The sequence below is a fragment of the Chaetodon trifascialis genome, chromosome 2 (assembly GCF_039877785.1).
Source record: "Chaetodon trifascialis isolate fChaTrf1 chromosome 2, fChaTrf1.hap1, whole genome shotgun sequence".
Lineage (NCBI taxonomy): Eukaryota > Metazoa > Chordata > Actinopteri > Chaetodontiformes > Chaetodontidae > Chaetodon > Chaetodon trifascialis.
Genome location: NC_092057.1, coordinates 10,130,135 through 10,274,313, shown reverse-complemented (window position 1 = coordinate 10,274,313; position 144,179 = coordinate 10,130,135). Strand labels below are relative to the sequence as shown.

The 144,179-nt window shown below is 41.6% G+C and overlaps 3 protein-coding genes across 4 annotated transcripts in view; 2 read left to right on the top strand and 1 right to left on the bottom strand.

Moving 5' to 3' along the window:
- LOC139343749 (slit homolog 1 protein-like) overlaps positions 1-16,762 on the top strand; it is a 56,518-nt gene extending 39,756 nt beyond the window's left edge. Inside the window, exons 22-38 of one of the 2 annotated variants that reach the window (XM_070981531.1) lie at positions 307-375; positions 1,088-1,159; positions 1,444-1,515; positions 1,798-1,869; positions 4,377-4,540; positions 6,100-6,224; positions 6,601-6,695; positions 7,712-7,851; positions 7,994-8,087; positions 8,356-8,493; positions 8,872-9,100; positions 9,200-9,330; positions 11,972-12,126; positions 12,252-12,463; positions 12,957-13,081; positions 13,228-13,436; positions 13,791-16,762. In XM_070981531.1, coding sequence (XP_070837632.1) covers positions 307-375; positions 1,088-1,159; positions 1,444-1,515; positions 1,798-1,869; positions 4,377-4,540; positions 6,100-6,224; positions 6,601-6,695; positions 7,712-7,851; positions 7,994-8,087; positions 8,356-8,493; positions 8,872-9,100; positions 9,200-9,330; positions 11,972-12,126; positions 12,252-12,463; positions 12,957-13,081; positions 13,228-13,436; positions 13,791-14,053 — 2,365 coding nt within the window. In that variant the 3' untranslated portion in view covers positions 14,054-16,762. Of the gene's footprint in view, positions 1-306; positions 376-1,087; positions 1,160-1,443; positions 1,516-1,797; positions 1,870-4,376; positions 4,541-6,099; positions 6,225-6,600; positions 6,696-7,711; positions 7,852-7,993; positions 8,088-8,355; positions 8,494-8,871; positions 9,101-9,199; positions 9,331-11,971; positions 12,127-12,251; positions 12,464-12,956; positions 13,091-13,227; positions 13,437-13,790 lie in introns of those variants that run through there. The other variant, XM_070981539.1, reaches the window with a different exon arrangement.
- Positions 16,763-44,171: 27,409 nt separating this feature from the next.
- lcor (ligand dependent nuclear receptor corepressor) lies at positions 44,172-121,724 on the bottom strand. Its single transcript, XM_070989462.1, has 7 exons — positions 121,460-121,724; positions 75,670-75,735; positions 69,409-69,488; positions 65,307-65,439; positions 59,160-59,633; positions 55,086-55,176; positions 44,172-47,380 (listed from the first exon to the last, which is right to left on the bottom strand). Exons 1-7 carry the CDS (start codon positions 121,554-121,556, stop codon positions 46,231-46,233), a joined length of 2,091 nt encoding a protein of 696 aa, XP_070845563.1. The 5' UTR covers positions 121,557-121,724; the 3' UTR covers positions 44,172-46,230.
- A 2,280-nt stretch (positions 121,725-124,004) lies between these two features.
- LOC139343853 (MORN repeat-containing protein 4-like) lies at positions 124,005-142,504 on the top strand. The gene is made up of 5 exons (XM_070981689.1): positions 124,005-124,143; positions 126,007-126,081; positions 133,649-133,763; positions 135,508-135,617; positions 137,012-142,504. Exons 2-5 carry the CDS (start codon positions 126,015-126,017, stop codon positions 137,176-137,178), a joined length of 459 nt encoding a protein of 152 aa, XP_070837790.1. The 5' UTR covers positions 124,005-124,143; positions 126,007-126,014; the 3' UTR covers positions 137,179-142,504.
- Positions 142,505-144,179: the final 1,675 nt, after the last annotated feature.

Here is a 144,179-nt window from a genome sequence, read left to right as displayed (position 1 = left end):
GGGTGGTGAGGCAGTTAGTACACAGTGTGAGGCCGACAGACAAATTGAAATTCTATTTGAAAAACTTTTTTTTTTTTTTTAATCAATGCTCTGATTGTTTGCCTGCAGTAACCATGCACTTTACTTTGCCATATGCTAATGTAATTATATTCATTCAAGGGGAAGAAGCCGTTTGACTTCATGCAGACGTGATTATGTGTGAATCAGCGATTTGTTATTCAGAAATGATCACAGAATTTCCTTAATGGAGGTTTGAAATTATCATTCAGCAGAGATGCACAACTCGTCTCTCTCTTGTCCTCTCAGGTATCTGGATGGTAACCAGTTCACCAGTGTTCCTAAGGAGCTAGCCTCTTTCAAATACCTGCAGCTTGTGTAAGAGGCCCTCAACTGCACATTGATGTACCTCGTCACACTCCCTCAACCCTCAGCTACACCTGCAGTCACTCTACTGATGCTTTTTTCATTGGTGTCTTTGATTAAGAAGCTTTGCAGTTACACAGACATTTTATTGTTTTGTCTCTACTCTTGTGCATTGAAGTGAAGGTTCAAGTGCTGACTTCTAGCTTTAACAGTGGACAGTGAAGGACTTGTAGCTCATATTATACATGATCCTAGTTATAGGACAGTGCAGCAGGACAGCAATTCCAAATATACAGACAAGCTAACGAAGGACTGTAGGGCAATGAGTGGTATGATCCCGACAGTTCTATCTGGCTGATCACATGTATCACTGCTAGGGAGCAGACTGAAGGCAAAAAGCCCCCAAAACAAGCACGAAGTGAAGCTGGCTTCAGGACAGGCCTGATAGAGAGTTGCCTTAGAAAGAATGTGCCTGTATTTCTGAGTAAGCCCAGCAGGGGGAGCTGTGGACCGTGTAGTTAAAGTCCAGCTCATTTCAAAAAAGCCTGTGTGTTAATGAAGTACCACAAACAAGCAAACGTCAAGTGATCAAGTCAATTCAGTGGTTAGCAGCATTTTAGCATCTTGTAATGTATCTGTGTGAGAGAATGTGTGTGTGTTAACATATTCTAATGTGTGTGTGTGTGTGTGTGTATTGACTGGAATTTACCTTTTTCCCCTGCAGAGATCTGAGCAACAATAAAATTAGCTCCCTTTCTGATGACTCCTTCTCTAACATGAGCCAGCTCACCACTCTGTGAGTCTGCACACACACACACACACACACACACACACACACATACATAATGTATGAAATGTTAAAGGAGAAACTCTAAATTAATGATCTGATCTCATGTCTCTGACAGAAAAAGTATATGTATCTCTTGAGATAAGGTATGAACAGTGTCCAGTAATGTTAACCATACGAATTCATCAGTTTGACACGCAAAGTTTAGTGTGTCTGACATGAACTGTGACACGTGGAGCAGTGCAGTGTTCATACTGACGGTGTCTTAGAGTGTGTTGCTTTTCCTCCTGCAGGATCCTCAGTTACAACTCTCTACGCTGTATCCCCCCTCTGGCACTGGGTGGCCTGCGCTCTCTGAGACTGCTGTGAGCTCACACACACACACACACACACACACACACACACACACACACACACACACACACACACACACACACACACACACACACACACACACACACACACATATACACACCATACATGTGTGCCATTGGCTAAACCAATTACAACAAACCATCATCTGTTTTTGGACTTGGAATAATTCTCTGCTGTTGAGCTGGATGAGAGCTGTCAGTCATTATGGCCTCTGAGTTTCCGGTTTAACAGCTCTTGACCATTTTTGACCCTCAGCTGTGTCTATCTTTTAGCTCTCTCCATGGCAACGACATCTCAGAGCTGCAGCAGGGCATCTTCAGTGACGTGGCCTCCCTGTCTCACCTGTAAGTACTCAAATATACATGTTGTACACACACATGCACATACATGACAATGACAGCACCAGCTGCGTGTAATGGTCAGAAGGGTGAGTCCTCACTGACAGAATGAGGTCACTGTGCGTGCGTGCGTGCGTGCGTGCGTGCGTGCGTGCGTGCGTGCGTGCGTGCGTGCGTGCGTGTGTGTGTGTGTGTGTTTGATCCATGCTCGTTCCCTCCTAGAGAGTCCAGTTCTCTGTGAGTGAGTGGTTTCAAGTGGTTGCCCAGTGGATTGAATTAGCTGGAAGGATCCATCGTTTCCCACGGGTCTATTGATCTGAGTCGTGTGTGTGTGTGTGTGTGTGTGTGTGTGTGTGTGTGTGTGTGTGTGTGTGTGTGTGTGTGTGTGTGTGTGTGTGTGTGTGTGTGTTTGTCTGCATATACAGTGTCATCATCTTCAGTCAAGCATGACCCATGTGAGTCAATCTGAGGATCTACAGCAAGTGTGGAAGGAGGAGAGGAGGGAGGGGGGGTTCAGGATGAAGAGGAATGGGGAAGGGATGGATGGATGGCAGGAGGAGGGAAAAGGATGTTAACTGCAGGTGAAGAGAGGAGGGAGGGTGTATTTTTATTTTTGTCTCCTGAGGCGTGACAACAATCCTGAAATAGGATGCTGCTGACGTTCGGGCAGGTTAATAAATCAAGTTGTGAAATGATCTCTTCTAACGAATTCCAGAGTTAAGACTGACCATTTTTTGGCTTTTGAGGTTCCTCCCTGGTGCATCGTCATATTTAGCAATAGAAATCCAACATTTCATGGCTTCGTGAGGCCACAATACCGCATTTTTTTGTATTTGGTACCAATCAAATTGATTAGATTTTATGGAAAAGAATGCCAAAAGTCAAATTGTAATGAGTGATACATTTGTTTTTCACTTTCAGGCTGTATGTCATCTTACTTACCTGGAAGGGATGCAGTTTTTTTTTAAGAAACTGAAGAAAAAATATAGATTTCTTTCAGTTTAAGTGTTGGTAGTTTATCATTTCGTTCCAAATTAATTGGTATGAAGTGGGGACATGGTGCTGTCAGTACAGCAAGAGAGCAGGAGCACAGGGACGCAGATATCACACATGTTTTTAAGCCAGATCATCTAAAGCAAAACTCTTATCTTGAGGTGTTACTCAAAGTGTGTGTGCCAGCTGCCATCTCTGACAACAGAAATCTGTGTGCACACATCTACAGTAAGTGCAGTGCAATAGGTCAAAACTGAACCAGGATGTCAGTCTACAAAACTAATGGATGTTTACTCAAATGAAACAACCTCTGTGATCATCTGGCTGCTGCTGTTCTTTGTCTCGCTGGACTGAGCTCATCCCCACATCTCAGCAGTCCTGATGTTGTTATCAGAACAACAGAAGTTATGAATAAAACAATAAGCAGTAATGTAAACCACAGTATGCCTCTGTTGACTTCTAGAAGGATCGGTCGGTCTGTCTGTCTGTCTGTCTGTCTGTCTGTCTGTCTGTCTGTCTGTCTGTCTGTCTGTCTGTCTGTCGGTGGCAGACTGGAGGTGGAGGTGTGGTGATGCTGTGATATTCTGTTTTCCTCCTCGTCACTTGTTCCTGATGGAGTCGAATTGACTGAAGAGAATAGAACATTATATCATGTGACTCTGACACCCTGACCTTGCTCTGTGTGTGTGTGTGTGTGTGTGTGTGTGTGTGTGTGTGTGTGTGTGTGTGTGTGTGTGTGTGCATGCGTGCTTGTGTGTACGTGTGCGTGAGTTACATTACATGAGTGATATTTGATCCCACGTTTGTCTCTCATAATCTTATGAAGTGAATCAATGGATCCAAATGAACTTAATTATCTCCATGATAAAGTGCGTGCATATGTGGGTGTGTGTTTGCGCATACATAGATGTGTGCGTGTGCATACGTAGATGTGTGTCTCACTGTCTGTATCGGAGCAGAGCTGTGAGGACTTAGAGCTCCACCATGTGGCCTTAAAAATTACTGCAGAAATGTTGATACAAGTCAATGAACTTTTCTTTCTTTCCTCTTCTTTGTTTCTTTCTTTCTCTTTTTCATCCATCTGTCGACCTTTCATTCTTTCATTCCTTTTATCCTTCTTTCTCTTCCTTCTATTCCTTTTCTCCTGCTTTTTATTTTCTTCCTCACACCTTTTCTTTTTCCTCTTCCCTCTATTTTGTTGCCTTTTCTTTCTCCTTACCATTGCTTCTCCTTCCTTTCATACCCTCTCTCTCACTTTCCAGCCCTCCCACCTTTCTCATCTTTTCTTTGTCTCATTCCCCTCTTCCCTCATCTTAGTTATCTCCTTTTTCCTCCCATCCACATCATACTGCTTATTTCCTTCATTTCACTCCCCCTCTATTTTCTTCTTCTCAAGACCTTAACTCATTCATTTCTTGCCTCCTCCCTATTCCTTTCTTTTAATCTGCCCTTTCTTTCTAAACCTGAGACCCTTCCCTCAGTCAGTGAGTTGACTCTTTGGCTCTGTTTCTTTTTATCAGAGCGATCGGAGCCAACCCTCTGTACTGTGACTGCCGTCTTCTCTGGCTGTCAGACTGGGTGAAGAGCGGTTATAAGGAGCCCGGCATCGCCCGCTGTGCCGGACCCCGCGGTATGGAGGGCAAGCTGCTGCTCACCACCCCAGCCGACAAGTTCCAGTGCGTGGGTAAGCCGGCAGGAAGCCACACTGACACGAAGACACACTTTTACAACAGTCGCTTCATGTCTGCACTGACGGGTTTGATTACCTTTGTTCTCACAGTAAGAATATTTTACCAGGTTCGTGCTTTCTAAATCAAAGTGACCCGACCTGCTGTTTCAAATCTATTCTCATAATATCATCAGTGGTCTTTCAATGATTTGGGATGAATACAAAGCTAATTTGCTGTTTTAATTCATTAAGTCGTTTAATTTGCGAAACGATCCAAGAGACCAAACACCCATATGCTGCTGCTTCGCAATAGATGATATTTAACAAAAGAAAGCGTTTTCATCTGCGTGACCTTCATCAGGAGTTGGCAGCTTTCACTCCCACACACCTGTCACAGCTGAGGATGCTACAGTGCACTGAAGTAAAAATCTGCAGAAAATTGCCTTAATAAATGACTTGTAAATTTTGCTGAAGACACATCAAAAGCCTAATTCCCTGTTTTCTGTTTCATACACCAGGCCTCTGTTAGGATATGAGCAATGCTTGGTTTTGTGTGTAAGTTCAGAGATCTGATGTTTTCAGTCATATGAAAGCAAGTGAGCTGTGGCTTTAATAATATTCGTACAATTAAAATAGCTTATTTGTCAGGTTGATTTAGTTTGTTTTAAACCGATGACTTTTTTTTTGACCTTTCACGTGTTTCACCTTAAATCTCTCGTCACACCTCGATTCCACAGCAGAGCCAGACTGATATTGAGTTTTTGAGGCTGATAATTATATTGATTGAAGAGAGTTAAAAGTATATTTGGATATATTTTTAAATTAATACATAACTAAACAACATAGTCCTTAAATTTTAATGTTAAAGATTTTTTCCAGCTGGGAAAAAAAAAAAAAACTTGGAAAAACAGAAATGCTGATTCTCAATGATCTCAAACACATCATTTCTCCACCGCAAATTACTGCTACTTATCGGACGACGGGCAGATAATGACACATCAGTAATAACAACAATCATCTCTGTTATGCAGATGATACACAGCTTTAAGTATGTTCCACTCAAATCCAGCTGAATCAGTTTAGTAATCTGCTTTCCTGCTTCACTGATATTAAATTGCAAATTGCTGCAATTATTTAGTCCTTTTATCCAGAGCTCTTTACAGTTTGCCTCTCATTCAACCATTCACACGCTGAGCTAACCGTGCATGATGCTGCCCTGGTTATTTGGGAAATTTCAGTTTCATTGTGGACATGTAAACAGGAGGAGCCAGGGATCAAACCAGCGCCCCTGTGATTGAGCCACAGCTGTCATCTTCCTAAATTTCAATGATAAACTAAAACCAGCCCCAACCGGATGTTATCTTTATGCTCAAACATGTCTTCCATACATGAAATCCATCACTTCTTCTGCTGACCCCAGAAGGAGCAGCTTCCCCACCCTGTTTGGCTCTTTTGACAGACAAAGTAAAAATACACTGATACCTCCTGACAGTGATCACACTAATGTCTTGATAACGACCTTTTTAACTTGCGTCTGTGTCTGTGTGTATGTGTGCGTTTGTGTGTGTTGTCAGGTCCGGTAGACGCGTCTGTTCAGGCCAAGTGCAGCCCATGTGTGGCCTCTCCCTGCCAGAACCAGGGTGTCTGCAAAGTGGACCACACACGCCTGTACACCTGCACCTGCAAGTCTGGCTTCACGGTATGCAACCATGTGTGTGTGTGTGTGTGTGTGTGTGTGTGTGTGTGTGTGTGTGTGTGTGTGTGTTGTGCACGTGCAGAGAGGCTCGTGTGATCTAGTTAGTGAATTTGTCGTTTTTTTGTCGGCACCTCGTGACATCTAATCAAAATGGTTCTTCCTCTAAACACACAACAATCAAGCCAAAGCTGAATGTTTAAAGCCACTGATGCAGTTTTTATGTGTGTTTGCGTGTTGTTAGTGATTATTTTAAGCCCACATCTGCCTCTGATAATCCCATCAAATTACTCAGATGACCAGATCTGATGTTGTACGCAATATTTAATTTATCTATATGTAATGTTTGTGCGTGTGTGTGTGTGTGTGTGTGATATTTCAGGGTAAACACTGCGAGACTCCAGTTGATGCTTGTGTCAGTAATCCCTGCACCAACGGAGGAATCTGCCTGAGTGACGAACAGACCAGAGGGTTCAGGTAACAAGTCTTAAAACGCCCCACAAATCAAACTGTAGACGTGCACCCAGTGTGAAAGCTTCTCCTACAACGTCCGATGAAACCAACAAAAGATGGCTGCTTACTGTTGCTTCTTCAGGACTTTTTAAGTCTTTGATATCCTTGCAGACTTGCTGTCTTTAGCCACATGAGCAGAAAAGTAGTAGGAATGGCAATGGAGGTCTAAGACCCAAATATCTCAATAACTATTGGATTGATTGCCATGAACTATGGTAGACGGTGGTCGTGGTCCTAATGGCATCAATGTCTTTGGCGATTCTCAGAGTTTTCATCTAGCGCCACCAACAGGTCAAAAAGTGCCACTTGTCCAATGGTTTATCTCATGACACAATACTCTGAAAAGCAATGAGAGAAATCACGCCACCTTCAGTTGCAGCATAAGCTAAAAGCTAATCTAACATGCTAACAGAGAGCACAGCACATTTATGGATGTTGATATGTTAAAATTAGCACACATAAATATAACATACATATATAAATGCAATATGAGCATGCTAACATATGGAATGATGTTTTTTTTATATATAAGAATTTAATGATGCGGTATATGAGTATTTCTGCTTCATTCTGAACCACTTGAACCGCTTTCTGCTGCCTGCAGAATAAAAATCAGCGAGATGAGTTAAAATTGTCGAGGTGGGAAATGAAAAATAAATGAGCTTTCACAGTTTCCTGGTTTCTAACAGGCTTTTATTGAGAGAATGTTTTGTGAAGTTCCTGAATTGAAAGCAGCATGACAGCATCAGCTGCTCTGGGATTAGACTGCCACCAGACACAACAACAGGTTTTGTCTTTGTTTGATCACATGAAGCGCTAATAGGCCAAGTTGGTTATCGGTAATTAATTTGCATATTGTAGTGAAATGAATTGCTTTTACATGTTTATCTCTTCAAGTTTGTTTGTGTTTGTTCTTTTTCCGTGTTTCATGCCGCTGTGAGTGTTACAGTTTATCTGTGTCTTTGTTTTTATTTGTTCAGCTGTGCATGTGCGTTTGGTTTCCATGGTACTTTCTGCGAGGTGAACGTGGACGATTGTCAGGACCACGGATGTGAGAACGGCGCCACCTGTGTGGACGGAGTGGGCAACTACACCTGTTTGTGTCCTCCAAACTACACAGGTATGGCTTTCCTCACTCCACTTCCTCCGTCTGCTCAGTCATTTTCATGAGGAAACGATAACGCCGAAGTGTTGGGAAAATGATCTTCTCTGAAAGTAACTCAAGTAACAAACTGTTACTCTTTGTCTCATCTCATTCTCAGGTCTGCTTTGTGAGGAAGAGGAGGGTGTGTGCTCTCCAGGTAGAAACCCCTGTCAGCATCAGTCCACCTGCATCAGCACTCCTACCGGCCCCAGGTGACCACGCACGCACGCACGCACGCACGCACGCACGCACGCACGCACGCACGCACGCACGCACGCACGCACGCACGCACGCACGCACGCATGCATTATATCACTGCCAGGCTCAGCAAAGTTTCAGATCCCAGATGAGATTAAGAACACAGACACGCACACACAAACACATGCAAAGGTACATTTTGCTGAGGCGTCTGTTGACTCCCTCAAATCCAACACCGTGTGTCATGTTGTACAAATGTGTGTGTGTCTGTTTGTGTTCCAGGTGTGTGTGTGTTCCTGGCTGGGTGGGGCCAGACTGCGGTATAGACTATAATGAATGCGTGGACCATCGCTGTCAGAACGGAGCTCAGTGTGTCGATCATCTGGACGGCTACAGCTGTGTCTGTCCACAGGGATACAGGTACTGGAAACAACTGAGGATACTGGGAGCACAGGTGGGCACAGGGGGCCCTGCACATACAGAACCTGGAAACTGAAGACTGTCAGGACTCAGGGTCAACAGGAGATTAGAAACATGGTTCCCTTTATTATGTTAAGGAAACAGAAAACTTGATTTTTACAATTTTTTTCTCAATTTCCATCCTGTGCAAATGATCTAAAGTTACACAAAACCATCAAATAACAGTTAAAAATCATTATAGTTTATTTTGACTGGAGTCAAGTACCTGATCCACATTAATGGATGTATCAGTGCATTGTTTATTATTAAGTCATTAAGCTGAATTAGTGCATCAAAGGTGTATTCTGATCCTCTCAAATGGCTTCTTTTACCCTTCAGTGGTGAATTTTGTGAGGTGGCCCTTCCTTCCCTGACACCTTGCCAGCTGACTCGCTGTCAGAATGGCGCCCCCTGTGTGGAGAAGAGTGGGACTGCAGTCTGTCAGTGTTTGCCAGGCTTTGAGGGTGAGAGCTGCGAGAAGCTGGTCAGCGTGAACTTTGTTAACAGAGATTCTTACGTTCAGCTCCAAGACGTCAAGAACTGGCCTCAAGCCAACATCACACTGCAGGTGAGGACACAAGCTCGCATCCAGACGCATCATACTGTCAGTCACAGACATGATGGAAGACACACACACACACACTTACTCTGATTGGTGTGTGTTTAGGTGTCAACAGCAGAGGAAAACGGCATCTTGCTCTATAACGGCGATAACGAGCCAATCGCCATGGAGCTCCATCAGGGTCATGTCAGGGTCACATATGATCCTGGAAACCAGCCTGCCACCACTATCTACAGGTAGGCACACACACACGCACATGTACTACATTTCTTGAAACACAGGCTAACAGGAAGTGCTAGCCTGCTATCAATGCAAGTTTCAAGAAATCTGTAACTTTATGAATAGTATTGATTAGTAGTACTATTTCCAAGCTGTAAAAATACTCCACGGTAAGTAAAAGTCCTGCATTGAAAATGTTAGGTAAAAGTATATAGTGCATCAGTATATAATAAGATCATTGTTACTCATGCATTAGTGTGAAAGCGCATTTATTGTTGTTGTTGAGGTGCTGCTAATTTTTAGCTCTTCTGTGTCGGCCTGCAACTAATGACCATTATCATTATGGATTAATCTGCCGATTATTTTCTCATCATAATCGACTGGTTGTTTTGAGAAATGTGGTCACAATTAAAGTCACACCTTCACAATGTTTGTTTTGTCTGACCAACAGTCCAAACCTCAACATAACTCACTTCACTGTCATTTAAGGCAGCACATCCTCACCTTTGAGGAACTGGAACCATGAAATGTTTTTGCATGGAAGAATACTTAATGATTAATCAGCCATTAAATACACAAATTTTGATTGCAGTAGATGACCCATAAGCAGTGGCTGTTGGGTCATCTCTAATGGAGCGTCTTTAATGAGTTCTCTCCATTTGCCATCATTTTGCATAATTTCCTAAAAGGAGCAGATTTGTTTAAAATTTTTTTCCACTTCAGTGACAGTTTACAGTAAAAAAAAAAATCTTCTTGCAGCGAGCACAGCTCAGAATATGTTTCCAGAACCAAAGTTTTTGGTTCTCATAGAAACTAAAAATACTGAGTCGTATGCAGACAGGTAGTTAACAGCACCAGGTGAGAAGGCGCAGGTCTTTGACCAAAGCCCCGTCAATTAAAATTAAGTAGGAAAAGAGTTAAACTGCATTTCTCTGTGTGAGGTTCATGGCCGCACAACACATCTAACATGAAATTTGAACTTGTGACTCCAGCCAGCAGCTACAGGTTAATTAGTGTGTTCTCCTCGTCAGATTTTGAAAGCCAAGTGTTCATTAAGACGAGCGACAGACTGGACTCCCATTGGTCACTCAGCAGCCTCTCAGCTCACTGTAGCCCAGCAACGCTGGTCAGAGTGTATTAGAGCATGTTCTGTGTTGCTCAGAGTGAGTCCTGCAGTGTTTGAGAATGTGGACAGATGACATTGGCTGACATTGGCAGTATGGACATTCTGGTTTGTTCATGGACGCGGCCAGAGGACACTTGAAGCTTGAGAGTCCACTTGATCAGGTGTCGAGTGTTTCAGTGTTTGCATGGATCACTGTAAAGGAGGAGGAGGCTCGGCCAGCCAACAGTGTGACACACACACACGCACACAGGCTCACACACACACACACACACACATCCTTAGGCTATTGTGTGATAAGCAGCTGCAGAGAAGACGAGACTGACAGAAACTTACCTGAAAAAAGAAAAAATATGAGAACAGAGAAAGAGTAAAACAGTAGACATGTCGAGATGTGAACAAAAGCACAAATAGTTGCAATCAACACTGAAAGACCTCATGACTGTCTCATTCACACACCAGATGGGATCATCTGTTTTAAACTTAAACTTGTATGTATTCTGGTCCCAAATGTCTGATCTCTGTTGATATCTTTGAATCAGCCTTCAGCGATTCATGTAGTTTTTATGTTGTGCCCATTAATTATTATTTGGTGAAATAATTGACCATCAGATATTTATAAGATGGATCAAAAATGTCAAGCTCATCTTCTTGTATAGCTTGCTGGCTGTTTTATTACCACCATGAAGAACAGTGACAGAAAAATATCCACAAAAGTGGCAACATGGTGGATGAGATTGGTGCAGCTCATAAACTGCCTGTAAAAGCTGCTACCACAGCGCTGGCTGGAGGCATACTGACTGACTGACTACTGGTTACTAAATAACTGTTTCTCTCTGGGTCACTCTTTGCTGCCGGACTGTCTCTGGGCCATCCAGAGTGGACAGGCTGGGTGTCCGCAGGGCTGCCTGCTCTACAAGCAGGCAGCTCTTCGCCTTGTTCTCCAGTACCAGCTGATGGCTGCACTGCAGTCACCATCTTCCTTAATCTGCTCTCAAAACAAACCATGCTGTGCTGCCACCAAAACCAAGTAATGGTAGTCCTAGCTTTAGTTTTGCCAAACTCTGTGTTCATGGAGGGGCAGCCTGGCCTGCTCAGCCTGGCTCAGAGACACAGCTACGATACCCAGGTCTGTTTGTTTACCGGGAAAACTACAGCTCACAATCTGCTGAATCAGCATCACTGCCGGCTATTTGTTTTACAAACCAACCACAAGAAAATCACCAGAGCATGCAGCCTCTATTCTTGACTCAAACTGATGAGACATGAACGTTTCCCATGACTCAGCACTCTGATAAACAGGACCGTTAAGTCAGTGCGCGTGGTTTCATCTAAACTGAACGGAAAAATGACAGACATGATGAATGTTTGGTTCAAGATTCCATCTAAAACCGGAATAGATAAGAAGACAGAAAGACGAAAAACTAAATGTGTCCATCATCTGACAAAGTATTGAGAATACCCATCTGCCATTCTTTGCCTGAGCTAAGTTCCTACACTGTAGATTTAACATGAAATGTGTGTCTTACACACAGTGCTGAGACGGTGAACGACGGGCAGTTTCACACAGTAGAGCTGATAACCTTCAACCGGATGGTGAACCTGTCTGTGGACGGCGGAGAGCCGGCGACTCTAGACAGTCAGGGCCGGAGCCAGCCAGTGACGGGGGAGGCGCCTCTGTACGTAGGAGGTAAGAACAGAGAGGCTGGGGAGGGTAAACACACAAGTCAAACACACGAGTCAAAGGCACCAAAAATGAATATGAATTTCAAACTGTCACCAGATTGATTTCTGTCTCACTGTCTGTCTCTCCAGGTATGCCTGAGGAGGTGATGCCCGCCTCTCTGGGTCTCTCCTCGCAGACCCTCAACATGTCCAGTTTCCACGGCTGCATCAGGAACCTCTACATCAACCACGAGCTGCAGGACTTCACCCGCAGCCACATGAAGCCAGGGGTGGTGCCGGGCTGTCAGGCCTGCCGCAAACTCTACTGTCTGCATGGCATCTGCCAGCCCAACGCTGCACAGGTACGAGACGACAGTCCACAGTGAGACGGCATACACACACAACAATATAAAAAAATAACTAAACACTAATGCATAAATAAGAACAAAACAACTTTTTAAAATCAATTTTAAAACAGTTTCCCTTTTTATCGTTATGTTCCACGCTGATTTGTTTAGATTGTCCCTGAATTCTCCTTCAACATCAGATCTGCTCTTTTATTAATGTCCTGTTTGCTTGAATGTTGCATGATGTGAAGAACACTTGAATGTTATTTTATTTCGCATGGCAAGTCACAGCAGACGTGCACGGCAGTTCGATTTTGTAAGGCTTCTTCTTTCTCTTCATATGTTGTTGCTATTTAGAATGAATACTTTGAGGGACACAAAATAAAGGAGGCTGAAGGTCAATGATGTTCACTGTATTTTTGCATTATTCATGTATAAACATTTATTGTGGTTTTTCTTTTCACAGATAACGGATGAGGTGAAATAGTAAACATGTTGTCTTTCACAGGGTCCTCAGTGTCACTGCCAGCCAGGTTGGACAGGGCAACACTGTGACCAGCCAATAACAGGAAGTCTTACTTCAGCGGATGTTGTCACCATGGCAACAGGTGTCAACCCGTGTGAAGGCAGCAAGTGAGTGTGGTTTGGTCTGGCTTTTTTTTTTTTTTTTAAATAAAGCTCTTTGCTTCTTTTTTAATGTCATGTTTCTGTTGGTTTGTTCCTCACGTTGAGCCTCTTCTCCTCATCTTCCTCACTGCGTTCATTCTGCTTTGATCCAGGTGCATGAGGGGCGCCTGCGTCGCGCTTGACGTGCAGACGTACCGCTGCGACTGCGAGGAGGGATATCGCGGTGCCTTGTGTAACCTGCAGGGGGAGCCGGCGGGTTTGTGCCACAGTCTGCAGTGTTTGCACGGCCAGTGCGAGGAGACAGAGGACGGGGAGCGCTGCGTCTGTGAGCAGGGATATACCGGAGAGAGCTGTGACATAGGTGAGGAGGGACGAGGGGTCAAGGTGGATACAGCTTTCCATCATGACTGTTTGTCAGAAATATCTTTCACGATGGTCACTACAGCCCCATTCACACAGGACGAGCACACACGCTAAGCGATGTCTCGATTTTACTCAAATTTACTGACCTTATCCTCCAGATATGAAATCAAGGCTCTGCCTAACATCAGTCTTTCATTAATGATATAGTTCAGAGTTGTTGTGCCAACTTTATATGACTTGATAGCTTGAGTTTTAAGTGGGAAAATGTGTTTTTTGTAATTTGGGTGAATTGACCCTTTAGCTACCGAGGCCTAGTTGTCTCTTAATCCTCCCTGTGGGTCCCCGTCTGCAGAGTCCCCTTGCCGAGGTGAGCCGGTGAGAGATTACCACCGGCTGCAGCGCGGCACCGTCCTCTGCCAGACGTCCAAGCCCTTCTCCTGGGTCGAATGTCGGGGTCGCTGCCAGGCGGGAACCGAGCCCGGCACCACTGCCGCTTCGTGCTGCGCCCCTCTGAGGGTCCGACGGCGGCGGCTCACCTTCGAATGCGACGACGGGACCTCGTTTACACAGGACGTGGAGAAGCCTGTGGAATGCGGCTGCAAGGAGTGTGTGTAGTACTCTGGATGTGATGGTGCGCACAAACACACATGCAGACACACACTTATGTTCAAACACGACACACACTCCAACCTAAAGAGGTACACACACTGTAGGGATTCTGTCACTGATAAATGGACATTTTGGTGTTTGTGTTTTGTGTGTTCTTTGCGCACAGACGCAGTTTTGTAACATAAGACAGTTCTTCCCTCTCAAAACATGAAATCAACGAGTCAACCTCATCGTCATCTTCCTCCTCTTCACCTGTAGCAGGAGTTACCTGCATACTAACTACCTAACTTCAGCTCATTTTTAATACTTGTGTGTTGAAAAGCCTTTGTATGCCTTCTCGTATGTGTTTCTGATGTGTGGCAGGTTAAGTGCTCCTCTTCATTCCCTCACAGCTACGACGATGAGCTGCGACTTGAAATAAGGAATAAAAGTACTAATTTGAGCTGGGGACCCATTAATTAAATAGAAGGTTTCTTAGTGAAACCTGATGTGTTAAAGATTGCTCCGTTTTTATCAGCAATGTAAAGACTGTCTGGCCTGTCAGACTTCAGGTGCAGGTATTTCTGAGCAGCAGCACTGAGGTCTGACAGTTTGACAGAAAAGGGAACTGCTGGTGAAATAAAACTACATTTTAAAGTGTTGTCTGCTGCAGACATGACTGCTGTTTCTCCTCTGCCGGTTCTTTAAGTCGTGATTGAAGTAGTTCACCAGTGACTGGTGTGAGGCGTAAATCTGATCAGGCTCAGTAGACTTTACGTGCTGATCCTACAATACCCAGGGAAGTGAAATCCTCAGTCTGTCACCACCCTGACAAAATTTTGTGAAATGAGCAGAAACTCAACGTGTTGTGGAAACAACATAATGTGCTGATTAGAGGTATTTCTGCCCAAAACGTCTCTTACAGCACATCCACACCACAGAAAACACTGCAGCTACAGATAATATCAGTGGCAACCCAAAGTACAGTAATATGAATACAGGTTATAACTTGAGTTTACTTATTTCGTATGAAGGAGTTGATGTCCTGCACAATGAAACAACAGCACATTTGGGGTTATGTCCAGTTTAAATGAATAAACGCTGATTGAAAATGAACCTTTTCTCACACTAGAAACCTTTAAATTGTAAAATAAACCCATGTTATTGAGTTTAAGGCTTAATCTGAAGGGAAATAAAAGGGTCACCGCCCCCCACCACACACAGTCGGAAGGTCAAAGGTGACAGGGTTCATGGGGGACAGCGGAGGGGTCATGACATGTTCCCATAGCTGCTCACCCGTTCTCCCAGTTTAGACTGGAGGGAGGCTGGGAGTGTGTGTGTGTGTGTGTGTGTGTGTGTGTGTGTGTGTGTGTGTGTGTGTAATATCTTGTACTTCTATCTTTGTGAGGACCAGTTTTTGTAGACCTTGAGAATGAGGATATTTTTAATGTTTCAAAGGTCTATTTTAGAGTTTTAACCTAGTTTCAGAGCTTGATATTAATTTGGAGTCATGGTTAGGGCTGCATATACTGTTAATGTACCGACCAAAATGTGTCTGGCACCAGGTTGTCAAGGTTTTGGCAGGGCAGCGCACTAAGGTATTCGCTACTAACTGTGTCTGGAAACAACACTGATGAGAGCGAAAGATCTGGGCCCGAAAACCAAAACAACGAGCTAAAAGATGCTAAACCGCTCTGTAGAGCTGAAGGGGATCATATCTGTGGGTTTATCACTGCAAGCAACAGCTTTAATTTTACACTCACTTGTCATTTTCTGTAAAAATGTTGATTAGAGCAGCTTTAAATTTAACACTTTGGTTTTGTAGAACAACATGGTTTTATTTCTCGATGTAAGGTAACAAAATGGTATCAGTACAGAAGGATTAAAACTCTAGGCCTTATGAAAGGGCTGGAATAGCCACGTGGCTGCGCTAACAATAAAAACAATGGGATAGCTGAAAGTTAAAACACAGGATCAGGATTAGCGAACACGTGATGTGAATCAAGGTCCTCACAAGTATAGAAGTGCAGTTTTGTGTGTGTGTGTGTGTGTGTGTGTGTGTGTGTGTGTGTGTGTGTGTGTGTGTCATTATAAGACGCTCCCAACAACATGACACTGTCCCTGATAATGAGCTTCATTATACGATGATGCAGTGTGTTTGTTCGGATCAAACGCTTCCTCTCCGATTTGTCAGATGAGCCGGTGAACGCATCACAGTCATGCCACACAGAAAATGTAGCTTTTATATATGATGACATGTTATTTATATGGATGTGAAACTAAAACAAAAGGTGCGTGATATTAATTTTTAACATGTTTTTGTTTTTTTAGCCTTTGTGTTCAATTTTCCATAAAAGCAGAACTCTGTCATAAATCAGATTCAAACTAATGTAGCTTTTATTATTATTATTATTATAACTGCAATACATCTACACACAGTAACAGCCTAACAGATTGTAATATATATTCTAAGCTTATAATGCATTTGATTTTGTCATAGTATTTTTATATGTTGAAGAGGATGTTGTCACCGTATCATCTGTAGACTGTAGATAAGTCTTTGTTTTGTTGCCAAAAAAATGTTTCCAAACCAACCTCGCGTCATTGATGGGAATTTTACAAAAAAGGAAAAAAAAAAAATGTCAGATAGTGTTTCGCCTCGTGTTGTCTCACCTGAACGCAGACAACAAGTAGTGCTTCTTTTTCCTATTTATTGAAATAAAGAGCTGTTTCTCCGTCATTGTTTGCTATTGTTTCTGCTCTATTCTTCCCTCTTCAACCTTGACACTGGCTCTGGTTTTCTTGTTGTTGTTGCTCTGACCTTTGAACTCATTGTGTCACAGCTGTCTAGCATCCAGGCTGAGCCGATAGGCACTGGCAGCTTGTGGAGACAGAGAAGAAAGGGAGAAAGGAGAGAATGGCTGAAAGAGAGAGAGAGAGAGAGAGAGAGAGAGAGTGGGGGTGGGAAGAGAAGACTCGGAGGACAGGTGGATGGAGTGATGGAGGAGGTCGGTTTTGAGACAGTAGTGGGAGCCGGAGCAGAGAAAGATGGAGGACAAAGTAAGGAAGGATAGAGGGAGAGGAAAGAGAGAAAAGAGGGATGTCCCACTGCGGGAGGGGGGGTGGGGGGGGGGTGTTGCTCTGAGACTGAAGCCGTTTAATGAAACTGTGATTTATGCGTCCCTTCGTAACCATAAAACATAATATATACCCCCATCGGCTTTGACAGAGTCCCTCCTCCTCAACACACACACACACACACACACACACACACACACACACACACACACACACACACACACACACACACACACAGAAACACACACCCCTCTAGTCTGTTCTCCAGTGCAAACTGCTGCATCCCTCCACCCCACCTCTACCTTTCCAACCCATCCAAGCAGCCTTCCACCCCCCCTTCAACCTTTCTATACCACCATCTTTACCCCTTCCCCCTCTCCTCTCCTCGGTCTCTCTCTGTCTTTAAGGGAGGATAAAATCATGGCTGCAGCACCTTCCCAACCCCCCAATTCCTATAAAGCCTCCACATCTTCTCACACCGACGATCTGCCACACACAAAGGACAAAACACACACTGCGATGAAAACATGGCAGGCTGATTGTCGGCTGCATGAACAGAGACAATTGATCATACACAGAATAAGAGACATTTTATCTCCAAACTGGGTAAATAGAAACAATACATCCAATCTGGCATCATCAGTTGGAGTTCGCACAAAATATAGGCTGTTTATTCAGTGGCACAGTTATTCACTGAGAGAAGAATTTATGTTGGGCAAACTTAAAAGAAGAACAGAAAAAGCATTTAATCTCTGAGTGGAAATTGATTCATTAAATGGGAAAAAGAAAAACAGACAGACGCTAATAAACTGGCTCTTCATTGTTTGCAGAGTGCGCTAATAAAAAGGAGAGCACATTGACATTTCGCATCTTTATGCATAAATGTGTTCGTTTTGTTGCATGGCTGTTGGTTTAGAGAGCAAAGCAAATGGACCACGGTGCGTTAAAGCGTCAAAATGTGTTGTTTTAATAAAAACTATGAAATATGAGATAATCAGAGCCTTGGAAAATATTCTGATTGTGTGGATATTAGGATATGAACAAATAGGTTTCTTATAATTATAATAATAATAAACTTTCATATGTCACATTTCAACCAAAGTTCCTCATGTGAACCAGGATTAAGACTTTTCTGGACTAATGAGGCAAATAGAATCTGATCATTTAAATAGCACAAAAATATAATCCCCAACAATGATATATAAAATAAATACATGAATAATATTACATGAGCACAGCACCATGTACATGCGGATGGGTCAGGAATACTGACAGTCCTGGTGTCAGTGTATCAAAAACGTATCGCTAGTGACCATATTGATTGGTATTGATGATCTATACCAGCCCTTTTCCAACTGAACTACACATAGTCGTGTTCTTCAGGTGCTGTCAAACATAGACAAAATGTTCACTTTTAATTAAATTTTCAATATTTTCCAGCTATAAATGCATCTGACAGTTTTTGGCATTTTTAGTTGAAGCAACACCAATGTTACACCTTAAATCAGCCAGTGTTTTACAGCCTTTTTCCTTAAAGCAATTCAGTTCAGTTTTTTTCACAGAAATTAATTAAATGCTGAGATTTCTTACATCCCAGCATTGAAAGAAAGCACCTCCCTCTCTTCTTTCATTTAAAGATGGAGCCAATTGTAATCAATTATGCAGATGATCGCCACGTCATGCAGCCAATGAAATTCTGAACACGAGGACAAGCTGCTTCAGAGGGTAAATTACAGCCAAATCAAGGAATTCAGTGCAAATAGGAAGACTGCACAAGTTTTGGAAAGATAAATATAATAAATGACCTCAATATAAAGATATATGGCCTAAATATACTGTAAGTATAGATATTCTCAACATAAATATAAATGGCCTACATATGGATTCCCTGACTATAAATATAGATATTTATCTAGATAAATATAGTAAATGGCCTTTTTTTTTTTTTTTGGAGAACGGCTACATACCATTACAAAAAAATATGTAAAATATTAATTTTCTGGTAATATTCTGTGGTGTTTTCCAGCTAATCAGGCCCAGATATAGTCATCTGCAGGCATTTATTTGAGAGAAAAAAGGTAAATAAATAAGATGGAGATGAAACCCTACTTACTCAATTTACTAATTACTAATTACTCAATGCCAGTAGCATTGCATTGGCTCCAGAACAGCTTTTATAGCCTGGGTATGCCTGGGATAGGTATTTTATGCTAATTGAAGATTATGTGATGGCCCAAACCCAGTTATGAGAGTCCGTCATGTAAGATTTGGCAGCTGACAGCTCACCAAACAAAGGCCTCGTGTGGTCTGAGAGAGGATATTTGTATTGAAACATGTTGTAACGTCTGAGAGCAGCAGAGGGCAGTAGGTTTTAAATACCTTCAGACCATGTGGACTTCCTGAGACGGTAAAATCAGTCTAACACACACAAACTTGACGGTTCGCTGTCAGTGTTGTCCACCAATGCGGAGGAATGTCCCGCAGCCTGTTTCCTTTCATTTCCTCTCTTCTTCCCTCATCTGCTTGTTTGCCTCTCTTCTCTCCTCCACTCTCATTGGTTCATCTCCTTCCTTCATCCATGTCCTCTTACACTCACTTTTCCTTTTTCTCTCCTCTCTCCAGCCACTTCCCTCTCTCTTTTTCTGTTTTCGTCCTCCTTCTTTTTTTTCCTTCTCTCTTCTGTCCTTACCGTTTTGTTCCCTCATTTACTCTCCTTGTCTTTCACATCACTCCATCCTCCTCCTCCACATTGACTGAGCTCTTTTGTTCTTCTCTCTCCAACTCATCTCTCTCCTTTACTCTTACTCATGTTCCCTCTCTCCTCTGTTTTTTAGTCTTTTCCTTTTTTCCCCTCTTGGTTTTTTTCTCCAGTTGATTTAGATTTCATTCCCCTTTAAAGCAGCAGTGAACCTTTCACTGGAAAAACCTCATATATTTCTCTGAACCACTGCAGTGCAGTTGGGGACTTTTCTTCGAACACACCGTCTCTCCAACAGAAAAATGTTTAAGTTCGAGCCCTCCGAGTAAAGTTCCAGCAAAAACATGTATTTTCATTTGGAAAAGGATGTGTGAAGGTTCCTTTCTTCTATTCTTAGAGTATCTTTTAATAAATGGACACAAGCACAGATAATGAAAATATGTGCACATCCTTCTTGTATTTTATGCAGAGAGAACGTCAGAGCTCATCTCGCTGAGAGAGTGCTTTTCTTGTCTTTTCACCCTGAACTTCTTTTCTTTTCTATTCAACAGCTTATGAAATTTCCTTTTATTTCTGGCCTCCTTCTTCATCACTTCTCACAGTCCTCTTTCTTTTTTCTTTCTCCTCTCTTCTCGTCTCATTTTTTATTCTTATGTTTTGTTTTTCTGTCCATCTCATCTTTCCTGACATTTATTCTTTCCTTTTTATTTGCATTCTTCATTTCTTTTCTGTTTTCTTTGTCCATAGTTGTTCTCATCTAATTACCCCTTTTGTTTTTTATTTTTCTGTTTATTCATTTATTTATTCTCTCTATTCTTCTCTACACTGCCCATTTTTCTCCTCTTCTTGTAGTTCTCTCCCTTCATCTTCCCTCCACTACCACTATCTTCTTCTTCTTCTTCTTCTTCGTTCACACCCCTCCTCTCCTCTTCTCCTCCTTTTCCTCCCTGACACACTCCCTCTTTTCCTTTCTCCTCCTCCTCTCCTGTCTTGTCCTCTCCATCACCTTTCTTTCACTTGTCTCTTGTTCTCCTTTGTCCATCTTTCTCCTCTATGATCCTCTCTCCTCTTTTTAAGACCTCTTCTTCTTCTTTGTTCACTTCCCTCCTCCCCCTTCTCCTCTTCTTTTTCCTCCCCCATCCACTCTCTCTCTCTCTTTCGTCCTCCTCTCCTCTTCTCTTGTGTAGGTCTTCATGCCGTAGAGCAGATGTCCTTTTATTGATATGATCATGGTTAGTGGTCTCCAGGTGCTCATTGAATCCACTGTATAACCTCTTTCTGCCAGGGGCCTGACACACACACACACACACACACACACACACACACACACACACACACACACACACACACACACACACACACACACACACACACACACACACACACACACACACACACACACCCTGCGGCTATTGCATCTCTTGAATACAGCGTGCTGCAAGACAGGAAAGAAGTGAACAAGAGGAAGAATTGGAGAGAGGAGGAGGAGAAGGTTGGGATGAAGGCAAACAAAAATAAGAAAAAAGATGAGAGGAAGATGAAGGAAGGAGGAGATAAGTTAGGAAAGGAGACTGGGGAATGAATGACAGAGAAAGAGAAAAAAAAGATGGGGGAAGGGGTTTGAGAGCGCCAGAGGCAAACTGAATATTTCAAGCAGTTGCCAAAAGAAGGAGTCGAAACTACCAAGGTGACCTGGGAGGAGTTCCTGTTAGAGAAAGAAAGAGAAATAATCAAAAAAAAGGTTGCCAGCAGTCCCCCATAGAACAGTGTTTCAATAATTTTCAATTAGATTTGACCTTGTTGAACATTTGCTCTCCTTTCAGTGTCAAATTAAGTTGCGATGGTGAGGTTTTCATTTAGTTCCCTGAGAGTGTTGCCTTTATTTTTTGTGTCATGGCCACATCGTGGAGGAGCTGAAGACGTCCAATCAGACATGTGGAGGCTGGAGGGTGGCGCTGAGGTCTCTGGATGTGATTCATCGTCTGCTAAAGGTTCATGAAGGCTGCAGATTGAAGCTACTTTGTCTTCAGTTCAGCCACATTCAGATGGTTGTACACCACACTGAAGCAAGGAGAGTTTCAAGTGAAAAGACTCATATGATCTACTGTATGCACCAAGGAGGCGCTTTTATTTCCTATGTTCTACTTTATGTCGTGCTTTGGTCTTTTATAGCGAAGCACGTCTGATATAGTAAGATGTTCTATGAATAAATAAACTTTCCTATTTACTTCTATTTTCAACGTGAAATGAGTCAAATTTGAAGAAAAGTCAATTCTGTGATGAATTTTGACAACAATGAGAAATCTGATATTTAAATCAGATTTCTGAGAAAATATAAACAAAATGCTGAGGTTAGAATTAATTTTGAGAAAAATCACAATTCCGAGATTTTGTTGAGATTCTGCGTATCAAAAATAATTCTTTACTCTTATCACACGACCCCGATCCAAACTGTTTGTGTAGGTGTGGAAAACATGATATGAAAATCAATCAAAAGTGCCACTTTTAAAAGCATTTCAAACTGAGACTATTACTGGAAATGTTTTAAGACTGCTTTGCAAAATCTAACCACATTTTTCATTGAATAAAATCAGTTAAAGATCTCAAATAAATGTGTATGTATACCTAAACAGAACACTGTGAAATTAACAAAGTTATAATTTACATGCCAATCAGGATCAATTGACCGAACGTGGTTAATATGATGAAGAAAAAAAAATCCAATTTCCAATTAAATATATAGCACTATAATAAACTACATTTATTTCCAAGGCAGGATGATGGTTTTTGGTAATTCATGCAGTTTGTCAGATTAATACGATTTAGTTTGATGTAATACCATGACATAATTGACATAACATGGGTGACAGCCATGGTATGCAGTAGTTTTGTTATCGCTGTGCTCCAGAATAAGTCTTACCTGGGCATAAATGTTAAGCAGCTGATGGTATTTAAGTTTAAATGTCTAATTAGAAGAGATTAATATTGGAGGAAGAAAAACACACCCTGAATGGGTGTCATAACCTGTGATTTTTCTGTCCGCCGCCACACGGTGTCGCTGCTGCACACACCCACGCATAATTGAACATCAGGCCTCTTCCGGTTGTACGATAGATCATCTGTTGGCGGGATGAACAAATTTTAGATGGCGTAAGACTTTGATAAAACTAACACACATTCTGTAAGATGGAAAGAAAAGCAACAGGAGAAAACCAACACAACAGGTAGCACGGCGGAGACGTTGACTGTGGCGCTAATGTCGATGCTATCCTGCGAATGCGGCTGCTGAAGAGGGATTCAACGAACCAGCTAACGTTAGCTTAACCGTTTAGCCCTGGTTCAAAATATGACCTGCGTCGCTAACGGACGCTTTACAAGCTGGAATAACAGCCTGAACTTTATTCGGCAGTGCAAGCCTATCTGTGCCAGGACGTTTCTGCTGAGAGTCGAAACAAATATATTCAAAGGTAAGACAGTTATTTGTGCTACTAACTGTTTACTCCTGCTTCAGTGAACTGTGACAGAGACATTTGTCTGTTGGGGTCAGTGATTGGCTACTGGTTAGCATGTCAGTCCATGTAGAGTTAACTATGCAACTAACTAACCTTATTATTAACTAACTTAAGTTTTGTAACATATTGCTCCTTTGCCTCTGACAATAGCTTCTCTTTGTATGGGCATTTGTTTTTTTGTGTGTATGTTATATATTTATTATGATGAATGATTGGCAGGTCTATCCTCTTAAAATTGCTTCTTTTTTTTAATGGCAAATGGCAGAATGTTCTTACCTGTTTTGCAGATGAGGTTGGTTTATGCTATGTATTGGCTCATTTGTGGTTCATAGCAATCTCAGTGGTCTTAGAGATGTACATATTGGGTGGGTTGTAGTAGGGCTTTGGCAGAGGTTCGGCCTTGCTGATCTCTGGTTTCCCAACTGGTTTACTCAGCTCAAGCTTCTTGGCAGCTTCCTTGTCTGCTTCAGCTTTCCTTTAATCTTGCTTTCTGTCATATTTGGATCTGAAATCTGAATACAGAAAAATGTAGTGGATGTTTGAGGAGATGGGATTGGTGTGTGTCTTGTACATATATGTATGTTCTTTTCTAATGTTAAAGTAGTTTTCCACTGGAAAGTAGTTCCACTGTGTGATAGCAGACTTTCGGAATTTGAATGAATCATGGGATGATTTTCTTTTCTGGTGGTCTGTTCTTGGCATACAGCAATTTTTGGATGGAAAGTGAAATCTCTAACCTCAAAAATACAAATGATATCAATTCATATCCAATTAAGACTTTGAACTCTGAGGTTGCAATAGTGCTGTGCAATATTATGATATATGTTGTAGTGCAACAGAAAAATGTCTACCGTACCTCTATTGTTTATATTGTAATTTTAATGTGTGGGCTGTGGTTAGCTTGGCTAATGTAACTGCAGCAACGCTACTGGTTTGCGGTAGCAGTTTACATCACCTGCAAGAACTCCGTTACCGCGCTGCTAACGTTTTCAACCATGCGTGCGAGAGCCAGCGGGAGCATGGACGTAAACAACGTAGCAGAGATGGAGAGCACAGTGGACGCTGAACCAACAGAACCCAAAAAGGAATTGGTGCCAAAAAGAGGGAACAGGAACTCCATTGTTTGGCACTGGTTTGGCTTTAAAAAGGCAGACACCGACCAAAGAACGGTAATTTGCAAAACATGCCGCCAGCAAGTCGTTACTAGCGACTCGAACACGTCTAATATTTTCTATCACTTCAAGACACGGCATGAAGAACAGTACAGAGACAGCGTTAAAATGTGACAAACTACTACAGTTAAACCACGAAGTGATGAAAAGAAAAACACACACCAAATGAGCCTGAAAGAGTCAATGTCCAAAGACATTAAAAATATTTCTTTTATTTTAATTGTTTTTTAATTGTCTAGTAACAAAACAAAAAGTAGAAACAAAAAGAGGGACTCACTAAAAAGACTTTTTATTGTTCTTTAATTGTCTTGTCCCTTTATATATAAAATATGTGTTTTTTAAATAAAAGAAGAAGATATCAGAGGAATTGGCATTCATTTCGTGTGTGTGTGTATATATATATATATAATTTTACGTAAAAATACTATATTGGGATATATATCGTTATTGGGATATAAAATTACCTATATCGGGATATAAATTTTTGTCCATAACGCACAGCGTTAGGTTGCAATCAGCATTTATTTTCAGTATCAGTTAATCTGTCATTTTTCCATTGATCACTTTTCCATTGATCACTTAATTATTTGGTCCATCACATGTTCGTAGAGCTCAAGGTGACGTCTTCAGATTGTTTGTTTTGTCTGACCAACAGTCTGAAACCCAAAGATATCAATTTGCAGTGATATGAAGCAAATCCTGGAACCAGGATTTTTTTTTTTTTTTTTTTGATGAATATCTTGAATTGATTATTTAAATGTTCTTGTTGCTCCACAGATTTATTAATCAACTAGTCATATTACCACAAAACCCCACTGAACACCGTGTATCAGCAGCTGGAGCAACGTATTAATAATTCATGTCCTGTATGTGGGTGAAAGGTAAAAAACAAATTTATTTGTATGAAACCTTTCAGACGCAAATGCGAGTCCAAACTCTTTAGATGAAAGATAACGCACCATTTAAATGGAAAGTTGGACACATATTTTGAAAAGTAGGTTAACAGTAAAGTGAGTTAAGATGGTTCAGCCTCCACCGCTCCATCAGTTTCTCTATTGGTGCTTGTTAGGAGTCACCGTCCTCAGTGTGTCACAGCTAAACGCAGCTCAGACAGGCCTGGGGAGACGACCGCATGGGGCTGGCGCTGAGTCTTAATTGAATGGAGCTGATGCGGTTCCATTAATCAGTAATGGGGAGCCTTGCTGGGCCCAGCCACCACACACCACAGCAGGAGGGGTTTCTGATGGGGCCTCTGACATTTTCACAGCAGTCAGTGTGTATTTGAAAAACAGAAGAGAGAGAGGATGTAGATGTGTTCATGTCTCAAGAGTAAAGGTTGGAATGAGCCGAATATTTTACATAAAATGCCTCCACTTGTGCATTTCTTCAGCACACATTTCTGTTAGGCACTGTGTTGGAGGACACCGTGGGAGCCATTAAAGCTTTTTATCACAAGGCTGCTATTTCCACACTTTCGCTCCGTCATCTCACACTGGAAAGAACAGCAGCAGCAGACAGTTAATGGCTAGTTTAAATACTAAAAATGAAATATCTACTTCTTCTCTGCGGCGTCCTGTCATGTCTATAAACTTTTAACACTTAGTTGATTGACTGGATAGTCAATCCATGTAATGTTAAGACAGCAATTTTGATACTCCAGTAATTGTATAATTTATCAAACAAAAATGGCTACTCCAGTGTCAGTATTTGCAGATTTTCTCTTTTTTATATTGAATATATGGCATTTTAGACTGATAGAGACAAATAGAGTATGATGGCTAATTGTCCATCATTCTAACTGTGAAAAATAACAGCGCTTAAGCTGAGCTGCTTTTGTCATCATTTTCAGGGTGTACGGTACAACTAAATTCCATAAATGTAAAATTAAAATCCTATCATTAGTCTTTCTATGTGCAGACCAAAGATGTGGAGTACAGTATCGCTATCTGCAGGTTAGATATTTCTCATTTATATTTTTGCCCGTTTTACATTTCTTCTCCACAAGTAGGGACATCCAATTACCTATGAACTACAACATGGACTAAAAATGAATGCAAATACCCACATATAGATGCCATGGTGAAAAGCTATTTAAATATGTGTTTAATAAAGAAAGAAAAATGAGGTCACACCCCCTGAAGAGAGCGGAACCTCCAAATATGAAACCGCTCTGTGCTCAAATTCAGTCAGACACAGACCATGAGCAGCCATATATGTGCAAATGAGCGAATGAAACCACACACACACACACACACACACACACACACACACACACACACACACACACACACACACACATACAGTATCTAAAGAGGGAGTCCTATTGGAGCCTTAGGCACAGTATGAGAAATAAATATTTGATAGGAGGATGACCTACTTCCTTTGCCCTGAAAAGTTATTTGTCTTTTTCTGCCTCCATCCAGCGCAGAAGCCTCTTTCCTCAGGCCCTGCAGCACAGTGAGGGAAAGAGAGACACTTGTATAAAGAGAGAGAGAGAGAGAGAGAGAGAGAGAGAGAGAGAGAGAGAGGGCAAGCAGAGTGAGAGGTGATCTGGAGAGAGAATAAATGTTCGATTGGAGTTTAGTTCCTCAGAGGCAGACAATGCTCTGGTAGAAATGATCTCATCAGTTGAATTACACCTTAAAGCACCAGGGCTACTGGCTAAATAACACTGATGTGAAACCCGATGACACAAATAAACAGTAAACTTGTGACCTTCATGAGTTATACAGAGATTTGTAGTGTGACAGTTAACAGAAAATATGTTGTTGTCACGAGACAATCCTAAGGATTGCTATCTGGGGCAGATCCAACCATGTCTTGATGGACCAGATTGGTTAAAATACAGTGGATCAATCAGATCTTTTCTTGACTGTACTCTACTGTTTTTGTTCACCTCACTCCCAGGCCGTTTTGGTATAAGCTGGTTGTTGCCGTACTGCTCTCATTTGTGACAGCTGGCCTCTACAGTGCAGCCTCTCATAACATATGAGAGTGAAAATTAAAATGTGTGGATGTGGAACGTGACTACTGACCGTCACTTTCATCCGTTAAAATGACAGTGTGGGGATGGGGAGAGTGGTTATTTGTGTATGAAAATATTTGAAAGAATATATTATCCTATTTCTAGCAGGTTATTTCTTACTTCACCATTTGAATTCACATGGACGCTATCCTGCAGAAGATCTGTTTGACAAAAAATAGTGCAGTGTTGTGTTACATCAAATGCTCTGATATTCATTAAATGTTGAATATTTTCTTGTTGAATTGTTGAAATTTTATGTGCCTCATGATTAGACACTCTTTCTGTCCTTATATTGCAGTTTATTGATCTTAATGTGGTCCTTGTGAGTGTGGTCTGTCATGAGATGTGCAGCTCAGTTGATTGCTCAGTTTTAGGTGATAGTTTTGTGGAAACCATAATACAGTGAGTGGGTAGGCCAAGTTTGAGGGCTGTAGGTCAAAAAGTCATCGCAAAAAAAAAAAATGACTTCATAAAATATAAAGGATGTTGTAGAATTAATAACCCAACAATGTGTGAAGTACACCCCCTAGACCACGTGCAATATTAAAATACTGCTTTTGTGTGAATGCATCAATAATTGAACACTGTGAGTGGGTCTATGCTTCAAGGGCTTTAACTTGTATTTGCTTGTGTTAACTGTTCTGGTGTTTTACTGCTCTGACATTGGTTCATGGCCATAATGTTTGAAACAGTTAAGTGACCAGGTTACAGTCAGCTTTCTCCAGTAAGCTGGTTTATTAATATTATTTATTATTATTATTTCTCCAATGACCTACATTTTCTAGTAACCTGATCAATTAAAGAGCAACCTAATATCAAATTTTAGGATAAAATCAAACATTTAAATGGACAAATATTACCAATGTTACCTGATATTATGATTTGTCCAGTCATTTTCTCCAAGACCTTTTGGCTTTGGACTGCCAGACTCACTTGAGGTATTCAAGTTCCATCCTTGCCTGTATCCCCACTAAAATCACCAATTTTGTCACAATCTGCCAAGTCCTCCTTTGTTTAACCTGTTAATGGGGCGGGAGGATGTTTGTTTAGATTTCTAAACTGTAAAACAGAAACAGCAATAATCTTGGGTTAAAAAAACTTCCAGTTAAATCGATGATTGATAGTAGTCCCAAAATGGCAAGAAGGGCATCAGCAATCAGGCCAGGTTTGGGGACAGAATGACCACCGAAAGACTGGCTAAAAATGCAATGTCTGAAGCAGCTTTTCAGAGCGTCATAGCAAAATATAAATCTCAGTATATGAAAGATATAGTAAATTTATTTACCCAGCAATATGTAGCATACTAACTATGTGCAGCATTGAAAAACAGTTGTTACAAGGAGTATTTTCCTGCTGTGATGTTGATATCTCAAGTGGAGTGTGCTAGTGAGAGGGATACTTTCTTTACTTCCTGGTTGTTCCCCCAGAGCGCTGGTACTTAACCTTTGAGGACCTTTTGCTTATCCAGGCTGCTAACCAAGGGAGGGAAAAGGTCAGAAGTCAACTGTGTGCCTTCAGTCAGGAATGGAAGAATAGGGACTCCTCATTTCTGTAGTTTCTGCCTCCTCATTTCCTTTCTCCTCCTGCCTGTGACCCGGATATCCTCCTCATCGTGGCATCTTGAAGGAAGTATTTACACTTCAGATCAGTTTTTCCTTCATTGTTTCTTCCAGGGATTGAAACATTCACCCTGATCAAGCCAAGGGCTGAAAATGATTGCCAGGGAAAAAGCACACAGCCAAAAAGGCATGAGAGTGACTTACTCAATTTATAAACACTTTCAACACATGTTCATTGCAACCGAGATATTTCCATATGTCAATATATCCATATTTCCATATGGAAATTGGAGCTCTACCTGTACCTTATATACAGTCAAGTCTTTGTTGATTTGTTAATTGCTAAGCTATAGGCTGGAAATTGACTGCAGGTGTTTGCAATTAGAGCAATGAGAAACAAATGCTCAGTCATGTCAGATATCTATAATCTATTAGGGATGTGTAATGCTTTTTGAATTTTCAAATAGTCATTAAATTATAAATAATCCAATAGTTTGTGCGACTGTGCATCTTAAATATTTCCCTTGTTTTTAACCTGTGTGAGTGTGACGTAGTTAATTGTGTGTTGTGGGACTTAGATCTCTTTTGTGTATGTGAGAGTGAGGAGTACCTGCATGCTATTGCAGCCATCATTACGTACATGCTACAGGCTGTGAGTTGTAATAGTCAGTGTAGAAGTGTCCAGATAAGGTCAGGTTGCAGCCTTCTTACAGCAGCCTTATAATGTTAGAAGGCTATGTGTTGCATGTGTGTTTCTCTGCTGCATATATATGAATATATATACATACATAAATATATATATATATAACTAGAAACATATGTAAATATTCAGCAGAGAGGGCTTTCATTTACCATCAAAACCAGCCGAGCTTGTATTGCAGTATGAAGTGGGGAAAAAACAGTATGTCTGGCTATGTGACACTACACAAAAAAGCAATGTAAAAAACATTTACCTACATCCAACCTACTGCTCTGGTTAATTAACTGGCTTAAATAAGTTGTTGTTGTTGTTGTTGTTGTGGGTCTCCACTTCCTCAGATGGTGAAGTAGATGAAGATTTTTATGTTGGTTCTTGCAGCCAACAACAGAGAAATTGGTGTGCGGTGCTTCTTATGTTATCTTCCACATCTTTGTGTCATCAGAGTTGGCATTATAGCAAAGAAAAGCCCTCCATCTGCATGTTAACACAGTAAACCATATCATTTTTAATATCCCAAAACTTTTATCACAGTAATAATGATATTGCAAAATCTATGTCGTGGCATAATGTGACAGTGCTGTCCCATCCCATTCAAACAGCAGATCGGGGGTTCAAATCCCTGTCAGGGCAAGCCTCCAGCAAGGGTCCCCAGGCTTAGACCCCTAATGCTACACACAAGCTTACCTCGGAATATGAGCAAGCGAAATAAAACTAAAGCCTCAGACATTGGCCTGGACTAATAAGGTCTGTGTCAGATGTTGGTGGACCAGGACATACTAATGAGAAATGGGCTACTGGAACAAGATACACATGAACAAGGACTGAGAATGCTGAACTGAGGGAATGCTACTATAACACCAGGCCCATGGAGAGAGGTTACATGCAACATATGTGGAAACTAGGGATGAGGAGAAGGCCAACATTTACATTGACCAAGAGGCAGTTGGTAGCTCAGTGCTCTCACACCAATAGATGGAAGCTGATGTCACAGCTGGAGATTGAGAGGCTCTGATAAAATAGAAAACACTACTGAGCAGCATGGAGAGACAGGGCTGACTCCGGTAGAGGAGAGCAGTGTTTAAGAACTACATGTTACCCCTCCACCAATCATGACAGCTGCATTCACTGAGCTGAGGATGAAAACTGTGGCCAGACTGAACACAGCCAATCCCCGGATACAACTCCCTGGCTCACTGAGAAAGTCACATCACAAGACATGCTTGCAGATATAGTTGAAGATGTCAATACAGCTTTACTCACTATCACCACCACCATCACAAGAACCACTGAACTCATACATACCACAGCAACAGTAGTCCTGAAGATACATAGGTATACAATGAAGAATACAACATGCAAGTGGAGAACAAAGTTGGAAGCCAAGATCAAGAAGCCCAGCTAACGGAGGTGCTGAGGGTTGTCATGAGAGATACATCCTGCATGGAAAAGAAGTATAACAAGATGTCTAAGTCCAAGTGAGGCTATAGAGACTGCCAAACAAGGACTCACAGCTCTGGCTGCTAGGCTTAAGATACACCAGAGAAGAGGCCAAAAGAATAAATTACCTGTTCTTAAGCATGAAATATTTTAAACAAAAAAAAGCTCTATGACATCTGTACATTTTTGTCACATTATGCCACGTTGTGAGCTGAATTAATAGTAAATGTAAGTTGTCATGAACATTGCTAAGTTCACAGAGATCATGAAATACAGCAGTAGGCTATGACAAAACAATGAACAGATGCTGCTGCTGTGCCACACATTGTAATTGTTGTCGCTTAAAACAGTCAATTTGTTAAATGCCTGTTGCCTCAACTCCTCTCTCTTCGGAGAGGAGGTGAGGAAAGGAATCGAGAATGTACTAACAGAGAAATGAGAAGATGGGAAAATGTACTACATGTATGTCTGTCTCATAGGTGAAAAAACTCACACACCTCTGAGATTCACATGCTAATAATATATAATAAAAACAGTAGTTAGTCATACATACGGCAACAAATCGACACAAATGAGACTGATATTTTATTTTCACAACAAAATTTATTAGAAGAATAGTGGTTTTGAAAAGAAGGTTCTAGCATCCAGTGAATACTACCTTACACAACATTACAGCTGAAATGAGTGGCAAAAATGGCAATTTTCTTTTTTTTTTTTTTTTTACCAAATTGAATATAACATAACCAGTAAAATATTTTACACATGCACAAAGACAGATCAAATCAGCATCGCCTGACGTTCAATGCAAAATGAAGTTTTAAAAAAGACTGTACGAAATCAAATAATCATCTTTCATCTTTTTGTCAAAAAAAAATCACAGACATTGTGAGACAATTTATTATTCATCAGCCCAATCAGAAAATCAGATTTTGCATTCAAAACAGGGAGAGAGAACGAAAATAAAATAGTGCAGTCAATCAAACTAAAACCAATTATTGTGATCCTTGTTAAGTGCTCATTTACACGGACATCGATAATATAAGCCTAGAAGAATTAAAGTCCAACTCACAAGGTACAAAATAAGAATGAAAAACAAACAAACAAAAAAATATTGTACATAAATAAAACTACAATATGAGAAAATATTTTTTAAATTATACAATTTTTTGTCAAACTGTAAACAGTAGATATTGAAAAAAATGAGGTCCATAGGGGTATTTGGAGAACCTGTGTTTAAGTGTGAAGGTGTATGCGAATGTGTGTTCGTGTTTGTGAGAGGTACAGTCCAGGTGGGACCAAATTGTGAAAGGGGGCTTGGGCGTCCTGAGCATCGGCACAGTGCCCCCTGGGGCCCGCTGGACTGAAGGAATGAGGTATATCGTCAAACCCAAAAACAAAATCTCAGCGGAAAAGAGGAAAAAGCCCAGCAGGCCCTGCAGCGGGGCATCCAGCCACCCGTTAAGAACCGAGGTGAGAGTATGAAACATTAGAAACCTCAGCAGGACAGAATTCGAGACTAAAGAAGAGAAGAGGTTTGTTGTTCTACCCAAACTAGAGTCCAACCCCTGGACAACACTTCCTGTGTCTACCCAAAAACCACAAGCTGTTTCCAACCCAATCAGAACGATCTCTATCACAACAAAATCAGGTTACTACCAAAACCAACATCAGGAATGTAGAAAGTAATCTTAAGAGTTCTTGCAACATTAAATACAACTTACTTTTTACAAGTCTTTACACAGTTCTCATCAAACATCACTGATTTGATTGTGAGGTACAAAATTTAGGCAAAATTCAAAATTCACTCCTGTTCCTCCAGACCAGGCCAATAAATAACTGCTTTTGTATGACTAGTTCTTAGTGAAAAACAGATCTACCAAATCTAAGGTTTATAGGAAACTTCCAATATCCATGGCATCAGCCGAGCTGTGTGCAGCAACACAAACACTTAGCGACATACAGCAGAGGTTTCAACCAATCACAGCAGAGTGCCTGTCTAAAAAGCCAAAGAACAAATGAGAACAGTTTTACTGAAAACAACAAAGATCTTTCTGCTCCAGTTTGACTCACCTTCCTTTGCTCCTTCACAACTCTACATTCCTGTAGGTTTGATAAAATACTGCCATTTTCCTGGTTTCAGTTGCAGTGAGAGGCTTACTTAGTTTTCCCTGAAGCATAAGAAGAACTGAAGGCAGATCTGTCACATTCGTCTGTTGTGTATAACTCCGTTGGCAGCGGAGAGAAAAACTTAGTCAAGTTAGCACTTACACCAGACGTATACCTGAACATGGCATAATGTAACTGCAGTGTTCTACAATTTTTAAACCAACTACTGTATGAAGGACTATGGAGGCTTAAAACACTGAAGCCAAACCACTGTTTTGTGCACTTGAAAATATTTGTTTTAAGAGGTTAGCTTTGTGTAAGTCATCGTTACGTTGGTGCTTTGCAGCCACACTATACCAGATGGCTGCGTCAATGCTCGGCACAGCGTAAAAGCCATGGCACCTGATGCAAGACAGAGAGAGAACAGAGTGCAAACAAAGACTCAGCAGTCCTGAACTCAGAAGATGGTAGACATTCATAAAATACTAAAAATATCCAGAGATCAAAAAATAGGGACCGCTAAAGCAAGCCAAGTATTCCCATGAGTAGAACACATGATAACAAAACTCTGAGGGCAAGAAATCCTGCTTCTGATCGTTTAAGATTTTGCTGGAAATTTTCCTCTTTGTAGGAACAGGCTGTTGAAATAAACCATAGTTAAAATTGATCACTGCTAGGCCTCAGTGTAGATTAAGTACCTGAACAAGAGTGAGAGCAGTGTTGTCGAGGGTCCCTGAGGGTGTTTGGGTAATGTAATTTGGGTCTGTAAGGTGCCCAGAGAGAGGCATCTTTTCCTACAGACAACCAGGATACGTTCAGAGATGTAATTGTTCAAACTTGTACTCTGTTCCGTTGAGTTGCCATAAGAGCACAGATAGATTAATGTTCCTTAAAAACCGCTGAGGCTAAAATATGGTTGAAGAAAATCAAGAAGAGCAAGCTTTTCACATCATTTCTTACACAGCCACGCATTCACACTCATACACACTTTTTGTTACTTTACACAAGGAAAAAAATGATTGCAAAAGAGCTTTAGCCAAAAACCACTACGAAAGCTGTTGCAGTGACAAACAAACACCTTAGGTGCTCCTTCTTCTCAGGAAAGGGATTTTTTTCTTAGGGCCAATATTTCATATTCAAAACATCAGAATCTGTCCTGCGGACAACATCCAGAAAAAGCGCTTTTGGATTAACCAGCCTCTTCAAACAAAAGGACTGATACAGGGGTATGTACACCAGCATGCAAAAATATCAAGAGGGTCAACTTTCAAGAAACAGTCTGTCTCTCCCAGCAAAGTTTGAGGGAGATGCGTTTTCTAATGACTTCACTGTCTGTTTGGTCCTGTAGAAAACCTGGACAGGATCATCACCCCCCTCCCCCCAACTTCCTTCATTAAACAGTCTTAACTTTTCAAGACATAAAAACACGCAAACCGTTCTTCCTCAGTGTCTTCAATATACAGTTCCACCTCACCTGTGAAAAGACAGGTGAGGATTGATGGGTAAAGCAGTTCTATATACAACTGTCCTGAATACACCCCACCCCCCACTACCCTTCAGCACCCCCAGTGTGACTCATGTCCAAATCATCTTAATAAATATACTGTCTTTACAGTGTCCGCTTCAGAAAAAAACCCTCCCACCCATCCCCCATTTTCACATAATCAGGCTTGAAAAGACTACAACTACACTAGATCCTAGTTCCACTACTTCATCTGTTAACAAAAATCTCAAGTCGCCCTGCCCCCTTGCCCTATGCTACATCGTGGGGAAATAACAAGCAAGAACAGAGTAAGAAAACAAACACCAAAAGCAACAGAGTGGGAGTGATTTTACCTAACATACTGCACTGGACTTCTGTATTGTTTCCCTGAATCATTAGTGGAAAAGGCTCATCCTCTTCCTTTTCAAGATAAAAGTATATGACATTAAAGATTTGTATTTACATATGCATTTGTGTTTGTGTCTGTGTGGGGCTTGTATAGGTATATCTATGTGCACATATAGAGTATTTCTTATTCTTAAATATGTATAGTTAAATTAGAGGTTAGTTGTGTTTGCGTTTTTTTACATTCAGTTTTCAACAACGATAAAGAGTAGATAAAGTAGTAGATAAAGAGGTATGCAAAAGGAACACCAAGGGTACTGTGTGGTTTCAAGTGTTCCACGTGTTGGCCTTCATTCTTGCAGCAAACCCACTTCTAAATTCAAAAGACGGAAGGATTTTTTTGTTTTGATGAAACCCCATCTTTTGCAGGGATTCTTAAGAGCATCTGCTGCGGATCTTTCGTAGCTGTTTGAAAATTGCAATGTGTCAAGTTGTCTTGAAAACATCCTCCTTTCCGTCTTTGACTAAGGAACGCAAAGTGGGCTGCGAAAGGTTTGAGACCAAGAATGTTCTCAAATCAAAAGACAGAACACATATGAGGATGTGAAACCAAAGTGGTATCAAAAGCTATGGGACCTCCACTGGGTGCTACGCACTGCATGGCAAAAGATAAAGGACAGCAGATGAAAGTGCCCAGGAGATGAGTGTTAATGGACAGGATCTGACAATATGTGGAGGTTGTCAAGGTTACATGGATTTATTTTCTGAGGTATTCTGTGTTGTAAGTTTTTTTTTCTTCTACTTTACATTTTTGCACACCAAGAAACACCAAGATGGAAAACATTATCAAAGACTGAAAGAACAAACACTCAGCGTTACTTTCCCGAATGCAGATTCAGTCAAAGCACTCGTTTTTTCTATTTTTTTGTTTCATTTTTTTGTTTGTTTTACGAGCAGCTTTCCTTAATTTTGATATTCGGGAAGGCAACAATCCAAGTATTGTAAGTTAGATTTCCAGAGGACCAACGAGGTGGGCCGTTAAGTGAGCTCCGCACGAGCCTCCCCTGCTAAAAGGTATTCATATTTACAATCCTTGCTGTTTATAAAGCACTGAAAAAGTATTTGGCTGAAAATAATGTACAGAATCAGTCAAAAATAATAAAAAAGGCTTTTCAAAGACCCTTTTAAGTGATGATGTTCTGGCTTTTAGCCAGATGTGTTTGAGGTGTTCCACAAAAAAAGTTTGTTATGGCAGTGGGAATCATCTGCATGACATTTAATCTTCTGTACTGCCAAACTTCCTTGCTGAGGACTGAACTCCAATATCCGCTCACCAAGTGCCGGTCTGTCTGACCTGACTATTGATCGTGCTCATGGGCCAGTGTTGCTCCTCAGCTCAACTATAAATACACTGGCTGTTGTGGTTATCTGCATGTAGTGTAGACTTAATAACTGGTAGGTAACAGAGAAGGTAAAATTCAAATGCAGAAGACGTCATAACTTCAAAGACGGCAAAAAGAAGCTACAAGAGGATCACAGCAATGCACTGGCAATCTAACAAAACACAACCCCACTCATTAGCTGATTTTTTTCTTGTTTTTTCCATATTTAAACACAAACTAAAAATCAAGCCTGAGCCTGTAATCCTGAAACATCAAAAACAAGAGATCAGAGACATCATACAACATTAACTGCCAACCCTTAAAATATTGAGTCTCTTTTGTGGAGAGAGATCATGAAATTTTCACCAAAGCTGAAATATTAATTGAATGCCAAATATACTATATGCATGTAGCATGTTAGTGTGTTTTTTCCAGAAACAGTTCTCAATATTGCAGAGGATGATTACCACCCTTGTTGCTCAAAGAACCTCAAGCCCTGTCTTAAAAAATCAAAATCTGTAAGTTCCTCATCAGAGGAGACCGTGGCAAAGCCTCTGTGAAAAGATAAAAGAGTAAGAAAAGACAGGTAGAGGGAAGACCTGTTCATAGGCCTCTGGGCTATGTATACAATCCCAAGAGGCAGCAGTGAGGTTTATGAAAAGGCCTGATGAGAGGTGGAGGACCTGAGGCTGCCCAGAAACATCCCATCTCTCTTGGGAAAAATGAGGGTCTATCAGCCCCATGGTGCTCACGCTCCAGTGGCCAAGGATGCTGAGAGGATGACAAATAGTTAGGGGGTGAAGGTGAGAGAAGGGGAAGGAAGGGTTTATGACTTTCCATCAGAGAAAATGACAATAAAATCAAACAGCATTTACAGGGGTGTGGAAGGGAATTTGTGGCCCTGCCTGACCACCTCTGGCAGTGCAGCAGGATCACGGTGCATCTCCAGAAACTACACACTTTTGAGTGACAGGACTATCAAGATCTGACACATTTGTGACAGGAAAAGCAAGAGCACGAGATCATAATGGTCAGCAAACAATCAGAGGAAACAGTGTCTTCCAGGACAGCACTGTGGGACATCTGACAAATCATCAAACTCTTTGCTGCATTTAACGGACATCAAAACCTTTCTGAAGCAGCCAACCTGACCTCAAAAGTTTATAAGGCCTAGAAATGCTATGAAATGCATGAAACGGTACTTCACTGGTAACAACGGCTTATCTTTAGTTCAACTTTGTGCAATTGACTGACTGCAGTTAGCACCTGCTGTCAGTCAGTTGCGCCTGAAAAGACCCCCCAGGCAAGTCCTCGAGATACCAAGAGACCGAGGAAGCAAAAACGAGAGAGCATCTCAGAGACAAGCAAAGACAAATACTGCTCGTAGATGCTCTCACATGGATACAAGTGAAAGCAACACAAAGAAAGAGTCTTGAGTTGAGTTCATATAATGAAGAGAAAGAGGACATGAGAACTGGATAACAGACTGTCTGTGGTAAATATTTGTTCGCCAGTGTTGAACAAAGATTTTGTACAATCGTGACTTCTGTCAACAGCATTTCATTTGAAAATGCACTGGACAAAGCCAGATGAATCAACACTAGAAGCAGCATCTACACGTTTGTCAGCTCTGCTAAATTCTCCAAAATCAACCCAAAACCTCCGTGCTCATGTGCCAATGCAGGAGATAAACCAGGTTTAGCAGAGCTGGATTTTAGTTCAAAGCAACAGAGACCAGCTGGTCCATGTAGGTGGCTCTAAAGGGCCAGACACACCTCCACATGGGAACAATGCTGCAAGATTGTCATGGCAACACACAAGGGCGCCTTAGGAAATGCACTCTATCACAGAGCATTTTGACCACATTCCCTTCACACAGCCCTGGCTTTTATTTCCCAATTTTCCTTTTCAACCTGCACATCAGGTCTGATATTTTGTCACTAATGATCCCCTTCGCTCTCTAAGTGGAGTTTAAGATACACCATGGCACCTGTTAATCATAGATGTAATGTGCTGAAGTAACGTTCGTTTGTGAAGAGAATTTCAGCGTCCTTCCATTAAAAGCCTGTTGTTTAACTGTGGCGTGGGGGTGGGGATGGCGACCTTCAGCGGCCTTTATTCTTCTGTACTTCACTTAGATTTCATTCTCGCACTCCTATCCACCTCCTCAGACCGCCATGTCTATCTGACAGTCGGTCTGTCTGCCATCTGTAAGGAGGCTTTCTGATGAGGCGGAGGGGTGAGACTCATGCCAGCACCGCAGGCTCGTCGGAGGCGAGAACAGCCAGTGTGAGAAAATGTCTGCTTGTGAGCCTTTCACAGTGCAATATAATCACAGAGGGAGCTTGGAATTTAAGCCAACAAATTTGACCTGAATTTCACATGACATTTTGCTTCAAGAGAAGAACGTCGTTTCTGAAGCAACTGCTCTGTGATTTCACTCGGGTGGTTAGATTGTATGTGATTAAGAAACCAACCCTTTGCAATTAGATTTGAGATTGTGATTAGAGTCTTCAAAAGGCACTCCTGATTGCACTGATTGAAGAACAACAAATATATAATCACTTATTCCTGGTGGCGCCATCAGATTGAATCTAAGGAAGAAGTTAATTGTGGTCAATGTAGTAGATTATTGAGCCAGGATGGGACTTTGAATAATGTCAAAGAAGGGAAACCAGGCTGCAGTTAGCGATTGAAGAGTACGGTAAATAATGTACTGAAGGGCAGGGTCCAGTTATCAAAATCCTAATCTTGTTTTCAGACAGTTTTGATTAATAGCTAACACTGTGCTCTCACGTTTTCATAGTTGTTACATAAAATAATGGCTCCAATCATCATCTTTAACATGAAGACTTTTATCTTTAGAGTCAAACTTTTACACTCTGGCTGCAAAATTTGCCTTTTGTCCAAATTTCACCCAAACCATGCCAAGTTTCTTGTTTTTATTAAGGGACGTGAGTGAAGATGTCTGTTGTGTTGATTGCTACACATCAGCATCATTCCAGAGGTGTGTCTGGCCTTTAAAATCTGTTCTCCGCTCTGCTTTCAAAGCCAGACTGCTACTGAGCGACTGCTTGTCACATCTTCAGAAATGCTTTGACATTTACAACACTTGGCATCGCACTCCATGACAGAGGCGATGCACATTTTAACAGATCTGTTAGCATCGCTTTGGCAAATGTCTGGGGAAAAAACAACAGCATGGTGAAACCTACAACACACTAGGACAATTGTAACTGTCAGTCCATGTGCTGATTATTATCTTTTCTAAATGCGCTCAAAGAAGGATAAATCTTTTTTGCAAAAGAGAGACCAACTTCTTGGATATGTAATGAAAGAAAAATACATCAAAAACACACCAGGTAGTTTCTTAGACAGGCATTTAAGTCTCATCCAGGACTATTAACTGAAAAACAGCTTTAGTCCAAGAGTCTGGATTGGGAATTTCACCCCAAATATATAACTACTTGTGATGTTCTTTCCATTCCTACATCAATGTTTTAGCTTGTATGTTTGTGTCTTTAGGTGGAGAATCCAATTTCTGAAGCCACAGCAACCTTGATGGAGCAGCATGCAATGCAGCCACAAGACACAACATGGGAGAAACGCTGTCTTTTTCTGAAGTGGAACATCTTTTTATCCTGTGTTTGAAATGTGAGTGTGAGATTGATAATTTTTTAAACTAGAAAATTAAGAAAATGTCCCTTTAAACAGACTTCCTAAATATGAATTTAACAGTGTACTGTCAGAATTACATGGCTACCTTCACAGTAAACTAAAACTGTGGGTTATAGATGAGGCAGGTTGAAGAAAACATGTAAAGAGAAACTTAAATTGCAACAAATTTACAAATTTAACTGCAGGAATGAAGAGAGCATCACATACAAGAGGACAATTGAACGGAGGATTTTTTTCTTCAACAAAAAGATTAGAAGGTTGATTTGCAAAAAAAAGGGAAGAAAAGCAGTCTTTGCTGAAAGCAAGAAACAAAACAAAATGATTTTCACAGAGGCAGTGCCTGTCCCAGTGTGCCAGATCAAAATCAGCCAGCAGGGCTGATGTTCTGCAGGCTGTGGACAAAACACACCCACCTGCTTCTAAAAGAGAAACGACTCCCAGCTTCATAATTATACATATAACCCGCCCACACAAAGCGTGGCTACCTGATGAGGAGCGAGAGTGTATGTTGCTGTAGGTGCGTCATGTCTCTGTATGTGTGTGTGTGCGTTCTGCTCTTCCATGGCTGCATGTGCTAGAGAGAATACAGCATTGTATTCACAGAAATCTGGCTTTTAAACAATTTGTCTTTCTTCTTCATACGAAAACAAAGAAAGGAAAATAAGATGTCATCAGAATATCAACAGCACGAACGACGACAACAAGGAACAACAATTATTCAAAAAACTGCTTCCGTCTGTTACATCTAAAAATCTGGAAACGAGCCGTACTAAAAATCCTGATTCTTCTTTGTGTGTGTGTGTATGTGCGTGTGTGTGTGTTTCTAATGTACAATCAGCTGCTTTGAAGTGGTCGGACCTGAGGTATAAATGACAACCAGATATGCAGCGTGACATAAAAAGAAACAGAAAAAACCTCTTCGCGGAGAGGAGCATGGCAATCATACACATTATGGGTCTTTCTTTCCTGGTAGCCCGCATCATCACACACCACCCTGAAACAAAATGGCACGTAATGTGGCGTCTACTAAGTGAGGTTACAGTAGTTGCTGATCGACATTTTTTTTCTTCTTTTATCATGTTTTTTGACAGTCTTTCACTCACAGAAAAAAATGAAATCAAATAAAAACCAACCTGAAAAGCAAAAGAGAAATCGATTGGCTTACCTGAAGATGCAAAAACAGTAAAATAAATACATATATATTCATAAGTATATAGCTTTTTTCATCATAAAAAGGTACATTTTCCTGTGTGTGGGGTGTTTTTTTGGAATGCAGTGTAAAAGAATTTGGATAGGATATTTTTCTTTTACAAGACAGCAGATAAAGGAAGGTTAACTTGTCCACCTGTCCCCGAATCTCCCCTCTGGGTCTCTGATTTCTCTGGGTGTGAAAAATAAAAAAACGCAAAAAAACAAAAATCCCTGTCAAGTTTCAACCTGGAGTTAGTTATGTTACACCTAAAAACACACAATAAACCAAAAAAAAAAAAAAAAAAAAAAAAAACTCAGTGAACAAAAACACCTTGTTCTCTCTCAGACCAGGGTGGGACCTGACTTATCGCCTCCAGGGTGAAACCAGACCACTGAATCCCAAAATGTTTTGACTTTCAGGGGTAGAAACGAGAAGTTTGCAGCCCTCCCATTCCAACCCCATTCAGTGCTAAGAACAGGAATAGCTCTATAATCCCTGTGGGTCTTTCTTTTTCTCAATCTTTTGCTCATTATGTACTTCTATAAGGTTTTGTTGTTGCGAAAAAATACCTGAAAAGAGGTAGGGTGGCAAATATTGGTCAGTCAGACACTTGAAGCGTCTCCCTCCTCCTTTTGCAAGAGGCAGGCGAAACAAAGAAAAGAAAAATGAACAGATAATAAAAGAAAAGAAACAGCAGAGGATACTATATTTCCCAGAGTATCGGCTATCCCTTCGCCAGGCTCCCAGGTAAGGTATACATAAAAGTACGAGGCACGGAAAGGAGTCATTATTCTGAGATTGAGGTATGGCACTTGGTCTCTGCTGACCAAGTCGACATATATATTATATACTGTATATTTAAGTCTATAAATTACATCTAGTACAGGTAGTTAAGTCTGCGCCATTTTCCGACTGACAAATATTGCTGCCCATCCCATTGGCTCGATCCTGAGACATTTACAGTACTGAAGGCTACTGTCGCACGCCCGCGTCAGAAAACGACTGCGTTTCCAATGCAAGCAGCGTAAAGTGAAACTAAAAGCGGAAGAGTAAAAACAACAGTCTGTTAAAATTAACTGACAGTGCCATCTTTTTTTTTGCAGATCACTGTTCTGGTTTTGTAAGTTTGAGATATTCAGTTCACTACATTCATTTTGTGAGTATTTGTTAATATATGTATATAAATAGATATACACTGTTCTCTTAAGTATTTAATATAGTATGAGGTTTCTTTAAAAACAGCAGTGAGACTCAGTTGCAAGAAGGAGGACTTTTTCGGACAGGGGGAGCCGTTAACCACATGACTACAAACAATCATTAAAAAAAAAAAAAACATGAAGAATCAAATGAAATGAAATAAATATACCTTAAATGGCATGCACCTCAGTAGATAAGATCAGGCTGAAAATGGGACTCTTTCAAAATTTAAAAAAGTTACTCATGGTTTTTAGAAAGATATCACAAATTTACTGCAAAAACTAAATGTTCAATAAGGGTCAAGAAGAATTGAGAGAGAGAAAATGTTTGGAAAGGATTTAGACATTTGTGTAAATTATACACAGAAATAGTTTGGGCCTTGAGAAATCGCCCCTCTCAGGGGAATTCAGTCTAAGTGCTGTTGTAGTTTATCCATGCAAACCTGTGCATTATGTGCCAATTACACTATTTCTACACATAAATACATTTTTATTAGCACAAATCCATGCTTTACATGCATTACATGAAACAGGCAGCGTTCCATGACTTTGTTTTGTTCTGTTGTTTAGAGGGGGGGCTCACACTGTAAGTCGTGTTTTGTCAAACTGTATTCACAGTTGGTTAAATAAGCAGCTGTCAAACCTTTTATCCGTGCATGTTCTTAAGAAGTGCTTTACTATCAACACTGGGGCTTCGATCCTGTTTTAACTATCAGATCAGTGCATTGTCCTTCGCTGCGATGCGCACAACAACCTTTTAGACACTTCAAATGCTCGGCATTGTCAAAGTGTTGGACGCATTTCATGCATGAAGACCTCCAGAAATACTGTTGTTTCAGGGGTCTTTTAAAGAACTTTTCCCATTGGCCATGCAAACCTGCCAATCAAGCCATGTTAGCTCCAAAACTTAAGGTGGATATGCAATAACCATAGAGAGGAAAATTGAGATTGTATGCAACAGGGAGTAAATGCTTCTAATTATAATTAGAAATTTGATTAATTCATAACTTAGTATGAGTTTGAGCATCTGTGGCTCAGGATTAATTGTGTTGAAATCTTCTCATCATTGTATATTCAGTTGGCCAGACCCCAAAATCAGCTAAAAAAAAAAAAAAAATGTGGTGCATGCCATTTTGAAGAGAATAATCAAAGAAAAAATAAATCAAATAAATAAAATGTACAATACGCTTCAAAGGGAGTGAATCATCATCATCATTTCATCCGAACAGAGAGGTACAATTCTCATGTTTAAAATCTCACAGACTGGGTGAGCACCAGGCAGTGTTAGGAGCGAAGAGCAACATTTACCACGGAGCAAAAAAAAAAAAAAGAAAAAGAAAAACATGACAAACAGAAAGCTTTTGTCATCTCCTTCAAATCTTTTCCCAATGGAAAATAGCAAAATGTCTGCTTTCTTTCCACCTTTGTCCTCTGAGGGATATTCTTTCCCCACCTGGTAAAACGTGATGATAGTTTTTCTATCCCTGGTGCTTCAGCGGCGGGGGAGGGAAAATGACAAGACAACACTACACAAATCTCTACTTGTTCAAGCTGTTGACCATTTTTTTTTCTCTTTTTTTTTATATTGGAGGTAATCGAGAGGGAAAAAAAAGAGTAGTTTGGGTCCAAGCTGTAGCTTTCTTAAAGTCTTCACACACTAAAGCTTTTTTCTTCCTTCTCTCTGCCCTCCTCGTTGCTCCTTGCTCTGTATCCCCCAGAGAAGAGCTACACTACATGCATAACCTCAAACAGCTTTCTTTCTCTTGTTTTTTTTCTCTTATTCTTGAAAAGTGCTATTTTTGAAGTTTAGCGCCATGAGTTCCATCCTCAAACTCAACTTCATCGTTTTCTGTTCTTTATCATGATTCATTAGCAGGTCTACCTGCCATGGCGCTGCCATATTTACTCACATGGCCCCTTCGTCAGACAAAGCATTAGTGAGAGGCGTGTCTTGTCCTCCTGTCTGTCTGCTATAGGTCCAGCAGGAAATTACCATATTTGAAACCCACATCATCTGTCTCAGTTGCCCTGAGTTAAAAATGAGGAGAAAAGAAATTATTCAGAATGAAGGATTGGCTTTTACATCATCAGTCATAATAATTTATAATATATTAAATCTGCCTTTCCCTCACCTCTATCAACTACCCCTCCCCACTGCATACTGCCCACCCACCATCCCAAAATGAAGACCCCTCTATAAATGCACATTGTTGTGGTAAACTGCCTTTAAAACTGTGTTTAAAGTTTGAGGGAGAAGAATTTCTTTTAAAACTCATCAGCTAAGTCGCTTGGGCTTAGTTTGATTAGAAAAGGGGGGGAAAAAAACAGTAATGTGTTATCATTAGCTAAAACCAGCTAAAATTCATTTGTTAAGGCTATCTTAAGCCTTGTATAGGAGCTAGATAAGCAACTGGATAGCAGCAGAATTTCACATTCTGATCCTAAAAGGCCTTCATCCAGCAAAGATCTCCATGAGGGGATGAGCTCACTTCAGTCACCAATTGGGGGACAACCTGAATGTGGCTCTGGCATTCCAGGATCAGCAGTGAGACGCTGATGAAGGTCCATGAGGTAGCAATCCGCCTTAAAAACAGCTGATCCATAATCAGATTACCCCTCACAACTTGTCCCTTGGCAAAAAAAGAGGGGTTTTGAGCTTCTTGGGATCTGATTATGGATCAGCATACACAGGCGATGTGCACCTCTGACCCATTGCGAGGTTGCGACTGGGCTTCAGAGACAGACCATAATAAGTGCATGATGCAAGGGCAACAATGCCGAGGTAACCTGGTCTGTAAGCGCCAGACCCAAAGTGTAGTGCAAAAGAAAGCAAAACGAATCAAATGAAAAGATAAAGATAGAGGAAAAGATGTTGATTATATAAGTCAGTAGTGTCCACGAAACTCACAAACATGCATCCCTGAATGACTTTTGTGTGTCTTTTCTCATTCAAAAGGACGGGTTAATGTTGCTTTTGTCCGCACAGAGATTAGCAGAATATCTTAAGGAGGAAAAAAAAGTTTGTAGTTAAAGCGTCATGGCTACCTGGCAATAAGAGAATGGGTCTTGATTCAGAACCCTGGTGAGGAATATCAATGGTATGATTACACCTTACAGTTGGCTTCAAATGTAGTAGACAGTTCACTTACCAATTTTCAGCTAGTACTCCATGAGAGAGGGGAGCAGTAAAGGGACTAATTTGTCAGTTTGTTTTTAAGGAGTTAATTTTCAACCTTCCTCTCATTTTTCCCAAAATTGGAATGGTCCAAAGTCCAAACTGCATTCATAAGCAGCAATGGTTCAGTATATCAAGTTCAGAAGAGAGGGGGATTGGGTTTTTGGGCTGAGGATTATCAGCATGCTTATGGAAATTTCATTAATTGTCATTTAACTAATGTCTTTAGCTGCATTTGTTAAGCCCCTGGATATAAAAGCTAAACAAATGCTTATACACCACTCAAGTGATGTTAGTTAAAACCATCCGATTAGTTGTTTATCTCCAGTTTGTTTTAAGAATCCTCCTCATATTATCCCTGCGTTTGTGCTCACCCAGATACTGCAAAGTAAATTGGCACAAATAAAGCCCCATCCGTTTTCAAATTACTTAAGTCATTTGACTGAGGTTTACATGTGTACTTCGTTTAGTCGATTGGTTTGAAATTGTCATCAATCTCTTCTTTTACATTGTCCTTGAGCTCAGCAGCTGCAAGTGGCTGGCCATCATTTCGTGGGGTTGCGGTGGGTGTGTTGTCCGACTCGGCAGGAAAATCCTGGCCCCCTGTTTCCATCTTCATCATTAGCTTGAGCTTCTTCTTAGGGGGGTTCTTCAGGGTTCCCATGCGCTCCTTGACCTTGTACTCCAAGGTGCTGTGTGGGATTCCATACATGTTCTGAGCCTTGGACACGCTCATCTTCCCGCTCATCACTACTGCTATGGCCTCCTCCAGGATCTCACTGTTGTACTGGCGATAACGGCCCCTCTTCTTCCTCGGCTGCTTGGAGTTTGGATCCCCTTCGACGTCGGAGGTGGAGTATGCTGGCCCGGAACTGGAGTGGTCCAAGTCAGAGCTCCAGTAGTCAGTTGCCCCATCCAGCAGGCTTCCAAGGCTTCCTCCACGGCGGTTTTGCTTGGGCAGGATGGCTCTCAGCTTCCGGCTCAGAGTGTTGTCCCCGTGGCCACCACCCCCAACCCCCATGGTGCCATAGCCATACAGCTCAGAGGCATGGGAGTCCCAGGAGAGATCCATGCCCCGAACTTGGGGGATCTTTAGGTCGACAGGAGGTGAGTGGCCCTGGTCTCTCTTGCCCTCATTGTGGTGGTGTTGGGCCTTGGAGGCCTGATTGTGGTGGTGATGGTGGAGGGAACTCTTGAAGGAGAAGGCTCCGTGGTGGTTGTGGTGGTGATTCTCCAGGAATGTTGGCAGGTCTTTGAGGTCACTGAGGGCCCCACTCAGAGCTCCACTGGCCTGCTTTAGCTTCAGCAGGCTATCGAGGTGGGCCTTGCTTCCCCAGAAAGAGGAAGAGCCCTTATGGCCAAGCAAGGAGTGGGGCTGCCCCTGATTGAGCAAGCCAGCTGACTCTAGATTAGCCAATGAAAGAGCAGCAGGCTGGCTCAGAAGGCGGTGCTTCTGGCTGAGGAGCTCTTCCTTGATACGCAGCGAGCGGGCCAATGGGGGCTTGAAGGAGTTGGAGTTGGCGTAGTTCTCCCTCAGTCCATCCTGTAAGCTTCTCTGCAGGAGGCCATCCTCCTCATCCACCTCTGGCAGGTTCTGTTCCACTTTGAGGGAACGTCTGAATGGAGGAAAAAAAGATGCCAGTTTAGGAACAGTGTCAGGGACCAGGGCTTGATGCATCCTGCATTTTCTAATTTAAGATTACAGTCTGTAAAGTGTTGCTCCAAATTAAATTATTCACCTTTGCACTTGTTACTTTTTACCATCCTACACATAAGGCAAAAAAGTAGCCAAATAATTATTTAGAGTGTCAGTTCACCTAAATCAAAAACAACATAGCAAAACCACAAATAGATTACATTTGACAAACAGCAGCATCTTTTGGCAGAAACAACATTTTGAGATAAAGCACAGACAGTCAACAGCATTCACTGTCTATTTATTACCACTTTTTGCTCTTCAATGAAAACAATTAGCATGAGTACCACTCAGGGTAAATAGGGAAGAACAGTATTTTGTGACTTGCGTGAATTGACATTTTACCATATAATGAAGCTCTAAATGCCGATACAGTCCTGCTTAGTAAAACCTAGCAAATCTCAGAAATGTCTTGCACATCAGTGTTTCTTTTTAGCAGAGCATTAATGAGCTTACAATTTGGCATGACAGTTTTAAACAGGTTGTTTTTCTAGGCCCTTCATTATTAAATATCAATTAGTTGTTTGCAGTAACTCTGTAATTGCATTCAAGCTGAGGTAGCACAAGGATGGGAGAGTCATTATATTTTAATCTTTGATCTCATAATTAAATCTCAACAAATACTGTGTATGTAACTTAAACACATTGTACACATAATTGTACAATTTAAATGGCATAGAAATGCATTAAATATAGGTATTAGTCCAGCACTTGCATTTGACATTTTTGCTCTGTATTGTATCATGTCCACTCTGGTTAATACCAACTTCAGTTTACAAGCTAATATTTTTTCAGTTCCATGTGACACGTGTTAGAATAACATTGTGAAGATTTAGAGATGTTGGAGAAAAATAGGTGAGCAGACAGCTACAGCATAAAGCAAATAAATGTATATGCAACAGCAGTGTCTGTTCAGTAAATTAATAATATAACAACAGGTAGAGTCTAGGGAAAAGCAAGGACACAACAGAGAAGCAATCTTTGTGGTATTATCACACTTATACCTTCCAAATTATGCCAAAAATATCTAATATTAGATAATTTGACCCTTTCAGGCCCTTTAAATTCGAAATTAAACAATCCAAGATGGCAACATCACTTCTTGATTGAACTGATCACATCTGAACACAAACTTATGGAACCATTGACAAGGGGGAGACCTTCCTGCTTTTAAAGGGTCACATGCCAAAACGGCATTTTATGTTTCCTTTGTCTTGATTTTAATGATTGTTTACATTTTCATCTTCGATGAATAAAGTTGCATTAAACTGAAATGATAACTCAATATTTAAAATTTCTGTAAACCGTCTGCTGCTGAAACATATGCTCACAGGCAAAGTGCCTCCACTTGAGATGCTGCAGCCAATGTTCCTACTGTTAAGTAACTATAGCAACAGTGGAAAGGCTCTTTAAAAAATACTCCCTTTGGTTCATAATAACAGGAAATAGCTTGTCAAGTCAGCAGATTGCACGGGGGAGAAGAAACTTGAGGGAAATACTGTGTCTCTCCATTGGAGACGTATTCTGACATTCGACAGTGCAACTGACTGTGCGATGTGGGGAGTCCACAGCAGGAGCTTTAAGACAGATTACCACAGTGGGCGGTCTTGGGCGGGTTGAAAACAATACAGGGTTAACGAGAGGCTTTGGAGTCTGCACTCTAATAGAGCGTTCTGTTACAGTAAGCATACAGTCATCAGGGAGGCTGTGGCAGACAGTAATGGTGGATCTGAGGATTCAATGTGAGCAATCATTTGTGAAAATAAAAGCAGCAAAGAAACACAACATAGTGCTTGGTTTGGCATCTGGGTGTATGATCTGTGTTCCCTTAACAATGCTGTATGTGTTCGGAGGCTCAAATGGTTTTAAAAAGGATGTTAGTTTAATCCTGCAGCCATTATTTAATTTGGTTAAATGTGTATATTTTAAACATTTCATTTTCAAGCACTCAGTAGATTGATTGAATAACTGTATTCATCTTATCTGGGGAAAATCAATAAGCAGTTAGACCATCATGGGACATCTTAAACCAAGATGTAGCCCTTTTTTTTAATTAAAAACCCAATAAATAATAAAATAGTTTGACATTTTTTAAACAAATGTGGTCAGAAAAGAATTTTAAAGGACAGGCCAGTAACCTGTAATGCACACAGAAACCTGGTGAGTGCTTTTGGGATTGTCTGACTGTCAAAGATGAATTGGTGTTAGTGGGGGTGGTACTACAGGCTCCACCTCCTGCTGTAGTTAATATTACATGACCTGATCATTAGAGAGTCCTGGTGAGACTTGGGGCCTTAGGGCCTTTGGGGCCTTAGGAGCCTCAGGCAGGAGCCAGAGAGCTGTCCTGAGGGGATCAAGGTGCTGTTTCTAATTTTGCTTTTAGTCGTATTATGGAAATACTTCTCCATGCCAAGGTTTACCTGCTGGGCCCTCACTGGTGGAGTATGTCAGCAGGTAATATTTTGTTGTGTTAAGAGTGAAAAAAGATAACTTGTGCATCCATAGAAAAGGTTTTGCAAAGTATATTCTAGGCTATTTTTTTCATGTCTGAGTCTGATAAATCACCTGTTCAATGTCTGTCTACACATTGACCCAACAAATGGAGACTTCCTGGAAAACTGACTATTCTTGGGAACATTGAATCAGTAATGGTGACCGCACGCTTTGACTTGGTGAAAACAAATATACCAACTAGTAAGATGTTGCAAATTTTAAACTCATACATACACTCATACATTCACTCATACAAAACCTCCTGACCTGATGCAGTATACCTTTAATGTTACTGTATTTCCCTGTTTCCACAGCAAATGGTTGTTCAGGTTTATCACAATTTGTGTCTCTGTTTCATACTTTTGACCATCATTTCTATCAGTTAACACTGTGCTCACTCAAGTGCTTCACTAAATGAAACTGACCACATCCAAAATGTTGAACCAAATCTGAATTGTTTTAGCAAAAACAATTGGCAATCCAATAAAAATAATACTTGAGTCTAATACCCCAGAAATATCCTTTAAAGCCCCTGTTAAGTGCCAGGTCGATAACTGAAAATCCGTGCCTGCTGTTTCTCCAATAATAATTTTCTTTGTGTTTGTTTCAAGCCAAACCTAGTGTGGTGAACAGTGGCTGTGTTTGAAAGCTTTGAATCTAGGCAGCACTAACTTTCAAACTGCAAAGACACAGCTCTAAAAAACTAGAAATTTTACTTAAAATATGCAAATTATCTGCCAACAGAACAGGAAATTTACCCTTACCATGATTCTTTTAAATAAGTAAAAATATCTTAAAGGTAGCGTAGTTAGACTTCACACTAGAGTAGGGCGGTATCCAAATTCTGATACCGTCAATAGTTTCCCGGGGTATACGGTATTACCTTGACTAATTCAATTCATTTTTTTTTAGCATGTACTTTTGCACAGTCACCTTTTTCTCGAGTAAAAATTCAATCAGATACATTGAATGGAGTGGACTTCATTTTTGTTATGACGATGCTACAATTATGTTAGGCCCCTATATGCGCAGCATTTTTTTAAATGACGGTAATGAAACTGATACCGTTGCTATTTTTAGATACCGGGATACCTTATTACCGGATTACCGCCCAACCCTACTTCACATAACTACATTTATGTGGATACAAAGAAATTCACACTTCAGTAAAGCAGTTTTGTTCTTGTCAGTATTGATCAAACAGCTTTATAATTCTGGAAGTTTTGATTCAACATTAAGTTACTCAGAACCAGTAATAAAATCGCTATAAGAAGTTATCATGTCTTATGTAATTAGAATTTAGACAATTAAGGACAAAAAAGTTTGAAATATGAAATTCTTCAACAGGAAGAACTGTGGTAAGAAGATATATCTTGTAAAAGAACAAGCATATATTGCCTCAATTTAGGATATTTAATCTTACTTGGATTTCACTTTTTTTCCACTAGGAAGAACTACCCATGTGGTGGCCGCTTGGCACTATAATCAATATCATTACAACACTTTCACATCTCAGTTCAGAAAGTAATTGGAGGTGTATTCACCGCTGGATCAAAGAGACAGTGTCCACATGGTGGGCGCAGGTTCTCTATGCCCACATCCTCCACTACTGCAGCCTCACCACATTCTGTAGTTTGGGGCTGCTCTGTGTATCGAACCTCTGCTAATCCATCTTTGACCTACAGATCAAAAGTATTCCTGGAAATGGCAATTACGATTAGCCTTGATTGTTTTTTCCCTCTTGATACAAAAATAGACTATGATGTCGACTGATTCAAACATGACTTCAAGGCAGATGACATGTTCATCAATAAATGATTGGGCTGCAGTGCTGAGGATTGTCAATAAAGGCACTGACATCTGGATGAAAAGAGAAAAGTGGTCAAAGCCTCCATCATGTGTTTGATACATAGTGCCACTGAACTCTCTGGAGTAGGGGTAGAAGGGTGGACGTGGGTGAGTCTAAATTATAAATACCTGTACACAAGTACATAAAGCCTTGCCATGAAATTAATGGTAGCTTAGGTATCGATCAGCTGAGCAAAACCAATAAGAAATAGATGAAAGGTGGGAGGCGTTGGCAGAACTTGCTTGAGGACGACCACAAGATGATCAAAGTATGCGCCCCCAAAATGTGGAGAGAGTGAGAGGGCATTGACCTTTTAAGACCTGCAAAGCGAAGCTGTGCTCTCCTTACAAAGTCGATTCCCATAAAGTCAGCACAACTTTGATTTCTGAAAGTTTATCTATGTAAAGAACAAGTTGCTAGAGTGACAGATGTATGACAGAAGGTGAACATACTACACAAAAGAGAGACGAAAGAAGAAAATGTTTTGTGCCAAGTTACACAGAGCTTCTAGTGTTCCTTTATAGGTTTGGTATCTTAACTATTTGAAAGCAATGTTAGAAACTGCAGTATCTACTGCTTGATCAATAGACACAAATATCTGGAACAGTGTTTGTGTCTTTTCACGATACAACTTCACTACTAACATCCCTGATTGGAGAAACATATTGCATTTTTTAGTAGGGCGTGAGCAGAGCTGAACAGAATGCTTACAAATGTAGTGCATCGTTCGTCTGTTGGGTCAACTTGTGGTACTGCTGCACAGCAGTGGATTCACTGTTTTGCTCATGTTTACTTCATGCATCTTTTATGAAAATGTTCAAGGATCTTTCTGGTGCTTTTGCATGCTTTCCCCCATTTGCCACATTTGTCTTGAAGTCTTTCACTCTGCTTTGTGGTTGGTGCTGTGATGCATTCAAATGCTAGGAGAATATCAGACTTCAGAGACTTTAATAGCTTGTGTAACAGAAGAAGGGAAAAAAAGAATTTATTTTTACATTTTTGTTCATTTTCTTTTACTATGTTTTGGGGCAAAACTGTTTTAAAACACCAGTTCTAGATGTCAGAGCTGTCCACCAGCACCTGAAAGCACCACAATCACTGCAGAGAGACAGAGTAGCTTGCCTCCATGATTATGTGTACTGGTTCTCAGTCAACTCTTTACATTTACAAGTGGTGAAGTAGTGTTGACCGATACATACACTTTGTTGTAGCTACATAAAGAGTGTATAAGTCAATTTAACCAACACTAGTTTACAGACTGACAGGGCTACTTCACAGGCCAAAATTTGTGCCATTCTAAATCAGAGCTCTTAATTTGATAAGCTAAAGCAATCTATACATTTTACACTTGCATATATGTTGACACATTTCAGTAATTGTTCACTGTCCACCAGTTACTAGTGACTAGGGCTGGGCGATATGGCTGAAAACTCTATTGCGATATAAGTGTTTTATATTGGTCAATATCAATAATTATTGATATTTTTTATGACCTATTTAAAATAAGGACCAGGAGAAAAATACATTCAATTTAACCATTTTTATTTTAAGTTTAATCTTCCTCTGATTCTACCCTAACCCTAACCCTAACCCTAACCCTAATCCCCTCAGCTATCAAGGCAGAAAGGAAATGTCAACACAACCATGGAAAACACTCAAATAATAAATGTAAAAAAAGTGTAAAAATGTAAACAGAGTGAAACCTGAGAACTTTTTTTTCTGCAGGTTTAGTGCAGAAAGTTCACAAGCTGATTCACCTTCTGCTGAATAAATGATGTTTTCAAATATGTGCAGTGTTTTGTAAACATAGCAGAAACTGAGGTAGACTTGACATCTGTAACATACAAACAAACAAACAAACAAACATGATAGACAGTACAGTAACACTGACTGAACTATAAAACCAGCCTAGACATATGAACAACTTCAGTCACTGTTCTTACTCTAACATACATGAACTATTCAATTATATTTTTATTGCAAGTGTGTTTAAGAAAAAAAAAAAAAAGCACGTGAAAGAGATGTTTATAACCTGGCTTCTCCACAGTGCTCAGTGAAGCATGTCTTTAGCTATATGATATGCCGCTGCCTCCGTTATGTCTTCGTGCCTTTTAGATGATTTGTCATCAGGCACTGAAGCAGATACCTCTGCATGGTGGTCAGCTGCTTGTGTGGTGGTGCTGTGGTTGGCGGACGTTGGCGAATACGGCTGCGCTCCAAAAAGTGAGCGCGGCTAAGGTGGTTAAATAAGTTTGTGGTATTACCGGTCTTGGTGGGGACGAAAGTCTTGCATAAGTTACAGACCACATTGGTCTGACTACGGTCCGACTTATAAAATCCAAAAAACTCCATACTGGTGAGCTGACTTTCCCTGTTCTATCGACGATTTCTTCGCTCGCTGCAGCACTCACTTTCTATTTCTCATCTCACTCCTCGCGGAGCAACAAACACGTGACAACGAGATGGCGCAACCGAACTTGATAATGTTACATGATTGGCGTGTTAGCGTGTCTCTCTCACCGATTAGCGATTACTCCCTACGTTGCTCAGTTACCTGAGAGCGAGTGCCTTTGTTCATGCAACCAACCTTGTTTCGCAACTTCTTCCAGTGAAGAAAAAAAAAATTATCGAATGCTTTATCGAACGCATTTTATATTGATATTGATGACGTGTCTATCGCGAGACATATCGCTATCGTTTTATCGGCCCAGCCCTACTAGTGACATTTGGTAAGTAAGTTACATTTGGCAAACCAGGCTGTCTAACCATAGCTACTCCTGAATATTTGTAGTCTACTGCCTCAGCCTAATTAACACCTTGACTCTTTTCATTGTCATTTTAAATAACATGAAGATGCAGTGTATGCGCAGCTTATATCTACTTCAAACCCATTTTTACTGGTGCATGTAAAATGCAGGCAGTTTAATCAGAGTCTCTTCTCAGTGTATTTGAATAGTTTTTTGTTGTGTCAAATGGAAAACTGTCCAGTGTTTCAAATAGAAAGCCTAGAAATTTTCAAATGTGCCACTGATGGTTGTCAAACCTTGTGAAATTAATCTCGGTCAAAAACAAGAAGCTTGAGTGTGTTTTGCATGTAGATATAATTCTGAATCAGAGTATCAGCACATCATCACCGCCAGCCAAATCTCCACACGGCATTTCAGTAATTGACTGGAAAACACAATGGCAGTGACTGCTTTCACCTCTCCACTATTGTTTTAGGCACATGACTGTGCTGCTCTGCTAACAGAGGCTAAGAGTTTGACTAATCCTGTTGTCTTACCCTTTGACCCCGGGTGCAGGGGAGAAGCAGGGAAAGGTTTTGTGGCTGCTTGCGCTGTGGTTCTTCTTGGTGGAGAGGTCCAGGACGCCATCTGAGGAGAAAAAAAAATTCATGCAGGAAGGAAGATTAAATACAGACACATCAAATCCTGTTCAGAGAATTAATGCTCACATTCATAAATACTTCTGTGAATTTGTGTTAAAAACTGAAGGTTGTGATGGAGGGATGGGGTGGGGGTGGGGATTAAATCTATAGATTTCTGTAAAATTTAGTGGAAATTATTGAGCTTCCCTGTTACCTTATTGTAGGAATTAGCCCTGCTGCTGACCAATGCAAAACAACCCGGGGACACTTGGAAAAGCACTTAAAAACGGTTAAACAACAAAAACTGTAAAACCATTCTACAGCCAGTAAGTTTATTTCCATCTAGCTGTTTACTGCACATTTTGCACATACAAATGCGACAAAGTGCACGTGAATTTAACATCCATCCATTATGGGAGAGACTAAAAATTGCAAATGGACGATGTACTATTAAATGTTTGTACAGTTTACCTCCACAACTAGAGATCACCGCTATTGATCTGTTTACTGTTTCTTAATGAAATCCATTGGCATCTAATTCATGTTAAGGCTTCTGCAACTCCTTGTGTATGTGTGAGTGTGCGTATGAAAATGGCTCCTGTGTTTCCTTATTTCTGTGGTTAGATGACGAGACTTGAGATATTCTGCGAGCTTCAGAACAGGTGGACTCTCCGTGACCCTCTCTTTAGTAATGGGAAATATGGCAACATGCTGTGTGTGAAATTGCAGTTTATTTGTGAATAAGTTTGTCAGGCAAATCAGGTCGCACCACACACCATCATGTGTGGGGACTTAAAGTTGTTGGAATGGGACTTTAAACTGATCTCTTCTATTTATAAAGATTGTGACAGAAATAGGTGAGTCTTGTTAAAATTAAACTCAGCTCAGTGTTTCCAAGGACATCTCATTTTTGTTATTTCTGTTTTTCTTTCATAGATAAGATTTTATTTCTGTCTGATGGTTTTGCCAAACGCTTTTTTAGGCTAAGTTTTTAGATTTTACAGGTAAGTTGTTGTTTGTTTTTTTGAAAGCCTGCAATTGAAAAACATACAGTAAACAAACATGAATGCAAACATGCACCAATAAACAAAACAGACTCTGTGTGTGTTGCTGGTATAATCCCTGTAGAGTGCAGTTGACCTTCTGACCCCTCTAACCCACACAAACCTACACTGTATAGCCACAGTACTCGCTAATCTTCAGGGATTTTTGATGTTTAATCGGACAAAAAGAAAACATGAGGTGATATTAAAATGAAAAACAGAGTGACTGTACAGCACAGAGACAGAAAAATAATGAATCTGATCATGTTAATGGCAGCATGTGTGTATAAATAGCGCACACATAGAACATGTTTGTACATAGACGTTTGGCTCCAAAATACACTTAAGTCACAGAATGTCCACAGATAATGAACGGTAAATTATATCCAACTGTGTGTGTGTGTGTGTGTGTGTGTGTGTGTGTGTGTGTGTGTGTGTGTGTGTATGCTGTATATATATACACACACACGAGTGCATCTCAAAAAATTTGATTATGGAAAAGTTCAATATTTTTGACAGTTATTTCACAAAGTGAAAACTGTATATATTCTAGACTCATTAAATGTAAACTAAAATGTTTCAAGCATTTGTTGATTTTAATTTTGACAATTATGGCCTGTAGCTCAAAAAAATATATAAAAGACTTATATTAGAAGACCATTGATGAAAGGACTGCTGTATCAAAGCATATTCATGGAGGGGCGAAGTGTTGTCAGAGAAGGTGCACGAGCAACAGGGATGACCGCAGCCTTGAGGAGATTGTCAAGCAAAGCTGCTTCAAGAACGTCGGGGAGCGTCACAAGGAGTGGACTGAGGCTGGGGTCAGTGTATCAAGAGCCACCACACACAGACCTGTGCTTGAAGTGGGCCACAAGTGTGGCATTCTTACTATCAAACCACTCCTGAACCATTGCTCAGTGGTCCAAAGTCTTCTTTTCAGATGAAAATCAATTTTGCATTTCATTTGGACATCAAGTTCCCAGAGTCTGGAGGAAGTCTGAAGTCCAAGGACTTGGCACCTGCCAAAACTACTCAAAACTGGTTTGCTGACCATGACGTTACTCTGCTTGATTGGCCGGCCAACACGCCTGACCTGAAGCCTATAGAGAATCTATGGGGTATTATCAAGAGGAAGATGACAGACACCAGACTCCACAATGCAGATGAGCTGAAGGCCACGATCAAGGTTACCTGGGCTTCCATGACACCTCAGCAGTGCAGGCTGATTGTCTCAATGCCACCCCGCAGTGATGCAATAATTCGTGCAAAAGGACACCCGGCCAACTATTGAGTACATAAATTAACATACTTCTCAGAAGTTTGACTTTTCTGGAATATAAATCCTTTTTTTGATCGATCTTATTAAATATTCTAATATTTTGAGATACTGGATTTTTTATTTTCATGAGCTGTAAGCCATAAATATCAAAATTGAAACTAAAAAAATATTTCAGTTTATGTCTAATAAAGGTTTCCCTGTTTGAATTCAATTATATATACCTAAAATGGTTTAAGTAATACACATATCCCAAAACTGTCACTGTCACAATCTGTCTACATTTTCTTGACAAATATTAAATGTTCTCTCATTTATAAATTGTTTGAGACTGTAAACTGGGCAACCTGGTTCAGCCGAAATGTGCTGTGTTTGCATCCACCTGTCCTGGATTCACCAGGTAGTCTCTATCTTTGTCTGTCTGTCAGTGGGTTCATCAGAGCTTGTTTGCTGAAATAACTGCCTGTTGCTGTTAGATACAGGGTTAATTCGAGTGCTCAGACTGAACCATACAGTAAAAGTGAACTGAAACAGTAAACAACTATGGGAATTTTATAATTACAAATCACCAATCTGCATTATAAAAAAAGTCATCAGTGCATATTAACAGTAACATATACGCCAATATCAGAATGTCTGTGGCCGACCGAATCCAGCTGTAGTGCGTGTGAGTGTATGATCGAGCTTCGAAGGTAATCTGAGTCAGAATTCATTGAAAAGTTGTTTGGTGTTCGTGTGTGATAGAGAGACAGTGTGTGAGCAGGAGGTGGATGTAAATGTTCAATCTTTTTTGCAAAAATTAAGGCTTACTGTAAGCAGATTCCAAAAAGCTGTTATTAAAGTGGGTGACCAGTCACACTGTGGTTGATGGTTGAACCAGTGAGCTGTCGCTTCAACCCTGCAGCCTGTTCGGCGATCGAAACGCCAACCCCCTGCTGGTTTAGTTTGATTAAATGTAGATTGAGCCCTGAGCTACATTTCAGAGCTCATTATAGTGCTGCAAATTCTCAATCCAAAAGATGATGGCTTTTCAGGGAGCTGTTCATGAGCCCAATCTGTTCGTGCTGAAAGTGAGTCTATGTGTAGAGAATGAATTTGTGTGCGGTCATCTCTCTTTTAATGTCAAGGTGATGAAAGATTTTGTAAAAACTATTTTATCATCCAACATGTGACTGTTAACTACTACTGTTCGCTGTCAATAGGAGACATAATAGAAAAATACTAGTTAGCACTTTGATGATTTTTATTTCCATTTTTGCTTTTTTATTTGTTTCACATGGTTGTTTTTCTGTTCCTGCCTGTTCACTAGATTAAATTGTTATATTTGTGTATTTTTATTGTTTTATTTAAAAAAAAAAAAAAACCCAGCGACAAACAGTGGCACACCTGAATTCAGATGGACAGTGTACACAGATGATGTTGAAACGCTCCTGATTTATATGTGAGTGTGTGTCACATTCACATTGCGGTGTTGTGAGGTTATTGATTTATTCCAGATTTAAGATGCTGTTTTAGTGTCAAGGTTGAAAGCTTAGGTTAAGTTTGAAATAAAGATTGGGTTGCACTTGTGGTCATATTTTAGATTAGAGTAAGCCTCCAAGGAGTTAATGAAAGTCAAACCAATATCCTCACAGGTGATAGAAACAAGTCTGTGTGTGTTGTTGCTCTCACCCTGCTGGCTGGGCTCTGGGTCCTCCTGGTTCTTTTTGACGGAGAGGTCCAGCGGGCCGTCCTGGTCGGCCATGAGAAGCTTGCTGAGGACGGGATTCTGTGCAGAGGCAGCAGCTGTACCTCCTCCTCCACCATTACTGGCTCCTGTTCCGTTGCTGCAGGCAGGTGCTGAGGCAGCAGCGGCAGAGGCTGAGGTGGGGCTGTGGCCCGGCCCTGGGGTCGGGGATGGAGAGGAGGAGGCTGACGATGGAGGGGAGCTCGGCACAGGCGGGGGCCCAGGCGGGGAGCATGGGGCCGGGGCCGGGGCCAGAGACGCCACTCTCGGCAGGCTTTGGTCCTTCATGATGCCGTTGGGCAGGGGCGAGTCGTCCTGAGTAGTTTTTGAGGTATATTCGGCAGCGAACTGGCGGATCATTCGCTGCATGATCTCACGAGCCACTAGAGGAATGTGAGGTTCTGAGAAACGTGGGAGGTCTAGAAAGAAACAAATCAGAGCAAACATGTCAGCATTCCGTCCTCCAGGAACTTGTTCAGTCATGCCATGTTCAGTTTATTTATCCCATTTCATCCTGAAAATGTAATCCTGATCCTCTGCTGAAATAATCCAAAAATCACTCAGAAGCAGCACTTAATCCTGCCTATTGACCATGATAAATGCACCATGATAGTGTGTACAGCAGATTATTGCCACACTGTCTCCAGCTTCTCACGTTTGACTATTTGTTTCTTCTCTCTGTGACGTTGGCGTTAAGTGACTATCTTTCTGTTTTGCACTGTTTGTTGAACAAAAGCAATTTGAAGACCATGCCTGGGGATTCTGGGAAAATGTAATGTGCATTTTCATAATTTCTGAAAAACTGATACCATTAATACCTAATTAAAGTAAGATTATGATTATTTCAACTCCAAAAACAGCCAAATGTTTTGTTTGCTACTGAATCAGAAAGTATACTGTTATATCATACCATTCAGTGGTATACTGTACTGTCAGATATTATAAGATATCCTTTCGTAATACACCATACAGCATATAACAACCCTGGTTCAAAAAAGTTGGGACACTGTGTGAATCTTGCCTCATCCTTTGCTTGTGAGGGACTTGTGAGCCTTTCCAGGATGCCCCTTTCATACCCAATCATGATACTATCACCTGTTACCAATCAACCTGTTCACCTGTAGTATGTTCCAGACAGGTGTTCTTAGAGCATTCCACATCTTTCCCAGTCTTTAGTTGCTCCTGTCCCAACGTGTTTGAAACATGTTACTCCATCAATTTCAGAATAAACAGATATTTCAAAAAAATCAGTCAAGTTGATGAGATTAAGCATTAAATATATTGTCTTTGTACTGTTTTCAATAAGTTTATGTAAAAAAGGATAAGCACATGATCACAATCCTTTTTTAAAATTTGTTTTATGCAGCGTCTCAACTGTTTTGAAATGTGTGTTGTATCATATTGAATCAAATCAAATCTTAATTTCTGAATGAGTTCCATTTATATATTCATATTTTACTCTAGGGAAATATATTAGTAGAAATAAAAGAACCATTTAAAAGTGCAACAAGTGCCAGGAGACCACTAACGGTCTGGGAGTTAATACAGAAGTCAAAACCAGACTTTCCATTATTCCCTGCTGAGACAAAACAAACCCACACCAAACACTGGTCACTGATCTCATTGATTAATACACATCAAGCAAAACAGCGACAATGACGACACATTTGTTATTAATGGATTAATCTGGCATTGTCCCAGATATGTGCACTCATCCCTTTATAACCAGGAGCTATATTATTTGGATACATTATGTGTGCCACTGAGTCAAACCCTAAATCCTCCAAACAATACATGAGCCCAAATATCTAATCCCAAAGCTATGCTGAAATAATCCAAAAATGACACATATTCTGCACTGTATACACAAGCAGCCCTTAATCCTGCCTATTGTGCAAAGTTAACGCACCATCATATCAGTGTACAGCAGGTACATGCTGGCATTTTCCAGCCATACCTCACACATCTGCTTTCCTAGCATGCCTCCTGTTTTTAACTCTGTTTCTTCCTCAAGTTATGTTATTTCCAATTATCGCCCAGTTTTCTCAACTCATTTGCACCAGTTCTGGGTGTTTCATAGTTTGAATACTATTTCATCACACTGTGTGCTGCAAGTAAAGGAGCAAAAGCTACAAAGTAAATGTGTAATAAATACTGTAAAGCCACTGATCATTGTACTTCTTTTGAACTTTTGAATCCTTGCGAGCCAACAGCCTGTAGCTCTTCCACATGTGAGCTCAAGACTTGAGGTGACTCTACTTTGCGTTTCTGATCATTTTATGAGGCGCGGTAATAATTAACAGTGTTATCAAAACAAAATTACAAAGTGTTTCACAGATGATTAAAACCGCCATGACAGTAAACACTAGAAAAGCCAGACATGAATAAAAAACTGGAGCAGGAAAACAAAGAGGTAAAGACAAATTATGTCAAAGCCTGTTTGTTCGATGAAATGTTTTAAAAACGACACAAAGCTCCTCTGAAAACAGAAGAGAAGAAAATATCCTCCTGCATAAAAACATGAACTCCTTTAAGCGATATTCAATAAAAACATGACACTCACAAGAAAATGTTAGAAGTGTATTTAGGCATATGTCACAATTCTACTGGATAACAACCGTTTGTGCTTTTTAGAGGATAAAATCAGCTTTCCATCAAACTTGCTATTCAGCCGGCTGATGTGACGAAGTGATAAAAGGTTGGAAAAACTGTGCTGACCAACAAAATCAATTTGAAAAACCTTAAAATTCATGATAATACAGAAACTACCTAAGCAGTTTTTATTAGTCCTGTATTTGGCTCATAGACGCTTTTCATTTCTGTTATATTTTGGCTCTGATGTTCTTCTCTTTCATGAAACTGTGACTTCATGTTGCAAAGCTATGCCAAGACCTGCGTGTAGGTGTTGTTGCCATTTGTTATTTATGATAGATTGCTATCCCTTGCTCCTATTATTTGACTTCTGTGCTCCATCTAAACGTCGCACTGCGTTATTCCTGCCATTGAAACAATTTTATTGACATGGTTATGAAAGAGCTTAACTGCATACTGAAGTGTCTGTTATGTGTCAAAGACCCAACACATTCAAGCAATTAATAGATTCACCGAGTTATTCTACTATGTAGATACACTGTGTGGCCTTTAGCACACTCTGACACAATCAAACAGGCCTCAAATGCTAAGAAAACCCAAGAAGCAGGTTACTTTGCTGGAAATGTGCCCTAATTATACCGCTCCATTTTGACAGATGCAGGTTTCATGCTGCCCCCTTTGGAAATCTCCTGGGGAAACCCCAGCATGCAGTGACTGCGTGTGCTGTGCTTGCTAGGAAATGGCCGTTGTGTAACTGTACAATCTTGTGCCAAGGTACACAAGAGGTCTCGCCTCGCTACAACAAAGCCAAGTGATTTGGCAGCTGCATTTTTTTGTGAAACATTTCCTTGAGTAGTTCAGGAATTCTGCCGTCCACCCTGAGAGAGGAAGCTTCACAAGGTAGCAAGCTGACAGACGCAAATGGCTGCAGCTCACATAGACATCTGTCTTAGTGAATGCATGTTGATTTGCTGTGCGCGTGTATCACATAATCTGCAGTACTTCAAGTTATTATGCAAAAGGAATCCAAATTTAATGGATGGATGTTACTTGAAATAACTAAAATTTGTTGCATTACTTTTAATGCTGAATTTACAACACGACAAAAACAATTAAAATGGATTGTCGATAGTGTTTCAAAGGGTATGAAATGTTTGCCCAAAGCAAGACAAAACAGTTAAGTCAGATTATGTAAGGGAGTTTTGCACCTTTTTGTCACCACAAAGGAGCATATCAGGTGGAGCTTTCTAGAATTGCAAATTATGTTTAGTGGACTTCTCTCCCTTTTAATAATTAACATTCCTTGTTCATGGGTTTAGCACAAACACAGTGCACACACTACAGTATGCACAAATCTCCGACGTTCATGACAACAATTTTACATGACAACTTATTCCTTCATGTTGGTGATTGTGCACTTGTTTGTGCGCCCCACTATGTGCTGATCCGTTACTGTATTACGTGCTGTGTAAGTGTGTGTGGATGTGTGTTTGTCTCATCATGCCTGTGCCTGTGTGACTGTTTCTCTGTCTATATATGGCAGCTCCACAGGCAGCTTTGCTTGTGTGAGGGAAGCCAGATTGATTGGGGCCAGGCATTGATTGGACAGACATCTGCTTCCTCCCTCTCTCCCTCACGATAAAACACAACACAAGCTACAGTCTACCAGGCTCAGCTCTCCTCAGTCACAAAATAACTGCCTGCCTCAAGCCAGAACATGATACACTATCAGTTTGGAGGAGATTATGGCAACTCAGCAGATATTCTGACTTGGAATGGGTGATGATTGAGACGTGCGCCAAAGCTGATGGTGCATGTAAATACAAGCACCAGAATGACAGTTAAAGCAGCATTCATGGTCATCCATCACTTTTGAATGTGAAACCAGGACCTAGTTAATAGGTTCACTTAGATTGGTCAACACCTACCTAAATTGAACACAACTGCTGAATACAACGCCTATGCAATAAATCTTCCCTTAATGGAGGTTATAATAGTCAGTTTTTGCTGACCCTGTTTAAGAGACGTGTTGTTATAACTATGGTCATTTTAGAGAAAGCAGTTTCTGGTGCTGTTGAATTGCCTTGTGGTATATGGACAGGTGTTTCTATTATTCTGTCCAAACCTGTCTGTGTGCAATACAATTCAGCAGCATCATAAAGTATATCCTCTGAAATGATTATACACTGCTCAAGGTTACTGTAAGTTTGCATCAAGCAAGGTGTGGTTTTATATTTGGCTCTAATGGGACTCGTTACAGTTAGTCCTACAGTGAAGTGGACTCCCCTGGTCTCATTTTTGGTTGCTAGATAGCCGGTACACTCTGTCTAACATTTTTAGATTCTGATTAGGGCCCAAAAAAAGCTCCACTTGGCTCTGATTAACGCTTTATAATCATATCTGTGTTCATGTATTTTTGCTATGGCTGCAATCACTCTCCTTGGGAGAACATTCACAGGTGATACCACTTCCCCTAGTTTGAAAGTCTGCACACTCCCATATTTAGCACAAGTTTCTCACCATCAGCTCTGTTTAACAGTACCATGTAAAATAACCTTCTACAGAGTTTCCCACATGGCCTCTCATAGTAATGATGGCACTGTTAGTACAGGTCGGAAAAGTGGGTCGGCCTCTCTGGCCCAGATCTTATTTGATTTAGGGTCTACCTGGAGGGTAGAAATGTCTTTGTTCCAATTGTAAAACTTTGAAAAAGCTACATGTGGCGCCCCTCAGGAATCGATCCCTGGTCCCCTTTTTATCCAAACTGCACAAACTGTCAGAATTATGCAGATGACACAACTTCATACATCATTCTCCATCAGAGACTTGTGTCCTCCTTGATCTGATTACATATTTTTTTATTGAGGTCCTCAACTTAGCTATCTTATACTTAGTTATCCATAGTTAGCTTATTGCCTGAAAAGTTCACTACTTTGTAATCATTTATCTGCTTCAATGTCTCTGGTCTCCCCAACAAAAAGCTAAAGAATTACTACAGATGCTCCAAAGTGCAGTTGACTGTCTTCCAGGCCAGATGTGCCCAAATGTGGACATAGATTAAAGACAATATCAACAAGAGCTAGTAGAAAGGTTTCCTCGATGCAGATGAGAACATTCTCTCTACTTTCATTTTTTTAAGCAAAAGGATGACAAGAACAAACTAAACTACATTATTTTTGATAATTGTAGACAATGTAAAGTTGTGTTTCCAAAAGAATGATGGTTCCAACTCCTGTTTGGATGGAAAATAATTGAAAGCAATGATTGTCTGAAATATAGAATTCAGTCTGGTATTATATTCCCTTGTAGGGACCATTCTTTAAATCCTCTTTCATCATTCAAATGTGTTGTGTTTACTGATTTCCCATGGGAATTAACCACATTATCTGACTTAACTTGTTTGAAATACACTTGTGGACATCCAAAGATATTGCAGATATTTATGACCAGAGGGAATGTGGAAATACAGAATGAAATGACTGATGAGACGTATGTGTTACCTTTTCTGTGGAACACAGCATTGAGGAAGTCTTGGGCCTGTCTCTCCAGCCGGCTGATCCGAGACTGCTCCTGTTTGAAGTCTTCACACTCCGACAGCACCTGGCTGCCTCCACCGTTCTCTACACTGTGCTCCTGAACACACAAACACAGAGACAAATGAGTGGCTAAAGGCCTGTTCTGTCAAAAATGAACCCCTCGCACACCATCACATCAGTGCCTCCACCACTGTTCATGTGTCATCACATCCAGCGGTAGATAACCATGGTTCTGCTCAGCTATATGAGCCAATAAGATGTGTTGTAGTTGCAGGTACATGCAAACCTCTCCATCTTTTGGCATCAAGTCAATAGGTGCACATTTTTTCTTCCAGCCAGTTGAGAAAATGTTGAGGTCTTCGCTCATAATGAACTGTCCTGTGGCTGCACTGCACTCTGATCTATTGGCCTTGGTGAGACTTGGTTTCTCTGGCTAGAATTCAGTTACAAATGTTGAATCTTTTTTTTTTTTTTTTTTAAATATCCCCATTCATAATTGTATGGCTGCTGCTCCAGATCATATCATTATTATTATTATTATTATTATTATTATTATTATTATTATTGATTAATCTTTCAATTATATAGTTGACTAAATTTGCAATGATCTAAAACAGATATCCTGACGTATGAAAAGGTGGAACCAGTGAATGAAAATGACAACCAATAAATAATGGTAATTAAAATGTCTTTTAATTAATTTTCTTTTGATTGACAAGGAAGTTGATTGATAAATTGCTTCAGCGCAACTAATTGTTTGACATCCTTTAGGTGTATATGTATAGATTTTAACAGCTGAAGAGACAATTGCCAAGTACTGATACCGCCAATTTTAAGATGGTGCTTTAAATTGCATTTGTTTATTATTTTGGTGGAGGAAAATATATTAATGACAGAGTGAATTTCTGTGCTAATCCACTAGTATTTTAAATGTATGGTCTCCACTCTTACAAAGTGCTGTGAAGTCACATTTCATTAAGAGGGGGGATAACTAGGCTGCCTTGCAGAGAAAATGTATGTGTGACCAATAGAATGAAACGACTGGGAGAAATGACAGCAAGTGACAGCTCACTTCTCCACTGAGGTACCGTTGTTGGAGGCGGGCCTTTTCAAGCTGACAGCCAATCAGCTGGCTTCCTTGGGATATCCAAGGTATTGAGCCTGACGAGACACAGGGGTGCCAATGAGAGGTTATTATGAAAGAAACAACTGCTACGAGGGAATGTGATTCAAGTCGGCCTCTGAATCAGAGAAGGGATTCATACCACTACCATTAGTATTAGTTGTGAGGGGTATGCTGCCATTGTCTTGTCAACACTAACCATGGAATTTGAGTGTGTGGCTGTTTGCGTCAGTGGAAAGAGATGAAGCAACAATCGGATATAAGAGTGTGTTTTTAAGGCTTTTATTATTCTGTCCGCTCTCTCTATCTGCGGGCAGTTTGCATGGCTTCAGATCAATGAATCAATGGTTCCCACCCACTGAAGCTCCTCTGGCATTTCACAAACAAGCAGAGGGTAATAAGAGTGAGACAGAGAGAGCTTTCAAGCCCGAATGGATGAATAAAAGATGAAAATACTGTTGAGTGAGGAGAGAAATACAATTAAGGCTGCTTCAAAATTTGTCTTATTATTTGCCATACTATGATTTGCACACTATGAGTGGCTAACATAATTATTGACCAGTCAGACAACACTGCTGAAAAGATCTCCTATAATCCCTGCTAGGCTTTGTTTAATTGATTTTGCTCCGTTGATTGATTTAGATTTTTTTTGTTCCGTTCCAGTCTTATCTGTAATTACTGTATTACATGCAGGCGCTTCGATGGTGTGCTTCTTGTACACATATTCAGTGATGTCATTGAGTGCTGTAGCAACGTGTTGTTGCGAGTGTTAGCATGGCTTTATTAGCATGAGCAGGGAGAGACTAGTAAAGGGACGTGGTGACAGAGAGAGACAGATGGGGGTTGGTGGAGGGGGTTTGTGCTGACACAAGGATGTTTTTAGGAGACAGATGGCCGACCCCGGAGGTCAGACCGAGGTCAAGTTGAAAAACAAGCAACGGACGAGGGAAGGACGCCCCCTCCTAACTTCCTTCCCTTCCTTATTCACTTGTCCAATCACATCCCAAAAATAAAGGGGATGGAAAACATAGGGAAGAAGTCCTTAAAAAGTACTCTGAGTAATGCAAAGTGGGAACACAAGTCCTCATGTGCATGAAAACCATGTGTACAGCCAAAAGTTCCAGAACAAGAGGCGAGTAAGTGGACCTTGAGATGGTTATGCAGCACATATTTTGTTTCTGTTTAACTGCAGCAATCATCACATTTGTGTTTTCTTTTTTTTTAATTGATTTGTTGGGGATGACGTGCAACAAGGGCACAAGTCTGGAATCAAACAGGGGCTGTTGCAGTTACCCCCCCTCACACCCCCATGTTCTTTTTGTGTGTGGAGTGGAGGTCTTTAAATGAATGGCAGCGTCACATGTTCCTTTGTCTGCGGCAGAAGACGCAGATGCAGGTACCGCAATGTCCATGAACATACTATCTATATGTGCCTTAAGCAGCAGTCGGTCCAATAAACTCATTACTATTCTTCTCTAATCACTTAATAGCCGATGAGAAACTCTTAGAGGAGACACCAGTCTCACTAATTTACACCCGTGCCATCATCCTCCTCCCAGTTCAACTCACACACACACACACACACACACACACACACACACACACACACACACACACACACACACACACACACCTCCAAATCATTATGTCACCTTCCTTTCATAAGCTAAATTGGGGTCAAGACCGTGATGGTGAAACAACACAAATAACACATATGCAGGAGGAGGAAGAGAGACAAAGATGTGGAGAAAGCTCAAAAATGACAGCAGACTAAAACACAGAAAATGTGAGGACAAAGGAAAGAAATTGCTTCACAAAAGTAACACAATTGCTGCATTTGGCTGGAAGCAGAATTTGTCTCTGCTCTGCAGAATATACACATTAAAAATGTGATGAAAATGCACTTTGATTCACATTTTATTTTGCTATTAGCCTGGAAATCTGCCGACTAGCACCTTTAAATTTGACAAATCAACATATTATTTCCCATTAGTTTAATCTTCCGGGTTTAATGCTAAGCTAAGCTAATCGCCTGCTTCATATATAGCATACTGATATAAATGATATCAATCTTCTCATTTTGAAAAGCTGAGAGAGAGCTGAGGGAGCGTATAGTGTATAAACTGTACCAAAATGGCAAACTGTTCCTCCAAGTTAAACTTTATAAATATATTTGAGGAAATGTGACTTTTTCGCACATGACTGTCCAAGAAGAAGACAGTTCCTTTGATCAGCGGGGTAATATCACATGGGGAATACATGTTAATACAGTTGTTTGATTCACCGTCAATTATTACCACAAGCTCAAAGCAATGATCTTAATAAGCTGTAGTGGTGCTTAGGGGACTTTTTTGCCCTGGGTCTTGCCTATGAGGCTACATACAGGCTACCTAGACTTTTAGCTGAAGGTTGTTGAGGCAGAATTCTGCCTGACATGAATACCCGCAGAAACCACTTAGGGTTGAAAGATGTTTCTCAAATAGGTTTTTCAGGTAAGAAAAATCTATTTTAATTTTCAATTAATATTGTCCTCAAGAGACACTAGAACAGAGCATCAGTCAAAAATAACACAGTGAAGCACAGCTCTCTTTGTAGTAATGCAAATACAACATCTATCCCAGTAGTGTTTGGTATCTATAAATTTTATTATTTGCTCAATTTCAATGTTTTTTTTAATTTTTTTTTTAAACTTTGTTGTGTACTCCCACTGCTGAAGCCAAACCTACGGCCTTAGGTCAAGCATAATGGCGAGAGAACTGCTAATAACATATCATATGGAATCCTTGTGAACAAGAGGAGAAAAGTTCACAGGTCGGTTTGAACTTGAACCTTACTGCCTTGAGGCGAACGCTGCGAGTTTCTGACGGCTCTGGCATTAAAACACATGTAATGAGACTCATGGTCATGTCTGACAGGGGGACAAAATGTTGTGACGTCTCCTACCTTGACTTTCTCGCGTCTTAAGCAGCAGAAGAGACAATTTTCATCGAAGGACCAGTCAGACACTTCCTCAGGCTCACAGTCTGGATAAGAGAGGGGACAGAGAGCAGTTTATTAAATCATGACTCTAACTCCCATAATCCCTCAGTATTTCTAGCAATGCGTGGACTTTTCAGGCCTAAACAGACATCAGCAAATTTGCGAGGTTGTTAAAAGAAATGGCAGAGATTTTTTTTTTTGTCCTTTCAATTTGGGTCCATACTTTGCGGTTGTTTTGTGTGTTTGACTCTTGCATTAGTTCAGTTTCAGTATCCACACGTAGGTTGAGTCTTAAAGCCAGCTGTAAATGAGGCGGGTGTAGATGAATCAATGGAGAAATTGTCTGTTTTCATTCAAAAACCAGTCAAGCCTGCAGAGTGACAGCTGAGGGCCCACAAACCACAACAACAAGTGCGTTACAATGATTCACTTTTAATTACAGCCAATGATTAAATTACAGCGATGACTAACTTCATATGTCAAGTATGCTGTGCAAAAACTAACCACTCCGCTATTGAATACATCGTTGTGTAAAGACCACAAACACTGCATGAATGTGTGTGCGTGTGTGTGTGCACGGATGTAAATATGACTGTATCTGTTTGTGAAGTATTCATGCCCTAAAGCCCTGTTTGCGAAGAACTAATTACCCCTTTCCAGGACTGCATTCTGGCAAACATGTTCAGTGGGATGAAGGAATTCATTGCTGTCTCCTGATAGTTCAGCAGCTGCACATCATGAAACTGAAACATCCTGCTTTTAATTCTGTGTCACAGCTGTCCTGTCTTTCTCCGCCTGGAGAAGTGGGCAGAGCCTCTAGCTCTAAAGGTGTGTTTAGCCTGACTATGAATGTAATGGCAATGAGAAACAAACAGAAATCATACTTAAATCAAGCAGAAGTTAAATCGAGCAGAGGTTCATCTATCGTCCCTTGAAAACAATAAACCTACAAACAGCTATCCCGTAGCCCTTTGTGCACAAATAAATTGCAACAATTAGTCAATTAATCAATCATTCAAACAACAGAAAATGAATCTGGAATTAATTTTAAGGAAAAATCTGTCAAAGACATTACTTGTAGCTTCTCCAATTTTTGTTTTTTGTCTGTTTTTTTAATTAGAGTTTCATTAGAGCTGAATTTCTTTGGGTTCTTGACACAAAACAAAACATTACATGACAATGACAAGGTCTCTGCTCTATAATGTCAAAATCATGATACATACAGAACCCAACACATTTTTCCAAACGATTCACCATGTAAAAAGTGTTCAGATTAACTGATGATGAAAATAATCGTTAGGTTTGTTCTGAAAACAAATCAATCAATTCCACATCCAGCTGGCTCAGTACAAATAATCTTAAAACTTAATAATAAACTTAATAAACTTAATGGTTTTAACAAAGAAGTGACTACTTGTGACTAAACTTCATTTAAAGCCAACTTACAAAAACAAATATCTTCATTTTACATCGCAAGAGTGCAACATCAGATATCACATGTCTAGAGGACAAAGATTTTACATAAACCTTAATTTAAATTTTTACAGACAGCTGGTTCATGCAGACTTAAAACAGGCAGCAATCAAAAATTACTCATCAATGGTCGTTCATATCATTATTCATCCTGTGCTTGTGGGCTTATGATTGATTCAGATGATGCCAGCTGTCAGTTCAGGTTCACGGAAAATCATTTCAGTTCTGCATTGTGTAGTCGCACAGGTTATATACATGTGCAAGTTTTCATCCTTCAAAATGTAAATGCATTTCACCAACAGAGCACCCTCTGAACTGAGACAGAGAGAGAGAGGAGACTGCTGTTGACTTGGTTACAGCTGAGCTGTTGCCATGGCGCTACACTTCCTTTAAAAACCCTCAGTTCAGTCCAAAACCACATCACCACAGCGCGACAGAGAAATAAACATACGAGAGAGAGATGCAGTGAAAGAGAGGAAGCAGTGAGGAGAGAAGGAGAGCAGGAGTGTGTTACAGACAGGTGGAGGAAAAAGAAGGTTGAGTCAGCTCCACAAAGAGAGAGCACAGAAACACAAGAGCACAATCAATACGGTCACAATATACTGTGAACATACAGCACATATATCACATCATAACCTCCCATCTCCAAAATGTCACCTTTTCAGCAGCTTAGAAAAACAGCTGAAGGAGCTGACTATCACTGAACACAACAACCCCGTTCACACAGGAGACCAGTCACCCGGACACCTGTCGTGATTTCGGGACTCCACATTCCACATTTTCTCTTTTGGTGGATTTCAGTTACTTGCTTCCTCTTCCTTCAGCAAACACTATCATGAAAAAGGTCACATTCGCATAATTACTGGATTTAGCTCTACAGCTGTATTGGTTTCATTTCTGCACAAAACCAAACTTGAGTGAAACAGTGAGCGTCATGTCTGTTGTATTCTGTATCGAAGTGCAATTCTGCGATAACAGATCTCATTATTATGAGAATTATTATTGTTATGAGAATTACAAGTTGCACAAGTCATAATTATAAGAAGAATCTAATTTCTTTTTATTGTCTTTGCAATGCGCTTCCGTAGTAATGCAACATAGACTCTTCATATCAGTCTCAAAATGCATTACCAGCAATAATGTAACAGTGCAAAGCATTAATGCAGACTTGATGAAGGATTCCACTCACACTCAAATGAGTTTCGAGACTCTGCTGACTGCTTTTCATTGTCGACAGATATGAATGAAAACCGATGGCTGTCCAGCATGCATTGAACATGGTGAAAGTATAAAATCTCTCTAACAACTGGTCAAAAACAAGCAAAAACAAGATTTTCAGGTGCTGTTTAGTTGATTTTTTAAGGAATTAAAATGTCCAAAAATCACCAATATGATCATTTTTAAAACACTGATGACTTCTGCAGTATTTACAAATCACCTGAGGAACCACGCAAGGTCTGCTAGGTCACTGTACGCTCGATCGTTTTATATCTGAAACCCTTTTGATTCCCTCTGTGGCTGTGTGTGGCTGTGTGTGTATGTGTGTGTACAAGCACCAGTTCATACATGCTGTGTTCCTTATAGTACAGCAGATCCCATCTCTGGCTTCTCCAATCACAGCCTACTTCCCTCTCACATTCCTGCGAGACGTGCGACAGATAAACGGACATCCTATTACTCTCCCTCTCTTCCTCGTCTTATCTCCGTCTGTCGCTGTAATGAAAAGGTCAAAGGTGAGCTGTGCTTGAACTCTGAGGTTGTGCCACTTGCAAAATCCCTGGAAAGGCGCCAATTAGCTCCAGTCCCACTGCTAATGTGACCCCCACCCTCACGGTAGTCAAGTTTCTGTGTGTGAATTTGAGATCTCGAGGAAGATGCTGATGTTGTTTACATGAAGCTTTAAGTGTGTGTGTTCCTGCTCAACAGTCAGTGTGTTTAAATGCACTTTAATTATAATTAATAAGGTTACAGTTCCTGCAGCAACCTGGTTTCAGAAGAAAAACACGAGAAAATCCTTGTATCCAAGACAATGAGAAACAAAGTCTGACTAAAACTGACACTTCCACGGCTGAACTGCATCCTTTACATTGTCTCTCACTGCAAAGTCCGCCATGGCAATGCACCATTTATTTCATATCACTATTACACTTCAAGCAATCCAGGCTTTGTTTGCCTTCTGCTTATTGTGAATAGCTGGTCAAAGGCAAATTATTTCAAGCAGCAGTTGTATGGAGTCTGATATCAGTATCTACTGTAAACATCACGTCTTAGTGATTCTTAAATTGCAATTTCCTGCATTCAGTGTTTTCAAGTGCAAAAGAAGTCAGTCTAACTCAATTTGTGGCGCCACAGACAGAAATAGACCAGAAAACAACACATGTTGTGTTTTAATCACAATTACAGGCAAATCTTTTGAACAAATCATCTGTTTAACCAACTAGATTTACATGATAGCACGTCCACCTTTGAGTTTCTGCATTTGCCACAAGGATGGTGGACTAGAAGGACTGGCACACTGAAGTGGAAAAGATGTCAAGATTTTAAGAAGAAGTTCTACCACATCAGAGTTAATCGGATGTGATGTTCGACAAATGGATGGCTGACAGACAGCGTACCAGGGTCGCTGTAAAGGAATACAGCATGGTCACGTGACCACTGACTGACTGCAGCAAAGGCAACAAGCATGTGCACCTTCTTTAAACAGAGGGCCACAGGGAATTCTGGGAAATGTGTGAAATCGCTAATCACTGATGCAGAGCAGGATAAGGCTCCTTTGAGAGTATATAATTTAATAATCAGGTGTTTTTGCTTAAAATGTGTTAATATTTCAATGCCACAAAATGTAACTTTAATGTTGTTGCTCGTCTATGAAATCTAACATCGTTGGTGTCGCACAAAGCAAGCGAGTGCCTGCTTCGCTTGGAGAGAGAGAGCATGTGTATGCGTGGACGTGTGATGCATGAGTGAAAATGACGTAGACAAGCCAGAAATATTCTAAAAATGCCTTAAGTCGGTGGGGGAGGGGTCACATGACTCCAGGACACCGTAGTGACCTGGTTTCTCGGTGGTAGGAGGAGAGAGAGCTCTGGGTGTTTGGGTGAGGTTGGTCTTCGCTCGCTTTATTCTCATGACATCCATATTTGACTTGTGTCACTCGGAGCAGGAAAGCCTCTCTGAGAGACAGTGACTCAGATTCTGTGACAGTTTTGGTGGCTTCTACAATATTTTATGGTATATGAGCGCACATATTTCCTTTCCATAGGGCTCTGGGGCTGTAGGCAGCATAAATAACATACATCCATAAATACATTGGTGTTATTGTATTACAGAATGACTTACAGATAAATGAATACATGAATGCAAACACACAGAATGGCTCTTATGGCACAGGGTTGAGGTGTTTTTGTACTTCACAGAGTCTTAATGATGAATACTAATAAACAGTAACAACTAGTTGTGTTTGCATCTCGGCCTTTCTCTAATGATTCTCTGAGCTGCCTCATTGTGTACAGTGGAAAACAGGTTAAATAAAAACTGAAAAATACAAAGAGCCATTTTATGTGTGAATAAAAATTAGTCAAACATAAATCTCCTTCTGGAACATCAGCTGCGACCTTCGTAGAAAAAGACAAAACCAGAGCGGACAGACTGGTTCTGCAGGAGGCCGGTTTCTGGTGCTCTGACCGGCTGTTTTAGCAGGTTTGTTTTAGTTGCTTCTAAGCTGCTGACAGGTCATCTGTCGAACTACTAATTTACAAGAATCAGAGCATCTCTGTCCAGTTGAGTCAAAGAGACCATCAGAAACAAGTTTCATTCCCTTCAGCTGGTCCACGCTGTGCGTGTTTTTTTTTCTGTTTAGTGGCATCTGTCAGGTTTTTCCAGCCTTGTAAATTAGTTGTAATGGTTTAGTTGTAAATTAAACACGGTTGTTGTGTGAAAGAATCACACTGTTACGCAGTCTAAACAGTTAATTCTGGCGGCATGGAAATAATGTCTCTAACATAGATCAGTAACCTGATAGGAAGAAGCTGATTTCCTCATCGTCTTCTGGGTTTATTCAGTCTCACACTGAATGCACAGTAAAATAGATGAAGAGTTGAGCCTTTGCTGGAAAAAAAATAAAACCCTCCAGGCAGAATAATGATTTTTAACAAGGTCCATGCAAAATGCTTTCCATGTTTCTGCACCCTCACGCTGTGAGCGACTGTGAGACTGTGAGTCACCGTAAACCAGACTATTTTATAAGATCATGAAAACACAATTAAAGACTGTTTGAACCGTGAATGCACGCTGACCACTGTTCATTCATTGAAATAATTTGCTGTTTAAGTCTGCTGTTTGTTTCTTTTATGTGTTTTTTTTTATCTTGTTTGTTTTGTTTTGTTTTGCTGTTTTAATTTAATAATCCTGGTAAAAAATAAAGGTTCAATAAAATAAAAATTTAAATAAAATGTGAAAGGCAATCCACAGAAAATCTAAATCAAAGTCATTTCAGGGCTTGGAAACAACATTAATGGCAGAAAAATATTGATGTGTTTTTCCGTCTGACAGATTTGTTTATTGATTTGTTTCGTTTTGTTCATGTTCGCCATTTTTTTGTCATTACCATTTCATTAACTGTGAATCATTTTGTAATTCTAAATAAGGATTTTAATATAAAAGTATATATTTCTGCCTGAAGTTGTTTTCTATTTGTATAAAGTTTTATTTGCAAATGGATATTTGTTAGTTTGTGTGTTTGAGCATGTTTACCTTGGAAAAAGGTGATATCTTTGACTAGTCCTGGCCCAAACAAGCCTTCCAAGATGCTTTCAAAGCCTGTGGAAAGGAGAGGAGATGTGATATTAATGCAAGCTGACATGTTTACCATTGAAACAACAAATGACAGCAGCTGAAACATGACAAAAAAATAAAAAAAACAAATACTGTCACACAGGCGAAAATAAGCCCAGCATCGTTTCTCAAAATGCAGCATTTACACAAAGAGACCAAATTAAAGGAAGCGTTATTTTATGTTTTGAAGCATGAGGAACATAAATGGGAAAAGTGCTTTTCCCGGTGGACGTATTTTGCTGATGCACTGCATCCACTGCTCTCCCCCAGCAGCAACAAAAAACAGAAATGACAACAGCAACAACAAACCGTTTGTAATCTGAAATCATGTGAATTTACATGATTTTTCAGATTTTATGTAAACTGGCTGCAATAATACAAACACTACACATTATTGTGTGTACACAAACTCACACATGCTCATGTTCAGACAATGGCATGGAAGCTCTTCAGGCGCCTGCGCGCGCACACACACACACACACACACACACACACACACACACACACACACAGACAATAATGTGTGAGCACAGATTTACACATACATACATACATAATAAGGCTGTGCAAAGGCTTTTTGGGCACACATAAAACACACACACAAACAGAAACACACCGAAATATCTACAAACACAAGGCTGACTGAGAGCTTATTATGCACACACACAATAGACACACACACTTGTGTACCCATACAGACAGGGTGTGGAAGTGTTTATTAGTCACTATGCACAAAAGACTCACACGCACGCGCGCACACACACACACACACACATACTTGCCTTTCTTTACAGCTCTTAAAGCAAATTAGCGCTTTACCTCTAATACACCAAGCTAATGTCACTCACTTTTTATTAACTGTAAATACCTTCGTTCTGCTGTTGCTTGGCAACCACATACAGAGAAACATAAATATATACTGCAATTTTCAACCCCCCCCCCCCCCCCACCACCACCACCACCACCACCACAAAATGGAAATGGAGGCAGACGGAGAGAAGCAGACAAAGACACGTGTAGGTGTGTGTGTGTAAATGTGTGTGTGCAGTTTTTAGCATGGAATGGAAAGGTTAAACAGAGCACATGTACTCACGCACACAGACACACACAGAGTTCAAGTGTAGCCACTTGTCAGGCCACATACTTTACATTGCAGCAATAGGCGAGCTTGATAAACAGCCTGCATGGAAATGTATTTCTCTACTATAAAATCATTATGGCCGACCTCGTGACAGCAGCAACACCACTTCAGCACCGCTCCAAGCAACCAATAGGCAGGAGGTCAGATTCGAGGACCGCGGCTTTCAGTGATGGAAAAAATCTGGTCAGTTATGAATCAAAAAGGAGATGAAAATGCTGAGCTTTAATTTGAGGGTGTTTACATCCCAACCAGATAAACAGTGGAGGAGCCACAGCCCTTTTGCACTCAGTCTACAGTTCTGGGGAACTGGAAGTAATTAGACAAATTACTCTAAAGTGAAATTTGAATCTATTTAATATTTACTGTCAAAGCCTTGGATAAAAATGTCCAGCACTCCTCAGCTAATATGGACGTAAGCAGCCGTGAATTGAAACTAAACCTCAACATTTTAAGGACATAGTTTTTGGTTTCTTTAATTTGATTGCGTTCATTTGGCAGATGCTTTTCTGTCCAAAGACTCTTTTCCTGCACTCAACAGGAGAAAGTTGCACGTGGCCGTGACAACACATTCGCCTGTGGCGCTGCTCTGCTGGCGACACAGACTCGTGCTGCTGCTGTTTTTTATGCCTTCTTAAGCTCAAGGCATTTATGGCACAGTTGCTGAGTCCAAGACAAATTTCACTAAGTGGGACAATAAAGTATATTGTATTGTATTGTGCATCCTATGGATATTAATTAAAACTATGAGGGAGAAAGTGAAACCAAGCACGGAGGATTATATAGACTACAGCAGAAAGATCGAGCTCATGTCGAGGTTAAACTCGAGCTGCAGTAATTCAGCAGCGTTGTGGTCACATCTCAGTCAGCTCAATGTTGACACAAACACTGCGGAGGAAGAGAGGAGGCAGCTCGAGCCTTTACCTGCCGACTAAATCTGAAAGCACACCTGTGCTGTCTGCTCCGAGAGAGCACCACACAAGACGTCAGACGCACCTTCGGAGGCTAAAGAGAAAGCAGGAAGGACCACAATCCAAATTGAACTTACAATAGAGCAGATTGACAGTAAATACAGTAAAATGCTGAATTCTGCACAGCTTCATTGTGTTTGTTTCGAAGCTTCAGGGTCACATCGCCCTGACAAAAAGAGTGTGTGTGTGTGTGTGTGTGTGTGTGTGTGTGTGTGTGTGTGTGTGTGTGTGCAAGAGAGAAATCCCTTTAGTCTTTTCAGCCTGTGTCAGCCCGATGCCAAAAACAAATTTAGTTGTGTTATTCTTTACATTCTAGTGAGACCCATCATGTTGTGATGATGTGATAGACACATCAACACACATTCATTCACACACAAAGAGCCTGAGCTTGGCAGGGGGCAGCTTGAGTGGGTGCACCACACTTATGAACTGCAGCTGAAAGTCAACTTTTTAGAAATAACAATGGAGAAAACATCTTATTTCACTGGTAAGATCTTAAACGTGGAAAAAATACTGCCCAACATACCGCGTCGAGACTGTTTTGGAACTACAGATGCTGCACAAATTGACCTTTTAGAAGTCAAGTTTTTGAAAGGAATTTAGTGTCTCAAATGCTACAGAGGAACTCTTATTTTTTATATAAAAAGAGTTCACAACCACACCGATGAATTCCTACTGACAGGCAACATTTTCCATTTTCTCCCCTCTTTCCCCGCTTTCTCAAATTAGTACAGTACTGCACATGGTTGAAACACACACACACACACACACACACACACACACACACACACACACACACACACACACACACACACACACACACACACTGGCACATCACAAAGTTCCCTTAAACCTGCACATGCAAAATTCATGCGACCTACAAAGGCAGCTTTGATAACAAAAAAACGGAAGCTTCAAAGAATTTTCAAAAGCTTCAATTTTTTCCTCCTCTCCTGCTGCCAATATGCACAGAAATACAGCTCTCCTTTCATGTTGGGGGTGAAATAATTAGGGTTGCAGCGCTGCAGCGTGAGAAATCAGCGCTGAAAGTCAAAGTTACACGGCCACTGAGCCGTTTGGGCCACAAGATGGAGTTTTTATATTTAAAGTGACAGTCACAAATGCATCTCCAGCAGCGGCCAGCGTAAAGTAGCCCCCCCACCCCCCCACCCCCCACGAGGCCGAGGCTGTGATTGGACAGATGAGATCGAGGATGTGATTGGACAAATGAGATTAGGGGATGTGATTGGCTAGATGAGATAACAGCGACAAAGTCTCCTGAGCCACAGGCAAAAAGCTCCAGAAATGTAGGTCAGTTAGTGAATACACTCTGGGCCCCAAAAGCATTCACACATGACATGGTAGAGAGAGACCACACACACACACACACACACACACACACACGCATTATAGCGTCCAGGATTCTGTCAGTGTGTTATGTAAAAATGCACGTGAATATAGACACACACACATAGAGCTGTCCCCAATCTCTGAAACCTCCATTGTGTCACTTCGTTTTACTTCACAGAGTCCAGCAGCACAGCCGAGAGCAGCGTGACACAAACTCACGCACTAACACACAAAAACACACACAAATACACTCGTGGAGGGAATCACGAGACATCGAGCTAATCCACATCTGCACCAGAGAGGACAAACAGCTACTAGTAACACAGACTTGTGGACAGATGTGCACATATGAATGAAACTGAGGAAGTGCTGCTGGGTTTGACGCATAAGTGTGATCTTAATGATAATGGTTTATGTAAACACACGCACACCTGACAAATAAAATGGCTTCGATTTGTTTACTTTCTGATGCGTCTATGGATTGAGGGCACTCAAAACCAGCCGATATCACTCCGTTTCAGAACTGCAGTTACAGTCCGACCTACACCACCTGTGCCGACATGTCAGTGTGCGCCACCTGCCGGCAAACAAAGGAACTCAATAGCTGCTTTCAATTTATTTATCACTCAAGTCACCTGCAAGCAACGAGGAAGCAACGAAGCAACCACTGCCAAATGAAAGGATGTTAAATCAAGTCTGTTTTATGTTCTCAACTCGGTCCAATTCTAAATACCAGTACAGCCAACATACACAAAGAACTATGGGACGGTACAGTTATTCTGCCTTCTAGACCCCTCTGTGGAACCTGTGAAAAGGCTACGACACTCCCTGCAGGGACCAAATGATTCGATTTATTATACATTGATTTATTTGTGATAGTCCACCACAGTATCAACACTGACCACCAAATATTGATTTTGATTTTTTATTTGTTTTTTTTACTATTAAAAATGGGTAAAATCTGATTTCACTGCCGAGCAGCGTGCAGCGCACTGATTGGCTCAGCCCCTCCTCGCCTCGCTGTCAAACACACTGACAACAGACTCGTCTGTGAGCAGCCCCTCCCTCTCTGCACACTCCGAATCAAAACATGATCATGAGCGGGAGGAAGGACGGTTGTTGGCTTGAACACACACACACACACACACACACACACACACACACACACACACACACACACACACACACACACACACACACACACACCTTTATAAACAGCAGAAACGTAGAAAGAGAAAAAGAGAAACACTGGAGACTGTGAAGGGGTGGGACTAGCTGGTGGGTAAAATCAATATGATAAATCTGTTAATAGCAAATATCAGCCGGGCCAAATTATCAGCAACACAGAGACGAAACAGAGCAGCAAGAAGGGCCATAAGCCACTTCCTTTTTTTATGAACGATTTCTCAAAAAATGAGCAGGAAATGCTTCATTTATCTGCCTCCGTGTGGATATGGCAACAGGGAAATCCAGCAAGCACTACATCAAAACATGTAAGAAAAAAACATTCCCAGTGCTGTTGATCCACTGTCAGTTGAGAGCAACTGAGCTGCTCAAAAATTCATTCAGGGTACGCTTGTCAAATCAAAGCACACACACACACACACACGCAAGCATGTGAAGAAACAGCATCTCTCCCGTTTCCAGCAGCTGTGGAAAAGAAGTCGACTCTGAAAGAAGCTGCACAATCAATCTGTGAATGAACAGGGAGAGGAGAGGGAGGCAGAGAAGGAGCGCAGAGGAACTGGGAACCAGTGTTTGGCTTTCTTGTGACCACTGAATCTAAGATATATATAGCTCTGCATGAACATTAATAATTTAGCATGACCGAAGCCCTTAGAACAGGGCCCCTCGCCTGGCCCTGATCAAATCAATACCTAATTAACCCTAACACGGGTCTGAGCTTAGGGGAAGAGGAAGTGGGACAACATGTAGGAGAGAGATAGGAGACAAACATCAGGCCAAGTTCACTGAGCACCTCAGACCTGACACTGTTTGTGGACATTTGTTTACTCCTGACTTTCTTTTCAAGGAAAAAACAACAAGAAAAGCTTAAAGACAGAGGGAGGAATAGGGAATTAGGAGCTGCAGCAGCAGTGTGATGGGCTTGGCAGGAGGGGATCAGTGCAGTAATATAATTCACAGGTTTAAAAGGCCGACCTGTACGGATCTGTGAATATGATTGGATGTTACCAGTCAGCCAGGCCAATGATGCATGAGCCACTAATGGTGAAGCATGAATTAAACAGTTGATGCCCAGTCAGCTGATGCAAGCGCAGCCTCAGCGCTCTGTCTGAACTCAGGCCTGTTCTTGTCTTGGTAACTCCGAAGATGTTAAAACAGGCCTTTGATTTTCAAAGATCCCCTCCAGATATGTCGTAAAATGGAGATAAAATACTCTACTTTGAAAAACAATCTGTGCCTGGTATGGTTTTTCTGCAAAAGAAGCTCAAATGTCTTGTTAAAATCTTTCAAAATTACATCTTCTCACTGGTTGAAAATTTCAGAATCTAGGAATCTGTAATTATTTTTTTATTTCCATATTTGACAGCGTCACAGACAAGTCAGTTTTCACTCTTTGTCCATTGGAGGCTTCAAGTTCAAACATCGCGATTATTATATTACTATTATATATTTTTACTGTGCAATAGTACAAAGATGGTAAAATGGTAAATGGACTGTATTTTTATGGCACTTTTCTGGTCCAAAGACCACTCAAGGCGCTTTTCCAACACAAGTCTGCATTCCCTCACTCACCCACATACATTCATACAGTGGTAGCTAGGCCACTTGCTCATTATGGGTGTTCACCACTCACACACTCACAAACAATGGCACAGCATCGGGAGCAATCTGGGGTTCAGTATCTTGTCCAAGGTTACTTCGACCAGGCCAGGCATCGAACCTGTGACCTGGTGAATATTTTTTTCTACTCTTTTGTATGTAATCTTCATAGCCTCTACAGTTGATTTTCTTTTGAGTTATTGTCTATTTGTCCTTTTTTTCTCCCTCTCCTTTTTATTCTTGCTGTCGTAGCGAGTGAAGTGAATTTCCCTGCCGTTGGATCAGTTATGTCTTATCACATTTGTGAAAGCTGAATACTGAACCAATCACCAGTCATGCTCATAGTCCCGCCCCCCTTGAAACTGGATTTTTAAATGAGCACAGAAAAACTTTTCACTTTCAGCAGATGACTGTGAAAACAGCCTTGTAGTGTCAAACTCTGCACATACATCAGTCTGCACAGTGAAGCACAAACATTAAACTGAGTGAACAGCAGGAAAAATGTGTGTTTGAGCGGAGGGGGGTTTAAGGGTTAATACGTTTATGAGGGTGAGGAGCCCTGGTCTTTATGTAGCCAGTTTATTAGGTGCGTTCCCATCTAGTACTTTTCTGTACTTTTCAACAACCATCATAAAACAGCAAGAAGCAGCCTGAAGTTCTGCTTCCCCATAGCACCACAAGATAAAGTGAAAAATTAATGTTTTTTTTGGGGGGGGGGGGGTAACACGAGTGATGGGAACATGAAAAAGAAATCCTTTGATCAAAGATGCAAGAAGCCCTAAAAATCAATGGTGCAACATAACTCTTTGATCTTCATCGTCTTTGGACTCCAAATTGGTGCAAATTAGCTGCAGTCATTTCCACAGAGGCCGATTTTCTTTTTAAGTAAAAATAACATTATTCCGTGTAATTCTTTGCACTTTGACCCTGATTATAACCTCCACACAGCGACACATATAATCCACTCTGGTGACAGTGAGGGACGCGACACATGGACCTCACATGACAAGTCAGCAACCAGAAATACTAAAACAGAAATTTACTGCTGGGCTAATCCATTATTCCACACATGTTCCATATTTACTGTGATTTGGATTCTCCTCACAGCAGCAGTGTGCCTAATGTGGCAGTCAGGACAGTGGACAGTAGAATAACATGTTGAGTTAATCTTGTAGTTGATCTTTCTTCAGTCTGAGCATGTTCCTTTGCGTGGTCATCATTATTAGACGTCATCTTCATCGTGCAGCAACACGCACATGATAACAAATGTGAAGATTTGGATGTTTCAGACTACTTTATGGACATTACTGAATCTTTACAGCGTTGTCTCTGCTAAATGTGTAGGCACTTGTTTGCTAGGAAGCTTACTTATTCCTTTATTTGGCCTCTGTAATTTAAGTGAATCTGTTTCTGCAAGCTCTTCTTCTTCCTTTCCTCTCTTTCTTATGCAAGATTCATAATAGTGTTCTCAGATGCAGCCTATAGGACTGACTGTCCAGTCTGACTGATCTGACTGACTGCAGCAAAGAAGTCAGGTCTGACCTTGGTGCCCCAATAAGACTCAGAGGGTCTGATTTCAAGGCTGCAGAGGACACACAACCAGCAAGAATGGAAGCAATATAACTGTGGTCAACACATGATCACATGTTTGTGTCTGCGCGTTTACCAGCCACTTTAGTGTGCTCAAAATGTTCTGGTTAAAAATGTCTTTAATGGGGACATAAATATGTTACACTTAGTTAGATTAAGGGTTGTGGTCAGCTGATCCCTTTGTGATGGGGTCTAATCACCAAACACCCCCATCAAAGAGCAGGCTGTATGTTTTCAGTTCTGTTTCTTACTTATTTAGCAGCGTATCTCAATATCCTGATAACCGATTTTAATCTAATTCTGTGAAAAAGTAGACCGTAGATTGAGGGACAAGTGATTTGTTTCTCTAGTGGATGCAGGGACTGTTTAAAGGATTAACATTGCAGATATGAGCGTTTTTGAAAATTTTTGGTTTTTTTCCTAACAAACAACTACAGTTACATCGTTGGAAATAAATCTGGCACGTCTCACGGGACACGCTGAACTTTATTTTCCTGAGTAACTTTGCACATTATACTTTAATTTGCACTGTGACTGTAGATGCAGATTCAGGGCAAAAAATTTCTAAACATTTTCCATCAATTTCAATTGTTAAAATCATGATAAAAGTCATCAAAAACTCTCTTCACTTCATTTAGTTAGTGTCTCCTGCCTGAAAGAAAGGAAGTACCAGTATAAGCTGTTTTTGATGCATTTTGTTAACCAACTCTAGATTCTTGGAGAGGGGGAAGTGATTTAAGCGTGAGATGTTTGAGTGCTGGAAGAGCAGAGAGAGAGAGCGAGCAGCGATTCACAAACATGACAGGAAACAGGAACAACAGGAAAGATCAACCAAATCCTTTTTTTCTCTGCAGGAAACAAACTTCAGTGGAACTGTTGAACCATTTTTGTCTCTGTGAGAACAAATACAAATATAAAAGCTTGTTTACTAAGAGTCACAACCACCTCTGGCATAGTGTGAGTAGTGTGTATTTATGTATGTGCATGCATGTATGTGTGTGTGCGTGTGGGTGTGTGTCCTGGGGAATGAGGAGGAAAATGAATAAAGCAAATATGTGCATGATTGGCCAAAGGCGTGGTAAAACACAGAGACTCAAACAAACTGCAGGAAACACACACACACACGCGCGCACACACACACACATACAGAAGAAACACACAGTCTAAACGTGGTGTGTCGATTCAATCTGACGGCTTCTCGGCAAACCAAATCCCTAATCTCATCTCATCTCTCTCTCTCTGAAGTATCCGGTGATGAGCTCAAAGGAGGCTGATGTGCACTGGCAGCTATTTCTGTGACTAACATACCACCATCGCACACACGTACACACACGCTTGTTAACGCAGCAGCAAACACTGTAAAAGCAATCAAAATTGGGCGGCGTCTCGTAAGGAGTTGAATCAACCCAAGAATACACACCATCGTAGCACACGTCAAACGGTGGATTTGGAGGTTTTACATGATATTGCCATGGTCTTGAGCCAGTCACACTTCCAAGATTTGATCATAGTCATTGCTCAGGGAAGGGAAGGAGGAAAAAAAAATAGGTCAAGCATTCTGATTGGTTGACGAATCACCCCCTAACATCAAACAGCAGCACAACGGATGACTGCATGTGTGCAACAAATCACTCTCCTCCCCTACAAAGACACACGGAGTGCATCCGCGAGGCCAATTTGGAAAAGGCAAACGATTGGTCAAGGCAGATTTGGGTCCCTGCCTCCCCATAACGCACTGGGGCAGGCTTGGATGCGGATGGGCGTGGTGCCGCTCTAAATCTACACTCTTTTCTTTACACACTTTTCTGTTCTCTGTTTCTGATGTCTGCAGCCGAGCAGATGTCACAGCAGGAGGAAAGGAAAAAAAAGAAACGGTCCAATTACTCATCTAATTATCTAATTATTTCATTATGAGCTGGAGCGCAGGAAGGAGGATGAAGATGGTCTCTGTGTTTCCTTTCGCCCTTTGTGCTCCGTTCCTGGTGACAACACCTGGAAATATTTCAAAGTAATACCTTTCTGCTCTTCCTGTGTAGATTTCACTGCTACTCGCTTCCCCCTCTTCATTTATTTGACCTGCAACACAAACACGCAACCCCCTCATGACTCCACCTTTCTGTTTTCGTATGTTTTCTCTCTCTCTCCCTCTGCAGCCCGTTAATGGAGAAAAAAAGGGAGAAGAGAAGGAGGTGCTGGCATATGAAAGTGCTAACGAGAAACAAATTGAAAACAATTAAAGGAGAGGCGGGGGAGTTTGTGTATTTGTGCAAATGAATGAGGACGTCGGGGGGGGGAAGGGTGTTGGTGAGGGGCAGGGAGATAGTGGTGATTAGAGAGGTATTTAAGAATGAGAGTGGTAATTGGTGTATTCTTTTATTTTCTGCCAATTAACTTGTCTGCTAAAGTGGTAAACAGCAGGAGTGTGTAACAGACTGGGGAACAGACTGGATCCAGGACTGGTTTACAGACATGAACCGGTATGAACGGTGTGTCTCATGCCTTCACTCTGCAGCTTACTTCAGCTCTTGAGTGATTCTGTGTCGAGGTGAACTGTGAATCTCTCATCTTCAAAGTAAATTAAGATGCAAAAAAAAAAAAAAAAAAAACAACCAGCAAACCCTCCATGTTCTCAGCATTCAGGCCGAGACCCCTTTCACTGGTTTATTCATTATTTGCTTCATTTTTTGAGTAAAAAATACACTTGAAATTTTCTATTATGCGAAATTATAATTCTATTGCTCCTGTGTTTTTTAAAATATAGCTCAAATTTATGGTGTTAATATGATGGGTCTCTAGTTGCTCTGTTTATAAGAATTTGGAATTGGTAAAGCCGTTTTATTGCTATGAAGACATGCGTGATAAAAATAAACTGAAGGAAACTGCAATCTGATTCTGCACAAATTTAGCTATTTATTAAGTGAAGTACAGCTAAATCCATCATGCTTGTTTGAAGATAAAGGGACTTGAATGCTGATTTGCGTCGACTGCATGTGCTGTCAAAAATCTCGAAAGTTGGCAGGGTGACAGGTGATGAAACATCTGTCCAGCAAAGCTGCTGCAACTCAGTCACGTGACCTCTGTTTACAAGCCTCGACTGTTTTGCACCTGGTCAGTTTGAGTTTAAAGAAACTTTTGGAGTGAGCTTCAAGGAAATGAAGATGAAAAAGAGAAGGACATCAAGTGAACTGACTTCCAGGTTTGTGTTAGTTTGGCTGTTTTCCAGCTAAATGATACTCCCGACTGCTTCTAAACCACGAGCCGACGCTTGTGGTCACCCCGGACGCAGCGGCACCATCTGGACCAGCGGTTCTCAACCATCTGCCTCTGAGCCCTGAGAACATACTGGCAGTGTCTGCAAATTAACTTCATGCTTTACCTGCCAAGATGCCACAAATGCCAAGAATAAGTTTTACAAGAGAAAAAAAATCCCATTTTGCCAATGAACAGATTTCAGTGTCTCAGTCATACGTCTATCACGCCCGTCTTTCATTTTCTTCTATTTTTATGTATGTGCTCCTCGCACCTGCTATGTGTTATCACATGGGAGCAACATTCATTTGCAACGTATGACGAACTCGTCAAGACAACTGTAAAACAGATGCCACTGGTTTGCTTAAAGCAGTTTACACGAGTTACCAATTCATTTTAGAAAAATCTGCATCTGTCACACAAGTTTCATATTCAAGCAAGATCACGTGACAATGGTGTGGTGTGGAAATCAGGAGAGCAGGGTGACTAGAGTCAGTGTTCGGACTGGAGAACAGAAGCCAAAAAAGCCAGTATAACTCCACATGGTGTCATCTTGGGCTTTTCCTGCACAACTGAATTTAACCAAGAGCGTTTTTTGTGCCCAGAGGGGAAACTGGTTGTGCAGAAGTAAAACAGTAAAAACATACGTCACACAAGATCCTAAAAAGGCAATCAGATACCACATATAATAAGAACTAAAAGCAATACTGACATTCAAGTAAAGCGATGTTTGCCAAGCGTGGTGGGTGCTGGGCTGATATTACCTTTCAGTCTTGGCGTGGTGGCGTGTCCTCCACCATGCCTTCAGTGCCTGCTGCTCGAGGAAAAAAGGGGGCCTTTCTGTGTGGAGTTTGCATGTTCTCCCCGTGTTCGCCCGGGTTTTCCTCCTTAAATAACCGCCACTAAAAACATGCAAGAAGATCACCACCTGACCAAAGGTGATGAAGGAGAACTGGTCCCCGGGCGCTGCTGTTGGCTGGCAGCTGGCAGCCCACCGCTCCTGGTCTACCGCGGAGGATCCACAGACCAAGCATGGGATAAATGCGGAGAAAACAATTTGACTTGCATGGCGTGTACAGTTCCCTCCCTGTAACTCTGTGTGCTGTGATTAATAAAGTTGACTTCTCTTCCTCTTCTTCTGGAGCTGAGCAGTGACGTGGCCGAGGGGGTGAGACACTGTTTGTATCTGTTGGTTTTAGGTATTTGCAGCAGAAACCTGAAGGCAAGGCGCTGCCAGACTGGATGCATTCTGCTTTCTTTAATGGTTATATAACTCAGAAAGACTTTTCTGATGAGTACCCATGATACTGCTACAGACCTTGATCACCTTTGTTAATGCATTTTTCAGTTTAAAACTGAGAGAAGCATAAAGCCAGATAAAAGAGAAAGTAAAAATAGACTCAATAATAATAATTTTTCTTTTTCTTTTTTTTTTACACAGTATATTGGTGTTACAATCAAAGATCAGCTTATTATCAATTACACGGCCCAAGTACTTGTGCATCAATGATTTCTACAACCTGACCGCTCATTTTACTGTCAACAGGGTTGGAGTGATGATGTCTCAAGTCAATGCATATTGCCTCCCATTGTCCAAAAAGCTTCTTGACACCATTTAGAAAAAAAATCTATGACAGGATCGTTTCATCCTCCTTCAACAAGCTCACTGTATCATCCCCATCCATCCATCCATCCATCCATCCATCCATCCATTTTCTATACCGCATATCCCTTTCGGGGTTGCGGGGGTGCTGGAGCCTATTCCAGCTGTTGGGCAAGAGGCGGGGTACACCCTGAACAGTCACCAATTAACCTAATGAGCTTGTTTTTGGTCTGTGGGAGGAAGCTGGAGTGACCGGAGAGAACCCACGCATGCACGGGAAGAACATGCAAACTTCACACAGAAAGGCCCAACCCGGGAATTGAACCAGCAACCTTGTTGCTGTGAGGCACGCGCACTCCCTGTTGCGCCACCGTGCAGCCCTGTATCATCCCATTCACAATATGATGGTCATCAGTCTCACTGTCACAGGTGTACAGGATGTGTAGGAGCGGAGAAAGGACACTCACTGTTGGTGAGGAAGTCCAAGGTCCCGCTAAGTTTTAGTCACATCCTGACTCTTCAGTATGCAAACTGCAGTAGGTCAAGATGAAGCTCGGTCCTGTCCAGAAGCTCCTTTTCAATTAACTTTTCAAGTGACTTCGTAACTAGTGAGGTCAAGGCGACAGGCCTGCAGTCATTCCGAGTCTTATGATGGCTGTTTCTTGAAACGAGACATATTAAACTCCTGAGCCGCAGCCAGATCTGATGAAAAGCCTTCTTACACCACCTTTGCTTTGTCATTTAACTTGACCATGGCCCTGACACACTCTCAGGCTGAGCCTAAACTGTTGTTACTCCTTTTGTAAAAATCCGTAGCTCAGATAACGTGCCGGGCTTGAATGCACATTTCTTCTTGTTTAATAACACTTAAAGGTTTTTGGCCACCCGGGGCTTACTGTTCTTACTGATCTTAATTACCTTTTCAGGGATGACAGCGTCCTCTCACACTGACACCCAAGAACTGACCACTTCTGTGAGCTCATTAAACTCCTCCCATGCTGTGCAGTCCAGACTTTCTGGTGAGCACTTTCGCAATCAGCTGTCGCCCACGGGAGAAGTAGGACAGTTAACACTGGTCCAGTGTCTTGCCATTTCTGGTGGGATCAGCCACATTTTTGGAAAAGCTCCTGAGAAGTCTGTCGGATCAGTTCTGAGGCGGTACTCTTGTTTGCCTTCCAGTGAATATAGGAAAAAAAAGGGAAAATGACAAGGCAGGTAGAATGGACGCATGGAAGCAGAAAGCAAAGAAAATTCAATATCTTTGGTGCACTGTCTCTCTCTTGCTAGTGTGCTTTCAATTATGGAAACATATACACCTCCTCCGTGTGACTTACCAGTGATCGCAGCCTCCCATCCTATGCTTAAAGGTGCAATAAACTCATCTATTACAAGCTCACAGTCACGTTTCTGTCAAGGCCAGAATATGGGCCTCTCTAAACTCATGCTGGTGGTGAACATGGGACTGGAGTTCATCTGCTTTGTTATGGAGGAATCACTTGTTTAATCTGACCAACAGTCCAAATGACTTACATCAAAGATTCACATTTTAGAAGCTGGAGCCAGAGACAGTTTGGCATTTTTGACTGATAAATACTAGTGCTGTCAAAAATATTGCGTTATTAACGCATTAACACAGATCAATTTTAAAGCTGTCATTTTTTTTATTGTGAGATTAACGCTCTTTGTGACCTAGTGAACTTGTAGTTTTTTATAAGCTGCAGCCACTGCCAGTAACATAAGAAAAACTACAGGATCTGGTTATAAACTGGAAACAAAACAATGGGCACGCCCCACGCACGTTTTGGTCTTGCCTGCTCGCTATCTGTAAAAACAGTAGGCTACCGGTTTGTGTGGATGTCTAGCGCGAAACGCCGAAAATGATGCAAACAAGATTCTGAATGGAAAGTTTAGTTTCAAAAAGTTGCCAGATGGGTCGACTGACAAGACCAAAGTTATCTGTGTGTATTGTCGGTGTGAGCACATCCAGTCTGAAATACCACCTGATGGCCAAACACACGGCGAACGCGAATTCTCCGCCGCCTCCTTGTCAAAACCAGGCGACAATGGATGGCTTTCTACAGAGGCATATGGATGCTATTATGTTCAAAGGAAACTTAAGAAAGGAAAGTTTAAGCCATGGTTTAACTGCACTATAGCCTGAGTCCTAGATTACAATGATGTGCACTTTGATCCCTTAGAAAGAGTTGTTGAAGGGGCTTTTTAGTAACCAAGTATTTATTTTTTTTGTCATCTGTTTATTGAAGTGTTAAATTGTGTGAGATTTGTTTCATTCAAATGTGAATGACTGCTCAAAGTGAGAATGTTAGTGTGAAATATAACACTACACGTTGTTGTTTTCAATGAAAAAACAATTGCACAAAGTAAGCTAATCCACTTTTCCATGTAGATAAGAGTATTAAAATGATAATTCAAGGGGCATTCAGAATAGATAAAAATGTGTGATTAATTTGCGATTAATCGCAAGTTAACTACAACATTCATGAGATTAATTGCGATTAAATATTTTAATCGATGGACAGCACTAATAAATACCTAAATGGAGTGGCAATATTCTTGTAGATGATTGTATAACTGACTAATCGCTGCTGCCATGTTTTGTTTGAAGGAAAAGCTTAACTTTTGAGCTAATGCCTCACAAAATCTCCTCTAAAACACCTCAAATTCATCTCTTTCCTTCCGATTTAGGAAGCGGGATGTGGAGCTCTTGTTCAACTGCTGAAAAGCATCAGAAAAGCTTACAATATTCTCCTTCACACTGCATACAAGGTCTAACCTTGTACCTTGCAGTCGGCTCTGTTAGCTCTGTCTTATTAATGTGTTTTATGTCCTTGCTGTGTGAAGCACTTTGTGAAAAAAACATATTGAAACCACTGAATAATTAAATGTGACTGATTTGACTAGACTGGCGGTGTAAAACGGGTCTCACTTTGTTTGCAGTGGCCTCCTGTAGGACTTCAGCACACTGACACATGAACTGTGTTGACACGCTGCCAAAAGATGAAATAATAATCAAAACCTACTCTACACTTGACCGGATATTTCATTCTATTTACTTTTATGGAAATAATTTTATTTCCATTCGTTTCTGAAGTACTTTTGGACCTTTGCTCCAACTCTGCGATCATTTAAAGTGTGATCCTTTCCTCCATCACCATGAAAAAGACGAAAATCTCTCCTTTCTATGGTCAATGCATGTTCCTTTCCCCATGACTGAATAGGTCTTTCGTTATGCTACAAGGTCGCAAACAATGGTGTGAAAAAAAGAAAAATAACATAGAAAATGAATGTCATAGACAGCTGACAATAAAACGAAATGAAATAAATTGCAGGCAGTTTTGTGATGCCTTTCACATTTTTCTTGCTCATCGACCTCTTTTTAAATTCTTTTCAGGCACAAGAAGAAATTATTCACCACAGGAATGAAAAGAATCTAAAATATTAGCTTGTAGCCAGGGGGAAAAGAACCCCAAAGAAAAGGTTTTAAACCGTTACTGAAACAGGGACCTTGCCTTTTCAAGACCATCTCGCATCACTGCATTGAGGGCCCCCAACAAGCACTCAAGACTTTAGCATTTTTAAAGGGCTGAGTTTTGCAATTCACCGGAAACAGAAACATTACAGACACATGGCCATCCCTCTGGCCTTAAAGGATTCTCTTTCATTTTTCGGGAGATTTTCAACTCCTTGTTCACAGAGCTGGAGTGATGATAGAGCGAGAGATAAGGTGACGCTCCAGCAAGGAAATTCGCTGTGTGTGTGCTCTGTGCTCCAACATCCTTCTGCTCTATCACATGCTCCAACAACAACATACCTCCAGTTGACCATGAACATATCATCCTTTCACAGCTGCAGGTCCTTTGCCAGTTTTGTTGCAATGCAGTCTCAATATTGAACACCAGAAGAAAGAAGAGTCTCAGAAAGAGGAAAAACAACCTTGCAGAGGAATTATCAGGTTCCATCACATGAAGAGGAGAAAGCAGGAAAGATCACTATTCACTACTGTACCTCCCCGGTCTCAGTGGTCTTCTTAAAACTGAACAACAGAAAATAATTACAGCTTGCGTAATTCGCATTAATTAATGATGATAAGTCTCAGGGAGATAATTGTTTATGTGGGACAGCACAGTCCAGTGAACAGGCAGGAGGAGATGAGCCGTTAGCTCAGATGATCTTCATTCTTTCAAGCACTCAGGAGCATTTCCTGAAGTCTGTGATGAAGGCTCAGTTCACTCACGTGAGCAAAAACAAGATGAATGGAATTTTGTTTTTAAAAAACTGCATTGAGAATATCCATTAAAAACTTCAAGAACAACATGTCTTCATATCTGAAAGCCATTGATCTGGAGGGACATCTCTAGAAAGTAGTCCTTGTGAAAACTATTCAGTGCACGATATGGAACAGTCGTTACAAATATTGATTGACACTAATGCAGTCTAGCTGCAGTTGAATCTTTGGAATGGAATTTTCAGAGCTGTGGACACAACAGATGCCATTTGCCTCGTCTGGTATTGGAGTAGTATGAGAAATGCCAGAGACGGACCTCGAAGCCTGGACGAATAAAACCAAAACTGTCTGCTTCTTCAGGGACACGTAGTGAGAAAACGTGTTCTGTGCAAAATTTGTGAATTGACACTTTGAAAACCCTTTGCACCTGCACCTTTAGAACACATGCATCAGTTTAACAGACATGTAAGAGACATGTGTCCTCATAGGCTGTCGGAGCGGATCGCAGAGGAGCTTCAGCCTCAGAGCAGACCAGACGATTGTTTCCGGGCCCGCAGCCTGCTGAATCCAGTTCATCACCAGAGTACCTCGAAGCTTTGTGTGAAGACTGTTTGTTCTGGCGTGTGGCAAAGTTTCAGCATTTTAAGCAACACTGTGGGAAAGTTCTGTGGCAACGGCACACGAGCGAACAATCACAAGCTGAATCTCCTCGTTAGCACCAAAGAGCTGTGAAACCGAAGCATTTGTCTGCTTCATTATCTCCTAACACGCAGCCTCTGAGCCCAATCTTACTCTGGTAATTATTATCAAGTTCTTTGCAAAGGGAGGTGGGGATCTGATGATCTAAATTACCATTTTTTCAAGAAAGTAAAGCATAATGGCTCCACTGTGTAACAAAAAAAGCATCCACGGCACAAATGAGGCGTTCTGCGATCAAATGAGAAACATCCGGGCTCGGATGGAAAGCAAATGAGGCTGACATCTAATCTTGTTAGTTGAGCTGAAGTCGGCAGCGTGTGCTGCTGTGTTCTGCGCCATTCACAACTTCAACATCGTTATGTGGCCAATCAGCAGCTCGTTATTTCCAGCACTAACCTGAGTCTAGTTCAGACCGTATCAACATAAAGACTAAATGGCAGCGGTCAGCAAGTAGAACAGCAGATGCCGTAGAGCTCGTCACTGTGGTTATGTGACAGGTCAGAAATCACCCTGATCTGAGAGGTCACAGGCATAATCTGCTAACAATAAGGCTACAATGTTGGTTAAGAGAGGATGCTTTTATTGTGAAGCAGCTACAGGAAGTGTTGAGCTTGCACTACCCAGCCTGCCTTTCAAGCACTTTAGTCCAGAAGAAGATCTCTGAACAACTAGCGGGCAGATTTTTATGAAACCTGCTGTGGATGTTCATGCTCCCCAGAGGATGATTCCTACATATCTGAATTATACCTTTAATTTTCCTTTGTTGCTACATGTCCCCTTGTACACTGGAGATGCATAAAATCTAAAAGGGAGATTGATGTGAACGTTACAGAGATGGTTATTGCTCTCAAGAGGATGAACCTTTTCCATTTCTGACACTTGACAAACTCTTCTCTTGTGCCTCGCACAGGACAAAGTGTTTATTTTGTCTTTCAGCCATTTCTGTATTGTTTTTCCTTTGTAATGAACTGCAGCTCCAGCAGGCCTTTACTCTTTAGAATCTTTTTTAAATCTTTTTTTTTCTCCCCAGTCCGCATTTGAGATATAGAAATCTAGATTTACTTCCTGAATTTCATTTACCCGCATCAGCATCATAAACACTGTGAAGGAAAACTTCCAGTTTTCTAGCGGTGGCTGCTGAGCGCCTCTGCTTGCTTTGCCTTGCTCAAAAACACCTGAACGAAAAGTTTCTGGTGGAGGGAAGACTTTTAATCTTTTGACTCCTCAGACACTCAGTTTTTTCCCAGAGATTCAAATCAGCGATGTTCTGGTCACAAGTCTTCTTTTCTAAAAAAAATGAGGCTTGAAATCATCATTTTGCGTGTTGATGTCTCTCACATGTATGAGCTGAACAAACACCATCAGGCTGAAGACTCGTTCAGCGTTTGCCAGAGTGAAATAATTGGGATGTTATCCCAAATTCAATCAATGATGTGGTGACAAGGAAATTAATTTTCTCTGCAGGACTGTAGTCCAGGATATAAAAAAGAAAAAAAGGCTTCATCAATTTGATTTCACACTTTTTTATGTTCTCATGCATCAAAAAGTTGTTTCCTGCTGGCAGTGGAAACCCTTCAGCGCCGTTTACAGTAAACACAAATCCTTCAGTGGTGAAAACAGCTCACAACATGCTTCCATTTTTAGAAAGAAACAGAAATATGGTGAGAATATGGAAAGAAGTACAGCTCAATGTGCAACAGATCAGAAAACACAATATATGGTTTCTAACAGACTTAATCTTTTTTTTTTTTTTTTTTAATCAGAATTACAGAATTTTTCTCATTGCCATCCTTTTTTATGACAAACTGAAGAACATTATAAATGAAAATCAGCTTAGAAAACGGTCCTAATTTAGGTACCGGGCCTTAAAAAAAATGCTGGAATGATCCTTTAAATCAGAATCTGTTCAGGATCAGATTAAACTACTGACCATGTGATGAAAGGATCCAACAGGAACACTTCAGGTTTGGAAAAGCTAAAAAGGTTCAGCCTGAAGGATCCAGTGGACTCACACACACACACACACACACACACACACACACACACACACACACACACACACACACACACACACACACAGGCTCAGTGACTCACTGTACCATCACACACATAACTGAGTAAAGATGCACCGCTTCAGCACACAAGGCTGACATACGAACACACTAATACACACACACACACACACACACACACACACACACACACACAGTGTAAAAAAACCCACACATTTGTTTAGTTTTTGAGCAGCGGAGGCATCAGGCAGCGTTACTGCACTAAACAATCTCATCTGGTCCCCACTTGGCCTAGATTTCACTTGAATTAAAACTCACTCTGAGTATGGGGGGGGGGGGGTGGAGACAGCTTTGCAGTGACATCATGCTTAGTGAACAGCTGAGCTACTGGACAGCAGAAAATCCAATTTGTGCGGGCAGGACCGTGGCCACCTAACGCACTGAGGGGCCAACACCCTCCACCCCCCCGTCAAACCAGCGCAGAGGAGGGGAGGGGTGTTTTTTCTTTTTTAAGCTTTTAATGCCAGTGATTAAAGCCAGAGACGAGGTTCGAGGTTCTCCGCTAAGCACCGAATAAATGTTTTTTTTTTTTTTCTTTTTCTGGCAGAGCGGACAGATGTGAGGCATCCGCCATCCGGAGCAGCTGCGACTACATTTAATCTCCACTGGATGCATCTTATTCAGGCTGTTCTAAAATTTTTGAGGAATTTTTGCGTGACATTTCTGCTTTATTGGGCTTTTCTCGGCGAGGGGAGACTCAGGTAGACTCGAGCTCAGGTTTCACGGCTCCTGAACGCACCAAATGACTTCAGGCTGCTTTTGCCACCCCCAGCCTAAAATGTTTCTATCCACACTGAAACATAAACACACAAAAAAAATAGCTAAATCTCTTTTGGAGGATGAGATGCTTCTTAGTGTCTGTTCTTACTGATGATCTCAGCAGGTTAAACCTCTGCTTCCAGTCCCTTACTCTGTTTCAGTGCCACCAAACACAGAATTTACTTTACTCATTTGCCAATTTGTCTGCATGGAATTACGTTCATTTATCAGACGTCCAAAGCAGCTCACAATGAGAACACTGAAACTCAAAAAGAACATGTTCTAGTGTCTGTTAATGTGGCTCAGGCTGTAAGTGCTAATTGTCAGCTGAAAGGGAACAAAGACCGTCGATCAATTTAAGATTTCATGTTCAAAAAGTCTCCTGAGAGCGAGAACATAAAAACAGACTGCTGACATTTTATTTCCATTCATACTTCTACTGCACTACATTTATCAGACAACTATAGGCACTTCAGATTAGTAATACAAAACAAAGTATGATGGAATATTATTGATTAAGATGAATCTTTAGTGATACCTGCTACCCAGCAGTATACGTAATTGAAATTTACTCCACAATTACCGGCTGAAATATTAAAGTGACACATGAATGCATCAATAATTAGAATTAAATAATATGTTATTCTGAAATGGGTCATCCTGCATAATGAGTACTTTCACTTCAGTATATTTTAATGATAAGGCTTTTATGTATTTAAAAGATCTGAGTGCTTCTTCCACCACTGCCTGCTGCACTCTACCCAAACATATCTGAGCAGGCTTATGCTGTATTTTCAGAAAACCATCTTTTTACTCGTTCTCAGATTCATCCACGCTGGAGACCACTTTCACAAATTACCACGTGGAGTGGAAACCGGTTTATGAGGTTATAGCACCAAAACATTTTCATTTCAGAGAAAAGTCACACAAACAGCTGCAGCATGTGGCCCAAAACAACCAAACAAAATCAGCCCTGTTTGTTCTGGGGACACAGCAGGGTGTCGCCATCGCTCGCCACCGAACGGAGCGCTGAATCTTAATGTGTGAACCAGCCGTCTGAGCCTCATTGTTCAGTACGAACGCCACCATGCCTGCCAGGCAACAAACTACAGCGCTTCATCTCCTATTGTCTCATGTTATTGTGCCGTGTGTAGCCGCCATTAGGCCACTGAGCCACGAGGACGCCCTCCTGTTTCTGCTCCCCCCCCCCCTATTGATTATTGTTTTATTATTGCCCCTAAAGCTGCTGCCATCCTATGATTATTATTATTTTTTTAAATTTCACCTTGTTTTGGCTGTTTTTTTGTCCCGCTGCTGCTGGGTTTAAAGGTTGATGGCAGACTAAACCTCTTTAGCCAGCCCCCTCTCTCCTCTTGACCTGCCGGGGCACGTGGGTAAATTCCTTATGAGATTTAAATGTCGGATGAGACAAAAGAAAGCAAGAGGGCTCCACACACACACACACACACACACACACACACACACACACACACACACACACACACACACACACACACACACAGATATACTCACAGAGGGCTTATGTGATCACTGCAGAGCTATATTTACTGAGTGAGGGTTAAAGAGAGCATGAAATACTGAGGGACGAAGGATGGAAGGCGACCTTCAGCTGGAGACACATAATACACATTCTCCTCATACCTTTCTTACCTTTTCTTCTCTCCCTCCTCCCTCTCAGTCATACCCCTCATATTCTCTCTTTATTTCCTTTTTATTCATTCATTTCCTTAAATTACTCGTCTCCCGCTCTGTGTCCAAGCTTGCATATCTCTCCGTCTCTCCTCCTCTTCAGTTTCTACTCTTGGCTGAACTCTCCTCCGTCCCTCCTCCTTTCTCTAATAACCTGCAGTTAAATCGATTAATGGCTTGCTCTATGAAATGTCATATGTCAAGATATTCAGTTAGCCATGATATCAAACACAGAGAAATACAAAATGCTCACATTTGAGAAGCTAGAACCGATGAATGTTTTCCATTTTCTCTTAAAGAAATGACTTCCTGTTGATTGACAAAATTGGACTAGTTGTTTTGGCTAATAAATAATAAAACTCACATTACTGTTAGGTTAGTTTAGCTGTTTTAGTTTCAGATTGATGTAAAATAGTCCTTCTTTCTCCATACCGTCCTCCTGGTCTAGGTTTTTTTTTTTTTTTTTTAAATCAGACAGAAACACATTTCAAAATAAAATGAAACAGGACATGTTTCCTATGAGATCAGGCTGACATACAACCATTTGCATTGACGGCTGTTCACTCATTTCAAAGCAGAAACTAATAAATAAATATTGGTTTCACTTTAATTTTGCCATGTATATTTTATTCTGGAATGAAAACGTTACAATGAATTTGGATTTCAGGCAGAGTTATCATGAGCTATACCTCGAAAAGTCCACTGACTGATTGATTGGCTCCAAAGAGAAACTTCGGTCAGGGTTTAAACCCTGAGACGGACATCTCTTGTATGATTATAGATGATGGAAACTCATATAAGTCGCCTTAAGATCACATTTGGAAGAGGAAGAGAGCCTCTGTTTTCTTTAATAAGACACAAAGGATCTGACGGAGCAGCGATCCTCCACAAGCCGAGAGAGAAGCTGCCCTGCTGCGTAGCTCCATCCTCCCCCTCTCTCCATAAACACATGGTGCAGGCTTTTACTGAGGCCTCATGCTGACTGACAGATTGACTAACTCTATATGTATGTATGCATGTGTGTGTGTGTTGTGCAGGATACGTGCACTAAATGAGAGCCAGTGAGCCACGTGCCTCGATTGTCCAACAGGGAGAAGAGTGAAACCAAGAGAAGCCATTAGAGTGTTAAATCCAAATTAGTATTACCACCTCGCGGTTGTATGCCTCCGCCAAACAGTCAAGCTGCATTTACATCCATGTTTGTTCATATGTAGTGAAGATGGAAATGATCACTATATTGTTAGAGACTATTTTTCCAGAGGAGCACAGAGGAGCTTCACATGGTGCAACAACAGGCACCTGAAGCTTAACATCAGCTGAACCAATGAGCTTGTGGTGGACTACAGTACTTCAAATATGGCTGCTGCTGCAAAGAAGCTACATACTGTAAAATGTGGAGTTAAAAAATGACCAGAAAACATTATGATGTCACAGTGACCTTTGACCTGTGACCGCCAAAATCTAATCAGTTCATCCTTGAATCCGAGTGAACGTTTGTGCCAGGTTTGAAGAAATTCCTTCATGGTGTTCCTTCGACATCGTGCTCACGAGAACAAACGTACGTACGAACAGCCTCAAACCATAATGGCTCCAGACTCGGCTGTCAGCGGCACAGAGGCGTAAAAAACCTTCTCAGCACACACAGCGATCAAGGCAAACAGTCATCCACCTCCAGCTGAGCCAACGTAACGTGAACGCTACACTTAAAACACTCAAATGACCACGTGCGGACATTTGTGGATAAACTGGCTTTGATTCCCATTGTAATTGAAAAAAACAGTAAGAATGAACAAGAAGAAGAAGAAGAAGCTTTGCTGTCGTATCCGACACAAAAGAACAGAGCGAATCTCAACCACCGTCACTTTCTGTGCATCCTGCTGCTGAAAAATAGAATCATGTCAGATTTTTTTTGCTTTTGTGTCGCCTCAAAGTGACTAACCAATCACAGCCCAGCAAGAGACAAACTTAAAATAATTTCACCAAGAACGTAACGGAGCGAAACGTGGAGCACAGGAAGGTCCTCAAGAGAAAAAAAAAATCATCCTAGTGAAGAAGAAACCTTTAAATATGTTAGTTTCAGTCTAACAAATGTTTTCATCGATCAGGAGGTTTGATAGTTCTTCTTCTTCAGCCACAGAGAATTATCGAATCTTCAATTTGAAGAAAAATCGAGCAACAAGGTTTTTCAGTGAGGACAGCCGCTCACTGATTTTGTCACAGCGTCTAATAAAAACTGAAAAGAATTGTGGTTCCTGTGCGTAATTTTCGGCCCAAACTTTATAACTTAATTTGAACTCGGCCAAACAAATCAGACGCATGATTACATGTGAAACAGTGCTTCGTTATCCTGAAGCCAGAGACCTGAGCCTGCCGTCACCACAAATAGAATTCTATCTCTTCTGTTTATGTGCATTCGTGGTGCAACTCAAATCTCATTTACTGCATTATACTATTATTCTTATGTTATGGATACATTACCTAATGTATAATTACTTGATTTGAACCCATATTAGCTGACATGATATAAATTCATGTAAAACATAACAGGAGTGAAGCCTAATGATAAAAAATAAAAACAATTTGGGGTATTTTTAATGTGTAAAATGTGTACTTGTGTACCCTGGTTGGTGAAGGTTCTGATTCAGCAACAAATGATTCTGGACCTTTATAAAAGCTTAACGCTTCTTTAAATGTACAGTATAAAGAAGAAATGTTGCAACAAGTTCCTTGTTTGAACAACTCTGGGATCAGAGGCTGAACACTTTACACCCGTCTGACGCTGCAGGAAAGCTGCATCCGCATCAGCCCCGAGAGGTGAAACCACAAGATGCTGCACTTTCACCAGGAGGAGAAGAAGACTAATTCTGGTTTGAGTTTCACTTTTATCTGAGCCTTTTATCAAAAGCATCTTATGGCAGAAGAGCATGGAAATGCAGCTTCTACATCACCCATCAGCAGACGAGCAGAGCAAATAAATTAAAGGGTCAGTTCACCAAAACTCTAGCAATTCAGCTGTAGTTCAGATGGTGTTCAGCCACTCAGAATGTTTTTGTTTTATTGGCTCAGGATTTGAGGTTTACATCTGAGAGAATGAGGCTGCCACCACCCCAACACATTGAAGGTGAAAGGAATTTAGTTTGTGCTCCTCAAAGCAATGAAAAAAATGGTTATATTGAGACTATTTTCTTCCAAAAAACTGTTGACAAGTTTTGTGAGTTTTGCAGAAATATTAAGCTACATTTGCAGAAAACATGTATAAAATGATTTGATGGAAGAGTTCAGCCTTAGAAGAGTTTTGAATAGATCACTTAGTGTAAACATCAAAGAGCTGAAACGAGCTCATATAGAATAGATATACTGTCTGACAACACAAAAGCTGCACATTAAGAGGTTAAATCTACCCGACACAGACGCATTCAGGTATCCAAAACATCAAGCATCACCTAAAAACTCTTACCTTGAGCAAGAAAAACAGAATCAGCTGAACTGATGAGCTTTGCAGCAGAGAGCAGCCATTTGCTCATGTAAATACACGTGCACGCACACACACGCGTACATATTAAGATGCAGGGATCGTTTAACATCGGCCAGATGCGAGGATTGGCTGAAATCTGGGTGAGTTAACGAGGTCAGGAGACCCAGAGCTGATGGTACAAAGACACATTTTTGGACTTCGATGTGTGTGTTGGTGTTAAATGTGTCTGCTCTGTGTTTGCAGCTTAAATGTGTGTGTGAGCTCCTCGCTATCATATGATTTCCACATGAAGTTGTGCTGCTTAAACTTTGAGGGACAAAGGAAGTGATTCACAGACAGAGGAGGATGTATGGATTTACTAACAGAAATTCCCCGAAAAACACACACTAAGACCATTGACTGCTGTTAATAAATAATAATATTTGGGAGCTGACTGATGTCTTCTTCTACAAACCACAGACCTCATTACCAGCTTGGTTTTCATGCTGATTTCTTAAGATAAAGACTTCGGCTTCATGCAGGGATTTTAATATGTTTGAGTTCAGATGAAGATCAGCGCTCTCAGAAGCACATCTAGAATTGAGTCATGTTGGTTTTTTTATTATGATCATTTCAATATTCAAACATCTTTGCACACATTTTACTGCAGCCGAGCGAAGAAGAAGCAGGGAAGGTTTAGCCTCAACGCGCTACAACACAAAATGTGACTGTTATTGTGGTCTTACAAGACTGAACTGGCATTTATTTGAGGTGGAATTTCAATGCAGAAACATGACTGGGAGCAAGGCCACAGCCCTGACACCGGAGGTCACGGGGCCTTTATGGCAGCCTCTTTAAATAGAAGAAGGTGGCTTTTTTGGTGGTTTGGTTAGCAAAAGCAGCAAAACGCGTCCTGTAGATGTTTATAAGATTACGCTCATAAAAAAAAAAAAAAACAGTCCTGCAAAAGCAGCCAAGCAGAAAGATCATTTCCTCGAATACGAGAGAGAAAGCACGAGAGAGAGGGACGAGAATTCTTCTTCATGCACCTGCAACACACACACACACACACACACACACACACACACACACACACACACACACACACACACACACACACACACACACACACACACACCGTGGCATTAAAGGAAAACCCCATGTTAAGAGCCTGAGATCTGAAGCCATTTTGGAGCCGGGGCTAAGTGCTGCACTGACTTTAATAGGGGGCAACCATGTGACACACACACATACATAATTGCAGACACACACAGATATGACCATATGGCTGCTTTTAAGGAGTCTTACACTGACACACACACATGCACACACACACACCGCTAACCTTCAGTGAGCACAAGAGGTCTTAAAATGGAAACATCTATATAACACTGCTGGCCCATAGTGAACACACTCACATACATACACACATACACACACACACACACACACACACATATGTGAGTATATTGATGCCAAATGATTTGACCACAAAACTAATTTGTGCATTTGAGAGCAGAGCAGATTCGTAAGAGCGAGATCAGATTTTTGAGAGTCAAATTAATTAGTCATAAGTTGCCAGCTACATGTCATATTCGCCGTGTTAGCTTTGCTTCGCGTTAACACGTATTTCTACTGCGATTTTCCGAACCAGACAGGCCAGTCACAGTTATTACATTATCACCTGATCGATCATTCGAGCTGACCACGATCGTCTTTATCATTTTTCCTTGATATTCGTGCTTCTTCCATTGGTAAGTATGCTTCATAGTTAAATACTCTGTTTTTGTCTGTTTTAATTACATTTATATCATCGCGAGTCTGTATAGGGTGTTTTATCTTGAAAATTTACCAGATTCTCTACACCGTTCCTGTGTCTGACTTCCCGTCTGGCTCGGTCTGCTCAGTGCAGGTTGAAAAATCGTCCATCAAAATGGACCATGGCGTGCCCAGTGGAGTCGTAGCCTGTAGCCTGTAGCCTGTAGCCTGTAGCCTGTAGCCTGTAGCCTGTAGCCTGTAGCCTGTAGCCTGTAGCCTGTAGCCTGTCACTGCTTCAGGCACCTGAGTGAAGAGTTAGCACCACCAACAGTTTATCACAGGGAAGTGAAGGTCTAATATTCACGTAATGGTAGAGGATAAAAACACACATTACTTTGCATTTTCTTTCTCTTTGACCTCACAGCTATTGATTCGGCTCATACGAGAACATAATTAAGGTCTATGTGTATGGTTAAACTACTATTAGGCTATTGTGCTATAATAGTGGCATAATATGAATAGAAAAGAACAAATCATTCATCGCAATTACAGCATTTTCAGACTCAGCAGCTCCGGCACAGGCACAGCAGGTGATGCATCGGTTTGGATCAGCAGAATCTGGTTGAATTTCAGCCTGCAGACGCACGTGTCCACGGTAATGGACCGCATGCTAAACAATAAGATATACTTGTGCGGACTTCAACTTAGAAAAAGACTTGACCCTGCCGTCCTTATGTGGGCACGTCCTGTCGCAGCTTGCTAGTCAAAAATGGACGTCTTGTGATCTCAGGCGCTGCTGAAATATCTCGAGAAAACTGACTCAGACAAGAGCAAGCACAGGTTTGGGATTCGAGGGCTCAAATCTGATTCTGCTCTCATGAATCTGCTCCTGTGCGCTCTCCAATGTTGGCTTGCAGGCTGAGTTCACGCCGAGCATTTGTTTTGTGCTGTCTCAAATCTTTTGTCGTCAATATATTTCCACCCACACACAGACACACAGCACTGTACCCGAGAGAGCTTTAACTGGTCATAAATATTTCCCTTTTCACAAATCAAAGGTCTGGTGTGCTCTCATAGTTTGGTAGTGTGTGTGTGCGTGTGTGTGTGTGCGCGTGTGTGTGTGTGCGCGTGTGTGTGTGTGAGAACGATAGCGAAGGAGGGAGGGAGAGCAGCTCTAGAGTTCAATATTGACACAGCAGCAGAGGAGCCTTCTCGCATTAATTTTAGATGATATTATCACTGATATGGAGGAATGTTCTCTTAGTTAGCTCCGCCTACAGCTCAGCACACACACACACACACACACACACACACACACACACAGAAAGTCATTCCTCTCTGCGTGTTTATAGCTGTATCTATCCTTGAACTAAACTGCCTCCTGCCCAATTCCTCACAGTCCAAAGGTGGACGGTCCAAAGAGCCGCTGATACGCTGAAACACACCTTAGTTCACAAAATGTTCCCGACTCATTAACCACATCCAAAACTGACACACTGCAAAACAATGTGCCGCAGATAACGGACCACTCCTCTTCACGTTCTCTGAGAAACAGACTTTTTTTCTGCATAAGCAAACCAGTTCCTCTGGCTGAACATTACAGCTCTGCAGGTAACTCAAGACGGATTTATCTGTTCACCAAAACCACGTCTGAGGTGTCCTGATACACAATTTAGCCTTCCAGCTGATCAGTAACTAGTTTTTTTTTCTGATATACGTGCCTTTGATCATCTATTCACTTCCACTGAAAGAGAAACAGTTATGGTGACATGTAACTGGCCTCTTATGACACCTCTGCTGGTGCCATTTTTCTTTAATATGACTCACATGAGTTTGTCCTTGTGGTTCTGATCTCTCACGGTGATTTATGCAAGCTTCAGCTCATCAGTGCTTTCATTGTTTGTCATGGCAAAACTGGAATAACAGATAAAATGTTGCAAATTGCAAAAGCCTGCAATGATAATTAACCATAGAGAAAGTTGTTAATGGAGCTTTTTACATAAGGAAGTACAAAATAAGTACAAATCAGTCAGACATTAAAAAGAAAAAAAATCTTTCATTTCATTTGCATGGTCCAAGCATGAAACAGCTGCCCATCTTTATACATGTCAAAGTACAACTACTTCGCAACCTCTTGCAACACATGGATTACCATGAATATCTGAGCTGCAATATAAAAGAAAAAGAAGAGAGTAGAAAACTAGGCTGAGCCTCTGTTGTGGAAGTAGACATTTCTGTTTATGCTCCTCAGCCCCACTGAAAGGAAATAATGCCACGGCATAAAAATGATTTAGACACACTGTGCCTCCAGCTTTGTGGCTACAGTTTGTGTTTCCTGTTCCAACATGTGCCCACACGCACGAAGCCAGCTCCATAAAGAAAGGCTTTTCCCAGTTTGGTGTGGAAGATCTTGACTGGTCCGTAACTGGAACACCAGACCTTCTCGGCCAACATCAGCGGCTCACGCGGCTGAAAGAGATGCTCAAAAATCCCATACGGATGAGATTGACTGGGTGTCCACATACTTTTGGCCATGTAGTCTAGATTCATTCGACTGTAAATTTGCCCTTGAAAGTTCACTTTAAAGAAAATTACGCAACAATGAACCTAAAATCAGAAATGAGACTGCAGCTCTGAAACAGGTAATTTAGTCGACTGTCAGAAAATTGATCACTTAAGTCATTTATCAGTAATACATAATACAACATATTAGTTAAATCATTTTTTCCGCTTCCCAAATGTGACAATGTGCTGCTTTTCTCTATTTTATATCACAGAAAAAGCAATTTGAAGAATAGTGATGGGTATTTAACCACTTTATGACTTTTTGTAGATTAGCTTAATGCACATAAGACAGAAGTGATTGTATTTGGCCCCAAAAATGAAAGGTCAAAGATCAGTGCTCACCTTAACTCCATGTCACTGACAACAACAGATAAAGCCAAAAATCTTGGTGATTCTGACCTGAATTTTAACAACCATTTAAATCTCATTACCAAATCAGCCTACTAACACCTGACAAATATAACCAGAATTAAGGGATGTCTGTCCAAAGAAGACACGGAAAAACTCGTTCATGCATTCATTTTCAGTAGGTTGGACTATTGCAATGGAGTCTTTACTGGCCTAAACAAAAAAACAATCAGGCAACTACAGCTGATCCAAAATGCTGCTGCACAAGTCCTCACAAACACCAGAAAAATGGACCATATCACACCAGTCCTCAGATCACTACACTGGCTTCCTGTGAGTCAAGGAATAGACTTTAAAATCTTACTGTTGGTCTACAAAGCATTAACTGGTCTAGGACCAAATTATACTCTAGATTTATAACCCCATACGAAGCATCCAGACCTCTCAGGTCATCAGGGACAGGTCTATTGTGTGTTCCCAGAATCAGAAGCAAACAAAGTGAAGCAGCTTTCAGTTATTATGCTCCTCACCTGTGGAACATTCTCCCTGCACACCTGAGGTCTGCACCAACTGTCAGCTCATTTAAATCAGGGTTGAAAACATTATTATTTGCTACAGCTTTTACTCAAAGTAAATATATCTGCTCAATGATTTTAATCATTCTAAATGCTGAATTATTGTCTTTTACTGGCTTCTGTTTTTAATTTTCCTTTAATTGTATTTTATTCTTATTTTTCTTTTCTCTTCTAATTTCTTTCTTTCCTTGAAATGTTTTTCTATTTATGATTTTAATGTATTTTTATGCTTCTGTAAAGCACTTTGAATTGCCTGGTGTATGAATTGTGCTGTACAAATAAATTTGCCTTGCCTTGCCTGAAGACTTGATTGATTAAATATCGCCAGATTAATTAAAACAGTCATTAGTTGCAGTCCTTGCACATTCAAACTGCTGAATTTATCCAACAACCTGCACAGCAACAGAATTTTAAGCTCAGTGACTGTTTTCGTGTTTCTCACCGCAATGCTCCTTGGGAGTTGTAGTTGACTTTTCTTCTTCTCCTTCTTATCATCAAAGTCTTTCTATGAACCAACTCAGTTTCTGACTGTCTGTCCTGATGACTCGACCGAGAGAGCGCCCATCCAGTTTTTGGACAAACTGAAGTGGCCAGTCACACCTCACTGACTTTTTCCTCCAGCCAGATTTAACTCCACCCCCCTTCACTGCGGTGCTGATGCTTTTTTCTCCTCCGCTTTTACTACCATTTCTCTCTTAGATAATATTTCAAAGGAATTTGTCCTTCTGGTTTTGACCCTTACATTCATTACTACGGCTTTTAGCTCCTCAGCGTGCCACACAGTGCTTTCATTGTTTCATTGTCCAAACTGCAACACTGGCAGCTGAAATCTGTCATGTTTATTTACCAGAGAGAAATGTGTTTCATGCAGCTTTTTTTTGAGGAAACCATACAAAATGACTACAAATTCGAGTCACATCGTAAAAAATTTTTCATTTCTTTCACACGCTCCAAACCCTAAACGTCCTCTGAACCCGCTGATGCGTTGAAAAAGCAATTACTTTGAAAAGCCTTGCTCCACATGGATCACAATTTATCTCCCAGTTACAATATTGAACACGCAGAAATTGCACTTTGATTTTTGTGTCTCTATTGTGCAGCTTTACTCAACAAAACAATGAAATCACATGCTTATCCGGTGGTCATATGTGAGTGCACAGGTAGCTCTTCAAAACATTTGAGCTCTCTGTAAATGTCTGACACAGAGAACTGGACATTTACATGGTAGTACACTGCAAGTTATAATAAGTAAGAAGAAGAAAAGAATGTACTTCATAAAGACCACATTTGAAAATACACAGCAGACAGAAAATATGGAGGGGAAAAAAAACCCAACCTGCCTACGCCTCAATTAAGTCTCGAGATGAAAATGTCTACAGACGCGGGCACACACTCATTTGAGGGTGGGTGTTGGAAAATCTACCAGAATAAAAAGTTTCTGAATATAAGTGCCTCTTGGCAGAAATGACATTCAAGAGATCCTTCAGCGAACGGACTCATGACAGCTGACTGATTCCTTTATTCTGCCCTCAGACACGTCAGACCTGTAGTGACACTGCGGAACACAGTCGTGACAAAACCTCAAAATATTGAAGGCAGAATAAAAATCGGCATCGACGTGAGGGAAGAAAAAAACACTTCTGACAACAATGTGAGGAAAAAAATGATCGAGGAGAGAACGGACAAAAGAGAAGAAGGCAGGTCAAGGAAGAGACGAAGATGAGAGGAAAGACATGAGGGTGGCGAAGAGGAACAGGGACTAGAAGAGGAGAGTATATGACGAGAAGGCTGAAGAAAAGAGAGGAGGAATGCACATGAAAAAATATCTAAGAGCAGAAAAAGTTGTCAAAAAGAGGTGAAGTTAAAGGTGAAGGCGAAGGAGAAGAGAGAAGAACGGAGGGGAGACGCAATAATGAAAAAAGCCTGAATTACAGGAAAAATAAAAAGAGGATGGAAAGGATGCAGCGGGGAGAGGGATAAAAATACAAGTGACATTTCTCCTGATGGTAACAGCAGCAGTGGAGCTGCGTTTGTTGCTTGACCTTCACTTTTATTGGAGTGTGTGAGTGTGTATGTGTGTGTGTGTGTGTGTGTGTGTGTGTGTGTGTGTGTGTGTGTGTGTGTGTGTGTGTGTGTGTGTGTGCAGCAGCAGCCTGGTGGGCTTGACACCTAACTGAGGGTGACACGGTCACACACAGAGGAGAGCTGAGAGCCCCCAGCCCTGCCAGCCAGCCCAGCCCTCACACAGCACAGCTGGCCCTGTCACCTCCACTTATCCTGCCCGACTCCAAGTCTGCATGTACAGTGACTCTGTGCGTGTGTGTGTGTGTGTGTGTGTGTATCAGTAACCAATTAGAGTTTTAGACCTCTGGAGTGAGGACATTTTGGTCCTCACCTTCAAAGGGCTGTTTTTAATGTTCAGACCTGATTTTAAGGGTCAGGTTAGAATGAGGTTTACGTTCTGCATTTAGCTGTGATAGTTAAGGTTAGAGTAAGGAGCAGGAGAATCCATTATGTCTGTTACGGTCCTCATAAGAGTAGAAACACAAACATGCACTCAAAAAATTAATTAAGCCTAAAACATTGACTTTAGTGTATTTAAATTTGCCATCCTGGACAGCTTTCGGCAAAAGCCACATGCAGAGGATTGAGAGCATTAATGTGCATTAGATAATATTGCTGTCCCACTACGTCCCGCTGTGAAGCCGTAAATTATCTGCAAGCGTTACCAGCTTTGTTTTTCAGTACTGGTGACCAGTGACCGTTCGAAATTAGAGTTTATTTCCAGACTTAATTGAGACTTAGGCAGGTTGGGTTTGTAGCCATAATGCTACACGGAGCATCTTTGCCGGGACACGTGCAGGGAAACAGCAGTTTTGACCAAAGGTTACAGTTCCCATTTTATGCAGGAATCGAGGGGGTTCATTAGATGTGATGTAGCCTCTCCTTTGCCTCAAGGTGAACACTCTACAGAACACAAAAGATGGCAGCAGTTTTCTCTGGCTTCTCCAAATGTTCTCCACAGCTTCACCAAACCCCATTCATTCATCCGCTGCTTTTACAGCGCTGTTTGTGCGCGCAGACAATGGTGTATTCACGCAGGAACAAAAACAAAAAGCTGAATACAACAGGCTCGTCACAGACTCTGATAATAGAGGACAAGAAACGTATGTGACTGTGTACACCTACACATTTGAGCAACTGTGAGAGCAGCAGGCAGTCTGCAGGAAAAAAGCAGGGTGAATGACAGACAGCAGGTTTGTAGACAAAGAAACAGAAATGGCTCGTAAGGTGGGAGTTAAGGTAGGCTGTAGGCGGTGCTGAAGAAATGGCTCAAGTCTGGGAGAGAAAATCTGTATCGCTGCTCACCAGCGGCTTCAATAAAGCCCACATGATGAAATCCACCACTCACTCCATCTCATGTCATTTTGAACCAAAGCTGCCACACCTGCTTTTCTCTGCGTAATTTCGTCAGCACAACAGAATCAATGGCGAACCAGAGAGAATAACATTTGGTCAGTGTGATAAGGGGCCTCATTTATAAAAATATTCTCAGATTTTTACTTGAGCGTAGTCTTAAGATCATTTCTGACAGCGTGCTTTTCCATTCAATTCTGAAAATATGGCAAGCATAAAAAAACTTACTTAAGAAGCCGATTTGTAACCTACACACCTGTTAATTCATTGATGCGGTGTGTCCAAAAATAATGACTGTAGGTCTACTCATTCCTGCTGAAAATAGTCCCCAACAAATGCATTATTAACTCCTGTTTGAGTAATGTTTGATAAAAACTACAGTGTCCAGCTGTTTTGTGAATTTCTGAGCCTTTTTGCATTTTTTTTTTTTTAATAATGAAAGTAGACATTAATGGTGCCTTTTCCAAGATTTAAGATTAGGGGCTGCGTAACACAGACAGGATTCAGAGGTCAGAAGTATTTAGGGACAGACATATTGTTGGTTTTGGTCTTTTAATGGGAATTGTAACAGCAGCCTCACACTTTAAATAATGATCTCGCACTGTTTCCTCCATCTGGGCCACAGAAATTTGTGGATTGTTCTACTTCCGCCTCCACTTCCTCCTCTTGCATGGAACTAAAACATCTCCTGCCCCTCCATCTTTGGGGCTTTTGTGATGTTGGTTGTTTCATTGTCTACATTATTTTGTCTGGAGATGGTTTGTTCATCCACAGATGGCTGTATGATGCCCGTTTCTCCTCCTTCAGGCTGTCCACACATTCCTTTTTTCCTGATTGAAAACTGTTCAATTATTTTTATCCAAATCACAGAAGAACATCGGCTGCTCATTGGCTGCCGAGAATCACCTACTGTGGCCCAAAGGGGACAGCAGCTGTGTTCGAGTTGGTCAACACCACTAATAAAACATGAGCAAAGTCAACAAAACAGGCTTTTTAAAGTGTCAGGGGCATTTTGTGTCCATTTATTTTTAATCAACTTGTTGTTTTATGAATTTTGAAAAGGCTTTTGGCCCCCAAGCTGCCGCTGCTGTCTGACCTCGGTCACCGAACTGTCAGCTTTACATTCAAATGCTCCCTTGATGTGACCCTTTTTAATTCTGAATAGCTGATTTCTGCTCCGTGCCTGCTCTCGTTTATTATCATAAACAGAAATTTAAAGCCGCCACTGGCTGTTTGTAGAGGCTAAAGGGCACAACGCACAAGTTCAGGACAGAACAAACAAAATACAAATGGTTTTGTTTTCCATAGATCCTTACTGGACGAAAAGCCTCCAGCTGCATAGAGTTTTGTCCTTTAAATGTATATCATGTAAGTATTGAGACTTAGAAACAGTGACACTATCACATAGTTTTTCCATTAGAGCAGACATATTTATACTTCAGCTCAGTCACATTCTTACAAGGTGTCATCCTCTGGGGATCATGAAAATTTCACTGGAATCTGTCACATCTGTTTCAAAATAGTTTGCCGTTGACATTAAGTGTCGTACAGGGGACGTTTTGGCATGACGGTGGCAACAGAGGAGAGTTTGGGGGGGGGGGGGGTCATCACAATATCTAATTTTGTCTCGCTCACTACATCCATTTCCCTGACAACACCAAAGCTCTTGGTCCAAACAGAAGGCCTGTATGAGAAGCTTCTGCCCTGACCGTTGTTTCTGTTGAAGCCTGACAAGGAGGTCAGTCTTCCCCGGGTAGCGTGAGTCACACCCTGCAGCTTCAGAAACCATCACAGGAGCAGAATCACTCTTCTGCTCTTCTTACAATGGCTGCTGTGTGTTTTTAACGACCCTGACATTGCCAAGACCCCGTCTGTGTGTGTCGTGGCGTTGAATGCGACGTCGACGGCGATCGCTCTGAAAACGAGCTCATTCTGACACGGAGGAGACCGTTTGCACCGCGGCTCGCGCGCAGCATCGACTTTAAGTTCATACGGAGAAGAAGTTTGATGACAGTGACAGCTTTCCATCCAAATGCAGGACAAATTTTAACCAGAAAGAAAATCTGCAAAGGATGCGAAATTGTGTGCTTTTCCATCCACAGCGGTGAATATTAGGAGTTGGTTCTGGTTTGCTGCTTTCTTTTACAATTTTCTGTTTCCACAAATTGAAAATGTGCATTAAAAAACAGGTGGATAGAAACGCACCCTTTGGCAGTGAGTGGGAAGGTTGGTGCTTTGTTTCAGTCTGTTTTCTCTCTCGCCTTTACTCCAAGTGTTCGTCTTGACAGTCTGTCAGGCAGAGGAAGACCAAAACACACCAGAACAAAAGGTCTGCAGTGATAACAGCCAGCTGAAGCAGAAAAAGTGAACGTATAGATTCAGATCCTGTCTTCCTCTTGCAGTCCTGTCGCACTGGTTTTAGTTTTTTAACTCAACGCTTTGAGACATTTAGCAGTGTCTCTTTCTCCACAGCGAATGAACAGGAAGTGATTCAGTGCCGTGATTCGTCACGCCCGAGATCAGACAGGTGACTTCTGTGTTAGCGGATAATCTATGCGTCCAAAGGTGGTGCGTTCTTCTACGTCTGTTGCTGTTTTCTGCCTGGATGTTCAGCCTGTTCTTATTATTCCCATGCTGGTTAACATGGGGATAAATATACCTGCAAACACTCGTCAGTCAGCAGACTATATGATGTCTAAACCGGTTAATGAGGGTTTTCTGGTACAACGGATTCCCAGGAACATAACCTTTTTTTGCTGTTTTTTTTTACACTACATGAGGTTAAAAAGCGTGATATATTTAAGAGAAATCCTGTGGAAAGTTTGTCAGATAACCCATCTGACCCGTTGGATTGGTATCTGCGTCAAAACTGAACTCACGAAGTGGATCAGGGTTCAGCCAAACACCACTGATGCACATTAATAAGTTACAGAGATTTACTACATATAGTTTTACTAACAGCAGATTTAGACATTTCCCACATGCTTTTTAGAGATGGCTTATATTCTATAGTGTGATAATTAGCTTAATGAAGGAGGACCAGACAATCTTTTTTTAAAATATTCTTATATTTTTGTCTCATAATCGTCTATTACTATATTTTCTTTGACTGATTTGTGTCTTAAGAACAGAGTATGGAAAATTGTCAGATTTCAACCAGTTTTCATTTTTATCATGTGTTTTTGATTGTTTGAAAAAAAAAAAAAAAAATTGCACCTAAGCTTATTTACTTACTTTTAAAAGATCCAAACAATACTCAGTCCCAATATGTGTATTCTAGCATAAATCTACATTTTCAGTTAAAAGATGTTAATTAACTTCTATACAGCCTTTTTTCTTTTATCCACAAATTAATGTCTTGGTGCTTCATTGTGTTTATAAACCACTGGTGTCTGTGAGGCAGCAGAAGAGGTTCTACCTGCGACTCCATGTGCACTCTCATGTTGAAGGCCAAATCATAATGAAGTCCCATTCAGTCTTTGAATTGCAAATAATCGGCCATTGTTTCTGTGACGTTTTGTTGTGCAAACCTCATCCGTCATGTGTCCTCCGAGGGTTTGTTGTATAAAAGCAGCATACGGTACTAAACACTCCCTCGTCTTTCCCTTCCCCCACACTGTCTCTCTCTGTTGTTCCAACCCCCCCAATCTGTGTCTCTCTCTCCCTCCCCCCCTTTGAGGAACTACATTTCCCAGGGTGCAGCGGCTAATGCCCAAACGTACCAAGATTAAACCCCATCAGCACACACACATACATGTACATGCACAGGCACAACACACACAGCTCAAAACACACAACTGCAACCAGATGATACACAGTATATACACACACACACACACACACACACACACACACACACACACACACACACACACACACACACTTAAAAGCACTTTTTCTTTAATTATGATTTCTTTCCTGATCTGTATTTATTAAATATTGTCCCCATTTATTTATTTTACCGTACTTTTTATGTTGTTTTGTGTCTTCCTTCAGTGTATATGTTTATTTATGTTCCAATTGTTTTCATGTCTTCTAAATGCTTACAGCCACACTGAATTCCCAAGTAAAAAAATGCATCATTGCTCAGTTCAGTTCACTGCTACGACCTGACATGGTCGAGCATAACCAGTAGCTTATGGTGGCTAATGCTAGCTAGTTTTAGGTAAATATGCTAACGGGGTTGCCACAGCGGATCATGAGCACGATGGCAGACTGGGCCTGGCGTGGAGACCACATATTTGATTTGGTATGGGCACATCATAACTAAAATAACATTCCAAGTCGGATGCTGCAGTATCAACTGGAACTTCGAAATGTCTGACATTTACCACATCTCGATTAATCCATTATCAAAAAAAATAGTTGCCCTGTCGACAAACCGGCTGGTGGCTGCAGCTGTGCTGCGTAACCATCGATGCATCACTTCCTGCTGCAGTAGGGCAGTCAGCGAATGAGATGACAGACAAAGTTGCCGACTCTTTCTTCAGTGATACAGAGCAGACGGCTGCAGTTGTATGCAGACTGTCCCTTTAACTCTGAACCATGACAGCTTAACACCGCTTAACCGACTGCTCAGCCCCATTATTATCTCATTAGCTGGTTCCTCTTGTTCAGGAATGCCAAAGTGCTACTTAGTATTAATTCATTGTTAATGACTCGGTGAATGACACACACCTTTACTTTAATTGCATTAATACTGATTTCTCAGGGAGACGCAGAGATTTGAGAATTGCCTCATTAAGAAAATAAAGCATCCCCTTTGCTCAACCATCACAACTACACAAACAACCTACAGCCTGAACTGAAGGTCCTAAAATGTCCTCAAGGCTGAAAACTGGTCCTTACAAAGACAGACGCACAGGAGCACACATGCACACACGCACACACGCACACACACACACACACACACACACACACACACACACACACACACACACACACACACACACACACACACACACACACACACACACACACACACACACACACACACAGACGCTCCTCCATGCCATCGATGAATACTATGAAAAGCAAATTGCTCAATATGACCTTCCACACAAAAGCAGTCATTATTGAAGAACCAGGAGGAATTCACCGAAGGCGGGTCCAAGTTAGCAAGTAAACATTCCTGCTGCTCTAAAGCCTTGACACCTCACCGGTCGTGTGTGTGTGTGTGTGTGTGTGTGTGTGTGTGTGTGTGTGTGTGTGTGTGTGTGTACTCCAAACACAAACCCCATACAGCACATGAGCCCACACGGCGTCGGTGTCCATAGAACTGTACCAAGGAGGTCAAGTGGCTCACATAACAAAAGGAACGAACACGCACACACGCACGCACACACACACACGCGCGCGCACACACACACACACACACACACACACACACACACACACACACACACACACACAAGGGAACGCTTACATAAATTTTTGGTTGTGTCAGGGACGCTGTGTACAAAGTTTAGTTTAAGGAAATGGTGGACTTTGGCCGCTGGTTAGAGTGAAGGGAAGAAAAGAGAGAAAGACGAGAAGCTGAAGTATCAAAAACATCAATTTACAACAACTGATTTCAGATCCGCAAACATCGACTGTCACGAGGAGCGGAATCGGGGCTTTTTGTTTTTGTTATCGATTAATCTGCCGGATATTTTCTCCGTCAATCAATGAATTTTTGGGTCTGTCAAATGTCAACAAAATGTTCATCACAACTTCCAACAGCGTATAGCAAGTTTACAATAAATATTTTTGGCATTTTCACTTAAAACAACATTTTATCTGGTTATTTAAACTGTCGCAAATTCATCTTCTATCCTGTTCAAGTAGTTGATTTACTAACAATTTCTCTTCTAAATGAAACAAACTGAATTCAAGTTTTAACTGTAGTTCATCTGATAGTAACACAACAAACCTTGTCGCTCTCTTATGAGGTTTTTAAGACTTTCGTACATTTCTCTCAAAGATGCTTTGACTCTCAAAAACAACAAATAAAAGTTTCCAATCAGAAGCACCAGAAAGGTCTCAGGGGAGGAAAACAGCAAAATACAACAAAAACATAGCATTATAGAAAAGATTGAAATGAGAAGAATGACAACAATCTCCCCTCCTGAGACTCAAAAATAGTTTGTTCTTTAAAAGCTGTCACACTCTGCTTCTTTAAAGAGGCTGAATTAAACGGGTTGTACTCCGAAACATTTGACGAGAGCGTCACAGCCGGCGAAAACAAGATGAAACGGAAACAAATTCAGGCTGAGAGGATAAAAGAAGCAGGTGTGGGACCAGAACGACAACGGTTTGAATCCTTCTGGCAGTTCAGATGAATGTGTGTTAGCGTGTTTGAACGCGAGTCAGGATGTCGCTGGAAAGGAGCACAGCGCTCGGTGGACACACACACCTTCTGTCAACATTCGCTCTGTGCCAGTGGTGTATTTTGCTTTTCCACAGATTGCAGTCAGCCCCCCCACCCCAAAGAGAGCAGCCCTCCTCCCACGGGGCTCCTGGTTGGCATGGATCGGCCCCCGAGATAGCTCCACACACACTTTCACACACATTAACGTCGAGCAGGGGTGTGTGTGCATGCATATGCAATGAAGAGGGTACGCAGAGATTTACAGCGTTGGCACCCGGTCCAGTCGAATGGGTGGACCGCTGCCACTTTCCCCACCAGCTCCTGATAAATGTGCCATGTTTTGTTTTCCTTTTCAAAAAGCCCATGAAAAGAATTAGCAAGATGAGAAAGTAGCAGGCAGATCTCTCGGGACGTCCATCTGTCCATTACTGAAATAAAACCGTCCACTCAGAGTGGGAGGCGTGGCGGATGGATCGAGGGTTTTGTTGACTCGATGAGACAAGGATTTGACTTTGAGTACAGCGTCTAATTGCGGGACTAGATAAATAGATGGATGACAGATAGAAAAAAAAGATTCTCGATGATCTGTTCACTTAATGACGTTGGAAACCATAATGGATGATCTGCACGTGAGGTGCAGGAGGAGACGTTTGCTGTCTTTAGAAAATCCTCTTAGAAAACCAGCATGATTGCCTCCAACTCATTCATTCATCAGCACTAAAACAAAGGAAATAAACCTGAAGCATGAAGCTAAAGGGACCAACACAACTAATCATGTGACAGCGATGAACTGTCAACTGATCGATCGACAGAACGCTGATCGGCTCTGATAATCAGTTTTTTGAAAAGAAAATACCAAACTTCTCTGTTCCAGGTGTGAATATTTGCTGGTTTCTTTATTCCTCTTTATGTTTGGGTTTGGCTTAAACTGGACTCATAAACATTTTATAGATTCTGCAGATTAATCAGTTGATACCTGCAGCCTTTATCTCAACCTGTTCTCAGGTCAGCTATTGGGCCTTGCTGAGCTTGCAGGTTTAAACTCCCTATTGAGCTTATGTTTACACACTAGAACATAAAAGTCCATAAAAGCATGAAACAGTGTGACTCATATCAACTTGTTAGCAAAAAGCTAGCAGCCACTTTTGGTTATTGGGGTTAGCGACAGGAAACAGTGAAAGATGGATGAGAAGCTACAAATGATTGATTGACATCAACAAACAGTTACATTGGAAATATTAAGTTTTTCATCAGGCTACATGTAAATGTATATCATTATATCAATATATTTGGTTTTGCAGTAACATTTTTTGGAAATTCTACTGTTAAAACCATTTAAACAAACAGCTGGAAATGTCTTGTTTTTGACAACCCAGTGAATTAAATAGCCCATAAATCAACGCACTTCATCACATTGATGCAAAACTCCTGCAAATTCCAATACTACTACTGGCAGTCCTGCTCCACAGTGCCTTAACACAGCCACTGATATTAAAGGGAATCAGCATATGGTAAGATTTCTATGGTCTCATGGTGCCTACACCTGTTCGATACGAGTCTTACACTGCTGGTCCCACAATGCTCGTCAGCGGTTGGAATAAGTCACCAGATAATGAGTGGATGGAGCGCTTTCCTCACCAGAAACCCACACTGTAGCAACACGCTCACGTTTAGCTGAAACAGTGGCATCATTACTGCGAGGCTCTGCCTGCGAGAAGAGTTGGAAGTAAAAAAGCAATCTGCCACTCAGACTCACACCTCTCCCTCTCTCTCCCTCACAGTCTGTCTCTCTCCAGCACTGCCACAACCTTTCAGCAATCAAATTAGCTCCACTCTCTTACCCAGAATATGTGCCAAAGGAATCAGCAGTTGGGCTGTAATTGCTACCAACTAATAATGTTAACCTTTCTATGGCATATAGGCCCTACTTTATTATCAGCAAAGCACAGGGCAAGAAGATGATGCTGGCTGTGTTGACAAGCTGCATCCGTTCACATCACTTTGAACTGTAATATACTGTAAGATGTCTACCTTTGTTACCTGACCTTCTCTGACCAACATGCCTTTAACATAATGATCATCTTGTCCGTAATATCGAGGCTGCTATGAGTCACGACACAGTGTGATTTAATTCTCACACCAGCACACATCGGCTAATTGTGTAACATTTTTTTCTTACACTGAAGTCTTCTCGGATGTTGTCTCGTAGACCTCTCAGACACCAACACTCGAATCAAGAGTTTCAAGAGCAGGTTTTCACCTCGCGCCTTTTTCCAATTAAAATCCGGAGCTGAAAATAAGAGTCAAATCATTGAAGAGTCTATTTTTGATAAGCCTTTAAGTCATTTTTCAAGCAAAAATGGCCAAAATTCCCCAGTTACAGTTTCTCAGTTATAAGGATGTGCTGCTTTTCTTTGTTTTGCATGATAATAAATTCAATATATTTGGGTTTTTGCCTGTTGGACAGACAAAACGTGATATTTTTCACTACTTTATGATATTTTATTCTCCAAATTGAGAGAATCGTTGTCACTTGCGGCCCTAATGATCTGTCGTTTCACATAAATGCCAGAAGCTTGTACATGATGACAGGTCAAAACTAACTAATCGCGACACTTCCAGGCGCTGTATGCCAAACATTTCAAAGCACTGCTTTTCCTTTACGACTTGCAGCACTTTTGGAAACGAACCGTTCAGCCGGTCAGAGGACAAACATGTCTTATGATGTTCCAGTTTCTCACAGTTTCGAAGCTGATTAGCCTTCGAACAAATAAACATGTCAGACTTCAATCTGAGCGCTGATAACTGCTGCTCCGCTCGGCCCTAAAACTCGTCACGCATAGCAAACCAATGAACGATAACAGGCAGAAAAGAAGAAGTATGTCGAACTGACACACAGCCTACACACACACACACACACACACACACACACACACACACACACACACACACACACACACACACACACACACACACACACACACACACACACACACACACACACACAGAGCACCTTATAGAGCTACAGTAAGCTGTAATATCCAACTGTGAATTCATTATTCTGCTTTGTGGTATTTGTATCCCCTGTAGTATCATTGTCATATTACTACGTGGATTCAAGGTGCACAATGGTGAGCTTACAGTGTATTTATCATGCTTATGGTATCTATTTCAACTTCACTATCATTACAGTATTCCTATAGGGTCTTAAAGTCTCACATATAACTGAGTAAGATCTTTTCTGTGCTTGTTATCGGTTCACACGCAGCTCTTTTTTCATTATAGAGACACTGTGAGCCTCCAAAATGTGTTACACTTTTAGGGAGGGTCCAACACACAATCCTCTGCCGCTTTTAACTCAAACCCAGTGACCCACTAAATCAGTAAAACAGCACTAATTAGATGAAAGTAGGCAAAAGCAGGACACAAAGCAGGCAGTGCTATCGTCATTTATAAGTGGAGGTAGAAAACGGGATAAAACTCACTTTTAATGAGTAGAAACATATTTTTGTGTAATAATATCAGTGAAAAAAATCACAAAATGATCAAACTGATGGAAGACAAATGAAGGAGGAAAGGCCTTTTGTTGCCTAATGTTTACACTGCTGCCTGCGATTCCTTATGGCTTTATGCTGATCACACCAACTGGAGGTCAGAGATTACCCAACCTTTTAATTCAACACTGCATCTCCTCATTAGGAGCTTTTCTTACTAAAAAGCCCCGCTGGCCGACTGGGAATCAGGCCATGTGAGTTATTATAGAGCGGTCGGATGGGTAAGTAGGTGACAGGTCAAAGCTCAACATCTGGACACAAGTGCATCCAAAAACAAGTGGAGCCGCAACACCCCGACTCCGCTGCCGCTGCGGTGCTTTATGACGGCCGATAAAAGCCAGATTAGGAGCCGGCAGAGAGCCGAGGAAACCCGGAGAGGTTAGGAGATCAGAGGCGAAGAGTGGATGATAATCTTGCCATAACATCGGGATAGGTCAATGTAACCGGATTAAACTGAGCTAATGAAATACGCCAGAAATGGAGGATTGGGGGAGGAGGGGGAGGGAGGAGGAAGGCTGGTGGGTGGGAGAGATGTATGGATGAGAAAAATCCAAAATAAAAGCCGACATCAACTCATGAGAAAAGCAGGGAGAGGTTCAGAGCTGAAGCTTTCGGCTTCACTTCTCCAGCGAGACAAAGACTGACATGTGTCTCTGCTGCTGATTGTCCCTGCAGAGCCAGAGATGCTCTGCTGTCACAAACATTCAGAAAAATCAAATATATGTCTTCATGCAAACTGCGCCGGACATCACAACCGCAGAGTTTCCCCACCGCATCCAGGAGCGCCGTTTCAACAAGTACCGAGCCCGGCTAACAGGCGAGCACCGAGGCATTTCTCCCTGCCGACCCCCCGCCTATACCTTCCCCCTAAAATACAAAATTATTCCCACTGACATTTCCCCCAATGCAGCAATGCGCGCTCCCAAAAGCCGATTTCCAGGGAAGTGGAGGGGGGAGGAGGGGGGCGTCATGTTTGGAGATTGAGAGCGCGCACCGCTTCTCCCCCCCACCCCAGACCAAAAACTCAACCCGGGGGCGCGCACGCGGGCACGGGCCAGCCTATAGCGGGGAAGCTGATTGGCTGAGGAGCAGCTCCATCTGCACACGTGACACGCTCTGCTTACAATAAACAAACAGCTATGGAATAATGTATAAAAATCCCCCCGCAGCTCCAAACCGCCGGCACTCTGAATAAAAGTAAACTCAACAATCAAACAGGTCGCAAGCCCAAAGTGTGCAGGTGAAACACCTGACAGCACGCCCGCTACGAGCGCAAAACTTGGAGTTGAATATTTTTGGATACGTCCGGTGGGAGGCAGGCAGCGCCAGGCAACAGCCGTGCGCAACAAAAAATGACAGCTTCATGAGAGCCTATAGGTTTTCCAGTGGACATTACAGCCACGGCTCTCTGCTCGTTCAACTCCAAAAAACAAACAAGCGCAAACACAGTTACCGGCACTCTGCGGCCGCCGGGACCACGCCACACACACGCACACACACAATGCCAAGAGAGCTTACCTACACAGTGAATGAGTTTGTGCCTCCAAGAGTCAAGTTCCTGCCGAAAGCCGCGCCTCTCTATCGTGCATTGCTGCCTTTTGCACAGACTCGCCATTTTCTATCGGCCCCTCCCGTGGGCGCGCACATACTGCTGGGTGCTTCCCTGCGCGCACGTCACCGGTGGTTTTTATTCTAGGGCTGGGTGGAGTGAGATATGAGGGGGACGGGGCTGCAGCATCCCCCTTTCTATAGCGCTCATTTGTCCCACCCACCAAAAGCGCCCCCTCCTCCCCCTCCTCCTCCTTCTCCTCCCCTCCATCCCTCCCAGCATCTCTGCGCGAGGATGTGCTGTCATTGGTCGTTAAATGGGATGTTTGTCTGTTTTAATGTTGTATAGGGCTCAGCACATGGCGCCTGTACTCCGAATTTGCCATGGCTCAAAGCTATGTGTGTCAAAGGGCGCGGGTGCGCCGGGGATTTAAAATGCGCATAAAGACGCTGCATTGTTTAAATTAGCAGACATGAGTGCAGCTCTCGGAGCGGTGGTAAATAAACTGTAGATTAGACTACAGCCCAAAGCCTCTGCATAGGCTACAAAGAGGCACTGTTGTCAAAAATTGTTTGAGTACAATTTCTGAAATTAAAAGAGCCAGCAGCTCCTTGATGTGACTGTAGTCTGTCCGAAAATCCCCATAATGTACTGAAAGGCTCACATTGTCTTCCAGGAAACAGTAAATTAAACCAGTTACTTCGCTAATATTCTTATTTATCCAATTAAAAGATTACTACAAGTTCACTTTCAATGGATTATGTTGCCTTTCCTCACTGAGTGGTCTTAATCAAATTCATAAAGGCTCAACTATTTGGTTTTCCGTGGCTGGCGCCCCTACAGGGTTTTCCAGAACTGATGCAGGATATTTTCAAAACTCTTTGTCCAGGGCTCTGGACAGGATTTTAGAAATAGGCTACTGATGTCACAACCAAAGCCAGTAAGTTTCTCCGTCCCTCAAACCCAATATAGACAAGAAAACGAAATTATTTCAGTTTTTCATAGCTAGTTTCATATATTTTCTGCAAGATTTATTTAAATTTGTCTACCTTGTCTACTCATAAGAAACATGACTAAAACTGTTTTGCCATTGGGGGCTACTATAACATTCATGCTCAGGCAAGAATATGGTAAATCATTAGGAAATTACAGACCTGTAAGTTTCTTAAGGTCTGAATGCTTTTCGATATCTCCTCCATCAAAACTACTGGGTCCTAAAACACTGGAACCAGGCAAAACATGTGTTTGCTTGGAAACTTCCCCAAACCACAGGATCTCAACAGTGAAAGCACACTTTTCATATATTGTGAAGGGTTATTTTTTTCCAGAAAAAAATAGGCTTATATCACAGTGCACAAACCACAGCAAATTAACTTAACCGTAGAAAATTGAGCGATACAAATGTTCTACACACAACTTGGTGAGAAAGCGCAGGCAAAACGTGTTGCTCATGCAGAGTGCATGAGCAACACTGTATCATAAACACTGAATGAAAAACACCAGACGTCTCTTTAAAAACTGTTCCCAAGTTCAACATGATCACATTTAGTCAATAATCAAGACTTGACATGTTAATTTGTTAAGAACTGCCTTTGAATGAGTCCCTTGTTGCGTGCTTTGTGATTTCTAGTGTCAGATCTGAGTCCATGTGTGCACCTTAAAGGTTGCACACATGGACAACATGCACAAAGGTGCACTGTGAAAAACACCTGGGACAATGATAAATCCAGGACTTTTATCATTCTATCGCTTACACTGTTCCATGGCCTATGTTGCATATTTTACATGTATTCAAATATTTTTAATAAACCAAAGAAACAGCAGCGGGGAGATCTTACTGGCTTCCTATCCAAAATCTTAAGTACACCATTATATGTCTGTATCGATTAAGAAGGGGCAGGAGATGCTATTATCAATAAATCATGATTAATCGGGATTTATCAGTTTATCTAGCAACATGGAGTTCAATGTTGGCCATGGCTTATTAATAATCAAAAGTCATACAGCTTAATACTTAATCCTGGTTTCCCCCTGAGAGACAAAATCAGGACAGCAGAGTTTTGTCTCATTTGGGTCACCTTGATTCCCTTTTTTCCCCCCCCATCTCAGCTTTTTACTGAATTAAAGCCTTATAGGCTTTAAATCCATATCAGCCCCTTTAACAAAACCTCAGTGCAGCTGTTTTAGCGCACAGGGAGAACAATAAATCAAGTTCCATAAAACCCGCCAAAACGCGGGTCTAATCACCAAATTGAAACATGAAATGACACAGTATCATTAACAGGAGACGCGCTGCTGTTTTACAATCCTACAGAGACGGTGGGCAACACATAAAAGAAGGCAAGGGCAAACGTTGCAACGGAGGAGCACTCCGGCTAATTAAGTCGTTGAACCCGTTGCCCTCGACAAAGATGTCTCCCGCGGAGGGCTGGACAGAGGGGACCAGCAGCCAATAGGAGACCGTTTTGAGTCGGAGTGGGGGAATAACAGCCAATCAGATCGCGGCACCTTGGAGAGACGCTGAGGCAGCTCCGCCAGGAAACGAGCAGCTCCGGAAAGGCGAAGTTGTCGCTGAGAGGAGCAGAAATCCTCCAACTGCCGTTGTTTTCAGTGATGTAGAGACAAAGGGCTGAGTTCCTCTTTAATAAAACAGGTAAACCATTTATCTTATTTCTCCAGGGCAGCTCACTGTGTATATGTGTGTGTGTTTCGGAGGCTGACAGCGTCCTGCCGGCAGGATGAAAGGGATTTGGGCGCCGTTACTGTGGCAACATTAGATGGAGGGATACACACTCCTCCTCCCGTCTAATCTGACAGCATGCCTGATGGCATTTGAGCAATTATTCAGCATAATAAACGGGCCTTAGATGTTTTCTTTATGATTGTGAAGCCCAAACCTCTCTTTGATGCTCCTGTCAGAGACAGTTTGCTACAAGCTCACTTGAAACAATAGAGAGGAAAGGAGAGCCCTCAGAGAGCACAGTAAACATGGCTGATGAGAAGACATTTGAGAGAAACTGGAAATTTAAAGTGTCAAACACCTTTAGTAAACACAGAGGGGATCTCTACCACAAATTCAAAAGCCTAAATGAATAAAAACACCTCTGCGCGCCAGTGTTTTCTATCACACCCTTAATGGAATACCAGTATCATCTAGGGCTCATGGTCAGGGTTCACAAACAGGTGAGGTTTCCCATAAAGCACTATTTTAACAGCATATTAGCCATTAGCTGCACCCATCGTTCTCAGTGTAAGTTAACACACTCTTGATTAACATGTGGCAGCTCATCAGAATAGGCCTCCGTCCTGTTTTGTAGTGTTGACGTGCATCAACTTTCCAGAGGAGCACCTGCTTTGTCGCAGTCGCTCCTTGCACTGGCACATCCCAGCTATTGTACCTTGACTATTTGTGGCATGTCGAGTGGATGCTCGGCGGCATCGGGGAATAGGATACCGATGCTACATGTAGAAAAGCTATAACTACATTTCCCAGCAGCAGTTGAGTAGCAAACTATTTGTATGTGAAGTCCCGCAAACTAAAGCTGTGCTTCTAAATTTTATGTTTTCTTAAACAAAAGCCCAAAAAGGATAGAAATGATTCTGCACCTACCTGTCTTCTGATTCAGGAGAAAACTGAGCAGGTTTGTTGGACCAAATGGAGCCGAGATAGAGCTGGATGGGAGCCAGTCTGTCCTAAAGGACACACAGGGGATCGGGGAGCTGGTTAGCCTCAGCCAGATTTCAGCCTCGTCCCACACTTTAGGGTTGAACTGACGCTGAAACAATGAGTTAAGAATTAATTCTGAATCAATGGACAGTTTAATTATTTGTTTTGTGTCTGTTGTGGACCTTCATGTGTGTCATTTGTGAGCCAGGTCTTTTCCTCACATCAGTGTTGAGCCTCATAATGCTCTCATCGCTGAATGGGAGCAAATCTCTGCAGCCAGGTTCCAAAATCACGCGGAATGCCCCAAACCAGAGGAGCAGAGGCTAATTAATGCCCATGGTTTTAAACTGAGATGTTCAACAAACACATGAGGGTGTAAAGTTGGGGTGTCCAATGTTTTTAGCCACACAGTGTATTCGCTGGGAGGCCGTGCAGTGAAAAGACTTGTTTGGGGTCTGTAGTTTCTGTGGCTGGCTGCGTAATCTGGACATGATTTGTGCTGCAAACACACTGCAGTGTTCAAATGGTAAATGGATCGCATTTATATAGTGCTTTTCTAGTCACTTAAAGTGCTTTACAACACAAGCCAGCCATCTTGCCCAAGGCTACTGTGACATGTAGACTGCAGGGGCCAGGTATGGAACCACCAACCCTCTGAGAAGCGGAATGGTGGACATATTATTTGATGAAGTCCGGGCCCTGTGTGTGTGTGTGTGTGTGTGTGTTTGTGTGTGTGTGTGTGTGTGTGTGTGTGTGTGTGTGTCTGTCTGTCTGTCTGAGAATATCAGAGCATCAGGTGACAAGCTCCAGGTCTTGATGATGGTGTCTTTGTGTTGTTGTGTATGCCAGCCGGACCCATGACCCTGACACGAGGCTCCTTCAGCTACTCCAATGGCGAGGAGTATCACGGCGAATGGAAAGAAGGCAAGGCTGACCTGCTCTCTCACCTGTCCATTTTCCACCACTGGCTACATGCATGTACAGCAGAAGTGTTTCAATGTGATTAAGACAATAATGCATGTAAGGCAGAGTCCATATATTTGATGCATGTAATTATGCATTTTTCTAGTCTGACGACCAACACAAGTCTGTATTCACCCAGTCATACGATGCACAGCATTTGGGGTTCAGTATCTTGCCCAGGGATACATAGACTGCCAAGGTCAGGGATCGAACCACCGACCTGATTATTGGCCGCCCGCTCTACCTCCTAAGCCACAGGAGGCCCGATAATAATAGTAACATGGAGTCCTCAGACTTTGTTTGCATTAACAGACACTAGTTGGGGCATGTGCACAGCTTAAATGCGTTTGTTGATCCGAGGTCAGGTTGAGTGTTCTCTGCTCACTGTGGGGACAATGATGAAGTCAGTTTTCCATTATCAAGATCACAGGGTGAAGAGTCAGTGAGACAAATGCTGCAAAGCATGGATATCTTACTGGTTTTAGGCAGGTGCAGGGTGACATTTATATGAGAGCAGGGTGTGTTTTTCAGGACAGTTCAACGTATTACTCATGTGAATGCACTAAATTTAGGGAGTTGTCATGGAATCATTAAAGTGGCTTACAGCACCTCTGGCTCTCACCTCCGTCAGTGTTCTCTTGTTCTTCTATTTACTCCTCGCAAGACCAGCAATCACTTATCAGATTGAACTAAGCTTGAATATGCAAGGAATTCTGATGTGGTGGCTCTCATCATTATTAGCAAATTTTACGTGCAACCTGCACTTAAAAGAATTAAGTATTAAAAGTGGATGTATGAAATAAAACATTGGAGATTGGGGTTTTTTCTTTTGTTGTTGTTAGTTAATTTTTGAAACATAACTGCTTGTACTGATGGTAAAATATGAAAGGAAACAACAACTACATATCAAAAGTTTGGTTCACATCAGTTGGAGCCTCTAATCCAGCGTGCTTGGATAAGCCCTCTGAGGAAGGCTGAGCTGTGTGACACCCCTGTAATTGGAGCACACCCTCTGGCTCACTGTTTAAAAACTATAAACCACTGCAGCATTGAAGAGGCGTGTCTACTGAGACAGCCCGGCAATGCCCAGAGCCTCCAGCATGTCACAGTCAATCTCCACCCCTGGTGCCATTGTGGAGCTTTTGGAGTCAGATCGGTGACGGTTGGTGGAGATATGTGCAGGGTTTTCTCCAAGTGCTCTCACTGTGCAGCACAGGGCCTCTTAGTTTTCTTTCACAGTTGCACCGACCTTGTGGGTGGCAGAGACACACAGCAGGGGTCCCAAATTACACCTTTTTGCTGAACCATCGGCGCATTGGCACAGGCCCAACTACCAAGTGTTTTCAAGCTCCACTCCCATTCCTGGATCCCAAATGAGGCCCTGGCCTCCCTTATCTGGGGGAGATCACTCATTCCCAAAGGTGCCATCCGCAGAGGGCTTTAGTCTGGGCCCTCACATGGGACCAGTTTTGCACATGAGATCTATCTGAGTCAGGGTGGCACGGTGGTGCAGCAGGCAGTGTGCGGGCCTCACAGCAGGAAGGTTGCTGGTTCGATCCCCGGGTAGGGCCTTTCTGTGTGAAGTTTGTATGTTCTTCCCGTGCATGCGTGGGTTCTCTGCGGGCACTCCGGCTTCCTCCCACAGACCAAAAACATGCTCATTAGGTTAATTGGTGACTCTAAATTGTCCTTAGTTGTGAGCGTGAATGGTTGTCTGTCTTTGTATGTTGCCCTGCAATCGACTGGCGACCGGTTCAGGGTGTACCCCGCCTCTTGCCCGTTGACAGCTAGGGATAGGCTCCAGCCCCCCCGCAACCCCGAAAGGGATAGTCAGGTATAGAAAATGGATGGATGGACCTATCTGGTTCTCCCAAGTCAAATTAAGGAATATAAACTAAGTCTTTATGGGACTGTGAGACAGTGCTTTTACCTCAATTTAAGAAATTAACATGGATGTAAAGCTGTCAAAATTAAACAAAAATGACACTCAATTATTCTTTCGGAAAAAACAGGTTCAAACCATTTGAATAGCTGTTACATATTACCGATATAATATCTATATCTAGTTTTGTGCATCATGTCCTTCGGAGGGCAAACAGTAAGAAACACACTACCTGTATATGTGCATTTATTACAACATGAACATTTTTTAAAGGATCTACATACCTACGCGTTACAAAAAACACAAATAAAATAATGTCCTATAATGTGTTGTTAAATAATTTGCTCACATCAGCTTGACGTACATTTCATTTTCTATCAATGAAAGTGACGTTATTTGCAGAGTTTCCTAAAGAACCACGTGTTCTGGATGATTTCCATGTGTGGGAGGCACCGGTCAAACATGATGGACCCTATTTTTCCATGTTGTTGTGTCTCAGTGACTCGTAGAGACAACAGTTTTTAAAACTGGTGCAGTATTGATCTGTATTGAGTGCTGCAGCTGACAGCCATGAGCTGCCATGTAATCCCTGCAGGCGTATGCCACCGTCAGAGTACAGTATGTCCGCTAAACATGTTTGGTTTTGCCACAGACAGGCTCAGATTGTTATAATAAATGCCTGACAGCATTATGGAAAGGAGATATCTTCTTGTTACAGATACAGTTTGTTTAATAAGAAGCTGATACTATAACGCTCTCGCCAAAGCGACCAGACTCCATTTACAGAAACAGTGATTTTATCATCGTGAAACACGCTACATTCAAACTCAACAGAAACAAAATAAAACTCACCAAAACCTTCTTGATTCATCTTTCAGTGTTCCAGCAGTCACCACCAGCTCTAGATTGGCTGAAATAAGCTCTTAATTCACAGAATTGGGAGAGGAGAGAGAGAATGGGCGGACATCAGAAAAGCAAATATTTTCACATCTAACTCTGGAACGTTTTGGCAGCTGCTGACGATTTGTAAAATCACCGCAGCACCAGCTTCTGTTGCGCGGGGCTTTAGTGTCTGACAAGTCTTTAAATGCATTAATCTGTAACTCAAACTGGACTCAGCTGATCGTGTTTCATGTCTCACCAGTACCTTAAACAACATGCTCCGTCCAGCACGTCCCCCTGGGTTGTTTTAATGCTGGGCTGAATCCCAAATTAAGGATGCCTAATGTATTAGGAGGAAGCGGGAACATCAGAAAATATGATAAAAGTGTACTAAAAGGAAGGCATCTTCAGCAGCTTTTAAGGAATGACCAGAGATTTCATGTGAGACTGAAGGCTCAGGAGAAAACCGGGTGTACTGTAAATGAGTCACAACAGCAAAACTTGTTGGCTTTCAAATGAACCTGCACTTGCACAGATTGCATCTCATGGGCAAAAAACAGAAAAGGGTGTCAAACTGAAGTCAGTAACTACAGGAAAATGTGCACATGCACACATACACGCACAGACCATCTGGTGCCAGTGAGCCTGCTGAGACAGGATATCACACTACCTAAACCAGTATTTGCAGTTTGACAAAAACACATAAGACGACCTTTAGGGCAAGGTCACGCGAAGAACAAAAGTTTGGCACCAAAGCGGGCGTGAAGCTGCGGGGAGAAACATATGGTCTCTGCACGGTTAGCACAAAACTGTTAAACTGGTTTGGCTGTGATGCTCTCTCAGGTTTTTCATACACAGCCATGTTTTTTTTTTAGCATGGATGTTTCTAAGCGATGACTGAAGAAATTAACCCGCTAATAGAGTTGATGCAGCTCCCTGTTGGCTGTTTGGAACCGCCAGGATTTAGTACCATTGTATTGATTTTTAAATAGAAAAACATTTATTTTCAACATAAATAATGAAAACTGTAGCCGGCGTTCGGGAGCTTCGGATCACTTCACATGCTCCTCGTCAGCAGAGGCAGTTTGACCCCGTCTCGAATTGTAGATGTTCAAATTTCAAAGGCTTCAAAAGATCAGAAACAATCTCACTGCATGTTCCAGTTAGAAGCTGTTCTGGAGCTTTCAGTCATATCACATGAGCTTCACTTTTACGCCAACATGGACAAAAAGCTGAGTCTCATTCACAGTTATGAGAAGGGATCTGACTCCGTCTGCTGATGGAGATCTTGCGATATGACAAAAGGGCTGAGGTTCACTCTTAATCCCGGGAACACGTACAGTATTTGTCACAAAATCTTGTGATCTTGTTGCTGTTGTGCATCGTGAACATAATCTTTAAACATGATCTTAAAATACAAAATATTTTGTCATGAGCGAGATTTTCTGAACCATCCGTAGATATTACTTTGCTTTAGATGGCTCCCTCTCACGCTTATTATTTTTCATTTGTTACCTGCTGTTAATGACTTTTTAATGAAGTGTCTCTTCCTTGTCTAAACAGAGCTAAAGCACGCTGGGAATTTGCTTTGTAGCGTTTCACACACTGTTCCCTGAGTCACAATTATTCACCAGCACATCTAAAATGTGTTCATATTCTGTTGATTTTAACACCACACGGGGAATTAACACCGCTGACTTTGCTCTGTAATATTCAATTGTGTGTGACGGTGTGTGTGTCGGGAGGTGTTGTCATGAACACAGATTGATGCGTGGCGTGTCTCTGCGTCCATGCATGCAAAGTCACTGTTTGCACACAAACATGTAGGTGTGTGTCGGACAGAGGTCTATGGTGTCACATGAATAATTCAGCAGCGCGCTGGTTGAAGACAGGCCCGCGGGCTATCGGGTTACAGGAAGTAGGGTGGGTACATTCACAGCAGCTAAGGCACAGTCAGAAGCCATTTACTACTGTACTTCGCCCATGCAGTCATTTAACATCTATGCATTACCGCTATTGATTGACATAAAAGCCGGACAAATTCAGCTAAACCGTAATTAGCCAGAGACCGTGACCCGACACGAGATTGGATAGAGGCGTTACAAAGCTGAGCGACAGATTAGAGTCTGTCTGGAGGGATCAAATCCAGAGAGACGGAGAGGACATGACTGTCCCATGCTGCAGCGGGCCACCGACAATCTGTCCCTCCAGGAAAAAGTGAAGTGTTAGCATCTTAGTAGTCCGTAAAGTACTTACACTTGTGCCGCTTGATTTCATTATATTCAATAAGACCGTTCATACTCCGACGCTCCTCTAACGCTTGATGGAGGATGCTCCTCTCTGCGTTTGTGGACGGACGACCTCTTCGACACCCCGCAGATCGTCACGTTTCAGCGGCTACTCCGTGAAATTTCCTCCTCCGGGCTCTCGCTTCCACCTGTCAGGGTTTTTGCAGAATGGAGAGCTGGATTTAAGCCCCTGTTGGCCTTCTTCTTCGCCCATATACACTTAATCGAGTCCGGCTTGTGCACACACACACACACACACACACACACACACACACACACACACACACACATCTGCACATATGGATGCGGGATGTTGGAGAGGAAGAAAGACTTTGAAAATGGAATGCAGAGCTCCAGATTTAGTTTCTGCCAAATCTCTTCTCCAAATCTCCCGTGAAAACCCTGCTGAGATTAGGCAGAGAGCAGCACTTTAAGCAGCCCTGACAGATGGACTGCCTAATTTACTTTGCCATTAGCTGGGAGCAAGGGACAACACTCGCTTGGCTCACCCTTGCCTCAACCCCCCCAACAAGCAGCCCGCCTCCCCTCCTGTAAATCCCAATCCGCTGTTAGGGTCCCCCCACTTCTCTCCTCTCCACCAGTTTCATGCCACTTGGCGAGCTCACAGTCAATCCTATTCCTCGCTTACAGCTGCCATGAGGAACCCGGGACCTCCTCAGCCTGCGTCCAACTGTGCCTCACATCCAGTTATTCTCCTAATTCCCGCTGGGCCTGCTAATAGAGGTTGGCAAGGAGAAACGCTCACTTCTTCCCTCTCTGTCTCCTCTGACTGCCTTCCTCCTGATCCTGGAAATTAGTCGCAGAATTAGTGGGAAAATTGGGTCTCACCTCCATGGGAACACTGTAAGAAGGATGATATGAAAGGGAGCAGCTCAGCTTTTGTCTTTTAGCACTGATTGTGAACCTCCTGAACTGCAGCTCAAAATCTGGAGTTAAAATGAAACGTGAACCACCACCGCTGACTGTGGTAGGCTGAGGAACCTGTCAATCAAGCGAACATCGTTCCTAATCTACCCTCTTATTAGCCTCAATATATTATATGATCTGTTTTAACGATTAAAGCCACAGAAACCACATCACACTGGCTCCCAGTATGTTTTGGAAATGATTTTAAGATCTTGGGCAGCACAGTGGGGCAGCTGGTAGTGCGCATGCCTCACAGCAAGAAGGTCGCCGGTTCAATCCCCAGGTCGGGCGGGGCCTTTCTGTGTGAAGCTTGCATGTTCTTCCCATGCATGCGTGGGTTCTCTCCGGGTACTCCGGCTTCCTCCCACAGACCAAAAACATGCTCATTGGGTTAATTGGTGACTCTAAAATTGTCCTTAGGTGTGAGTGTGAGTGTGAATGGTTGTCTGTCTCTATATGTTGCCCTGCGATCGACTGGCACCCAGTCCAGGGTGTACCCCGCGTCCCGCCCATTGACAGCTGGGATAGGCTCCAGCCCCCTCAAAACCCCGAAAGGGATAGTCGGGGTATAGAAAATGGATGGATTTTAAGATCTTATTTATTACTTTACGTCTTCATGGCCTTGCACGTTATTCAGGTACACTCCAAAGATTTTGGAGTGGTGAGGACTGATAACTGATGGTGTGAAAACACTGATGAGCAGACAGAAGCTCAATTTGTTTACTGCACAAATTTGTGCCCACAGATGTTTAGTGAATAAACCCCAATGCCCTTTCATTTTATTTGCAGCCTGTAGAAGAACTGGCATCTTTTTGTTTTGGGGAAATGTTGGACGCTCACGGTCGTGTTTTGGCTTCAGCCCTGTTTATTATGGTTCCAGTTTGATCTTTTATACTGGGATTTGTGCCAAAGGGCTGTCGTTAAAACTCAGAAATCAGTACATAAATTAAATAAACACATGGGATGCAGTTGATGGTACAAGGCAAAAGAAAATTTACCTCCAAACTGTTTGGTTCAACGAGGTCGGGATCCTACACGACAAGAGGAGGAGCCGCCTTTCTGGAGAGAATGCTTGACCCACACTGCTCCATAGTGTCTTTGTTATATCAGCCTTTAAAAATCCACTATTGGAGACCTCCAGTCTGAACCTTTGTCTTCACCAGGATGTTTTCTATATCATCTATTCAGTAGCGAACCGGAACATCTCAGAAGGCCAAATAGACCCATGTATTACCGAGGTTTCGCTCGCACTGTTGTCGTGGAGGTTTTGTTTAGCTGCCTTCGATACACATGAGAGTTCTGAGTTTCCATCAGCTCTGCCAGCTGCTCGTTTTGGTCCAGGAGGGAAAAAAAAATAAAGTGTTGCCTACACAACTGTGCTTTATGAGCCCCTCGATGGTGCAAAGAGGAGACCCTGTCATCAGAGTCTTAAATGGGTTATTCAATGACCAGAGGTGGAGATCAGATGCAGTTTTTGCATTGTTGTTGTTGTTTGTTTAATTCCAAGTATTACCGTCAGTTCCTCAGCTGTGTGTGTTTGCTGCTGCAGGTCTGCGTCATGGCCTGGGTCAGCTGACCTTCAGCGACGGGACGTGCTACACCGGACAGTTTGAGAACGGCCTCTTCAACGGCTGTGGGGTGCTGGTCTTCCCCGATGGCTCCAGGTCTGCGCTTCACTTCCTGCTCAGCTGACCTTTGAGCTTTGAGACTGAAATCGCTCATTTAAAAATGATTCAAAAACTTTAGCTCGTGTTTCTGTCGTTGAATACCTCTTAGTCAGTTTTTTATTTTACTTTATTTCATGTAGTTTTTCTTAAAGCACTCTTAAAGTTTAATAGTAGTTAGTTTAATAGTTGTCTGTCATGGAGGGAGACATGTTTACTTCAGGGTTGCATCTAATGCTTATTTTCACGATCGACTTATCAATTATTCTTCAGTCTATAGAATCATGTTGTTGAAAATCGTCTCTCACAATGTCGCAAAGGTTACAGGTGTTTTGTCTGACCGACAGTTCACGGCCCAAAGACATTTCATTTACAATGAAATAAAACAGCAGAAAGCGACGAATTGGCACATTTTAGAAGCTGGAAACAGAGAATGTTTCTAGTTTTTGTTTGATAAACTCTGATCAATTCATTATCACTTTTTTAGATTCACTGTCAGCTATTTTTCTGCTATAACAGAAAGTTTATTGTGAAATTCAGTCATTTAGATGGGTGATGTCCCAATCAGAGGGGTGCTTAAAGGTGAGTCCACGTGGCCTCAGTCTCTTTTGTACCTTAGAAATAAAGTGAAACAAGCCAGTGGAGAATCTGAACACAAAAAATTTGATCTGTCACCCTTCTTCCCACAGTCCTTTTAATACATTTGCAGATTATGTGTGTGGTTAAAAAACTTCTGAATTCATGTGCTTAAATTGCCTGAATGTTCTCAAAAGTTCTTTCTTCTGCTTTCCTTTATTTATTGATCAGAAAAGAGTTCCATTAAAGGACGCTGTTCTGTGACCCCAATAGATAGAGAAAAAGGTTCCTCAACAGTTTAAATTCTGTTCCTTCAGAGGTTTTTTTATCTGCTCCTCTCAGTTTAATGGAGGTGAAATGTTCAAGTACACCTGAGGAGTTGCCTGTGCAAGGCCATCCGTTGAAATTGGAAAGCAGCTAATTCTTCCAAAGTGTTGAATGGAGGCTCCCTGCCTGCCACGGCGGAGCTCGGACCCACAGCAGCTGCAGTGGACTCCAGTTTAAATGTCATTTGAGAAACTGCTGTTCGAGCACGAAATCAAAATCCATTTTCATACGGGAAGAACAAATCAAATGAATCAGTTTGGCTTTCAGTTAATGATTAATAACTAATTATCATTATGAAGCAAGACAGTGCTTCTTTATTACTATTTTACCTCAAAACTCTGGAAATGAAAGCTCTCAATAATGTCATGAATAACCAAAACGCCGAGTCTAAAGTAGCAGCTTGTGCAGAGAAGTAATAAGAATGCAGCTTTTGGCACCTTCATGTGCGCTTAACTTTAAGAAACCGAAAAGAGTGTCAAGAAACGCATTTCAGATTCCCCTGAACAGCCATGACAAGTGTCCACGCTGAGTTATGTGACATTGCCTTTTTCTGCTGCCTTTCTAAAGGTGAAAAAAAGGTTCAAGAAAGTTTTGATACTCCCAGTACATTTTTAACTTTAGAGACAAACAGTTTTTCCCGTTTTCTGCTTTCATGCCTAAAATTCCAAACATTCGTGCAATCATAAAAGCATTCCTCCTGCTTTTGAAAGACGGCCCTCCTCGTCCTCCCCTCGGCTCTTTTCCTCTCAGTTCTTTCATTGTTCAAATAAAAAAAACGATCTGTGACTTTAATTAACAATTTCCTGCTTTGTGAAAGTGTTTTTATGTGAATGTTTTTTAGGTATGAAGGTGAATTTGTTCAGGGCAAATTTCAAGGCGCCGGCGTCTTCACTCGCTTCGACGGGATGAGGTTTGAGGGCGAGTTTAAAAGCGGATGTGTAGACGGCTACGGTAAGACCTCACTACTCAACTCCTCAGAAAGGTCTTGGCTTTTGAATGCAGGCGATGTCACTGGTCTGAAGATCAACATTCTGCGCCTCTGGCACGTCAGGGCCAATTTTGGTAAATTAAAAGGGAGATTTCAGTATCTCAACCTTTGACTTGGGGTCACTTGCTTCCTTTTAATGTTTTGTTCAGTCTGATGAGTTTTAGAATTGTTTTAAAGTCTCACAAAAATAAGGGAATGTTGAAGTTTTGTAATTTCCCGTCTCTCTCTGCTCTTTGCTCTGATATAAAAACTTAAACTATATGAAACTGTGAAACATGTTGATAGTCTGGTCTGAAGCCCGCTGTGCGTCTGCGCTCCAAGTCTCTGGAGGTAATCAACACATTTTTATTTGACGGCTGCTGGGTGGCCGGGGTGGAACAATGTGTCACCGTGACAGCTGGCTCATTTTTGTGCTTGTAAAAATAGAGGTGGAAGATAGAGATTCCTTCAGTTTCCTGAGAATCGCAGCCTGGCGTTTTTAAAGAAAGGACTTCATTCCTATTTTTTGATGCAGTTTTTACATAAACATGAACCCGAGTTCAGGCACCGTTAACCCTTATCTGTTATATGAAGGAAACGACGACTCGCTGCAATGACAGAAGATTCTGAGTTTAGCTAATTAAATATTTCAAATAAGGCATTTAACAAAGGACGGTGAGAAGGTTCATGCAGCAGTGAGAAAGTGCTGACCGGTTCACCCCAAGCAGACAAGATAGGCAGACATGAAACCAAAACCTGTCTGAGAAGAAAAAATAAAATGCTGAAAATAAAATGTTACTGCACACTTGATCACTGCAAGTTGGTCTTTATATTTTCATGAGCGAGCAAAACTGGGTCAGAAAATTTGAACTCGTCTCTGAAATGTTTTATCATTTAGTGTTGGACTGGGAGCATTTTGCAGTTTGGGAGTTCAGGCGCGGACCTCGAGCCAGAGAGGAGACGTTTGCTCATTAGTATGCAGATATGTAAATCACACTGTCTTTGCTCCGCCCCTCACCCCCCCTCCCCAACTGCATGTGAAAAACAGCGACAGGAAGTTGAAACTGAAAACCAGTGACAATGAAGAAAAAAAGAAAAAGAAAAAAAACTCACCGTGTAAAAAAATACTATAATTGAAAAAATAAAGTTTTTTAAATATCAAAATAAAATGAAATGATTTTAAATGTTTGCATTTTATTTTTCAGTGGAAGTTTCAGTTCAGTTTCAGTGCCAAAATTCATTTTCAAAGCCAAAACTTACAGTCACTGCTCTGGCCCCAGATACCAGATAACTCCGCTAACCTGCTTTAGGTTTAGGTGCTTTTTAGCATGTAAAAAGGTGTAGATTATATATGTTACGAGGAGTCTGTCTGGTCCAGGAGTGTTGACGTTTACGGATGGAGGCCCCGGCGGTGGCGGCGGCGGTGGCGGCAGCAGCCATGAGGGCCTGTTTGAGACCAGCCAGCTCATGAGGAGGGAGAACAGCCAGGGGGCTGTGCAGAGAGCGCAGGCAGCAGCCGCCAAGGCCCGAGCTCTGGCCATGTGACCGGGACTACATCACCCACAGTGCCCCAGTACCAGGATCATCCTCCCCCATCATCCTCCTCTTGGTTTGAACAGCTGGTCGTTATTTATGAAGATTTTCGTCTCATTCTTTTCCTCAGTTAACTTCCATCCAGTTTCTTTCTTTGTTGTAATCTAACACATCAGCAGGTTATTTTTTTTAACCGTAATTCTTGTGCTGATATTTTTCCGTCTTCTTTTATTTCTCCTGCCTGTAACCTGCAGTTTCCTCTGGAGTACAGATCAATGGCTCCAGGAAGCTGATATGTGTCCACCGTATACAATTCTCTCTTTTTTTGCATCCGATCGCAAAGCCACTGATTCAGGATCAGCTGAGTCAATCACAAATTAACTGTTCAGTCAACACACTGGTGCTAAATCTGCTTCATGCTCAGCTCACCTGACAAAAACACAACCGCGGATTCAAAAGTGCATGTAGGAACTTTCCAGTAAACACTGATCCGCTGATTTTCACGTCAAAGAACGTCCAGACATCTGCGCTGAATTTAAAATGTTTACCGTCTACGTCGCATTAGTGTTCAGCAGCATCTTATAGAATCTGAATCTCACTGTTGAAATCCCTGGTTGATACCGTTATTGATTCTAATTGGTTCAGTTTTCAACATTTGGAAGTAGTCAAAGTTATAGATGGCTGAAACTCAGAGAATCAGTTTAGAAGTGTAGTTATCTTTTGTTATCTGAGAGGGAAGAACTTTTTAATGGCAGCCTAATTGATGTTTCCAACCTGTAGCTACTACCTGAAAATGAGATGAGCTGCAGGAGAAAGAGATGTCTGACACATTGAAGTGACAGCTAGAGCTTTTTTTAATTTCCACACTTTATCATTGAAAGTTACTTGCTGCAGCTTGTCGAAGTCCCAATTCAAAACTAGACTAAAAAGGGATTATTTGAGTAGAGAAGACACACCACTCTGGTTTTACCACAAAATCACAGTGCAATCACAACTATAGTGGACGTGAGGCTTCATGTCCAACAAATCTTTGAGGGACACTGACTTGACAGAGCGTATTAACCAAACAACAGCATCATTTTAGCCTTCAGCATCATCTGTTTGCTCACAGAATTGACCTGTGAGTGTGAGGACTGAACTCGTCTGCCACCGGTGATGCTTTGTCATTTTAACCTGAGAAGTCCGTTAATGCTGCCTGAATTATTTGGACATTATTAGGACAAGAAAGTTCATTAGTATCTTTAGAGACTTTAGTGAATTTGGGATTTTTGCCAACCTAGAACCAGATTGAAAATGGAAGCTGCAGCCTGAACCCAACTCTACTTCCTGGTTGTGTATAATCAGTGTTTCAAGAGCAGTTAAATGACAGTATTTAAGACCTGCTTCATAATGAAATATAGTCCTTTTAATACCGTTTTAATAAGAAGGGTCAAATGTTACTTTGTAAAAGTAAAAAAATTTCAATGTAAAAATTTCCAATATTTTTTTCATGATGAAAACTGAGCAGAAAGTTCTTTTAAGAAAAATCCTGCTTACTGTTTGCTTATAAACCTAACACAACTAACTAAAGTCTAACCAAAATAACTATAAATAATTTGCCTGTATTTTCAGTTAATACCAAATGACAGAGTTCTTTCCACAAGACTTCCTCAGAGATTATTAAAAATAACTTTTAAATAATAATAACAATAATAAACAAAATGTTACCAAATTTTCTTTTCCACCAAATTTCACCCAGTTTTAACTTTGACATCAAAATACATTTTAACCCTCAGATCAGTCAGATCAGTGCTTACTGGCTTTCCTGCCCTCCTTGTTCTGACATCTGACCTCTTACTGGTGCTCTAGGATTTAAATATAAATTGTTTGCTATCAGTTAGCGAATTGTCAGAAAGATCTTGGCTAAAGTAAACGTGAGCAGTGTCTTTTGTTGTTTTTCTTTCACTCAGTGCCATTACAGCTCAGTCTGATCACAGATCAGCGGGAACGCCCCCCTCAGTGCCAACCAAGCAGTGCCAAAAGGCTGCAGCTGATCCAGACTCAGTGGCTCGTTGTGAGAGAGGAAGTTGGGGGTGTAGATGATGGGAGGAAACGGCAGAGGGGAATGGAAATGCCTGCAGTGTCCAAGGTGCTGTAATGAGTGCAATTTCTATTTTGGAGGTGCAATTTGATAATAACGTGCAATTTCTGTCTGAAAGCAAGATTCCCCTTCCAGCAGGTTTTACGTTCGCAGGTGAGCATCTGGCTGCTTTGTGTGCAGAAGTGGCTTTGTGGGTCAAAGGGAGGCTTGCGTGATGAAACGAGGCGGGGTGTCAAGCGACTCTGAACTGAAGGGTTTCATTCCACAAATACATGCAAAACACCATTTTTTTCTCCGATTTCTAAAAACAGATCATTTGTTATTGTTATCAGGAATCCATTAGGTGCTTCAGCTCAATGTCAGGATTAATTCACCAGAACAAGACTTCATGACTATTTCCGATGTGTGTGTTTTGAAATGAAACTCTTTGCTTCACCTGTCTGCTTTATGCAGCTTTTTTTTCTACTTTTCACATCCCTGATTAGTGATGCCACTTTCAGTGTTTAGTGTTTGTGTATAAACCACCAAAAATCACCCCCAACCCATCAGAGGAAGTGGGGAAAAAAAGGTGTAAGCATCACTGTTATGAACTTAAAGCTTGTGATAAGCTCTAACTAACACATATTTCATGCGTGCTTCGTGCCTGCTGGGAATCAGTGTCTGTCTGTGTAATGAGACTGGTGTGTAGACGTGCCATATGTGTATGTGTGTAGTCGTACTGTGGGTTGGTTGGTGGGTGGGTGGGGTATTAAATGGGAAATGGAGTTAATTGTCGGTTATGTGATTATCTCCGAGTGCGATTAATTTAGGATGTGGTTTCGGGGGCTGATGTCTTCCCCACTGACCAATTTGACAGCGACATAGAAAACAGCCGGACTGATGGAGGCATCTCACACCTTTTAATTGGCTCTGGGACTCGAGCAGAGACACTGCTAAATGGAGCTGACTGTTGCCTTCAGCTGAGGCGGTTTTCAGACCGGGGGGAGTGCGATATGCACCATCAGTGATCTGTCAGTCTTGGACACTGTGTTATTACCAGACAAAAACCTTGTGACTTTGATTTTAGTGGCTGTTTTTTTGTAACATTTCTTGAACTCAGTGATCCCATGTTCCTTCACAGTTAGGGATCACAAAACCCTTTAAAATGCACCTTAAAATCTCAACTTGAAAAGTTGCCGTTTGATATTAACATTAAAGACTTTCACTCAGCAGCAGCAGTCAGGATGGCTGTGACTGACTTCATGTTTAACTGTGATGAGTCTCCATGATGACGCACGGTGCTGTCGAAATCCACCCTAAAACAGAATTCACACATTTCCTTCCACCTCAGATCATAACTCAATGTCTTAAAACAAGAATTCAAGAGAGCTCAGAGTTTATCAGTATCATTTCTCTGTGAAATACACTTTACACATCAGCTAAGGCTAAAATAAGCGTGGAAAACATCTTTTTTTTTACATGGATGTTGCTGCTGTTGTTTGCTTCAGAGCTACGATGAAACGAACAACCACAGCAGAAAACCATGAAGACAACTGAAGGGGACACAGGACGCCCCCTGCCCTCAATTCGCCCACTGTATTTGGTAGCTTAAAGGAACATTTCCAGATTTTTGGAAAAAATGCTTATCTGCTCTCTGTAGATGTGATACCGCTCTGATGTTTGCACAGTAAATATAAAGCTATAGCCAGCAGGCAATACGTTTAACTTAGCTTAGCGTAAAGACTGGAAACAGGGGGAAGCAGCTACCCAGGCTCTGTCCAAAGGCAAAAAAATCCAGCCAGGCAAGCAGTTTTCTCCTGCTTCCAGACTTTCTGCTACGCTAAGCTTCAGTTTCTGCCTGCAGGTGAGAGCGATGTTGATCATCTCGTCTTGCTCCTAGCATGAAAGCAAACAAGTGTATCGCCCAAAATGGCTCCAACCCTGATTCCAATGCTGTGAGATGCTGTGAAAAAATAATAAAACAGAATGTGATAACTTACTAATCCTTTTTAACATATAATCAACTGGAAACAGTACAAAGACGATATATTTAAGGTTTCAGTTCACAATTTTTTGTAAATATATACTTATTCTGAATTTGATGCAGCAACAAATTTCAAACAAGTTGGGACAGGAGCGGCAAAAGACTGGGAAAAAGGTGGAATGCTCCAAAAACACCTGTTTGGATCAATCCACAGGTAAACAGGTGCATTGGTAACAGGTGATAGTATCATGATTGGGTCTGAAAGGGGCATCCTGGGACGGCTCAGTCGTTCACAGGCGTGGATGGAGGGAGTTTCCCCACTTTGTGAACACATGATTGTTTAAAGGATATTATCACATGGACTCAGGAACACTTTGTAAAACTGCTGTCAGTTAACAGTACATTTGCAAATGATTGATTCTGTATTTATTGACTGTTTACACAGCAACTAAACTTTTTCTGGAATTTGAGTTGGAACTAAATCAGTCTGCTATTTTGGAAATAAGATTGTTTGTTGTCTTGTTGGAAGGCTGAACATTTTTGCCTGAGCTACACTAGGAGTTTCCTCCTGTTTCCAGGCTTTGTGCTAAGCTAAGCTAAGCTAAGCTAAACACCCCTTGAATCCATAAAATTGATATCAATCATTTGCCTTTGGGTAAAACAACATAAAGCATTTTTGTAAATCTCAGGCTGTTCCTTAAAGGTCAAACAGAGGCATAATTTTTCATAAATGGATGGTACAGCTAGCCTGTTTGGCTCCTATATAGATCATCCAACATAAATATTTAAAAACTGAAAGAGGATGTTCAGGAAGTGATTCATTCTAGATTTGGATTGACACTCTTTATCTGGATATTCTGTTTTAGAAGTGATTTCAAACAGTTTGAGGAGACTTGATGCTTTTTAAATGGCTTATTGTAACAAATGGTGTCAATTGTTCGGCTGACTTGAGGCTATATGACTGTTTATTTATTGTTTGTGAATGTAAAATTCCTTTTTTTTTTTCCTCTCGGTGTATTTTAGGAAGCAAAGTCTGAGTCTGTGCTGAGAAAAAATGTTTACTTGTGTCCCCTTATTCTACACACACATGAAATGGAGACGTAATCTGTGTCGATAGATGCTGTGCAGTGTTCACCTCTCACACTCTTTCACACACTAACACACACACTCTTAAGCCTGTGCCGGCCTGATGTATGGCACAAGCAAAACCAAACCCATAGTCACCACGATAATGAGAAAATAAGGAAGCAGCATTCCATGGCTCTGTTTGTTCAACAAGTGAGCGACTGGAAATGAAAAAAAAAAAAAAAGACACAGAGGGAGTTTAACAAGTGCCTGAAAAAACCCTTCTTCTACTGTGCTTTGAATACTTTGAATACCGTCTGTTTTACTAACTTTTTCTTGTCACTGTTTTTTTAAACGCTATTTGTCCTTTCTCTGCCTAATGAAGAAAGGCAGTGTGGGGGCGGAGGACAGTGGTCGACCAGTTTAAATCACTCTCTGAACGAACGACACGACCGACTCGCTGCAGGCCTCCGCATCTGCTCTGGGCTCAGTTTTTAGGCAGAACGGCTGATTTCAAATATCTTGAAGACGGAAAGTAAAGCGGTAGATGCAACTGCATTTACAGTAAAGCTTTTAAAATAATTCAGGATATATTCAATTTTCAACAACAGAAGGATGAGAAATGAAATGGCTCAGGTCCCACATTATCCAGCTGTTAAACGCCACCTGATGCCGCCACTATCGAGTGGCATCATGGGAATTGTAGGATCCTAAAATGGAGCCTAAGGCATACATTACCAGAGACTAAAATCAGGACAGTCTCTTGCAAGTCCTCCAGCTGTATGGAAGTGTAACACTAAATCACTGCAGCCCTATTTTAAAGGTGCTGCACAGTACTGGGCTCTGATTGGCTGACAGGAGCAGTTCTGTAAATTCAAATGAGTCAAACCAGGTGCGTGGAGGCTTTTCTAGTTAAGCTGCTGATTGGATGGATTTCAGTAACTGTTGATCGCAGGGACCAGTAGCTAGAGAGGTGCCAGTTCACCTCCAGGGCATTGCTGAGGTCCCCCTGAGCAAGGCACCAAAGCGCTAACCGCTCAGACAGCTGCACGTGTGTGTGTTTCTGTGCACGCTCAGACTGTTGTGTGTGTTAGAATTGACTAACAGAGAGAAAAAAATGAACTACCCCAAAGAAACAAATAAGGCATTTATGATACATTTGTCTGAGCCAATGTGGAAAAAGGGATTCATTTTTGAAGGAGTGTTAAAGGTTATTGCCAGATAGTTTGCTCAGTCGTTTTCATTGTACACAAACTGAAATCCATTTCCGAAAGCAGAGCACCTTCAACTGTGTGGCGAAGTTCACAATGAAGACAATCTCAGATCAAAGGTCCACTCATGAGTTTTCAGAGCGTTCAAATGCATCTTCGTTCAGCGAGTGGAGCCGACTCAGGTGTCAGAAATTGTAATTAATTGTGAAATAATTGAATTGAATTGAATTGAAAAATAGAAATGACCTACATGTGGACGACTTTTTAGAGCTGAGATGTCTCTGCTCAGTCAGGAGCCTCAGTCAGTTTGGCTTGAAGCTGTTGATTTTTGGTTAACAGTAAACAATAGCTGCTGTTCACCTACATTTGAACATGCAGACAAAGAGAAGTTGAAGTACTGACACCAGAATCCTGTAAAATATTGCGGTAAACAGAGATAATGTGGGACCTTTTGAACAAACCCTCTGACACACATGTTGTATGTTTCACACGGGGCTTTGTCCCTGTCTCGGCACCTTTAAACACTGAAAAAGCATCTGAACACTGAAACCTGAGGCCCGCTGTTGTCACAAAGCCATACTGTCACTTTTGTTGTTTCTGATGAATTTGTTGCAAGATGATGTCACGGGGGAAAAACAAGCAGTGTTTGGGCTTTTAAAATGGAAATGAATCCACGGAGGAACAATAAAGAAAA

Coding starts and splice junctions, on each gene's coding strand:
- lcor (XM_070989462.1), bottom strand. CDS start 121,556: ATGGCGAGTCTGTGCAAAAGGCAGCAATGCACGATAGAGAGGCGCGGC. Junction 75,736..121,459: donor CAAACTCATTCACTGTGTAG/GTAAGCTCTCTT, acceptor TCCTTTCCACAG/GCTTTGAAAGCATCTTGGAA. Junction 69,489..75,669: donor AGATATCACCTTTTTCCAAG/GTAAACATGCTC, acceptor TCTCTTATCCAG/ACTGTGAGCCTGAGGAAGTG.
- LOC139343853 (XM_070981689.1), top strand. CDS start 126,015: ATGACCCTGACACGAGGCTCCTTCAGCTACTCCAATGGCGAGGAGTAT. Junction 126,082..133,648: donor TCACGGCGAATGGAAAGAAG/GCAAGGCTGACC, acceptor TTGCTGCTGCAG/GTCTGCGTCATGGCCTGGGT. Junction 135,618..137,011: donor CGGATGTGTAGACGGCTACG/GTAAGACCTCAC, acceptor TGTCTGGTCCAG/GAGTGTTGACGTTTACGGAT.